Here is a 142,891-nt window from a genome sequence, read left to right as displayed (position 1 = left end):
GGAATAATGATTTTTTTTAACATAATACACACTCTTTTTCAAAATGGGAATCACGTGAAATAGAATTTATCAGATTTTTGGTGTTTAATTTTTTGGCTGATTTGAACAAGAAAACTTGAAATGCCCTGAATTCCTATAGTTTACATACAAAAGAAACGGATAGAGGTTTTCCCCAAATTTAGCAACAATCCCAAACATTTACATGCCAATACCAATAATAATTTGTGAATGTGAACATTTTCTAAACTATCCATAATCAAAACACAAGTTTGGATCAGCCACGTTAGAGGAAAGACTAGGCTATCTTTCCATTTTCTCTGTGGAGAACAAAACAGTTACAGAATTGTCTCAGGAAGAGGTATTCAAAGAGTATACAGCCAAAAAAAAGATAGAAATACAGTAGAGGGACTTTCCTGGTGGTCCAGTGGTTAAGACTCTTCGCTCCTAATGCAGGGGGGCCCGGGTTCGATCCCTGGTCAGGGAACTAGATCCTACATACATGCTGCAACTAAAGATCCCGTGTGCCGCAACTAAGACCCGGCACAGCCAAATAAATTAAAAAAAAAAAAAAAAGAAGTACAATAGAGGTAGATTGGGCTGGAAATTAATTAAAATGTTATGTTATTTTTCTGGATTTTGTGATGTTTGTGGTACTTCTCGGCTTTTTTTCCCTTTTTCTTTTTTGGCTGCACTGTGTGGCATGCAGGATCTTAGTTCCCCAACCAGGGATCGAACCCATGTCCCCTGCAGTGGAATCACGGAGTCTTAACCACTGGACCGCCAGGGAAGTCCCCTCTTGGCTTTTTTTTTTTTTTTTTTTTTCCGGTACACGGGCCTCTCACTGCTGTGGCCTCTCCCGTTGAGGAGCACAGGCTCTGGACACGCAGGCCTAGCGGCCATAGCTCACGGGCCCAGCCGCTCCGCGGCGTGTGGGATCTTCCCGGACTGGGGCACGAACCCGCGTCCCCTGCATCGGCAGACAGACCCTCAACCACTGTGCCACCAGGGAAGCCCCGGCTTTTTAATATTTTAATTTAGTATGCTTTTTTCCTCATTCTGGATAAATTTTCAGGTTTGTACTCATTTTAATTGTGTTTTTGTTATTTTGTATTCTTTTTCTTACAGAACCCCCCCTTCAACCAAAACAAACGTACAAACAAACAAAATAACCACCCTGTGTAAACTTCAGGCCCCTCTGTCCCTGCCCCACAGATGCATGACTTTGTGACTCTCGTTGGGCCTCCGTGTCTTTCCTCCCAGTAAGGGCTGTTGCCCTGAGCTTCCACCAGACACTCTTCCAGGGAGAATTAAGAGATGAGCCAGATAATCCGGCTGTCAGGCCTCACGCCTGCACAGGCAAAGCACATGACATCCAGTATTTCATCTGATCCTTACTGCAAACCATTCGGAATAAAACCCAATTTTTAATTACGGAAACGTTCACATTTACGCACAAGTAGGTGGAATAACTCCAGTCCATGCTATGGGCTGGGCTTGGTGAGGTGAGGGGAGCACTGGGCTAGGCATGGGGGCCAGAAGTTAAATCTCTGCGGGCTGAATCCTCTATCTCTGCACCCCCTGCCCCATGCTTTTTGGTGCTGGGTGTGTGTGATTATGTGGTCACATCTGCACACTTCTGCCCGGCTTGCAAATGGGCAGAACCTCTGGTCTATGGGAAAGGTGCAAGAAGCCGCAGCAGCCTTGGGGCTCCTTCAAAACATGAGATGGGATTGAGGCTGCTTCTCCCAGGGGCCTGATGGGCACAGGTCCCCGGGTGGCAGGCCTGGGGACCGGCAGGGACAGCACTGGAATCAATGGGGGAGCTTTTGCCACTTATGTGCTGTGCGCCTCACGCAAGCCTATCCTGATACAAGCCGGAGAAGGGAGAGGACAGGGACATTTTGGAAAAGTTCTCAGGCAAATCTGATACCCACCCACTTTCCGCATGAGAACCATGGCCTGAGAGGCTCATGGGAGTAAATGGGAGCCTGCGGAGGGGCGGGGTGGGGGGGGCCAGACCTGCTCACCACTGAATGGAGCCACCCGCCCCTAGAGGAGCATGGAGTAGAGCTGAAAGCCAGGCCACCTGGGGTGAACGGCTGACCCACCTCCTCGCAAGCCATTTGACCCTGGCAAGTCGCTTGACCTTGGAATCTGCCTACTTATCTAAACAATGGAAGCAATGGAAGCACCTTACCTTAAATGTGATAATGCACATAATGCACTTAGCACCTAAAGAATGAGACGCTTACGGCTCAAAAATGTTAGCCACGCTAACGGAAATTTCCTTCGTTGACATCAGCCACGGGTGAAGAGAAAGGTGTAAGTGGCGGGCTTTCCTCGCTCCTTCATATTGAGGAGGCAGGAGGCAAGATGAAGGCCAGAGGCCAGAGGCTCATCCTGAAATCCAGTCCAGCTTGAATCTCCTTCCAGCTCTGCTGGGACCACCCTCTTTTGTCTGAAGCTGGGGAGACGGGTTTGGGGGATGAGTCTCTGTGTCATCCATTCCCATCCCTTCTGTGGGCAGCTGGGGGCTGTCCCAGGAGTGGGGAGAGCCCACAGACAGTCTTCCCTTGTCAGCTGGAACAGGTGGGAAGACTGGAACCAGAGGAGGGACTTGGGCTGGGGGGTGAGGGGCGGTGGGAACGGTGAAGGAGGCAGTTCTTCACAGGCGTCCCCTTCTCCCCTTTTCCCTCTTGTCTGGCAGCCCTGACCCCCCAGGTGCTCAGGTCTGCACACTACCAAAGTGCCCACTCAGGAGGAAAGGGGCTTAAACTCATTTCATGAAGGTGTCAAGGACCAGATGCAGTTCATCTAAGACCAGGCGATGCCTTGGAGTGATTTTCAAATGGCAGCAGAACCCTTTCTTCAAATGCTCTCACTCAAGTGCTCAGACTGGGGAGGGACTGGGGGATTGGCACCCTCCCCGTGGTGCCTCTGGGGGCCCCTAGGGCTGAGGAAGCGTGTTCTACAAGGGAAGGTCTCCTCAGCCATGAGGCCCACTCGGCGCCCTCCCCTTCTGAAGCCAGAGCAGAGTCAGCACTTGATCAGTACTCTGTTTTCTACTCCTGTTGGGCCCTTGGCAGGTGGGCAGTAGGGACTGAGGCATGGCCTTCTTCAATACCCACCCTGCCAGGCAGCTCCTGGCCTGTGAGGCCCTCCTGGATGCTTGGACGTGGACCCAGCGCCAGGCCTTCTCTGCCCCACACTCTGGGGTCAGAAGGCCAACACCTCTGAAATTAATCCAAGCTTAATTAGATGGACTGGGACACATGGCAGCCACAGCAGCCATTTGGTAATGCGGCTAAGGAGCTGCACCCTCCTGGAGATGAGACAAATCTAATGTCCAAGGGCCTCCGGGCTGCGCCCTTTCAGATAACTTACCGCGCCCACCCCACCGCTGGGCGCTCACAGGTCCTGTGTGCTGGCCACCAGGCTCCCTGTTCTATCCTCAGATGTGTGTGACGCCTCCCTGCACGCGGCAGTCACAAGTAACAGATTTGATGTACAGACAGCCAAATGGAGGAGCTTAAAACAGAGCCGAGAGAAAGAAGTCAGAGAGGGAGATCCGTAACACAATCCATTTGCATTCATTAAAACTATATGGGGCCCAAACAAGAAGGTACATGTGTAAAAAATACGAAATCTGCTAGAAAGGTGCCCTATGCAGAGGAGACAGAGGGAAAAGGCAATGGGACCAAGAGGAGATGAGAGACAGAGGGAGAAATGGATTTCTATTGTGTTCAAGCCCCTCCACATCTCAGGTCAGTTTATAACCGCAGTCCACCTGCCCTCCCAGCATAAGCAGCTTGCACCTGCTGGTGTCTGTCTCACCTTCCATCTCCACAGCTCCCACAGACCTTCCTTACTGTGCAGTCTGTGCTGAGTGCTGGATCCATGTCTTTTCCTCGGGTTGTTCACACTCCCCACTGCCTCTCCAGCTTCTCTAAATCCCACTTGACTTTCACAGTCTAGTTCAGACCCCATGTCTGCCTGCAAGCCTTCCCTGACCATTTCAGGTCAAGCCTCTGATAGACTGTCCCTCCCTGCCCAGCGAATCCATGAGTACCCTCCCTTTCCTGGGTGGAGAGGCGGGGGTGACAGGAATGTGAACCTCCCCAGCTTGGGATGGTGGGAGTCTCAGGTGGCAGAGGGAAGGCGAGTCCTAATTTTAGCTACAAACCCACAGGTTGTAGGCATGTGGAGGAAACATGACCTCTCGGTAATAGATTACACTCGTCGTGGATGTTCTTGGGCATATGCCCCCCTCCTCACACACACACACACACACACACACACACACACACACACACACACGTCTTCAGGCCCACAAACAAGGCAGCAAGCCCAATTGTGCCTGAAACAGCTGAGCAGTTGGGTCTAAAGAGATAAAGAACAAAATTCCACCCTCCCCCCCACTACTAGTGTAACCATCTTGGGTACACGAGAGTAGCTGTGGCAGCTGGCAGAACTATGACTCATGGAAGGACACTGGAATGGCCCAGGAAGAGGGCTAGGTGGGAGGGGTCTGAGCTCACCCTCCAAGCCTAGGGGGTAAGAAGGTGCTGGAAAGGGCCCTGGAGCCTGGGCCATGCCTTCCTCTTCCCCAGTCTTTCCCCACTTGTGTCTGTTTGCCCTTCTACGTTTTGGAATTTTGATAGTTTTCTAAAGTTCACCTCCTCTGTGAAGCCTTCCTGGATTCCATCAGGCACAGAAGTTCCTCCTACCCTTTTCATGTCTCTATTATAACTTTTAGGACATTGTGTCAAATTCTTCTCTCATTCTAAACTATGACCATCCAGGTGTAGGATTCCTAGTCCCTAGTATGGTGCCTGGCACAGAGGAGGTAGAGGCTACACAGCAATAATAACATGAGATATCCCTAATATATAAAGAATAAAAACAGAAAGAAAAAAATATTAAAATTTTGTTTTAATCTTAAAAGAATTCTTGAAGATTTTTCTTTGTAGAAAAATGTGCCAAAGATATAACAGACAATTCACACACACAACACACAAAATGATATAACAATAGCCCTTAAACAAGTGAAAGTATGAAGAGAAATGCGAATTAAAACTACACTGAGATATGGATATCATCTCTCATTCATCAGATAGGCAAAAATCCAGTCTTTTGATAATCTGTTCTGTTGGCGAGGCTGTGGGGAAATAGGTGGTCTTAGACATTGCTGGTGGGATTGCAGGATGCAAGACCCCATGAAGGAGAATTTGTCACACTGAAGAAAACTACGTACACTTTTACGCTCTACCCAGTAACCAAACTGCGGGAGCTTACCCTGAACATACACCTCAACCACATGGAAGTACATAAGTACACGTGGTTCACAGCAGCATGATTTGTGATGCAAAATATAGGAAAGTACCTAGCTGTCAAAGCACGAGAGATTGGTTGAATAAACTGGGAAACATCCATCCAGTGGATCCACATCCACGCAACTGTGAAATGAGTGAGGAAGATCTCTTAGAACTGATATGAAGTGATTTTCAGGATGCACTAAGTGACAAAAGCAAAATGCAAAAAAGAGCATACAGTATACTACCTTTTATGTAAGAAAGGAGGGAAAAGAAAACATAACGATATCTGCTTATTTTTTTTCAAAAGACACAAAGGAAAGATAAACTAGAAACTACTGAAATTGGTTATCTACAAAGGGGTGGTGGGGGGGAGGGAGGCCAGAGGGAAGTTTAGGAGAGTGATGCCTCGCTGAGTGTACCTTTTATGTCGTTTGACTTTGGGAATTATGTTAATATTCTATATATTAAAAAAAAAAAGACTAGTATTAAATCAACCAGGATGGAGGGAGCTGTAAAACTGAGTTCAAATGGAAGTAAATGAATCCAACTGTATTTCAAATAAATAAACACACTGAAAGAAGAAAAGTAATCCATGTAATTTTTGAACACAGTGGTTTGTCCCTCAATCTACAGACAGAAAGAACCATAAATGTCTTAATCTCTTGCTAAACTTACTTTTTGTAGTGGTGTAAAGAACACTGGGGCCTGCCCAGCTGCACTGCAAAGAACACCAGCACCAAGAAGAGGAAGAGCAACGACACCGATGCCAAGGCGACCACCAGAGGGCTATCAGTTACCAGGGTGTAGTAATTCTCTACAGATGGCTTCAGGACAAAGGGGAGATTGTCTTGGATGGAGCACACCATCTTTGCATTGTTCCCTGAATCTGTCGCGAATCCTAAAAACAGCTATGACTATCTCAGATATATAAATATTTTTCCTTTTTCTCTTTTTTTTTTAAAGAAGATGTTGGGGGTAGGAGTTTATTAATTAATTTATGGCTGTGTTGGGTCTTCGTTTCTGTGCAAGGGCTTTCTCTAGTTGTGGCAAGCAGGGGCCACTCTTCATCGCGGTGTGCGGGCCTCTCACTATTGCGGCCTCTCTTTGTGCAGAGCACGGGCTCCAGACGTGTAGGCTCAGTAGTTGTGGCTCATGGGCCTACTTGCTCCGCGGCATGTGGGATCCTCCCAGACCAGGGCTCAAACCCGTGTCCCCTGAATTAGCAGGCAGATTCTCAACCACTGCGCCACCAGGGAAGCCCTCCTTTTTCTCTTTTTGTGAGTGTGTATGTGTATGCTTCTTTGTGTGATTTTGTCTCTATAGCTTTGCTTTTACCATTTGTCCTAGGTCTCTGTCTGTCCTTTTTCTTTTTTAGTATAGTTTTTTTTTTTTTTTTTTTGCGGTACGCGGGCCTCTCACTGTTGTGGCCTCTCCCGTTGCGGAGCACAGGCTCCGGACACACAGGCTCAGCGGCCATGGCTCATGGGCCCAGCTGCTCCGCGGCACATGGGATCCTCCCAGACCGGGGCACAAACCTGTGTCCCCTGCATCGGCAGGTGGACTCTCAACCGCTGTGATGCTTGTTATCATTGGTGGATTTGTTTATTGGTTTGGTTGCTCTCTTCTTTCTTTCTTTGTTTATGAATTTTTAAATTTTTAATAATATATTTTTTATTTTAATAACTTTATTTTATTATTTTTTTCTTTCTTTCTTTTTTTTCTCCCTTTTCTTCTGAGCCATGTGGCTGACAGGGTCTTGGTGCTTTGGCTGGTGTCAGCCTGTGCCTCTGAGGTGGGAGAGCCGAGTTCAGGACATTGGTCCACCAGAGACCTCCTGGGTCCACATAATATCAAAAGGCGAAAGCTGTCCCAGAGATCCCCATCTCAACGCTAGGACCCAGCTCCACTCAACAACCAGCAAGCTACAGTTCTAGACACGCTATGCCAAACAACTAGCAAGATAGGAACACAACCCCACTCATTAGCAGAGAGGCTGCGTAAAATCATAATAAGGTCACAGACACCTCAAAACACACCGGACGCAGTTCTGCTCACCAGAAAGACAAGATCCAGCCTCATCCTCCAGAACACAGGCACCAGTCCCCTCCACCAGGAAGCCTACGCAACCCACTGAATCAATCTTAGCAACTGGGGGCAGACACCAAAAACAATGGGAACTACAAACCTGTAGCCTGTGAAAAGGAGACCCCAAACACAGTAAGTGAAGGAAAATGAGAAGACAGAGAAACACACAGCAGATCAAACTATCAAAAATTAAATACAAAGAAAAAATATTAAAAGCAGCAAGGGAAAAACAACCAATAACACACAAGGGAATCCCCATAAGGTTAACAGCTGATGTTTCAGCAGAAACTCTGCAAGCCAGAAGGGAGTGGCAGGACATATTTAAAGTGATGAAAGGGAAAAACCTACAACCAAGATTACTCTACCCAGCAAGGATTTCATTCTGATTTGACGGAGAAATTAAAACCTTTACAGACAAGCAAAAGCTAAGAGAATTCAGCACCACCAAACCAGCTTTACAACAAATGCTAAAGGAACTTCTCTAGGCAGGAAACAAAAGAGAACGAAAAGACCTACAATAACAAACCCAAATCAATTAAGAAAATGGTAATATGAACATACATATCGATAGCTACCTCAAATGTAAATGGATTAAATGCTCCAACCAAAAGACATAGACTGGCTGAATGGATACAAAAACAAGACCTGTATATATGCTGTCTACAAGAGACCCACTTCAGATCTAGGGACACATACAGACTGAAAGTGAGGAGATGGAAAAAGATATTTCATGCAAATGGAAATCAAAAGAAAGCTGGAGTAGCAATTCTCGTATCAGACAAAATAGACTTTAAAATAAAGTCCATTACAAGAGACAAAGAAGGACACTACATAATGATCAAAGGATCGATCCAAGAAGAAGACATAACAATTGTAAATATTTATGCACCCAACATAGGAGCACCTCAATACATAAGGCAAATGCTAACAGCCATAAAAGGGGAAATTGACAGTAACACAATCATAGTAGGGGACTTTAACACCCAACTTTCAGCAATTGACAGATCATCCAAAATGAAAATAAATAAGGAAACACAAGCTTTAAATGATACATTAAACAAGATGGACTTAATGGATATTTATAGGACATTGCATCCAAAAACAACAGAATGCACTTTCTTCTCAAGTGCTCATGGAACATTCTCCAGGATAGACCATATCTTGAGTCACGACTCAAGCCTTGGTAAATTTAAGAAAATTGAAATCATATCAAGTATCTCTTCCAACCACAACGCTATTAGACTAGATATCAGTTACAGGAAAAAATCTGTAAAAAATACAAACACATGGAGGCTAACCAATACACTACTAAATAACCAAGAGATCACTGAAGAAATCAAAGAGGAAATCAAAAAATACCTAGAAACGAATGACAATGAAAACACGATTACCCAAAACCTGTGGGAAGCAGCAAAAGCTGTTCAAAGAGGGAAGTTTATAGCAATACAATCCTACCTCAAGAACCAAGAAACATCTCAAATAAACAACCTAACCTTACACCTAAGGCAATTAGAAACAGAAGAACAAAAAAAGTTAGCAGAAGGAAAGAAATCATACAGATCAGGGGCTTCCCTGGTGGCGCAGTGGTTGAGAGCCCGCCTGCCGATGCAGGGGACATGGGTTCGTGCCCCGGTCCGGGAAGATCCCACATGCCGCGGAGCGGCTAGGCCCACGAGCTATGGCCGCTGAGCCTGCGCGTCTGGAGCCTGTGCCCCGCAACGGGAGAGGCCCCAACAGTGAGAGGCCCGCATACCGCAAAAAAAAAAAAAAAAAAAAAAAAAGAAATCATACAGATCAGATCAGAAATAAGTGAAAAAGAAATGAAGGAAATAATAGCAAAGATCAATGAAACTAAAAGTTGGTTCTTTGAGAAGATAAACAAAATTGATAAACCATTTTATCAATTTTCTTGATGAGACAGACTCATCAAGAAAAAAAGAGAGAAGACTCAAATCAATAGAATTAGAAATGAAAAAGGAGAAGTAACAACTGACACTGCAGAAATACAAAGGATCATGAGAGACTACTACAAGCAACTACAGGCCAATAAAATGGACAACCTGGAAGAAATGGACAAATTCTTAGACTGAACCAGGAAGAAATAGAAAATATAAATAGACCAGTCACAAGCACTAAAAGTGAGACTGTGATTAAAAATCCTCCAACAAACAAAAGCCCAGGACTCGTTGGCTTCACAGGGGAATTCTATCAAACATTTAGAGAAGAGCTAACACCTATCCTTCTCAAACTCTTTCAAAATATAGCAGAGGGAGGAACACTCCCAAACTCATTCTACAAGGCCACCATCACCCTGATACCAAAATCAGACAAAGATGTCACAAAGAAAGAAAGCTACAGGCCAATATCACTGATGAACATAGATGCAAAAATCCTCAACAAAATAATAGCAAACAGAATCCAACAGCACTTTAAAAGGATCATACACCATGATCAAGTGGGGTTTATCCCAGGAATGCAAGGATTCTTCAATATATGCAAATCAATCAATGTGATACACCATATTAACAAATTGAAGGATAAAAACCATATAATAATCCCAATAGATGCAGGAAAAGCTTTTGACAAAATTCAACACGCATTTATGATACAAACCCTCCAGAAAGTAGGCATAGAGGAAACTTACCTCAACATAATAAAGGTCATATACAACAAACCCACAGCCAACATCATTCTCAATAGCGAAAAACTGAAACCATTTCCTCTAAGATCAGGAACAAGACAAGACTGTCCACTCTCACCACTATTATTCAACATAGTTTTGGAAGTTTTAGCTACAGCAATCAGAGAAGAAAAAGAAATAAAAGAAATCCAAATCGGAAAAGAAGTAAAGCTGTCACTGTTTGCAGATGACATGATACTATACATAGAGAATCCTAAAGATGCTACCAGAAAGCTACTAGAGCTAATCAATGAATTTGGTAAAGTAGCAGGATACAAAATTAATGCGCAGAAATCTCTTGCATTCCTATACACTAATGATGAAAAATCTGAAAGAGAAATTAAGGAAACACTCCCATTTACTACTGCAACAAAAAGAATAAAATACCTGGGAATAAACCTACCTAAGGAGACAAAAGACTGGTATGCAGAAAGCTATAAGACGCTGATGAAAGAAATTAAAGATGATACAAACAGATGGAGAGATATACCATGTTCTTGGATTGGAAGAATCAACATTGTGAAAATGACTCTACTACCCAAAGCAATCTACAGATTCAATGCAATCCCTATCAAACTACCAATGACATTTTTCACAGAACTGGAACAAAAAATTTCACAATTTGTATGGAAACACAAAAGACCCTGAATAGCCAAAGCAATCTTGAGAAAAAAACGGAGCTGGAGGAATCATGCTCCCGGACTTCAGACTATACTACGAAGCTACAGTAATGAAGACAGTATGGTACTGGCACAAAAACAGAAACATAGATCAATGGAACAGGATAGAAAGCCCAGGGATATACCCACGCACATAGGGTAAACTTATTTTTGATAAAGGAGGCAAGAATATACAATGGAGAAAAATCAGCCTCTTCAATAAGTGGTGCTGGGAAAACTGGACAGATACATGTAAAAGAATGAAATTAGAACACTTCCTAATACCATACACAAAAATAAACTCAAAATGGATTAAATACCTAAATGTAAGGCCAGACACTATAAAACTCTTAAAGGAAAACATAGGCAGAACACTTTATGACAAGAATTACAGCAAGATCCTTTTTGACCCACCTCCTAGAGAAATGGAAATAAAAACAAAAATAAATGAATGGAACCTAATGAAACTTAAAAGTTTTTGCACAACAAAGAAAAACATAAACAAGATGAAAAGACAACCCTCAGAATGGAGAAAATATTTGCAAATGAAGCAACTGACAAAGGATTAATCTCTAAAGTTTACAAATAGCTCATGCAGCTCAATATCAAAAAACAAACAACCCAGTCCAAAAATGGGCAGAAGACCTAAATAGACATTTCTCCAAAGAAGCTATACAGATTGCCAACAAACACAGGAAAGGATGCTCAACATCACTAATCATTAGAGAAATGCAAATCAAAACTACAATAAGGTATCACGTCACACCAGTCAGAATGGCCATTATCAAAAAAATCTATGAACAATAAATGCTGGAGAGGGTGTGGAGGAAAGGGAACCCTCTTGCACTGTTGGTGGGAATGTAAGTTCATACAGCCACTATGGAGAACAGTATGGAGGTTCCTTAAAAAACTACAAATAGAACTACCATATGACCCAGCAATCCCACTACTGGGCATATACCCTGAGAAACCCATAATTCAAAAAGAGTCATGTACCAAAATGTTCATTGCAGCTCCGTTTACAATAGCCAGGACATGGAAGCAACCTAAGTGTCCATCAACAGATGAATGGATAAAGAAGATGTGGCACATATATACAATGGAATATTACTCAGCCATAAAAAGAAACGAAATTGAGTTATTTGTAGTGAGGTGGATGGACCTAGAGTCTGTCATACAGAGTGAAGTAAGTCAGAAAGAGAAAAACAAATACTGTATGCTAACACATATATATGGAATATAAGAAAAAAAAAAGGTCATGAAGAACATAGGGGAAAGACGGGAATAAAGACAGAGACCTACTAGAGCATGGACTTGAGGATATGGGGAGGGGGAAGGGTAAGCTGTGACACAGTGAGAGAGTGGCATGGACATATATACACTACCAAACGTAAAATAGATAGCTAGTAGGAAGCAGCTGCATAGCACAGGCAGATCAGCTCGGTGCTTTGTGACCACCTAGAGGAGTGGGATAGGGAGGGTGGGAGGGAGGGAGATGCAAGAGGAAAGAGATATGGGAACATATGTATATGTATAACCGATTCACTTTGTTATACAGCAGAAACTAAACACCATTGTAAAGCAATTATATCCAATAAAGATGTTAAAAAAGAAAAAAAAGAGTAATGTACCACAATGTTCATGGCAGCTCTATTTACAATAGCCAGGACATGGAAGCAACCTAAGTGTCCATCGACAGATGAATGGATAAAGATGTGACACATATATACAATGGAATATTAGCCATAAAAAGAAATAAAATTGAGTTATTTGTAGTGAGGTGGATGGACTTAGAGTCTGTCATACAGAGTGAAGTAAGTCAGAAAGAGAAAAACAAATACCGTATGCTAACACATATATATGGACTCTAAAAAAAAAAAGGTTCTGAAGAACCTAGGGGCAGGACAGGAATAAAGACGTAGATGTAGAGAATGGACTTGAGGACACGAGGAGTGGGAAGGGTAAGCTGGGACAAAGTGAGAGAGTGGCATGGACATATATACACTACCAAATGTAAAATAGATAGCTAGTGGGAAGCAGCTGCATAGCACAGGGAGATCAGCTCCGTGCTTTGTGACCACCTAGAGGGGTGGGATAGGGAGGGTGGGAGGGAGACGCAAGAGGGAGGAGATATGGGGATATATGTATACGTATAGCTGATTCACTTTGTTATAAAACAGAAACTAACACATTAATGTAAAGCAATTATACTCCAATAAAGATGTTTTAAAAAAAAAGAGCACTGGGGCAATTTACAAAATTGGAACATAGATTTTAGATAAAAAAAGCGTTGCATTCATGTTACAAATGTAAATAGTGTTTACAATGTATCAAGTCCTCCAAATTTGGTAGCAATAAAATATTTAAATAATAACTGGAGATGGGAATTGGAAAATAAAAGGCTTAGACACAGACTAGAAGGTCGCACAGGAAGCTGAGACCACTGGCAGTTCGAGTGGGTGGGCAAGGCTGCACAAATGAAGCGTGCTTTATACATGACACGGCAGAGGCTGAAGACTGCCTGGCCCATATCCATCCCACCCTTCTTCCCTAGTGACAGAACCCTAGCGCAGTGCCCAGTGGGAAAGACTACACTTCTCAGCCTCCCTTGTGGTTAGACGTGGCCAGGAGCCTAGCTTCTATCAGTGAGATACAGCCGCTGTGGTGCCTGGGACTTCTGGGAAAGCTTCTTAAGGAAAACTTGAGGGAGGTGTGCCTTTATTGTTCTTCCTGCCTTCCTTCTTTCTGCTTTCAGATAAATGTCTTGGTCCCTGAGGCAACATTGCGTATTGATTGTGCACACTGAGGATGGCAGAGCAAAAAAGGCAGGAGGAGCCTGGCTTCCTGACAACTTTATGGAATTACCCTACCAGCCCTGGATCGCTCACCTCTAGACTTTACCCAGATAGAATATACCCTTGAGTGTTTGAGCCACTCTTATTGGGGGAGGATGGGGGTCACTTACATGCAGCTGAAGCCAACCTTGATACTGATGAAGAGGATTTGGAAGGTAGGGAGCAGAAAGGGCATTGAACAGAAGGGTGGAGAGCAATGGCTGGCAAAAGCCTGGAGAAGGCCAAGTGTGCTGAGTGGAGGCCAAAAATGGGAGATAAACCTGGGAAGGTTAGTGGGGGTCAGACTGTAGACAACCTTAAAGGAATCTGAATGCCACTAGCCTGCTGGCAACATTCAGTAAGTTGCTTTCTCTCTCCTGGCTTGAACTTTACTTGGATCAGAAGCTTTTTAAAAAAAATAATTAATTAATTTGGCTGCATTGGGTCTTTGTTGCTACGCGCCAGCTTTCTCTAGTTGCGGCGAGCGGGGGCTACTCTTCATTGCGGTGCATGGGCTTCTCATTGTGGTAGCTTCTCTTGCTGTGGAGCACGGGCTCTAGGCACGCAGGCTTCAGTAGTTGGAGCACGCAGGCCCAGTAGTTGCGGCACATGGGCTTAGTTGCTCCGCGGCATGTGGGATCTTCCCAGACCAGAGATTGAACTCGTGTGTCTTGCATTGGCAGGCAGATTCTTAACCACTGAGCCACCAGGGAAGTCTTAGATCAGAAGCTTTTAACCTGAAGTTCATGGACAGACTTCATGGAGTCCAAGAATCTCCTGCCAAATCACATAAGGTTTGCATCTGTGTATTTTTGTGGAGAGAGGCCCATAACTTCCATCTGATTCTCTAAGAGGTGGGTGGATCCCAAAGAGTTAGACATCACAGTCTCAGATGCTTCCAGCAAGGAAGGTCTCTCACTAACTTAATTATGTGGTCTGGAAGGAGCCTTTGGTGTTTTGGGGAGCAGGGGAGCGAACACGGCAAAATTAAAGTTTTAGGTACCTGAATTTTTTTTTTCAATCTGGTAATGAATACCTGTAGAAAATGCACTTTACAAAGCTGAAAAGCACAAAAGAGAAAATTAAAACTTCCTGATAATTATTCCACCCTGTTAGCATTATGGTATATATATCTCTCCAAGTTTATGTATCTATATATCTGTATGTAGTTATCTCCAAGTTTTATATTTGTTTATATGTCATATCTAGATTAATGAAACTTGGATCATATGAACCTACTGCCTTGTAACCTGTCATTTTCATTCAACAATATACAGTATCCGTTTCTGCATAATATGGAGTGTTTTTCTTGGCTACAGAATGTCATGCACAAAAATCTCTGCTCTTTTGCTACAGTGACAAAGGGTTTAAGGGTGGGTGTTGTGGGGCCGCCAGGTCAGTAAGAATCTGACATCGTGTGAAATCCCAGGAGACTTAGACTGAGGGAAGGAAGCCCATTTAGTAGATGAGAAAAACGAGACCCCCAAATGCTAGTGTGCCTTCTAAGCTGTTTTTCAGTCATTGACAGAGGAGTTTGGAATCCAAGTGTTCTGAGCTTCTCCACTACCGCCTGTGTGAGGAGTCCTTTCTGGGAGGCAGCTCCCCTGGGGGTCTCCATCTCTGATCCTCAGGCTGTGGCTTAGGGTACCTCCCATCCTGGGACAGTGGGACCCACACTCTCTGGTCTCTCCGCCATGGGAGCTGTGGGTCTCATCCAGGCTGCGGGGATTAGGGGTGGGGCAATGGGGGTGGAAGGAGTACCTCTCAACCTCCTGGTGAACTTGGGCTGGAGGATTTGCTGCAAGCCCAACAGAAAAGCCCATTAGGGCTGGTTGGCCTCCCCTCCCCTGCCTCAGGGCCTCTTCACTGCGAGGGGCCAGAGGGGCCTTCAGGCACAGCTGCTCAGAGATGCTTAGGCGACAGGTGGCTGACTGGGGAGCCTCGGCAGGGGACTGTGGTGAGGAGGGCTCAGAGCCCCTGATCCACATGAATGCTGCTCTCTCCCCGCCCTGAAGGGGGGCACCCCGGTGGAGTCAGGAGCTCGAGTCTTCATGCTCCCTCCCCTCTCCGCCTTCCCCCCCAATATAAGGGGCTGGGATGGCTCTACAAAGAAAGAAGTGCCAAGGACTGAGGGCCTCCTGTTGTCCAGCTGGGCAGTATGGCCCAGTGATTAACTCCTGGCTCTACACCAGGGTTTGGGATGTAGCCTAGCTCTACCACGACCTGGTTCTGTGACCTTGGGCAAGTGACTTAACCTCAGTGCCTCAGCATCCCTCTCTGTAAAGTACAGCATAATAGAACTCAGTCATAAGGTGGAAGAGGGTTAACTGAGTTAATAGCATCAAGTTCTCAGAACAATGCTGGCACATAGTAAGTGCTCAGTAAATGGGAGAGATTATTACAGTTTGCCCGTTATCCATGTGCAGTGCCTTAAGCCTCAGCCTCGCTGCTCTAATGGTGGAATTGCTGATGTTCTGCCAATAGGGAATATTTTAGGGACAAAGAGTTCTCAGGGCCTCTCTCAAGCTTGTGCATTTGCAGGTAGATCCAGCTCTAGTCTTTTGTTCCCATTGTGCCTCCAACTAGAGCAAGTGTTTCCTGGAGCATTAAGTTTTTTCCCCTCCTGTTATCCTGTGACCCTTGGGACACATGGATCAGTTTAGAGCAGGGGGATTGGCCTGGACTTTTGCCTCAGTAAGACCGAGCTCAGCGTACAGCTTAATACCTGCAGATTGGCCGGGAATCTACCTGCCAGGAGCTGACTTGCATTGTGTGTGTGTGTGTGTGCGTGTGCGTGTGTGTGTGTGTGTGTGTGTGTGTGTGTGTGTGTGTGTGTACTAGGTAAAAGATAAGCTGATGTCCATCAAAACTTTGCAGTTCTGCTTCCTTGGTCTGCATTTCTCACTAGAAACGCCTGTCTAGCTATGGAGGACACTGCCTTCATCTGGGTGGAGCCATGTGATGAACTCTTGCCAATGGCACTGAGTAGAAATGATGGCTTACTTCCAAGGCAAGAAGTGAAGTTAAAAAGCAGGTGTGCCTTCTCCCTGCTTTCCTTCCCACCTACTGAGGGGAAGTTGGCAGGTTGGTAGGAGCCTGGGACCCTAAATCACCAAATGGGAAATTCTGCCTGCCTGCCAGCCAGGAGCACCCACTGCTATGGATTGAATGTCTATGCCTCCACCCACCCCCGCCAAGTTCATATGTTGAAGCCCTAATCTCCAATGTGATAGTATGTGAAGATGGGGCCTTTGGAAGTTAATTAGGTTGTGAGGGTGGAACCCTCACAAGTGGGATTAGTGCCCTTACTAGAAGAGGCATCAGAGAGGCAATCTCTCTCTACCATATGAACAGACAGTGAGAAGACAGCTGGGTATGAACCAGGAAGCAGGTTCTCAGCAGCCACCAAATCTGCCAGCACTAGATCATTGGACTTCCACGAACTAACCTCCAGAACTGTGAGAGAGAAATGTTTGTTGTTTAAGCTGCCAATCTATGGTATTTTGTTATAGCAGCCTGAGTTAAGACACCCACTTTTTGATAAGTAGAGATATATTCTGAGACGTTTGAGGTTTATTTGTTACAGCAGCTAGTATTACTCTAACACGGAGGTGGGTGGGGTTAGGGAAGGTTTCATAGAGAAGTTAAAACTCAAGCAAGGTTTGAAGGATGAGTAGAAATTGCAGGGGTAGAATCAGGGTGGGAGGAAGTGGAGGGCAGATTTCAGCTCAATGTAGGAAAGAATTGTTGAGCAGTGACAGTTGGCCCTATAAAATCTCTGTGAAGCAATGAGCTCCTTGCTCTTGCGAGCATATAAGCAAAGGCTGTCAGGAGTGTTACCCTGGGGAGCGTGCCGGACTAGGTGTCCTGTGCTCTCCCCATCAGCTCTGGGGTCCCCATCAGCTTCCAGAAGGAAGGGATGAGCTGCCCCACAAGGTTGCCCAGGGTATCCCACACCTTTCTTCAGGGCTCTCTGAGCCTGGAGCAAGAGCCCACTATTAACTACCCACAGTGACCATGTTAACTGGGTATACTGAGAAGCCACCTACAGTTCCCAACGTTGTGACGAGGCTGTGTTCCAGAAATCTCTGTGTGAGCCAGTTGTTTGGAACTCAGAATGCATTTTCCCATAGAAACCAAGTTATAAATGGTGGTTGGTTTTTCAGGCCAGTCCACAAATTTCTATTTAATTCATAATGTTCCTAAAGTTTATTATTAACAGTGCAGTGTTAACTGAACTTGGTCACCATTTATAGTGTGGTTTATGTGAGAAAATGCATTTTAGTTTCCAACTTGGAGTGCAGGCGTGCATCTCACTTCTAGGTGGCATCAGGGGGCTGGGGTCTCCTTAGGGAGACCGGGGGAAGGGGTGAGTATTTTGGGTACCAGAAACTCCTTACTTCTGTCCTATAGTGGACAGAGGGCTCCATGCCCCAGAGGTTCTGAATCAGGAAACAATGGGCCAAGTTCCCACGGTGAGATTGGGCAGGGACAGGAATTCAGACACAGATGCCTCTCCCACCTTGTTGCAGCAGATCAGTCGTGGTGCCTGCACACACTCAGTGGTCCTGCTCAAAGAAGTAACTGAACCCTGGCTGGTCTAGGTAGGCCCCTGATTGCAGGCAGCCCATGTTCAGGCCACTTGGTGGCCACGAGGAGGGAAGAGCTCTGCTCGTTTGGGGTGATGGAGGTGTGCAGAGTTGATCCACTTGGCTGCCTCCAGAATTTGGACTGTGGAATAGAGAGGGAGCAGGTCAGCTGGCAGCGTGAAGGACTGGACTAGAGGCACACACTCATCAGTCAGGGGCCCAGGATGTGGGCAACAGGCATAGACTCTAGTCGATCAAACAGAAAAGAAGTTTCTGAAAAGCACGCTGGTTTACACGCTGTAGCGAGCTCTGTCAGTGCCCTTCCCAGACCCCCCCACACACTGAAGACTGCTTAGTGCCACAGCAGACAGATCTCTGGCCACAGGGAACATGCTTGGCCTGTTTGCAGGGCAAAGGAAAGTGCTGGAGAGTTCGTGCCCTTGGAAGCAGCTTTCAACCGATGACAGATGGGAAGCTGGCAAATAAATATCCCAGCTACACCTTCCCTCGATTGAGATGACTCTGAGGCATGTTCCATACTGTCTCCCAGGCTCCCCAGCAGGGTTGAGCTCCAGTTGCCCTTAGTGGTAACTGGCTTGATGTAAGAGTTATCTATTGCTGTGAAATAGACCATCCTAAAATTGTGTGGTGTAAAACAATAATGGTTCTTTATTTCTCATGATTCTGTGGGTTGGCTGGTGGTCTGCTGGTCTCACCTAGGTTCCCTCCTGCAGCTGCATTCAGCTGGGCGCTCGTCAGGATAGAAGGTCTAAGACAGCCTCACTCACATGCCTGGTAGCTGGCTGGGTGCCTCAGTTCCCTCCCTGTGATCTCTCATCCTCCTGTAGGATAAACCAGACTCCTGTGAGGCGGTCCAGTCAGTGTTCCCAGAGGGCACAGGCAGAGCTGCAGGACTTCTTTAGGCTTAGGCTGTGGAACTCACTCAATGCCACTTCTACCATATTCTATTGGTCAAAACAACTCCCAAGGCTGGTCAGATCCACGGGGCAGATTGCTCCACCCCTGGATGGGAAGAGTGGTGAAGTCACATTAAGGCATTATCAATTGATTCCTTTTTTTTTTTCTTGTGATGAGTACCTTTAAGATCTACTGTCTTAATAGCTTTCAAATGTACAATGCAATGTTTTTAACTATAGTCACCATTCTGTACATTACAGCCCCTTGACTTATTTATTTTATAATTGGAAGTTGGTACCTTTTGACCCCGTTCACTCATTTTGCCCACCCTCCACTCCCCGCCTCTGGCAACCACCAATCTGTTCTCTATATCTATGAGCTTGGCTTTTTGTTTCGTTTTGTTTTTGTTTTTAGATTCTACATATAAGTGAGATCATATGGTATTTGTCTTTCTCTGTCTTGGCTTATTTCACTTAGCATAATGCCCTCAAGGTCCACCCATGTGGAATCTTGCAAATGGCAAGATTTCATTCTTTTTTATGGCTGAGTAGTATTCCATTGTGTGTGTGTGTGTGTGTGTGTGTGTGTGTGTGTGTGTGTACACGCACCACATCTTCTTTATCAATTCATCTATCAATGAACATTTAGGTCATTTCCATATCTTGGCTATTGTGAATAATGCTCAATGAACATGAGGTGCATGTATCTTTTGCTAGTGTTCTTGTTTTCTTTGGATGAGTACCCAGGAGTGGAATTGCTGGATCATGTGATAGTTCTATTTTTAATTTTTTGAGGAACCTCTATACCATTTTCTTTTTTATTTTTTTGGCCGTGATGCACAGCTTGCGGGATCTTAGTTCCCCAACCAGGGATTGAACCTGGACCACCGCAGTGAAAGCTCTGAATCCTAACCACTGGACCCACAGGGAATTCCCTATACTGTTTTCCATAGTGGCTGTACCAGTTTACATTCCCATCAACAGTGCAGGAGGATTCCCTTTTCTTTACAACTTCGTCAACGTGTGTTATTTTTTTGTCTTTTTTGAGAATAGCCATTCGAACACGTGTGAGGTGATATCTCGTTGTGGTTTTGATTTGCATTTCCCAGTGATTAGTGAAGTTGAGCATATTTTTGTGTACCTGTTGGTCATCTGTATGTCTTCTTTGTAAAAATGTCTGTTTATATCTTCTGCCCATGTACAGTAAGTCCCCTACATAGGAATGAGTTCTGTTCTGAGAGTGCGTTTGTAAGTCCAATTTGTTTGTAAAAACAACCAGAAAAGAATGAACAAAATGGCAATAAGCACATACCTATCAATAACTACTTTATTATTTTTTTAATTATTTATTTATTTGGCTGTATTGGGTCTTCACTGCTGTGTGTGGGCTTTCTCTAGTTGCGGCAAGCGGGAGATAACTCTTCCTTGTGGTGTGCGGGCTTCTCATTGCGGTGGCTTCTCTTGTTGCAGAGCATGGGCTTCAGTAGTTGTGGCATGCGGGCTCAGTAGTTGTGGCTTGTGGGCTCTAAAGCACGGGCTCAGTAGTTGTGGCACACAGGCTTAGTTGCTCCGCAGCATGTGGGATCTTCCCGGACCAGGGCTTGAACCCGTGTCCCCTACATTGGCAGGCAGATTCTTAACCACTGCGCCACCAGGGAAGTCCCTCAATAACTACTTTAAATGTGAATGGATTAAATTCTCTGATCAAAAGACATAGAGTAGATGAAAAACAAGTCCTACCTATATGATGCCTCAGGAGACTCACTTTAGCTATAAAGACACACACAGACTGAACATAAAAGGATGGAAAAAATATTCCATACAAATGGAAAATGAAAGAAAGCTGAGGTAGCTATACTTATGTCAGACAAAATCAACTTTAAAACAAAGATTGTAATAAGAGACAAAGAAGGGCATTATATAATGATACAAGGTTCAATTCAACAAAAGGATATAACATTTGTAAATATTTATGCAACTGATTTCTGTTTTTTTTAACATCTTTATTGGAGTATAATTGCTTTACAATGGTGTGTTAGTTTCTGCTTTATAACAAAGTGAATCAGCTATACATACACATATATCCCCATATCTCCTCCCTCTTGCGTCTCCCTCCCTCCCACCCTCCCTATCCCACTCCTCTAGGTGGTTACAAAGCACTGAGCTGATCTCCCTCTGCTATGCGGCTGCTTCTGACTATATGCAACTGATTTCTTATCATGACAGATGAGGGTTAGTGCTCTTACAGCAGTATCCTCTCTCCTTCCCTTCTCCATCCTCCCAATATGGTTATTTTACATTTTTTCTTGAAACAACATTCAGAGACTCTGTTATTACGCCTATGTAAAAATTATTCACAGCTGAGCGTTATAATGCATGTTATTGTTTCTTTCTTATTTTTTTGCTTTTGTTTTCCCCCAAAATTAATAATTGCTTTGTTGCTTTTATTTGCTTAACTTTTTAAATACCCATTGCATATTCCTCCAATGTACACTTTTCCATAAGGTCAATCGTAGGAGGTAATCTATCATTTCCATTTTTTTTTTTCCTGGAGTTATCCCTCCTGGAGACTTTCATTTTTCTGCAGGCTAGACTTGCTGTCCTCTAGGCCTGTCATCCAGTTGTCATCTGGGACTCTCTTTTGCTGTCATCCTTAAAATTTCCTTTGCTTTCCTCTTGAGTTAGGGGGTGTGTGTGCTTATATGTCCTACATCTCACAGCTTTCTCTTCTTTGGTTTACTCCCTTGCTTTCATAAAGCACATCGTCAGGGGAACCATGTGGTATAGCAGCAAAGGGCTTGATAACTACTGCTCCAGTCTGGACTGACTGCTCTCCAGGGCCTCCCTCCACTATCCTCCAGGAAATTCCTTTGGCTTTTGGTTGGATCTTCTGTTTCCTGTGTCCCTCTTTCTTGGTTGTAGTGGTGAACAAGTTCTAGTAGCTTCTTGAGAAAGAGTTTGGAGTGGTGCTTTCTGGAGACTGCATGGCTGAAAATTGTCACTCTCCCACCTGCTTAATAATTTGTCTAGTTATAGAATTCTGGGGTGGAAATCATGTTCCTTTAGAATGTTGAAGGGCTTGCTTCATTGTCTTCTCTGCCAGTTTGGATGCTGGGAGGTTCAAATCCTTTGAGATCACTGACCCCTCCTATGTGACCAGTGCTTTTCTTCTTGGATGTTTGCAGGACTTCTCCTTATCCTCAGTGTTCTGAAAATTCCTATTGTCATGCATTAGAGTGGGACTGTTTTCAGCTTATGCTGGCAGCTCAGTGGGCTATTCAGTCTTCATGGTGCAGAATGATTTAAAAGACCCTGGAACTTACTCTGGGTTGCCTAGACATAAGCCACCTTGGCTCCAGGATCCCTATCTCCTCGTAGGAGGAGCTATGTCTAAGCATAGCTGTAACTACACAGGACCCTAGGGACCTTCCTGGGACAGAAACCCACACTCCACTCCCATGCCTTCCACCTGCTTCTTGTCTGTAGAAAAACTTTAGCATCCTAAACCTTCCCCAAGTTCCAAAGAATAAATTTAATCAGAGAAGTGAGAAAATGCAGAAACAAAGGAAAAGTCGGGCAAGACAAAATAATAATAGTTTAGCCATTAGACAAAGTCAAGGACCTTTAGTTCCTCCTCAAAGGCTATAGCTAATATGCTGATCCACGTCCTTTGATCTGTTTTGCAGATACTGAAACCCCCACCAGGTAGAAGAAGTTAACTATGTGTTGACCACAAGCACATAAACCCCAGACAAGATGGAACCAGAAGGTTGATGATGTTGACTCCTGGTTACCTCACCACCAACCACTCAGAAGAATATCCACAGCTGATCACACACCTCACTACCCTTTCCGTCACCCTTTTTAAAAAAACCTTTCCCTAAAAGCTTTTCCACTTTGGGTCTCCCTTTTGTAGGCAACTTTAGGAAAGCAGTCTTGTCAAGGGAGACCCACAGTGAGGATGGTGGGGTCCCTCCACTGGAACCAGACCCACACTGCATCCAAGCAGCACCATGGCCCCAACAAACCTCCCTGTGAAATAATGGGAGATTCAGGGATTGCCACCCCTTGTCTTCCTGTCTCTCCTTACAGACCCTGGGCTTGTGGCTTTCTCTTTCCCCAGTAAAGACTATTCCTTACCACTTACTGAGAAATGCTGTGAAATTCTCCTTGAAGCCTGGCACAGGTCAGAGGTGAAGACCCTGAAGGACCCATGTTTACAATAGCTCTGTAACTCATGTTCTTCTGGACGGGAAAATACTCTTGAATTATTTTGAGAATGATTTCATTATCTCTATTTTCTCTGTGTTCTCTGTCTCTTTGTCTCCATCTCTTTCTCTCTCTCCCTCCACTATTATACTGACGCTGGAGTTCCAGGGTATTTTTGTGTCTCTGTTCTCCTTTCTGGGAGAGTTCCTCAAGTTGATCTTCCACACTTTCTATTGAGTTTCACGTGTCTGCTCTCATGTTTTTGATTTCCAAGAACTCATTTTTTGTTCTCTAACTATTCTTTAAAAAATAGCATTCTGCTCTTGGTATGCAGCATCTTCTCTGGGGATATTAATGATCTTTAAAAATCTTTTTTTCTTCTTCCTGCATACTTTCTGCTGCCTCCAGTTTGTTTGGTCTCTATATTCCTTCCTGGAGGTTTTAATGGGAAGTTCAGTAACCTTTGGTTGTCTGCTTATGATTAAATGCAGTGGTGGGCAGGGAGGAACCAAAATACTGATTGGAAACTCTGAGCGGTGGATGGGGCTCTTTGACTTTGAGCTTCACTGTAGGGTGATCTTGGTTAGCCCTTTGTTGGGGGAAGATCTTTCCTCTTGGATGCCCGGAGACGTCTCTTCTGATCTCCTGTCTGGGGGGTAATGGTCTGCTGCCAGTGTTGTGGATGCTGATTTGGGGAGGAGAACCTGAGGGGGAGGAGGTGTGGGAACATTAATTAACTCCCCTAAAGCAGAGATAAAGACTCTGCTTTATCTTCTTCAGAGAATAAACATCCAGACCCCCTGTCACGATGGAGAAGGGGGTGGATCCCCAGCCCTGTAGAGTGGGGAAGGGGACCTGGGGAATTTGGCCACTTCTCAAATCTCCTAATTTTTGTCAGTCCCTTATTCCCAATTCCAAGGGTACCACTGAGGTCAGCTCTTGAGCCCTTTGAGAATTCTTCAGTGGAATTGGATCCTTTCTCAGTTTTTTCCCCATTTGTTTCGTATTCAGCTCCCTTAGGCCTGCCCATTCCAGTTACCATTTGTCCGTTTGCTTTCCAGCCTCTCAAATTTTTTGCTGAAATCTCTTTTTCTGTCTTCCCTGTCCTTGTAGGTTTATGTCTTTAAACAAATCTTTTTATTAGTTTTAGTGAATTTTGGAAGGGAGTGAATTTCAGGGTATGTGTTCAATCTGCTTTTTTTGCCTTCTCTCTCACTATGTTCTAATTATCCTACCAAGTGATCAGATCCCTTTAGAAGCCTCAGTCCTGCTGACTTCATCTGTCTGTCACCTGGCAGTTAGGTCAGGTCCCCATGGGCTGCTTCTCAAATTGCTGCAGCTGGGAGGCGGAGACAAGTTCCCTAGAGACAGAGCCCCAACCTGTCCAGGCCTCTCAGAGCCCCACAGACCAGCAGCTCCTTCACAGAGAGCTGGGAGGGAGGGAGGCCCTGGCAATTGGTGACTACTTTTGTGAGTGGGGTAGAGTCCAGCCAGGCGTGACCAAAGACAACCCAACCCAATAGTGTGGGTGGGCAGCACAGTTGCCTTCAGGTCCACATGGCTGGATGCTGTGGATGGCAGAGAGGATGGACCGCACACTGGAAAGACACTGGCATTGCTCTTTCCGGTCTTCATTCAAATGCTTGCCTTCTGAAGCCTGATCATTTTGGGGGTCCAGGCTCCTTCTGTTCAGAACTGGGGCCGACTCTTGCTTGTTAGGATAACTCCTTCCTGGTGATGATAGCCTCCCATGTATTGGCAGCTCTTGCTCTGGAGTCTGCAGTGTAATTCATGGGACACTGTTGTTGCCCACCCAACAGCTGCAGCCTCTCTTCCTGCCTAACAGAATATTCATTGGTACGGCTGGGGTCATGCCAAGGGTGGATCATGAGGGGTCAATGCAATCCCATTTCCCTGTGTCTTGACTTCCAGGGGTGGGTGTGCCACCCAGTTCTGGCCAATGAGGTATGTGTCTGGGCTAGGCTAGGGGATGGTGTAGTGTGTGGTATAATTTCTGAGAAAATTTTTCCTTTTTGATAAAAAAGAGTTACCCAGAGATGAAGCCTTTCTCCCCTTCCTTTCCTTCTTGTTTTGAACTCTATCATGTGAGGATATGATGCCTGAGCTAGGCAGCCATTTTACAACCATGAGGCAATGAACCCAGAAAAGTAAATCCTGTACACTGTGGTTAGTGGACTCACAGGTAGAAAGAGTATGGGAACTTGATTACATTGTTGAGCCTCTGAACCCATCCTGATACCACATTTACTCCCACCAGGGGACTTGCCAAGTCAGCAATAAATGGGGACTTCCCTGGTGGCACAGTGGTTAAGAACCCGCCTGTCAATGCAGGGGACATGGGTTCGAGCCCTGGTCCGGGAAGATCCCACATGCCACGGAGCAGCTAAGCCTGTGCGCCACAACTATTGAACCTGCGCTCGAGAGCCTCCTAGCCACAGCTACTGAGCCCGCAAGCCTAGAGCCCGTGCTCTGCAACAAGAGAAGCCACTGCAATGAGAAGCCCGTGCACTGCAACTAAGAGTAGCCCCCGTTCACCGCAACTAGAGAAAGCCTGCAGGCAGCAATGAAGACCAAACTCAGCCACAAATAAATACATAAGTTTATTTAAAAAACAAACAAAAACAATAAATGAACTCATGGTTTGAGCCTCCATTTAACAAGGTTATCTGCTCATTACTGTTAAAAGAAGCCTGACCATTAACACTCATAGACCATGTTTCTGGTCTTAGATTCTTCTGGTGCCTGGAAAAAAACTTAGTCAATTTGGTCTGCTATAACATAGTACCATAGACCAGGTGGCTTGTAAACAACAGAAATTTATTCCTCAGAGTCCTGGAAGCTAGAAGTCTGAGGTCAGGATGCCGGCATAGTCAAGTTCTGGTGAGGCCTTCTTCCAGGTTGCACACTGTCATCTTCTCCTTGTATCCTCATGGTGGTAGAGAGCAAAAGCAAGCTCTCTAGCAACTCTTCTAAAGGGCACAAATCCCATTCACAAGGGCCCCATCTTCATAACCTCATCTAATCATAATTACATTTTAAAGGCTCCACTTCCTAGTACCATCACGCTAAGCGGGGGAGTTGGGTTTCCACATATGAATTTTAGGGGGACACAAACTGTGAGTTTGTAACAAAAGCCATGCCTCATGGTGACTGAAGATAAACTAGCAATTTATTCATTCAATATTTATTGAGTGCCTACTATGTGCCAGACACTGATTTATGTAGAGAAATAAAAATGATACAGAGAGGCCTAGGCCTGGAGGAAGCAGGGCAGGGAAGGGATTCAAGAACACATGCAAAATAATAACCCAAGGTGGGCTTAGCCTCATGCTGGGGGCAGGGGAGGGCCAGCTGTGGGAGGTGTTTATCTAGGAGGTTATCCTGGCAGAGATGGACCAGGAAGGGAAAATTCAAGTGCCTTCGGTGGGGGCAGGTAATGAAATGAGACGTGTGAGGCCGGGTAGGGAGTAAGACCATAGGGAGTGAGGTTATGTGGTGGAGTGAGGAGGTTTGCAATAAAAACCAAACACAGCCAAGGCTCTGCTGGCTAAACAATCAGCCACCAAAGCCCCCACATCTGCTGCCCTGAACATTGTGTGGCTGCCAGATTGTGACCTGCCAGGAAATGGCTGAGGGTCCCTTGTGCTGTCACCTCGGGTAGTGTCCAGGTGTCTCACGGTCAGTCGGAAGCATCTAGGATGAGTATGCTGCAGACCCTGGCTCCACACTGCAGATTCTCCCTTCAGCCACGACTGCTATAAGCTGGCATAGGGGCAAGTCCTTTGGGTCAGAAACCCAAAAGGGGTTAAGAATCTGAGGGCCAGAGAGCTCTGGAGGAGGCAGGGACTCTGCAGAGCATCTGAATGAACCCCTCGATGTACAGATGTGAAGATGGGACCCAGAAGGACAGAAATGTGAAGTGGGAGTCCCTTGTCACTAGAAGTATTCTTGCAAAGGCTGAGTGACTGCTCGTGGGTGATGCTACAAGGAGGAGTCTCCTTCTGAGTTGGTGGATGGATTGGACTTTGTAAACCATCCCTTCTGGTTCTGAAAGTTCCTGATCCCAGGCACCCCACGAAGCCCTTCTCCCTGCGGATGGCAGCTCATTTCCTTGTTCATTCAATCTGAACACTCCCCATCTGGCTTTGCTTTGGAGCAGTTATTATTGGTAATCAACCATCAATTTAGCCCTAATGATGCAACCTGAACACATATGGGGCGAAGCCTGGACCACAACTGCCTTGCAGGAGGACAGCCCCGGGAGGTCTGGCTGGCCTCTGACCTCTTCCCACCTCCCTCCAGGCCCAGTTAGAGGGTAGAGGCTGGGCCCCTGCCCTAAACCTTTCCCTCTGCCTTCCACATCCCCAGGATCAGCCTCTAAGGCCTCGAAATCCACCCCTCTCTGCCAGGCCAAAAGGAAAGTCCATCTCTGGAATCTGAGGGTATGACTACCTAGAGAAGCAGGGACAGGAGCCCTAGGAGAGGAGACAGGGAGGTAAAGGCTCTGGAGGGAAATTCAGCTCCCATGGTAGATATGCTGAGGAGGGTTGAGCAGTGCTTCCTGAGCCGTGGGAAGACTCAACTTCTAGAAGGCTGAAGGTCAGAGGGGGCTGGTGCATATATTTACTTGAACATTTACTGCTTTTTTCCAAGGCAGGAAAGGTTTTCAGCAGGGATGATGCCTTAAGCCAAAGCAATGAGGGATGGTGGCATTTTAAGGCTCTGTGCCAGATGTGGGGAGAAGTGTTGAGGGGATGGGTGGGAATTCTGGGCTTCTCAAGTCCCTCTGAAAAGTGAGGCCAATACCTCTAGTCAGGTGTAGGGCCAGCCTGGCTTTTTGGGGTTGGGACCAAGAGTGACATGATGACAACTAGAGCAGAATCCCATGGTGGAGGGGAGCGCCAGGGGTAGGCGGCACACCTGGGTGTGAATACTGCGCCCTTGACCTGGATAAAGCAACCTGGCCTCTGGGAGCCTGTGTCCTCAGCCGTGAAATGAGGACAAGCTGAGCCACCCCATCCTTTGCAGGGAGGGAAGAGGAGCGAGTGTGAGAAGTTGTGAGGACAGAGAAGGCAGGCTGTGCAAGTGGGAGGCCTCAGGCCCCAAGCTCCGCCTCGCCTCCGCAGCCCTGCTTCCAGTCTCTCAAAGGCTGGATCACCTCATTCCAACCAGAGTTCCTCGTGGGCCGATCACACAACGGCTGCAAAGTCAGAAAGTAGGTTGAAGATCAAAATGTTGGCCTGAGAGTCTGATTCTTTTAAAAAAGAAAATCCTCAATTCCGGTTGGCTTAAACATTTCTTTTGTTTCCCCCGAAGCAGGCTCAGAGAGGCAGATTCAGGAGAAGTGGAAGTGATTTTAAAGTCACTCTCTTGCCCAAGATCACTTCGTGGTTCCCCATTGTCAACAGCATGGAGCAGCCCCTGGTGCCAGCAGAGCGCTTGTTGCTGGGCACACGGAGGAGAGCAAAGCAGACACAGCGCAGGCCAGCCCTCGGGGGCAGGTGGTCTAGGTCTCGCATATGGATTTTTCCCAAATGCCCCCTCACCATCTGCAGGAGATTCACCAGGGAAGGCGGGTAGGGCTGGCTAAAATGCAGTTTCCTGGGCCTGGCCCTGGGGCCTCCTGAGAAGCTCAGGGACTGGGACCTGGGTATCTACCTTGTAAGACATCTCCATATGATTCTTACTCACACTGAAGTGTAAGAAGCAGCCCCTATGGATGGCGACTCTAGGGACTGGCCTCCACCCCCTACATGGATTTCCACCCTTCGTCCACCCCACCAACCAAGGTGGACACTGCGGAGGGAGAATGAGGAAACCAAGGAACTAAGAAAAGTCCTAACACCCCCGTTGCCTCAAGGGCAGGCTAACTCTTTCATCCCCTCACACTCAATTTGTTCCATCTGCCCTAATGTTCGCTGACTACGTTGGATATTTCCTTCTCTTCTTCTCTGCCTCTTGACGTGCATGGAAGTAGTGCCTCTACTTAGGAACTTAGAGCTTACACGTGTCCAGAAGCCTGAACAGATTCTTGCATCCCAGGAGAAACATCTCACCTCTGTCTGTACCCATGTAGACAGGAATCACTGGTCACGTGGTGATTTTACACCTGGCTGCATGTGGGAGAAAGTGAGGGAAAGTTGCAAAATAACAATGGCTTCACTGATATAGAAATTTAATTCTTTCCTATTTTAAAGAAGTCACAGAGAGGCCATCTGGGACTGGTTTTATGAAAGCATCTAGTGTCCAGGCTCTTTCAAACTTACTTCTACACCATCTGCATGAGATTCACTATGTACTTTCCACTTTATGGTCTTACATGGCTGCTCCAGCTCCTGCCCTTACATCATCTTCCAGTTAGTGCAAATAATAAAGGAGAGGAGAAAGGCACACCTCCTCACCTTAACACTTTCTGGAAATCATACATGAACTTCTGCTTATATCTCACTGGTCAGAACATAGTCACACAGACAATGGGGGCACCTAGCACTCTGCAACACCGTTGTAGTCCTCAATCTGAGGCATGTTTGCTGTGGTCGTCCTTACATTTGAGTTGATTTATGAATATATATGACTGCCTCATGCAAATAAGAGCAAACCTGGAGAAAATGTGGAACAGTTAGTAAGAGTTAGAATCAGATAATTACAAAGGGAATGAGAGTAAAGCGGAACTTTTCAGAGATGAGTATATGAGATTCCTTGAATGGCATCACTTTGGATTTAGGAACAATTGGGCTTGGGAACCACCTTTGGAATCTTATATCCTCATAAAGGAGGGAGTGCCTATAGAACATTCTTTTTCCTGGTTAAAAATTTCAGGCGTGTCCCCTGTTCCTCCTTTACACTTCTGGATCAATGTGCCATTCTGAAGTCTGACTTTCGACCCCACCCATGATTTATCTCCCTAACTGATTTCCCAGTCCCAGTCTACCCACACCTCTTCATTTTGTGCACAGATTACTCTTCCTGATTAGCTCACACCTCTGCTCAGAAACCTCCAGTGTTCCCCACTGCCTACCACATAAACTCCTAATTTCTTCACCAGGTGTGCACACACACACACCCCCTCCACCACTCCGTGATTCTATTCCCATCAAATAAACCCTCTGGCTGTTTCCTTAACTAACCCAGTGTCTTGGCTTCTCTGGCCTCCATGTAAACTGCTCTCATAGCTGGTATACCTTAAGAGGCTTTGTGTTTGCCTCTGCCACTGCAGCAGAAGACCAGGTCCTGGCTGGCTGAGGCAGGATGAGACACACGTGGAGCAGAAGCTCCCAGCAACCCACAGACTAGCAGCATCACCGCAGCTGCCTCGTCGCACAGGCAGAGCTGGCCAGTGAGGCCCATCCCCAGCCAGCCCGCACGTATGTGAGAATAATGCTTATTGTTGTCCGCCACTGCAATTTTATAAGTATTTATCATGTAATATTATCGTAGCAATAGCTAGCCCATCCACCTGACTAGATACCCCTCTCCTCATCAGAACCCCTGCAGTATTTTCGATGCCTCTTGTATGAATCACTTCTACCTTCAGCAAGAATTAGGTTTGGATGTGAACACAACCCAGAGAAACAGTGGTTTAAACAAGACAGGAGTTTATTTCTCTCTCGTACGATGGTTGTGAAGTACGTAAACTGGCCACAGCTGCCATAGGTGTGTGAACTGCAATTCAGCCCGAGCTCCTGGCCTAGGGCTGTGAGGCATATGAGGAAGAAGCACCGCTTTCTACTTTGCCCAACCCGAAGAAACATCTGTTTGTGTGCCTGCAGAGTGAAGGATGTGTGCCTGCTGTCTTTTTGTGTATTTCTTACTTAAAAAAAATTCAGGTATAAACTGTATTTGTCAGGGTTCTCCAGAGAAATGGAACAAATAGGATGTAGATATATAGAAGGAGATTTTTCAATAAGGGATTGGCTCACACATCATGGAGACTGAAAAGTCCCAGAGTCTGCTGTCCGCAAGCTGGAGGCCCAGGAAAGCCAGTGGATGTAGTTCCTGTCCAAACCCCAAGGCCTGAGGACCAGGGGAGCCAGTGGTGTGGCTCCCAGCCTGAGTCCACAGGCCGGAGAAACAGGAGCACGATGTCTGATGTCCCAGGACAGGAGAAGATGAATGTCCCAGCTAAGCAGAGAGCAAATTCGCCCTTCATCTGTCTTCTTGTTCTATGGAGGCCCTCTGGGGATTGGGTGATGCCCACCTACATTGGTGAGGGTGATCTCCTTTACTCAGTCTACCCATTCAAATGCTAATCTCTTCCAGAGACACCCTCACAGATACATCCAGAAATAATGTCCAGCTATCTGGACATCCCTTAGCCCAGTCAAGATGTCACATAAAATTAACCATCACATAAACAAAAGTAGAGAGAATAATATAACGAACCCTCATGTATCCTTCATCTAATTCCAACAATTATCAACTCAATGCCAATGTAGTTTCATCTATACCCCTCTCCCTGGGATATATCATTTAATATATCTGTAGAGCATCTGAAAATAAGGATTCGTTGTGTAAACACAACCACAATACCATTATTCCCTCTAAAAACCCAATAATTCCCTGATATCATTAGTATCTAGTGTTTGCATTTCCCCAATTATTTTTATAGCTTATTTGTTCATCACATCTCATGAAAGTCTAAAGGTTGCATTTGGTTGATATATCCCTTATGCCTCTATAGGACCCCCTCCATCTCCTTTTTTCCCTTTATAATTTTTTTTGAACACAATGTTTGTCCCATAAAGTTTCCATGATCTGGATTTTGCTAAGTGCACACTTATAGTATCTTTTAATATGTTTCTCTGTTTCCGGTGCTTCATATCAATTGGAAATTAGACCTAGAGGTTTGGTTAGGCTCAGGTTCCATTTTCTGGAAGGACTACTTTATGAGTGGTGGTCTGTTCTTTTATCAGGAGGCAAATCATGTCCCATGTCTCTCTTTTGGTGATTTTAACAGCTGTTGACGGTCATTGTTTAGAACTATTGTTTCATTAAGATGGTACTCTCATTATATCACTTCTTCGTTTATTAGTCAATACTTCTATAAAGAGAAGCTTGCCTCATCCAGTTTTTCATTATCCTGAAATGGAGTTCATACAAGAAAAGGTAGGATAGATGCTTGATTCTTTCTATTTATCAGTTATTTACTTATTTATTTTAATGGTTTCCTAGCATCCTCAAAATCAGCTCTGTTTTCTAAGAAAGCCATCCCTGCTTCCATCCCTTTCCCCAGGGTAGAGTCACAGGACCCCACCTCCCTGCCAGGTGGTCTGGGATCTTCAGCATTTAATCTGGACAGCCAGGCGCTCAGAAAATTTCCCTGTTACAATGGAGAGGGGGGGTTGTGGACCCTGGGTACCTGGCTGTGTTTCCTGTTGGCTCCACCTGTGTGAGGGCTGAGACATGCTCTTGGCACTTAGTGAGTACGCAAGGAGCACAGGAGTGACAGGTTCAGTTTCCGCTAGTCCTGTCTGTCCCACCGCCCTATTTCCATTCAGCCAGGTCCTGAGCCGTCTTCTATGGCCTCACTCATCCCAAGCTTCTCCTGCTGCTGCTGTTCCTTTCCCTTTCCTTCCCCTCCCTCTCTTCTTCTTCTTCCTTCCCTCCCCCTCTCCTCCTCCTCCTTTTTCTCCCCTTCTCTTTCCCTCCCCTTCCCCCATCTCCAGCTCCTTCTTCTGCATTTACTTCTGGCTTTTGTTCCTGTTTTGCCTCCTTGACTCAATGCCTCCCCAGTTTTCTCAGCCTGTCGGAAATGGACCCAGCCTTTAGGGTCCTCTCCTTCCCTGCTCTATCATGAAGGATTCCTTGAGTACTCAAGCCCACCCTGACTTCCATCTGACTCACCGTCATGCCTGGTTAAGCCCCTCTTAGATCCCTTTCTTTTCTTGTGTTTATGCCCAGATCCCCCCAAGTGATTGTCAGTGCCTGGGGCCATGCCTCTGTCCCCAGCAGGCTGCATCTAGCTAGACCTCCCGCCTTGTTGCACAGGAGCTGTTGTGACACCAATCATGGGGGTGCATTGATTGACGCACTGCTGTTGTGCACAGATCTTGAAAGCTGTGTCTACCTGTTGCCAACACAACCTGGAGAAGAGCAAGAATCTGGTCATCAGTCTTGGAACATTTCTGATGTCTACGTGACTGAAGAGGTGGATTTGTTTTCATCTGTTGACTAAACGGCAGTGGTGGTCATAACCCAGATCTGATATTGGGCTTCAAAGGAGCAGTTCTTGAAACAGATGCTTCTGGGCTCCAGAAACACGATGCTCTATAGAACCCTTTCTGCAGGTGGCCAGAGTGGAAACAAGAGAGTGAGGAATCAAAGTGTGGGTCAAGGTTCAAAGTGACAGTGTTATTTCTACTTTATAGAGTCAAGTGTCTCCACTTTGGATCAGGAATTATAGACTGACCTTCACCTTTCATTTTTAATGTTTCTTCTTGAGTCTTACATGCTAAGCCTGCAAACATGCTCTAGGTATTGATTTTGGCAGTGGGTGGGAAGAACATAGAAAGAAAAACCACGATGAATGAAATAGTTCTATAAATCTTTCTATTCTTAGGAACCTGCTTTATTGTATTTCTGTGGACTTTATGTAATGGAAGGGGGAGTGAAAACAGTCATCCCAGCATAATGGGAAGAAAATGGGAAGTAGGACAGTACTAGGCTGTATGCTGGGAAAAATGGATTCTGGTTGTAACTCAACCTTGAATTGTTCTGACCTTGTTCATAAGCCCACTTCTGAGCCTCAGTTTCCTCATCTGTGTAACAAGGAGATGGGCAAGACAATAATCAAGTTTCATTCTTGGAGACACTACTTTATCTATGCTTCTAGAATTCTCTGTATTATTTACAGAATCCATACCTATCTTCTCATATGATCCTCACAATAAACCTTTAATGCAGGTTATTATTACCCATATTAGACAGATGGGTGCATTGAGGCTGAGAGATGGTAGGTTTCATACAAATGAAGCTTGTCTTCCTGACGCACAGTGATTCCTTCTTAGCAGGAGGCGTAGGCCTGTGAGGGAATGTTGGTATATTGGTGAATGTCGGCATCTGCCTGTTATGTTTCTCTGATGTGTGAATGTGCAGGTATGAAGGGTATGGTTAGTAGGTGGATTTCCCTAGTTATAGTGATGGTCTGTTCATTGATGACTGCTTTCGTCTGATGGATGTTCCATGTTATGGTACAATGTCCACTGAACACATTAACTAGGCACTCATAAATAACAACGGGAGGGCAAGAGGTAGTGGGCAAGGAGAGATGGACAAGTAAAGGGGAAAGAACTAGGGCTGAAGAGCTAGGCACCGTTCTATGTTCTCTACAAACATTAACTTACTTGGTCCTCACATCAGTCCTATGAGGAAGGTTGCTATAGTCATGCTCATTTTACAGCTATTGAAACTAAGGCCTGGAGAAGTTAAATAACTCATCCAAGCTAGTAAGCGGCAGAGCCAGAATGTGAAGCCAGGCAAGCTGATTTTGGAGTGTGTACCCAAACTACTCTGCTGTCAAGGTCAGATTGGGCAGTCATAGCCTTTGTGAGCTACTCTGGTATAAAGTAAGCTAAAGAATGCCCACCCAGGGAGATGGGGATTGACATATATACGCTAATATGTATAAAATAGATAACTAATAAGGACCTGCTGTATAAAAAATAAATAAAATAAAATTCAAAAAAAAAAAAAAAAGAATGTCCACCCAGGGACTTCCCTGGTGGTCCAGTGGTAGAGAATCCACCTTCCAATGCAGGGGACACAGGTTCAATCCCTGGTCAGGGAACTAAGATCCCACATGCCGCGGGGCAACTAAGCCCACGCACATCAACTAGAGAGAGAAAACCTGCACTCCACAACTAGAGAGACAGAGAAGGCTGCGCTCTGCAAGGAAAGATCCTGCGTGTTACAGTGAAGATCCTGCATGTCACAACTAAGACCCTACGCAGCCAAAAATAAATAAAATTAAAAAAATAATTAATTAGATAAATGTTGATAAAAAAAGAATGCCCACCCAAAGCTAGCCAGGTTGCAGAGGAGTTGGCACACTATATATTGCTGGTGGCATTGACAATGAGTTTTATAAAGCTTTTAAAATGTGTGGCAGGCGACATAAAGTTTTCCATGCTTGTCTATTTAAGAATGCCAGCCAATCCTAGAGGTTTATTTGAAGTTATAGTTCAACAAAAGCAACAAGCTAGAGGCATGAGAAAGTTCATTGTATGATTTGCAGTAAGGGAAAACTGGGAGCAAATTAAGTGCCCAAGAACAGAGTATGAGTAAGTAATTTCACAGTACATTCACTTGCTGGAATACTATGAAAACATTTTTTTTTTTTTTTTTTGCGGTACGCGGGCCTCTCACTGTCGCGGCCTCTCCCGTTGCGGAGCACGGGCTCCGGACGCGCAGGTTCAGCGGCCATGGCTCATGGGCGCAGCCGCTCCACGGCATGTGGGATCTTCCCGGACTGGGGCACGAACCCGTGTCCCCTGCATCGGCAGGCGGACTCTCAACCACTGTGCTACCAGGGAAGCCCTACGAAAACATTTAAAATGAAAATTAGGAAGATAATTATGTAGAAGGATGGGAAAATGTTTCTGATGAAATGTTAAGTTTAAAAAGCAGGGTAAAAATACGCAGATTATGATGACAAAACCCATATATAAGCGTACTGGCAAAGCCTGAAACAGAACAGGAAAAAACTCTAGTAGTTAGGTGTTTCTTAAGTTCTTTTCATTAAAAAATTTTTTTCATTAGTGGTGGCATTATGTTTATTCGATAGATAATGAAGAAAGGAAAGAGCTGGGCAGGAGTGGGTTGACAGGATTGTCAAAAGAGGGGCCTGGAACTGTTGGTGTGTTCCTCCAGTTGCCTTCATTCTTGAGTTCTCTGAGGGCAGCCAGAGGTGTTCGGGGTGGAGAAGAGGTCTGAGGGATAGGCGTGCACTGGGATCCTGCCCTGTTGTGCTCACTGGGAATGTGGTAGGTGTCTTGGCAAAGCCAATCTGCTGTGTTCCCTTTGCTGTCTTCTTCTTCCCCTGACCTCACTTCTCCCGTTCTTCATTCAAGTTGCACTTAAAAGTCACTTTTCTGGAACCAACTCCTACTGCCCTCCCTACCTCCCGCCTACTCAGCTAGGTGCTTCTCCTAGCTGTACCCTTTCCCAGCACCCTATGCTGATACCCATGTCTTCCATTTCTGAGGCCCCTCTGGGCTGCAAGTGTTGGGGCCTCAAACACAACACAAGGTGTATTCACTGAATGGGCCTCCTTTTCCTTATCTCAAAAATGGAGGCAGGTTTGGTTGATTAGGTTTTTTCCAGCTCCACATACTGCAATTTTACCATCTAGTTTTCTCAGACTCATTAAATAAAGGAGCCACTGAAGACAAGTCTCGGTGTAGGAAATGTCCTCTGTCTTTCTGCATGTGGATGCCAAGCAGACTCTGGTCTTGCTGAGGACTGTGAGCCTGGTCTGAGGGTTGTGCTGGGATTTCCACAGCAGGTGGGCTAAGTGTGTAGGAACTGGGTCTTAGCAGTCCACCTGACAACTAGGCTGCGGGGTGAAGGCTCTTTGCTTCTGTCTTGCTTGTGCTTGGCAGGCCAGTCACAGGCCACGCGAGACACTGTGGCTGCGCCTCCACGTGTGAATCTGAGGAGCCTCCTAGCCCTGATGTCATATATGTGCCTCTGGGCTGTGGAAGTGGGCGTGTCTGTGCACATGGCTGGTTGTGCCTGTGTCCGAGTGGGGAGAATGGTGGTCGAATGGCTTTCTGGGTGAGCGTGCCTCTATAGAACGTGTGCACACACCTCAGCGTACGAGCGGTTTTCAATTTGGCAAATAAATGTTGTGAGCTTTGTGCTCTGCAGAAGCAACAAAGCGGTGCGAAGGCAAGGAGCCTGGGAGTGTACATATCTGCATTGTGTGTCCTCTCTGGGTGTCTCTGGGAATGCGTCTTGGCACGTGTTTGGTTAACAAGGCTTTCGGTGTGTGCAGGTCTGTGTGGCAGTGCCTGGGTCCCGTGTGCCGCGCTTGCTCTCTTTCCAGCTCCTCTTGTGCCCGCAGTCGGGCTCTGCACGTGGGCCAGCCTCCATGCGCACGTCCCCGAGTGACCCGGGAGCGCTGTGCAAGGACCTCCGGGTCGTGTGCACTTGGAGCGCTCGAGCCTGTGTCTCCTGACGCACGAAGGCACCTTCACATGTCTGGGTGCACGTCGCTCTCGGTGTGTGCACGGTCCGTGTGCACACCGCCCGTGTCTGTGTGCTGGGCGCTCCACGCGCGCGCGTTCCGGCCTGCGGGCGACCAGGGACCCGCGCGGGGCTCCACGAGCCCCGCAGGGCTGACCCCCTTCCCGCGCCCGGCCACGGGCCACCGCGATTGGCCGCCCGCTCCCTCTCAGCCGTCACCCCTCCCGCCCCCCACTCCCCCCCCCCGCCACCCGCGCTCCCGCGGTCCCCGCTGTCCCCCGCGGTTCCGGCGAGGCCGCGCCGCGCTGCGCTCCGCTCCCATTGGCTGCGCGCGCCTTTGTGTGGCGGCAGCTGCGGCCCCAGCGCCTTTGAATGTCGAGAGGGGCCGGGAAGGGAGCCTTTCCATGGGCCATCTGTCTCCCCGCCAGCCGCCGCCCCACCGCCGCCCGCGCCCCGCGCTCCGCCTCCCGCCCCGGCGGCTCCCGCAGCCCCGCCGCCGCCCGCGCCCGCGCCCCGGAGCCGCGCCACAAAGGGCCCGCGCGCAGCCGCCGCCGCCGCCGCCGCCGCGCGAGGAGCCAGGATGGTCCTGGTCCACGTCGGCTATTTCGTGCTTCCAGTGTTTGGCTCTGTGCGAAACAGAGGTATCGCTTTTTCCTTTCGGGGTCCGCTTCGGAGCGTGGATCGCCGCGGGCACCGGGGTGGGGGCGGGCGCCGAGGGCGGCGGAGGGCTCAGGGCACACCCGCGAGGACGCGGGGCGAGCGGTGGCTTCTCCCCTCTCCCTTTTGGGGGGACCCCCAGTGTGGAGGTGGCTGCCCTCGTGGGAGCTTTTGCAGTGAAGTTAGGATTTGGCGATTTGAGTCCATCCCTCCCTCCCTCCCCAGCCCCACTATTTATTCTTTGCGGCGGACGCGGTTCCCCCAAATCATAGCCCCTTCCCCCAATACCTAGCCCTGTGTGATCGAAGGACGGAGAGAGATACAGGACTGCGTGTGTGCGCGCGCGCGTGTGTTTGTGTGTGTAAGCGTACTTGGCTTCCTGTGATTTTTTTTTTTGAGGTGTGTGTGTGTTTCGTGTCATTTTTGTTTGTGTTTCTCCATCATTTGGTCGTTGATACCGATGGCTGGTTAGCTGGGACCTGGCATCTGCATCTCCCATCTGCCCTATGCCATGCCCCAGCCCCCGCATTCTCGTGGGCACTTGCACGATTTCCCGTCCCATCTCTTCCTCCCCTTTAACCCTTTTTGTGTATCGCCCTTGTGCTACCCCTCCCACCCCATGGTCTTTGTATGACAGTTGCATTTATGGGTTCAAGATGCTTGTGTGTGTGTGTGTGTGTGTATGCGAGTGTGTGCAAGTGTGTGCGCGCCTCGGAGAGTCAGACGTGCACTGCTGTGCACCCCTGGGCCGGGCCGAAGCGGGGTGCCGGCCCTTGGCTGTTGCGCTGTGTGTGAGGATGAGGTGAGGTGGGACGCTGCCCCCAAGCCAGGCCTTTGCCCCGGGCAGGCGTTGACAAAGCAGCAGGCCGGCGCCGGCTTTGTTTTTAACTGTGATATATGGGGTGTGTTTGCACGGTCCCCTGCCCCACATCCCCTTTCCCTTACATTCTGCTACAACAATAGCTTGATTTTCCCCTCTTCTCCTCTTCACATTTCTTCCATTTTCTTTTAATCAGAAACTCCCACCTCCCAAAGCAAATCCGAGATGCATTTAGATTCATTATTATTATTTTTTCTTTTTGTACTCTGCCTCTGGACTCACATTTCTCTTCTTGGAAATGTTTCTGCTATCCTCTCCCACTCCACGTCTGCTTAAATCCCTGCTGGCTGAGGCCCTCCCCCACTCCCCCTCCCTCAAGCTCAGAATGATGTCTTCCCTTTGCGGCCCCGGCTGCTCCACCAAGTCAGAGTGGGGGGTGGCGTCGCAAGCCGGCGCTTTAGTGCGCCCCAGGGGCCCGACTGGGCAGGAGAATGAAAGCCCAGCCCTCCTTCTTTCAGCCCAGCTGTCCCCAGACCCAGCCTGTCCCCAGAACCTAAAAGGCAAGGTTGGCCCCCTTAGGCCTGTTTGAACCACAGTTTTTTCGTGTGATGATAGAATGATGACATTCTGCATTTATCAAATCTTTTTTTTTCTTCATTGTGTAGCTCAGTGAATGGTCAACTCGCTGCTGTGTGCGCTGTGACCCTTCTGCCTCCGCATTTAGCTGTATTGTGACACCCCTCTTAACCATCTCCTGTCTCCATCTGAGGAAGGCATTGCTATTTAAGCGGCAGTATCCCCTATCTCAGGCCAGCCTAGCAGTGGGGGGCGGTGGTGGAGTGGGTGTGTGAAGAATAGGAGTGGGGGGGCTGGGTGAGATCTCCCTTGAAATGCCAACCCCTCCCCCAATACACAATTATATCTTATTACTTGGCATTTCCTCTTAAAACGGGTGTGGAACATTACACTAGGCAGAAATTCAAAAATGATTAAGAAGGATGTGGAGCCTGAAAGTATAATTATCCTGATTAAATCATTATCATCCTCATTAATACCACCAATCTCTAAATACCATTGCAGGATGCTGACTCCATGTTTTGAAATTCAAATTGCTCAGCTGCCTTTAAATTTTATTTTTAATACATGCCCCCCCCCAAAAAAAACCACCCAAGAAAACAAATTCTGCCAGTCAAAGTTTACTTTCATGGCAAACACGCCCATAGGAAATTCAAGGGCTGAGGGTTAATTGGGCTGTGAGTAAAATTTAGCACAATGTGATAAGAATTCATGACCTTCCGATAGAGGATACTAATGCTTAACTCAACAAGGTCCTAAACCACAATCTTCTTGTAAAACTATTAGATAGCTTGCCAGCTTAAATCTGTTCCTTTTAGTTTCCATTGTAGTAGTATAGGATGTAGGCCATTTCAGAATAGATGTAGAGAAATAACCATTTTTGTATCTCATCTTGTTTAGCCGAGTACATTGCACTGTAAATCCCTGTTAAGTGGATTCCTTTTGCCTTGGCTTGGAGGCTGTAGCACCCCATATCCCACTTATCTGGGTGGCCATCAGCTAGCTTCCTGGTAGCACCCAGGCATAAGTGAAGAGATTACATTTAGTCAGAGGCAAAAAATAATAAATATAGATATGAAAAATTTTGATGAAATGACAGTTGCTGCTACTCTGAAAATTTGGTGTAGCAAGGTCCTTGACTTAATGGGGAGCCATAGCCATGGTGTCTTAATTGTTTAATTGTACAATGTCAAGAGCATCTTTGGACATCCGCCCTGGCCCTCAGAGCTGCCCCTTTAACAGCCGGCTCCCTTCTGCTGCCTCGCTGGCCAGACCTGCTTGAAAACTGAAACAAAACAGCAGCAATAAAGAATAAGGCCCCTACTTCAAGGGCCCTTCCAAAATAAAGTCCCAAGTGGCCTCCCCAGATTGCCATTTGGCAATCTGAAAAGAAAGAGAAGAGAAAAAAGAAAAGAAAAGAAAAAGGATCCCCAGCAAAATGGTTTTCCATTAAACAGGGATAGCGTGTTCTGCTGTGCTGAATTACTTCCTGTTCTTATTTTGTGGGTAATTTTTTCTGTATCAAATATCCTTTCGGTTGTGTATCTTTTTCACCTTTTCTTGTACTAAAACTAAAGCATGATCTGTATTTTTTTCCATCCCCCAGTTGACAATGTACAGCGCTCGGGTAGAGATGTTACCCTGCTGAAACGCACTGTGCTCGTGTAGCCGGGCCATCTGCTCGTTGTACGCTGCTTTTGTTCTGTTGCCCTTCCGAAGCATGGTGGGCCCAGCCTTTTTTTTTTTTTGTATCGTGTGCATGACGACATTGTTACACACAGAATCCACTAATACTAATATACAATCTCTCAATAAAGAACTAGTTTCCTATATTAACCTAGTGTGCTTTTTCTCTTGCTGTTTTCCCATTTATTGTTGTATCCTGCTGTAGATTTTCCCCCTTGCTTTTCTATCCCCACCCTCACCCACCCACCCACCACTCCCACCTCCCATTGTAAGATTTGAGTGAATGCCTTCTGGTTTTTTTTTTTTTTAACTTTTGTTTTGTTTTGTTTTGTGGTACAGATATGGTGACTTTAATCTCATCTAGTCCATATCTTTCTACGGTAGATGTCTGGGGCAATGCGGGGGGTGGGTCAGTTGTCCTGTCACACCAAAATAGTTCTACTGCATAGAAGGAACTCCTATCTTTGGCTACCTGTGTACCCACCCAATAGCCTCCACATTTCATCTCAGTTTCCAAGTTACATGGGCACTCAGTTTATGATGCTGGTGAAAAGATGGGGCTGTAACACTTAGGTTGAGAAAAGGGATACTGTTCTTAACTAGCAATCTTGTAGCATTTCAGACTCGCCTGAAAAACCCATTTTCAGTTGTGTTTTAACTTTTCTTTTTACTGTTTTATTGATTTACTGTCCTTATAAGTCATGTTGGGGGTGACATGTTACATGCAGTTGAAGCCATGATCTGGAATTTTAAAGTACCCTCTTCTGTGTGCATATTTAAATTGTTGGGACCTGTGATGTACGTTTTGCATTGAGATCCTGCATGAGGAAGATGTTTGAAACAGAAACCAACTCAGACCACTCCCACATTCATCCCAGGGCCAGCAGCCTGACCTGTTACTGTAGGAATAAGAGGGTCTGTGCCCTCTGCAGGCTGTGAGCCATTTAAAGCTGATTACAGCCTAGTTTCCTGACAGCTGCCTCATCTGTGGCCGTAGTGCCCCTCTTGAGAAAGAAAGCCAGATCTCTGCCATTGTCAGAGTGTGTTGGAGGGATCAGGAAGGAAATCATGACCTTACCCCAAATTGAATTGGAAGAAGAGCCCTTAAAATATGTCTTTTTCCCATAATTATATTTGAGGAGCCAGTGGAGAGGTATTTTTTCCCCAGAGTGGAACCCAAATTCAAGCATTTGTCAATTACACCTCTTCAATTTCAGCCCAGAACAAGCCTTGACAAATGAGGAGCTTTAGTCACCGCGGAAATTGGTTGATTAAAGAAATTCATGGTTCCTTCAAAGGGTCATCGTTCCGGAGCCGCTCTTCCTTGGGCCAACGTGCTTCCTCCTCGCTCCTGTGGGCTGTCTCCTGGCCTGCCTCTGCCCCCGGCCAGCGTCCCTTTCCCGGGCAGGCGCACCCCTGCCTGACCACAGCGCTTCCTAGCCTTCTTTGTGGCTTGGTGCGGCTCTCCTCTCCCCCCATGGCTGCCCTTTCTGCTCTGGCCCTTTGTTCTCATGCTCTCTCCAGCCCAGAAGGGAAAGCTGAGCTGATTTACTGTGACACATGGACACACATGCAAGTTCCCAGCAGAGGCTCATGCTGTAGTTTTTCTAAGAAGGGATATGCAGGTCTTCAAGGATTTTGTTTCTCCCTCTCCTTCTTCTCCTCTCCTTCTCATTTTATTTTGGTTTTCATGAAGTGTTTAATTTTGTTCCTAGTTTGAGAAAGCAAAATAAACCATCTTCCAGCCAACCTCAACAGTAAGGAAAACTACCCCAACTCAGGTGATTGCCGTCATTTCTGTCCTAGAGAGCAGTAGTTCATTAGATTGCTATTAAGCAACTCTAAGATTTTATTTCTTTAAGTGAATGTTATGTATGTTGGAATTATTGGTCAATATGTTTTGAGGATGGTTTAGTAACCTAGTAATATCAAAGAAAGTTAGTGGGTTAATGGGAAGTCATGTTTTAGCAATTTATCAAATGCATACTATGTTTGCATCCAGATTGTCAGAATAAACATTTATCTGAAGGAGCCTTTTCCTCTGACTGGATGATCCAGTCATTACAAAGCCATTGTACTTTATATCTACTCTCTCAGCCAACAGATGTGTACCTGTTTTAATAAAGTTTAACTCTAAAAGATTTTGGAAAAGCCTTCTGCTCCACAGATCCTACACTGAACTTTGTAACAAGATGGGACATAGTTCTTGTTTATGGCTTTTCCTTTTGAATAAGAGAACTTCTTTCCTGAAACTAGCATCAGATAAGGTCCACCTAATTGAGGAGCTGACTTGAATAATAGTTCTCATAAATCAGCAAATACTATTAATCACTCAAAGTTAGGGGAAAAGACCACCAAGAGTCTCCATGCCCTAATATGCTGATAACAGGGACTGGCCCACCTCTCACCTCTCTTCCTTTCGTAGTTTGCTCACTTCCTGCCCTACCCACTATGTCCTTCCCATCTTTAAATAAGCAGCCTGCTGTGTCCATTGGAAACCTTAATGCTTTTCTGGGCTAGGGAAGCAACAGCTCTGTGCTGGATCCAAGTGCAATGTGAAACCCCTTTCCTGGCCAGGAGACACAGGCCCTTGACTCCGACTCAGGGAGTGACTTTGGATGTCTCAGTGCTAGCTGACCACGGTTGCTCAAATGTGCAAGACACTTGTGCCTTGGTTTCTCTTTGAATCTAAATAGCTCTTTAAAAATTCCTGGCTTGACATAATATGAAAGTGAATTCGTTTTTATTAGTATGGTATGGTTTGGCCACAGATGAACGAATATATTTCTAAGAGAATCAGAGGGGAAACTTACCTTAGAGAGGTTCAGATTTTCTGGATGATTTGAAAACTAAAAGCAAACGTTCAGAACCCCACAGCCGAACCACTTGCAATGCCTGTATTTTCATGTATTCAGTCATTCATTCATTCACTGACTCACTTGTTTGTTCATTAGTTAATGAGTGTTCATTGAATTCCTACTTGGGGCCAAGTGAAGCAGTGTAGGACCTGGGTGCCTGCCCTCCTGAGGCTTATGCTGAGGCTGGAAGATGAATGCTTAGGGAACCAGACGCTGAGATGTTCTGTGCCACAGCACCCAAACGGATGGCAAGAGCATCCTGACTTGAGGTGGGAAGAGCTTGGAGCAGTCCAGTGGTTGAGTCCTACTCCAGTCTTGACTGGGAAGGGCGAACTTAGGCCACTGCTCTGAGCATCATCTAAACAATGACTATCAGTATACCTACCTGATAGGGTGTGTGGTGTGCAGACTTTTCAAAGGCACCCGGCCCAGAGCATGTGCCTCGGGCATGCTAGGTGGCTTCCCCCATCCCCCACACCTGTAGGAATTTACTGGCCAAGGGATCAAATAAAGTCAGGGATGACTTGCTGAGGAAGTGGGGTTGAGATGTGCCTCAAAGGTTGGTATGTATACAGGAGGAAGAGAAGTGAGAGCTCCAGGTGGGGACCGAATGGAGTGAGACTTTGGCCAAGGACAAGTGGCTCTGCTGATTTGCCAAGAACAGAGAGTGCTTATGATGAGGGGTGTGTGTGTGTGTGTGTGTGTGTGTGTGTGTGTGTGTGTGTGTGTGTCTGGGTGTGTCTCGGGGTATGTGTGCAGACCTGTTGCCTTGCACATCTTCGGGAGGCACTGGGACCATTGTCCTGTCTTTGAATGGTTCTCCTGAGAGCACAACTCCAGGGGATAAGCAGCCTGAGGTGGGGAGAATAAGGGAGAAAAGGCCGGAAGATATTTTGAAGTCAGTTTCCGAAGACCTTTGGAAGCTCCGGCAGAGTTTGGACTTGCTCCTTTAGCCCCTGGGGGCTGTCTGGGGAGAGTGGTGCTTCAACAACTTCTTATTCTGGCAACTGATTACAGTGGGTGAGCCCAGGGGGCTGAGCCGGGGAGGAGGCCGTGGTGGCCATCCAGGGCTGTTGGAAGCCCAAACCAGGGCTCCGGGGGAGGAGGGCTTGCAAGAGGGGCCTTCCCATAGGAGGAGGTGAGCAGAACTGAGTCAACGGGGAGGGGCTCAGGGGCGGGAGGTCTGGGGGTGCCTGGGAAAATGTAAGACCCTGAAGACAAACAGGGAAGATGGGAGGAACAGTCAATTTGGGGGATAGGTTAGTTCAGCGTGCGGATAAATAGAATTTGAGGTGTAGAAAGTGGCAGAGGGAAGGGGACCACGACAATGTCCTGGGATTTGAGACTTCTAGTACCCGGATGGAGTAGAAAATTAATTTTGATGATAAAAATGTATCATATTTACATGACACACCCTCAAAAAACTCTCCCTCCGTGCCTTACTTGGCTATACAGATGCATCTTTAGTTATGCAGGTCACACTTTCAGCAACCTCTCTGCCTACACTGACCCCCTCAGGGAGCTGTGCCCCCATATCTCAGTTTGAACAACTTTTATCAAACTTCACCCTTCTTGAGAAGAGAGAACCCCAAGGCCGGCTGGTGGCAGGATCACTGCCTCCACAGGTTTGCAGAAAAGGTCGGCCCTCCCCACGTGAGGAGGATAGCAGAGTCGGGGAGAAGGATGGGGCAGGGGTTTGGCAGCTGGGGACGAGGGCGGGGCGTGAGAGGGGGGGCCCGGGCTCCGACTTCAGCATTCGTCCTGTCTGCAGAGAGTGGCTTTTTCCTAACTCAAAGCTCTTTCTCTTCTGTTATATTATTTCCTCCCCAACACAGCCTGGGAGGAGGTAATTGGGGGCCAGAGGAGGCAACTGAGGCCAATGGTGGGGAAAGTCCATCCCTGCCCGCCCCCAGCTAGGAAATGGCTGAGCCAGAAGTGGATGCCAGGTGACTAGCTGGCCGGCTGTGGTTCCCTGCACTGCCTCCATGGCCTGTACACTGTTAGGAGCCCTCTTGAAACCAAGACAAGCATTGGAAAGGAATCCCTGCTTTTCCTCCATGTCTGGGGGCATCAGTTTGTCCGCATTGGGAGAGGCCTCTGTCCAGCTTGCGGACAGCCATGCTGTGAGGCAGGTCAAGTCCCCAACCTCGAGCTCTCCTCTTGGAAGGGGAGGCTGAGAGCCAGGGAAGGTGCATAGTGGACCAGAGAGACCCCTGGGTAGGAAATGAGCAGAGGCTGGAACCCCATGGTGAGTCCTTCAGCCTGCAGACTGGCTCGGAGGAGGCCTGGCCGGCTTAACTGGGGGACACTCTGCTCTGATCGCCACCTAAATAACCAGGTGTCGCCCTTTGAGGACTTTGGCTCCCAAGTCATGAGCACGTTTCCCAAGCTTCCTTAGGTCATTGTGATGCCTTCGCAGATTCTATGTTACATCATCAAGTAGTAGAATCACATTTTGGAAAGTTTAGAAAATAGACCAAAAGGAAAAAAATCTCTTAGGAGTCCACCCCTCTGTGATCACTTTAATGAAAGGCCTTCCACATTTTTGTTCATGCTCATATATGTCTTTTTTGTAGCGCTGTAAACAGTGATAGACACTTCTGCGTTCTCCAGTTTTTCAAATTTAACATATCGAAAGCCTTTTCATGTTTTGCTAAGCTGTTTTCACCAGCGTCACTTTGAATGGCTTCACCACATTCCACTTGAATCGTGGCCCTGCATTCGGGCTTGGTGGTTTATGAGGCACCCAACGGCTGTGGGTCACGGGCCACTCCTTCTGGTCTACCTGTGACCTCCCGCGGGCTGCTGTTTGGCCACTGGAGGGTAGGGGGTTAGTGGAATCTGACAGCTTCCAGGCCTCTCTGCTCACCATCAGCCCCTTCCATCAATGGGCCCAAAGAGGGGGAAGGAAGGGCAGGAAGGCGGGTGTGGGGAAGGAAGATTTGGATAAATCCTTCTGAGATCTGGGTTCTGGTCTTTGTTCTGCTACAAACCTCCACTGTGATCTTAAGCAAGTCAGCTTCCTTCATGGGGTCTCAGTTCCCCCATCGGTCAAATGGGGACGATGGGTCCATTGTTTCTGCCTTACAGGACTTGTCACGTGAAGTACGTGAAGTAATACACATGAAAAGAAGTAAGAAGCCAGCCAGAGACAACAGTAACAATAATGGCCCATTATTCAGGAGGTAGCTCTTAAACAGGCTGTGCAGGACGGTGGGCGCAGCCCTGCTTTGAGGCTGCTCTGCCAATAACCCCTCTGCTCTGGGTCTGTACCTCCTATCTGCCAAAGGAGATAATTGCCCCTCATTGCCCCTTCCTGCTCTAGAAAACTGTGATTTCCTCTTGATGAGAATAACTTACATTTCCATTGTCTTTTGGCCTTTTCACTGGGCAGCAGCCATACACTTTGGTGCTCAGTACATAGGCACCTGCTCTTCCACCGGCGCCCTCGGAGGGATGGGGGCGGGGGGGGGGGGCAGCAGTGACTCCTGGCGGCTCTGCCACGCGGTGAGCGCTCCCCATGGGAGTCCTGAGCCTGGGGTCCCTCCTGCTTCCTGCTGCTGCCACTCTGGTTTGGCCTCCGAGCAAGAACTTCCCTGGGGCATCATTGCTCCCTCTTGCCGTCCTTTCCTTTAAACCTCCCCCTGAGGTGTGCCACTTCAGGGCAGCAGGGGAGTCGGCCCTCCAGGAAGTCTCCCACGTGGAAGGGCTCAGCTGCTCCTCCTGGGAGGTGGGGATGCAGTGGGGTGGAGGAGAGGAAGTGGCGGCTGCTGACTCAGCACCGGCCTGCGGGTGGAAGGGGGGTGGAGGAGCTCTCTGAGGCTGGGAGGAAGTGAGGATTCAGCCAACACCTGTCTCAAGGAAGGGCAGGAAGCTTTGGAACAGCTGCTGCTCCTTCTGTGGGGCTGCGAGTGGGAGAGAAGGGGGTGGAGACCCGCTCAAGGCTCCCCCTCCCCCCACAGCCTGTTTGCATGGCCCCAGTGCTCCTCCCCGCATCTGCCAGGGCTTCCAGGCCGCCCCCTCCCCATTGCTCAGGGGCCCCACCATGCTGCCTGCCCCCAGCACCATCGTGCCGCCTCCTAGAACACTTACTCTGAGGGTGCTCATGGGTGAATGCGTCCAGCCGCCCAGGGCTGGGGGCACCGGGCTTCCCTAAGCCAAGGGGTGGCCCTTCCCGCGGGGCCCTCAGTCTCCCTGGCACTGCCTGGAAGGGCAGCTGGCCTGGGCAGGCCTACTGCTCAGCCAACACGGCCCTGCCGACCAGCGCTGAGGGGTCCAATTCTGGGGATGGTGAGGCGGTGATGGAAAGACCTGGGTCCATGGGCCAGTTCCCTCCTTCGAGGCTCCCTGAACTGCTGGTCACCCCTGGCCCAGCGGTATGTGTGCCTCACTTGGTACTGAGGGAGGGAGCCAGAAGAGGTAGCCGCACGGGGCTTTGGCCCTGGTTCAGTTGGTGGTGGCCGGAGCCCCTCTCGGACACCAGGGTGAGTAGGCCCAACCTTGGCTTCACCTTTGGTGGACTCATGTCCCTCGGGGCATAGGAGGGAGTCAGGCGTGAAGAGGAGTTCAGTCAGCTGGTCCACAGGGAACCTGGGCCTTGGAGGCGGCTCCTGCCTGACTGCTTTTGGGCGAGGAGAAACTGAGGCTCCCAGGCAGTGGTGCCAGGAAGCAGCGTGGCCACAGAGCCACAGCCGGAGTTGGAGAGGGAGGGGAAGGGAGGTAGTAAGAGGCCCTGAGAGGGAGCTTGGGCCCTCTGGCACCTGAGGAATGCAGCCTTCTCCACACTGGGAGGAATGGGGCTGCAGGAGGCGTGAGGGGAAGAGAGGCCATGTGGGCGTAAAGAGAGCAACAGCCATCAGCCCCCACCTGAGCAGGTGAGCTGGGAGCGTGATGACGTAGGCCGAGGAGGAACCCAGACATGAACGTGGGACAGTGTTTGCCCAGCCCATCGCCAGCCCATCCTGAAGGGTCCCCACCAGCCCAAGCTTCCCGTAGGAGAGAGGTGGAGGAAAGAAGGAGTGAGAAGGTTAGAGTGTAGGAGGAGGAAATTAGAGACGCACTGTTTCATCACTGAGCCTCATTTCTCAGCAGGAAGCACCCATCTCTTGGGTACTTACTAAGTCTGTGCCGGTGCCTGCCTTGTGTTTGCCTGGGTGGGTGGGCCTGGCCTGGCTTGCCTACCAGACTAGATGGGAGACTGGACAGGTGTGCAACAGACAAAGGGCAGAACCCTTGACTTGGGTCAAAAAAAGGGCCTTGCCACGCCACAGAATAAACACATCGTGGTTTTCAGTTTTCTTACTAAATTTGGAAAAAAGGAGATTTTTATATTAAACTAAGCAAGGAACTCTTATGCCACCAGTTACAAATTTTGCATGGACTTTTGAGTGAAAACATAGGGCTTTAATGACATATTTCATTCACACACTCCAGGCCAGTCCGTACCCCTACGACTGGGGGGCTGGGGTCGTTTCACACCCCTCTGACATTTGGGCCCTCCTGGGGAAGAGTGTGAGGGGCGCTCCTGGGTAATCCAAGGCTTTCTCTTTGCAGAAGTGGGAACCCAAGCCTGTCCAGAGGCTGGAGTAGCTAAGCCAGCTCCCAAGGGGCCTGGTCAGGACTGCGACCGGGGCCGCTTGGCCCCGAGGGCCAGCGCTCTTCTCAGGTCTTGACTCTAGGCCAGCTGGAGGTGGCCCAAGCTCCAGTAACTCCAGCAGGATTGTCAAGGGGCATTTTGTGGGGGACAGGACTGGGCAAGGCTGAAGACAGCATGGGGTTTAACTGGGCAGAGGGAGAAGGGTGGCATTTCAACATGGTGGCCGATTCACATATATTCCTAGTCTGCAGAGCCAAGGCCAGGACTGGAAGCCACGGTCTGAGAGGAGAGGGCAGCAGGCGAGACAACCCCATGAACTGGCGTGGGAGGAGGGCCTTCCTGTGGGGGGCACTCAGCAGAGGGCTGTCCATGGTACTGTAAGGACTCTTTTTTTTTTTTTTTTTTTTACAGTGATAAAATATACATAACATAAAATTTGCCATTTTAACCATTTTCTAGTGTACACTTCAATGACATTGAGTACATCCGTCATGTTGTGCCACCATTACCACTCTCTACTTCCAAAACTTTTTCATTACCCCCAACAGAAACTCAGGGCCCCCTTGACCTTGAGGCCTGTTCCCAGGCAGGGCCAAGCTGTGCTTGCTGGGACCCCTCCAGGACGGTGGGGGAGATTAAGTGGTAGCAAGGAAAGCACAGGTTTTGGCCTCAGGGAGGGTTCAGGCCTGGTCTTGCCACCTACTTTGGGTGACTCTGGACCTCTCTGAGCCTCGGTCTCTTCATCAGAAAAAAATGGAGATAATTGCTATTAATACTAGTGTCACGGGGAGGTGAGGGTGGAAGAGAGTTATGATGCATTTAAGGTACAAGCACACGAACCTCTGGGAAGTGCTTAGCAAAAGATGGTCATTCTCAGCTCCTCACTCCACCCCATCCCCTCTGAACACACATCCCTGTTTGTTTGGACCTGGAACAGTCTAAGGGGTCCAAAGGGAGTGCAAAGGGAACAGACAAGAACTGGCATGTTTCAGCTTCACTGGCTAAGCAGTTACTGAGAATCTACTTTGGGCTGTGAACAACCGAGGCACAGATAGCGTCTGGCCCACAGCCTAGCTGGGGAGACCCCCGAGCACCCCTGGAGTGGGGTGGAGAATGCAGACTGGGCTACGCTGAGGGCCAGGCCGATGGTCATGCTGGCTGGAAAGCGTGGCCCAGCCTGGAGCAGCTGGCCAGGATTGGTGCCCGGGATGGGAAGTCACTGAGGGCTGGTAAGTCAGGAGGGCCTCCTGGAGAAGACAGAACTGGAGCTGCCCCCCACGGAGGGAGTGATCTGCAGCTTGCTGAATGGGGAAGCTATCAGGTCTGCCTGCCCCCTTGCCCCTCTCCCACACAGGCCCAGATCTGATCCAAGAGGTGAATGCTCAGAGTCCTGTGGCTATTACCTTGTCTGATTTTTCTTTTTCTTTTCTGGAGCATCGGGCCCTCTCATTTCATTGTCATCCCACCCCCGCTAGTCCCCTTCTTCCCTGCTATCCCTCAGCCCCAGCCATTTCCCCTGTAATCCCCTGCCTCCTCCCACCCCTCTGCCTTGCTGGACTGCCTGAGTGCTCCCATGGGTCAACGTGCCACCCCTTGGGATGGCCACACAGAGTGGGATGCTGCCTGGGAGGAGCTGGGGGTTTGTGAACTCCTCTGAAGCGGGCAACCCTCTCAGGCACTGGTTCTTCTCCCTGCAGAATTGGGTACTATTCTTACCTGCCAGGCTGAGTGAGAGTCAAATGAGATGGTGGATAGAAAGCACCCACCATGACACCTGGCACAGAGCACGGGGCTACGCTTACTGTTATACGTGGCTACCTGCTAGGTAGTTGCCACGTACATGATCCCCTGACTGCTCCTAGGAGGCACTTTGGATTTGGTAAGCGGAACAAAGCGTAGGGGAAAAACTTCTCTAGGCCTCAGTGTTCTCATCTGTAAAATTGGGACATTCCTAGTAACCGCTGCAACAGGGTCATAATGAGGCTCAGATTTGATCTCGGATTCGTTCAGCTGACCACACAGATGTGTACCTTGTGTCGGCATTCGACCAGGTGCCCCGCCAGGCACTGGAGGCGTGAGGAAATAACAACAACATGAGCATCAGCAAATGCTCACATAGCACTTGCTCTGTGCCAGGCGCTGTCCTAAGCACTTTAACTGCCCTAGGGGTGTCGTCCCATGGGAAACAGACACTTGAGCGATCAAGAAAGTATGGTTCAAGGTACATGGTGTGTGCTCTCTCAGGAGAAGCTCAGGCTGAGCTGAGTCTTAAAAGATGCGTGGGGCTGACCAGGAGGAGAGGCGGGGGCAGGGTGTTGCAGGCAGAGGGGCTGCAGGGCACAGGGACTGCCAGGCGTAGGGCGGGTTGAGGAGCAGAGTACTGCAGAGGGTCCGTGGGAGGAGGCTAATGTCCTGTGGGGCAGCTGGGCCCTTGTCACTCCTGATTGTCAACATATCAGTGTTGCCCGCTAATCAGCATTGCTGGTGGCTGATTGGCCTTTGTCAAAAATGAAGTGCACACAGTCTACGCGGAGCTCTGGTATGTCCGGTATGAAATAAGGGCTGAGGGTGAGACCTGGGCGATGCCTTTGAAGGTCTAGAAAACAAGCTGGAATCCTGACAGACCCCCAGAATAATAATAATGGGGCATTAATAATAATAATGTTATCATGTTCTACTGCTGAGATGGAGCAGTTCAGAGGAGGGGAAGGGGAGGGTAATGTGGTATCTGGGAGACCTGGAAAATGTGGGGATTGAGCTGACCCTTGAAGCAGGGGGTCTGGGGCAGCATTTCCCAACACACTGTCCAACCAAATGCTGGGACCCCTTGAGCTGTTAAAAGCTGTTTGTGCAAAAGGGTTATGTATGCCAACAATTTGAAAAAATGCTACACACTATACCCCTGTCTTATGTCTATTAGCTTATTAAAGGTTCTGATAAGTCCTGTAATAAAGAAACCCCTTTTGGTTCTGCTTCAGTAGGATTTACCCAAACTACCTGAACACAGAACTCTGTGTGTGTGTGTGTGTGTGTGTGTGTGTGTGTGTGTGTGTGTGTGACTCCTAGAAATATGTCTTGAACATGGAGCACAGTTTGGCAAATGCCGGCCTGGGAGCCAGGTCATCTAGCTCAAGACTGGCTAAAAAGCCACTCCTTATACTGAGGGGAAATGGAGACTGAGAAAAAGGCTGCAAAAGATGGTTCATCATTAGGTGACTGCTTGTCTCAGAGTACCCACCCCCTCCAGCGCAGTCTTCCTCCCAGGAGTGCCATCCTTACCTACTCGAGAGAATTCTCTAAGATCAGAAGGTCGGTGGGGAGCCGGTCACTCACTCCCAGTGCCACCCTTGCAGACTAGCCGGGGAAGCTCTGCCAGCAGCCGGGGAGCCGAGGTGGCCCTGGAGGGAACTCCTGGCCACTGGAGGGACTTGTACCCCACTCTGCTCAGGACTTCCTCCCACCTTCTTATATTTATGATCTTGCCCAGGTTCCTCGGGTTGGGCTTTCTCCCTACCCACCTGTGAGCCCCTGTTCCCCTGAACCCACAGCTGCGTTTGACACACTGCACATGACCCATCTAGCACGTGACGTGCCCATAATAGTGCACCTGGATGCTCAGCCTGACATATGCCCATCTGTACACAGTCCCCGAGTCATACACACTTACACACTCGCACACAGGCCACACACCTGCGTGACGTCACAGTCCACTCATCGACACTCATAAATATCTGTACACACAGAACATTACACAGTCACATGCACAGGTGACAATAGATGCACACAGCCACTTGCTACTGACACACGTGAGTATACACAGCGACACTGTGATACCCACACACGTTATCTCTGGAGATACAACTTAAATGTCCGCTTCCCCTTCTTTCCACTGACATGTCTCCTGAACCCCGTGAGGTGGACGCCATCACTGGATTCACACAATTAATATTCCAACAAGCCTTGAGCCAGGATGACGCCACCGGGCTTGCGCATGGCCACGTGCCCCAGCAGAGCCTGTGGCCCCCAGTTGTCACCGTCCTCAGGGCTCCACTGTCTCCATGAGCCCTTGTTGCGGCCTGGGAGCGGCAGTGGCCTGTGTGGGCTACTGAGGGGGGCACCCCTGATTTACCGTGGTCTCTGCTATAGCTGCCTGGTGATGGATGAGACAAACATCGCCCAGCTCCTTTGGGAGGCTATGTGGCCTGGCGGGCTTTGTGGAGGAGGTGGGCCTAGAGCTGGTGTTGAAGGCTGAGGTCCCTGTCAGTAAGAGGTGAGAAAGCAGGGGGCACCCAGGTGGGAGGCCACAAGAGGGGCGCGGGGAGGGCTGAGCACGGCTGGTGGCCCCTCAACCCTGAGAACCCTGGCAGCGGTTATGAGGACAGTTTGGGCAGAGGTGGAAGAAGCAGCAGTGGGGCCAGGAAACGGCCAGCAGCCCTGCTCGGCTGGGGTTTCCACCCGCCACCCTGGGTGCTGGTCCTGACACCTGGGAGACTCCTCAGCCGGTGCTCAGCCTCTGCGCGTGTGGCTGGCGGAATTAAACAGACGGTGCAGTATGAATGGCGCTGCCCTGTTTTATAAAGTGCCCTAACAAGCTGGCGAGCCGGGCACACTCAGTCTTATTTACGGCTGCTATTATTTCTCTGACATTGAGATTAATTTGACGACAGCTGATTATAAGCTCTTCTATCATCAGATGGGCCCACTACCTGGGAGGAGAGGAGGGCTGAATTTAATTTGTGAATAGTGTGCTGGGTTCTCCTGTTCCTGGAGTGTGTGTGGGAGTCTCAGCCATAAATCACGGACGGCACCAGCAGCGCTGAGCCCAGAGGCCCGGGAGCTGCCCGATCCGGCCACGTGCCGGAGAGGGATGTCCCGGCAGGTGGGCGGGTCTGTAGACCCATGGAGCCTGGCGGGATGCACACCATCCGTGCTGCGAGAGAGATCTGGGGCATCACCTGGCCAAGGAGCCTTCAAACTCTAGAGTCTACACCAAGTAAGAATCATCTGGAACTTTGTTAAAACACGGATTTTTCCAGCCCTACAGAGTCACCACCTCTGGGGGGTGGGGCTTTTGACTTCCCCAAGTCTGGTGTTTTCTCGGAGGAGACCTGCCTGGTACAGTCCTGCCTTGGGAGGCCTTGGTCTGTGGACAGGCTAAGTGGCCCCTCCAGTTTCCCCCTGCTCCAGGCGTGGCTTCCCTTCCCTGGGTGTCTGAAGAGAAAGACACAGGAGAAGGGCTGGCAAAAAACAGGCCCTGAGTGGAAAGCTAAGACGTTGGGTCTTGGGCAGAATGGTAAAATCGGCAAAGGCTGTCTCCCTCCTCCCATGGAGCCCCCAGCGCTGCCATGCCTCAGCTGTGAGGCCCTCCTGCCGGGCAGGAGAGAAGCATCAGCTCATGACCGTCATGCTGGGGCTTACGGGCACCATCTCTCTGTCTCCTTATGTTGATCTTTGGGTTACCTTTTATTAAACCCCGTTGAGAGATGAGAAAAGCGAGGCAAGGTAAGAGGTGGTTTTAAATTTCATGGCCGAGAAACTGAGGCTGGGGTTTCAGCGCAGCTGGGATACCTGGTCCCTTCTATGACCCAAGGCGGTATTCCTACCCCGGGGGCAGGGCTGCACACACCAGACTTTGCATCCCTCGGCAGACAGTGAATCTACGGGGTGTGTGGGGACAGGGCCCATGAGAACTCGAGGGGTTAAAGAGGTGCCCCCGCTCCTGAGCAGTCTTCCTCCCTGATGCGGGCTACATTCCTTGGGGCCCCTGGGCCCAATGCAACAGATCTTTCTCCACTCGTGGCCTGGCAGACCCTGTCACTGCAGGTCGGTGGGGGACATGGTCGTGGGGCAGGAGGGCCTGACTCACACACATGGCCCCTGACTGGCCTTGATGGAAGTGAGTGGCCCATGGGCAGCGACCTTGCCCCTTGCCTTTCCTTGCATTTCCTCGGCCTGTGCCAGGAGGCCAGCCTATGTCCTCTGCCTCCCAGGCCCTGGCCTTTCCTTCCCACCACTGACTCTCCTCTTGGCAGCCTTTGCAGGGCTCTGCTAGGCACTTTTGAGAATCCTTCAGGCCAAGCATCCCTCGTTCCTCCAGTGCCTTTGGTTCCATCCAGATGCTGACTTTGACGAACTCCAGCTGGTCAAAGTCCATAAAATGAGAAGGAAGCCAGTATGGACTCCATCAGATGCCCTCCCTTCGTTGAAAAATCTGCTTCCATTAACGTAGCCTAAGTTTGCATCAGGTGTTTTGAGTACATGTCACCCTATTATTGAGCTTAACTCATGCAGACCTGAACTCTTGCATCTGATAATACCTGTTTGGAGACACTTATGTCTTCACCTAGTGGAGTCGGTTTATTGGGTAGGGTTTAGTTTGGCTCTGGTGCCAGAGACTCAAAATAAAGGTGGCTTAAAGGGGATACCAACTATCTCAATCAGCCTGGAGTTAGTGGTCCTGGGCAGGTGCTGATGTCAGGGACGCAGGCATCTCTTTTCTTCTTGCTCCACCCTCCCTGGGGTATGGCCCTTTTCTGCGTGTCCAGGACAGTTCACCCCATGTCCACTTTCTAAGCAGCAGGATGGAGGAAGAAGAGAAAGCGTAGGAAGAGCATGATATGTTGCTGCCTGGCACCTCCACTTGTATCCCGTTGGCCAGAACTTGGTCTCATGACCACACGTGGCTGCAAAGGAGGCTGGGAAATGTAGTTTTTATTCTGGAAGGCCATGTGCCCAGCCAAATTTGAGGGTTCTATTACCATAAAAGGAGAAAACAGATATTGGGAGATAGCTCATCACCTCTGCCTCAGTTGGTTCTTAGTACCCACAGGTGAAGCCTTACACTGATCCTATTTAAAGACTGTCCTATGAGAAACTTATGGTCTCACAAGCAAACTCCTTGCCTATGGAAATTAAAAAGAGACTGTCTGTGTCCACTCCTCTCAGTTTAGTGTCGTGGTGGATGGGGCTAACATGCCCGCCATGGCTTCACCTAACAGGCAAGGACCAGACACCAAGGCAGGAAGTGAGAAGCCACTGTCCAGGTTGGTGTCAAACCACTGACCTGTGTTGATAGGATGTGCTCATTCATTTATTTACAAATTCTCCTCATTGTCCTGGTGACTAGGTTGCATTTTCCATCTTGTCCACAAGAATACAGTAGAATGTGTGAGCTAAGAAGGAGATCATAACTGTGAGTGCCCAGCCAGGGTGTGGTGTATAGACCCTCAACAGAAGCTGTGTGTCCTCAGGCAAGGTATGTAACCTCTTGGAACTTTGTTTTCTCATCTGAGAAATGGGGATGTAATCATGACCCACCCCTTGTTGTGGGCGAGATTCTGCAAGAGTCCACAGGCAGCACCTGTGCAATGTCTGGAGCAGGAATGGAAGCTGCCACAGCAGTGGGGTGGCCTGGGGGTCAAGAGCATAGGCTCCAGGTCAGGCTGCCAGGAGCGCGTGAGGCTTAGTACTCTCTGGAGAGGTTGTTTTTGTGAGGATTATGTGGGGTACAGACAGCGTTAGCACAGCACCTGGCAAGGGGTGGGCACTCCGTGAATGCTAGTTTGCTCCCTGCCCTCTTCCCTGCTGCCATGGGCAAGGGGTGTCACCCCATCCCTCCCCAGATGGTGGGTGGAGGTAGGGGGAGGACTCTGAGAATCAGAGCAGAAGTGACCCGGCCAAGGAGACACGAGCTGCTGGCAGGCAGAGACCCAGGACTCTGGCCCCTCAGGCCAGGGTGGTGCCTACCGCCCCAGGCTCCTACCTCAGGTCCTCCATGAGGGAGGGTGAGGGAAAGGAGGTTTGCTCTCCAGAGGCAGCAACCAGACATGGATATCCCATGTCGAGGGCCCACAGACCTGGGGGCATGGCTGGACCCTGTCCACTAAGACCCAGCTCTCAGGGTGTTTACTGGAAGCCTGGAAAGGCAGGGCTGGAAGGGACCCCAGAGATATCCACCCCTTTCAACCAGCCCCATTTTGCAAAAACAGATACCCAGAGAGAGGAGGGTACGTGGCCAAGGGCACTCAGCCAGGGTGGAGACCCATGCCCCACCCCCCACCCCCCACTCCTGGACCAGGAGGGCAGGGGCCGCAAAGCTCCATGTTTCCCACTTTCTTTCTCTTCTCTTCCTTCTGCTCCCAGTTATGAATCATGTCATTTCTTCCCAGTGCAGTCCTCCTGTCCAGTCTGTGGGGGGCCAGGGAGGCTCAGGCGTGTTAGCAGAGGCACCTTCAGGGGCCAGGGACGACCTCTTAAGGGAGCAGCTGCGATGTGGAGGGAGCTTCGCAGGGTCAAGGTTGGGGCTTGGGCTCTGATGTCAGTCCCGAGGCTCACTGGTGTGTGCTGAAGGTGAGAGTGGGCAAATGGGACCCGCTCCCAAGGTTAGGGTGGAGATTAACCCACATAAGTCTGTAGACTATGCGGGGCCATTCAGATGCGAGGTTCTGTTCACTCAGGCTGAAAAGATGAGGTTCTCATACACAAAGCACAGGACAGGAAGGGCTGATGAGGGAGTGTAGGTGTCCAAATCCAACAGTGCTATTGACAATACAGGGTCTACTTATATCTTAGAGGCCAAACAGGAGAAACCTTTACAAGCATCTCAATAATTGGTTATGATATTTCCAGGGCGTTTGCCTGGTGCTTCAGGGTTTCACAGAACACACCACTACAATCAGTCAGTAAGCTCTAATGTGCGTTTGTACATTTCCTGTCTCTGAAATTGGGATGTGATTTTTCTAGATACCCGTGCGACCCAGTTTAATTGCCTTTTAAAAATCTTTTGGGGGTTCATAAAGTGATGGTGCACTGTGCAATTGATGGCCTCTTAGAATTGAAATTTAGCATTCTTTTTAATGCTTCCCATTCACAAAGCTTTGGGGGCCACAGCTAAGTCTGTAAAACCCTCAAAGGCAAACTTCAGTGCCAAGTCTGTGATTCATGAGATCTCGGTTTCATTCTCACCACAAACATCCCCCTTTATCTTGTTTTTAACATTTCACGACCCGTCACATCCAAGGACTCAGGAGGAAAAACACATCCCGGAGGACCAGAAAGCAGCGAATCTGGAGATAGGAATCCTGGGACCTCTCTGAGCTTTGTTAAGCTCTCTGGGGCCCTTGGGCTCCTTGCTGGTCCAAGGGGAAGAGCATCCTTTCTGCTTCACTCTTCAGGGGCTGGTGAGGACCTTAGGGAAACTTGCTGTCTAAAAAGCTTTGCAAAGGACACACGTGCCCTAGAGTTAATATTCTAGAAAAAATACTAACTTCCTTAACCTTCCTTCTCTCCCCAAACCAGCTGTCCAAGCCCTCTTCCTGTGCCTATCCGAGGACCACCAATCTTTTTTTTTTTTTGGGTACGCGGGCCTCTCACTGTCGTGGCCTCTCCCGTTGCGGAGCACAGGCTCTGGACGTGCAGGCTCAGCGGCCATGGCTCATGGGCCCAGCCGCTCCATGGCATGTGGAATCTTCCTGGACCGGGGCACGAACCCGTGTCCCCTGCATCGGCAGGTGGACTCTCAACCACTGCGCCACCAGGGAAGCCCTACCACCAATCTTCTAGACACACAGGTGACCCTTCTGGAATGCTGACCCCTCCTCCTCCCACTCCAGCAGCTGCAGTCTCCCAGTACCCTGAGATGTCCCTTCCTAGGGCCTCTGCCGCCCTTGCATTTGGTGCCTGCCTGGGCTCCCCCCTCCCTCTCTCCTCCCCGCCCCCACCCTGTGTACTCAGCTGCCCCCTCAAGACCTTCCCTAAGCCCAGCTTTGTACACATGATCCAAAGCCTTGCATGGCCCCACTCTTCCTGCAGGACCCCTGTACCTAAATGCCCAGTACAGCCCCACCGCATGGGGGTATCTGACCGCCATGGATGATAAGGACGTGACGAGGATGACACAGAAGGACCTCTGTGTTGGTGGAGGCATGGCCAGGTGATGGCGGCTGCTGAGTCAAGGCCATGGGCTGGTCCTTGGCAGCGTTTTCATGGCCCTTGGCTCTAGGCCAGGATGAGGTTGGCTCAATGCAGGTCCAAATCTTTACCATTCCTCTCTCATTCTCTCCTTTATCTATTACCTACATATTTAATAAGACCCTACTCTGTGCCAGGGACTGTTGAGCCAGGATTCAGACCCAGGCAGGGGACCGCAGAATCTGTGCCGAAGTTGAAAAAAATTGCATTATCTTCCTTCCTTTCATTTGTTTGTTTATTCATTCACTCATCCCACAAATGTTGATTGAATGGCCCACCCTGTTCCAGGTATGTTCCAGGCACTGAGGACACAACAGTGAACAAGACAGTCAGGACCCCTCCTCTGGATTTAGGGAGCTTACATTCTTGTGGGGGACGACGGCAGACAGCAAATACGTAAGCAGGTAAACAGACAGCATGTAGGAGGTGACAGGGGCTAGGGTGCAAAATAGCACAGGGTAAGGGGGCCAGTAATGCTGGGGCGGGGGTGGGGGAGAGGCAGGAGGTGCTCACTTTATGTCCACACTCAGAAAGAGCCCTGTTGACAGTGCCATGCTTACCAGAGCCCGAAACTTGAGGGCAGTGAGAGAGGGAACCCAGAGGATGTAATGGGGTGAATCTTGCCTCCCTTGTTGTGGGTGGGGCTGGCTGCTTCCTGCCTCCTGATCAGGACAGGGTGCCCACACTGCTGGTACCTGCTCTGTACCAGGCACCCTAGCAGCACAGTCCTCACACCTGGGAGGTAGAGACTGCCATTACCCCCATTTTACAGATGGGGAAGCTGAGGCAAAGAGAGGTCACCCAAGGTAACACAGCTGGTAGGGGTGGAGCCAGGATTCAGACCCAGGCAGGGAACCCCAGAGTCTGAGCTATGACTACTCTGCTACACTGACCTCTGTATGTCTGTGTGGTTCTCTGAGCTCTGGGGCCAGATGGCTGCCTCCCCCACCCTCATCCCTCGGGAGGGGTGCTGACTGGTGGGTGTGGCACCCGGCATGGTGTTCCAAACCCTTCTCAGTGCACGTCTTGCTGTGGCTCTACATATGAGGAAACTGAGGCCCAGAGAGGGGAACTGACTTGATCAAACCATATACTAATTAATGACCAAAGAGGTTCAAGGACTCTCCTCTCCCACGTTCTCCTCCCTTTGTCTGATATCTTTGCCCGGAAGCTTCAGGCTCGTGGCAGGGCCATGGTTGGGGGTGGAAGGGGGTGGAAGCACGGTGGGTCTGTCCATATTCTGGGGACCACCTCTGAGGACAGGTGTGTGCGTGGATGTGCGTGCACGTGTCTTTGTGTGCATGTGTGGGCACATGTGTGTATTGGTGCGTGCACATTCTGTGTATGAAGGTGTGTGCACATGCGTGCACATGTGTGTATATTCAGATTCCACCAAGGACTCCCATGAATCAAATCCGAGACACGGGAAGTTGAGGGTTGAGAGGGCACCCAGGGCCTCAGCAGCCCCTTCCAGGGCTCTGCCACACCCCAGGCATTGCCACACTCAATGGCATTGCCATCTGCTCTTCTCACTGTGTCAGCTCTCCGCCCTCTGACTCCCTGCCTCTGTTCTACACCTTGGTCACATCCAGTCATGGTGCAGGTGTCCGAGGTTTTACACTCAGGGAAAACTGAGGCCCCCAAAGATTAGAGGGTTCCTTCGGAGTCAGATGGAGCCCGTTGGAAAGGCAACATTCTTTGCCTTTGAGCTGCAGTGTTGACTCTGAGTAGCTCTCTTATCCGTCATTAGGGTTACCTGGGGAGCTTGCAAAGATCCATATTCCCAGATCTCAAGGCAGAGCTAACTTTCTGAAATAGGAATCTACATCTATAAAAATACGGATTTGTGCATTTTAAATACAAGCTAAATACAAGCTGGTGGTTTTGCCATTAAAGAGGAAAGACGCGGGGCTTCCCTGGTGGCGCAGTGGTTGAGAGTCCGCCTGCCGATGCAGGGGACGCGGGTTCGTGCCCCGGTCTGGGAAGATCCCACATGCCGCGGAGTGGCTGGGCCCGTGAGCCATGGCCGCTGAGCCTGCGCGTCCGGAGCCTGTGCTCCGCAACGGGAGAAGCCGCAACGGTGAGAGGCCCGCGTACCGAGAAAGAAAAAAAAAAAGAGGAAAGATGCGCATGTGGGGAAAGTGTAAGCTGCATGGAAGACTCATCGCCGAACACCTTCTCCCCGACCTCGCCTTTGCCCCCAGGCCCCTCCCCAGAGGCAATGACTGTAATGCTCACCTTTGATATAGTAGCAAGCGCTGCACTAGACGTCACATACGCACATGTGTATTGTGTTGGACAGAACCCGTATGTCCCTGCCTTCATGGAGCTTTACGGTCTAGTGGAGGCGACTGGGAATAAACAGATGACCCACAAATACATGCATAATCATGAAGTGTGACAAGGACCAGGCATGATCAGAATGGGGTGTTGGGGGCAGAATAGCAGGAACAACCTCATTTTGGTGGTTGTGCTGGAGGAGGTGGTGGGATGGAATGAGGCTTCCCGATCTCCTGTCCAGAATCTCAGCTGATTCTGAAGGAGCCCTCGGTAGGGCTGGCCAGGGCGGGGCCGGGGGAGGTGGGGAGGCTCTCAGGACCCTCTCCACTCACTTCTCACTCGATGTCTGGGGTACAGAGAGGAGCAAGACCCCTCCCGACATTTGGGAGTCACCATCCAGTTAGGGAGACAGGACATCACCCATAATAAGGATTGTATTGGTTTCCTAAGGCGGTCGTGACACATAAGTGGGGGGCTTGAAACAATAGAGATTTATTGCCTCACAGTTCTGGAGGCTGAGAGACTGGAATCAAGGTTTTGGCAGGGCCGTGCTTCCTCTGAAGGCTCTGGGGAAGGATCTTTCCTTTCCAGCTTCCTGTGGTTGCTTGCAATCCTTGCCTTGCAGACCCATCACTCCAATCTCTGCCTCTGTCATCACATGGTGCTCTTCCTGTGTGTCTCTCTGTCTCCACGTGGCCTTTTTATAAGGACATCAGTCATCGGATTAGGACCCACACTAATCCAGGATGACCTCATCTTAACTGGGTCACATCTGCAAAGACCATATTTCCAAATAAGGTGCAGGGGGTTGGGACTTCAACGTATTTTTTTGCGGGACACAACTCAATCCGCAAGGATGAGACGCGTAGGCCCAGGGAGCGGGACAGCCTATGAGGGCTGCAAGGATTCAGGGAAGATCTCCAGGGTTTGAGGGTCCAGGTACATGGGGAGGAGGACTGAGAATGAGCAAATGAATGGGTAAAAGACTGCAGAGGCAGGAATGCACAAAGCACACACAGCGGTAGGGAAGAGGCTCCCAGGATCTGCTCAGAGCTGCCTTCTGGAACTGTGAGTGCAGTAAAACGAGGCTTCAGCGCATCCTAAAGGGAACCCATTTGTTTCTCCCCTACAGGAAGTGATGGGGGCCCTGGGTGTTCTCAGCCTTCGCCTGTGACCTTCCTTCCCCCTGGCTCTGGCTTTCAGGTGTGGTGGCTGCAGAAAGAGAAGTGACTGCCACCTGGTCTCCTGGGATGAGCTAACACATGTCCGCAAAGCTCATAGCCTCTGGCTCTTGATGACATGCTCCAAACACCCAAGACTGTCCATTCCTCCTATTCTTATGCCCACACCAACCAGCTTCTTTTTCCATCCCTTTTCTTTTTCTTTTTAAATTAATTTTATTTATTTATTTATTTATTTATGGCTGCATTGGGTCTTCGTTGCTGTGTGCGGGCTTTCTCTAGTTGCGGCGAGCGGGGGTTACTCTCTGTTGCAGTACGTGGGCTTCTCATTGCGGTGGCTTCTCTTGCTGCGGAGCAGGGGCTCTAGGCGCGCAGGATTCAGTAGCTGTGGCACACAGGCTCAGTAGTTGTGGCACACGGGCTGAGTTGCTTCACGGCATGTGGGATCTTCCCGGACCAGGGATCGAACCCGTGTCCCCTGCTTTGGCAGGTGGATTCTTAGCCACTGCGCCATGAGGGAAGTCCTCCATCCCTTTTATTCTCACACTGAGGGAGAAGCCTGTGTGTGGGATGACCCCCACCCTGTTGTCATTGTATCCCCAGTGTCTAGAGAGGGTCTGCTCGGGGCACATATGCAAAGAGATATTCTTTGACTTGAAGAAAAGCCAAAATGAGATGAGAACATCCTGATAGTCACACGCTTAGATCTTGTCCCTGCAGAGACCCATCTCCCCCGGCCCTTCACACACACTGCTGTGTCAGGAGGACTGCACCCAGGTCCTACCACTGCCACTGAGCTGAGTTGATGCTTGGGAGAGGCACCTGCCTTCCTGGGCCTCAGTAACCCTCTTTGTAGCATGGAGGTGGTAGTACCCACTTCGCAGGGCTTACATGTGAATAGCTGTCACGAAGCTAGAATTGAGCAAATTATTTCAGCCCGACCATCTGCACTCCTGCTTTGTAATCTGAGCCCTACGCCAGGCTAGATAATGCAGGGTGGACCAGGCAGGCTGCACCCTGCCTGAGGAGGGGATGGATCATGTGTAAGGAGTTCACAAAATGAGAAACACTACAAGGGGGTGTGGTGCAGGGAGCTCTGAGAAGGCATGGCTAGGATTTCAGTCGGCTCCAGGGTCAGTGGAGTCCTCCTGAGGAGGTGGCCTATGAAGAGGAGTTAGCCAGGCAGAGAGTGGGAGAAGAATTCTCAGCAGAGGGAATAGCGTCTTGGAAGCCAGAGCTCACGGCTTGTCCTAGAAATAGAGAGCAATCTGGTGTGGTTGGAACAAAGAGAGCAAAGGGTATGTGAGAACTGAGGCCAGAGAGACCAGATGGACTCCAGTGGAAGGGCCATTGTATTAGTTAGCATTCTATTTGGTTTAGTATATACAGTTTATTTCTCTCACTTGTCTAGAAGAAGTCTGGCAGGAATAATCCAGGGCTGGTGTGGTGCCCCATAGTGTCAGGGACCCAGGTTCTTCCTAATTCCTCTGCCATTCTTGACTTCCATTCCCAAAGTCACTCATAGCCCAAGACAGCTGCTAAAGCTCCAGCCTTTGTGTCTGCATTCCAGCAAATACTAAGGAGGAAGGGACGGGGATGCTTCCCAAATTAAGACACTTCCTAGAAGTTGCACACGCCATTTCCATTTAAATCCTATAGGACAGATTTTAGTCACGTAGTCACACTTAGCCTCAAGGGAAACTGGGGAAGTGTCTTTATTCCAGACAGACGTGGGCCAGCTAAGAATGAGGGACTCTGTTGTTACGGAAAGAGAGGAAGTTGGATATTGGGGATAACTCATGGCCTCCACCATAGTCACCATGTTTAGTATTTCAGTTGATGAGGGCACTCTAGGTCCAGAATATCACAAGATGCATCACGAATCCATGTGCTGGCTCCACTGAGGGGCTTCCACCTCACTCGTCCATATAGAGCCTTCCTCCCTCCCGCCAACATGGTTCATCAGAGCGATCCTTCTCTCCTCCATGGGCCGCGCTCTCCACCGCGGATGCTGAGGCTGTGGGCAGTCTTCACTGCTGCAAGAATGGGAGGAGGAGGGATCGTGTGTTTATGACTAGCCCTGGAGGAACAGAAGCTGTTCTACAGACAGTGGACTAGGTTGGTGGTCAGGCCCAACTGGAAAAATGGTCTTCCTGCTTCGGTGGGAGCCCGGGGTTCCTTGGGAAAATACAGGTGGAGTTCCAAACAACTTGTTTACAAACTCTTGAGACCAGGTGGCTTGTGTCCTTTTCTCGAAGACATTTCCATGGCAATCCCTGCTTTCCAGCCTGGCCTTCCTCTTCTCTCTTTTGGGACCAAACCGCCAGGCAGCAGCAGGCGAAAGGTCCCTGCGTTAGGACAGTTGTCAGGGCTCCCCTGGGGGACAGGAGGCGGGGGTGTGGTGGGAGAAGACCATCTTGCCCGCTGGGCTGCCTCTCCCAGACACACGAGGAGGGGTGTGGAATTCCGCATGGGGTGGGGCCAGGCAGGGTCAGGCATGGGAGCGCTCAGGCTGGGAGGGAGCTGAATGCTGTCCAGCCTTGGGGTGTTCAAGCTGTGCTTGGGGACCCCTGGGGGCTGTGGAGCTGTAGAGGAGGGCTGTGGAGGAGCTCAGGGGCTGGCTTCGGCCCCGCAGCAGGCGACTTCCCATCAGCTTTCAAAGTGGGCTCCCACAGACATTTCGTTTGAAGGAAGGTCTCTGTAACTAGAGAACGTTGGACTCTGGCCGGCCGCGCAGTGAGCAGCTGATGGGAACAGGGCAGGAAGAGGACAGAGACTCGCCTGAGATCCACGTCACTCGCTGATGCCCCACGGTAGAGCGGCGGCCTGGGTGCCAGGCCTGAGCCTCTGCTGGTGCGAGCTGGGAGGCTTTGGAGGCCGCTGTCCTCCGCCCCAGCTGGCTCGTGGGGGAACCAATTTCTGACCTTCCCCAGACCTCAGTCTTGTGCACCGGTGAATGAGGGGGTTGGGTGAGATGCTCTTGAAGATCCTTTTTAGCTCAAATTTCCACGATCCTATTATCTACTTCATGCCCCGTTTCCCCACTTAAAGAAATTAAGAAATAGGGCAGCATTGAAGATAATAGCTCATTTATGGCCCCGAAGGATTTCAAAGGGGTTTACAGTGTGCGAACAAAATGCCGCTCAAGTTCAGCTGTGGTTGGCCTGCCCTCGGCCCTGCTCCCACCCTCTCCCCGCTTGGAAATGGGGGTGTGGAGGGGAGGCCCCAGGCTCTCGGTCCAAGGTGACAGGGGGGTCAGGGGGCAGTGGCTTTGCCTCCAAGGCCATTCTTTTCTCCACCAGGCCGTGCAGTGCACCCTGTAAGCCCTTGGGATGGATTCTTGAGGAGGCCAGGTTTTCCCATCAAGTTTTTGTGAAAAAATTTCACAAAATTTGTGGGTTTCTACCCACAGTTTTTTAGGCCTGGGTTTTCTTAACTTAGAGCCAGTTGGGCGAGTCCCTTAGGGCGCTCCTAAAAGGAATAAGAGAATTTTCCCACGAAGCTTGCCTTCCAGGAGTGGGTGGGGGCTGGTGCGAGTGGAGGGTTGCTCTGGCTCCAGGGGCTTGGCCCACTCACTAGGACTGCCTGCGGCTCCGTCCTCTGTCTCTTCCTTGTGACTCGTGTCCTGTTCTTGAAAACTGAACGCAGCCCAGAAGCAGCCCAAGTAGTGGTGGTACAGCCACGCCTCACTCACGTGAACCAGGGAGAGCCTCAAAGCTTTGCGACTTACAGACACAGGGTCACGTGGCCTTGGCCAATGAAACTTTGGGAACTTGCTTCGGTGAACAAATAAGAGGGATCTGTGATAACCACACCAAGTTCAATGGTACGTAAGTCGGTGTGTTCGAAGTGCTTGACAAGTTCTTCTTTCCGATAGTCCCCCTCTGGTCCTTTTCCTTAAATTACCGAAGCTCAGCACATCAGAGCCCAAAGGACTTCAGAGAGGTTTTTGCCCAGCTCCTGCATTTCACAGAGGTGGAGGTTGAGTCTCGAAGGGGAAAATCACAGGATGAGATAAGTAGCAAAGGGCAAGCCAGACCCCAGGGCTCTTATGCAGAGCCCACAGAGATCTTTCCACACCTGCAGAAAGAGCACAGAGTTAAACCGAGGTCGGCCTCTCCTGCACCCAGGATGGGGTTCACGAGGACCTGGGCTTTTTGCCCAATTGTTCACTGTATCCCCAGTGCCTGGCCCAGGGCTGACATAGAGCTAGTGCTCAATAAGTATTCGTTGACCAAATAAATAGGAATTACAAAACATTCTACATCAGAAGGGTTTAAATAGATGTGGCTTTGCTGTGCTGTCAGCCAAGAAAATCCCTCATCCTCTGGGCTTTGAATGTGGCCCCGAAGATGAACACTTAATTCTTCTATCTCCTTTGGCCACAGAGGAAGCAAAGGCCAAGTCTTCTATCCTAGCAGAAAAGGTGGCTTTTTTCTAGGTGTTAAAAAGATTGAGAGGAACACACTGCCAGTCCCCCAGCCAGATTGTCTCTTTGCAAAGTTTTCATGGGAACCGTGCCAGCCCTGAAGTGGTACTTTTGCCTGGCTTCTCTCAGCGCCTTAGCTGCTCCCCGACTTGAGGCACCCATGAATCAGGGTTCACCTTTGCTCTCTGGACCCCTGATTCATGTGGGGAGACCAGGTGGTCAAGTTGAAGCCCAGCCCTCTTTGGGGGGTGGTCAAGGAGTTATGCCTTTCATTGCCACAATGAGCTGACCTTGAGGGCAGGGAACATGCCTCTGTGTCTTGTGTCTCCTTGGACTTTCTGGGCGGAGTTGAAGAGGTCACATGAAGTAGCTGAGGCCACCAGTGAGAGGGTGACCTCTAGACTCACCTCTCAGAGGGCCTGAAGCCCAGGCTCTTCTCCGTGAACTGCTTCCCTAAGACAAGAGATCTTCCAGGACCTTCTTGTGCTCTCCACCCTGTACCCATGAACTTCTTCCCCAACCAGAAGTCTGTTTGGTCAAAAATCCTCAAGAATTACTGAAAGTGTGTTTTGGCGTGGTCTAGCAAAGCTTCAGAGAAAAAGCTGTGAGGACATAGAATACACACTCTAACGTGACCTCAGGGAAGCTCACTTTTTGGGGTCCCTAGAGGGCCCTTGGGGATGCCCCCTCACACATAGGTGAGGTGACCACCCAGGCCTGTGATTTCAGGTCATCTCCACCCCTCATTGTAAGATGTCCTCCTCCATCTACTGCTCGGTGCCTAGATTTTAGGATTGGTTTACAATTGGATTTTGTTTTCTTCAGAACAGGCCAAAGGAGAGGCTGGAGGTACCATGGAGTCTCCTTTGGTGGTTTCAAAAGGTTGCACTTGGCTGCCTCTGACAACCTGAGCTGGCTGGGGGGTCCCCAGAGCATAGAAACACCAGAAGAACCAAGGCCAGTGGATCCCTCTTTGCACCTCCTCATTGGGCTGCAGGCTGGAGGCTCAGGAGGCTCATTGGTGTCCTGGGCGTTCGGGGTGCTTCAGGAGGTGAGAAAGAGCCCTGGTCCAGGATTCGGGAGAGCTGGGCTCTCTGGTCCCTGCTACGTTCCTCCCGGGCTCTTGGGGGTCTGTTTCTGTCTCTGACAAGAGAAAAGTGGCTGGGTTGAGGGTCTCTGGGGCTCCCCTTGCTTCTAATGCCCTGCAAGTCTCTAGTTCTTCCAGGTACTCCTGCTTTATCACCTTCCCCTGCTTCTCCTGCCATGTTCTCTCCAGGCAGTTTCCTGCCTTCTCGTCAGAGGAGAGGGAGGGGAATTTCTCTTTGCAACCAGACCTGGGTGAGAGCGGAAGGGGCTTGGATAACAGGTGGGCTGAGCCTAGGCCTTGAGGCTCCAATGTGGACTCTTCCAGAACCCGTCTCCTGTCTGTGTTACCCACCCCGTACCCCTGACTCAGGGTCACGTAGGGTCAAGGGTCCAGGAGTTCTGTTTTGGGATGACCGATGTCTGTCTCCAGAAGTCTCTGGAGGAGACTTTACTATGCTAAGTGAACGCATGTACTTGTCTCTTCACAAGGATGTGGGCCCTTGATATGCAGGGCTCCAAGCTTAAAATCTGGCTGGATAACTTGTCTTTTGTGACCTCGGACATCTCACTGCACCCTGGGCTTCCGCAACCTCATTCAGTAATGGGGAGGTCTAACTCCGTGGCTAGATTGTCCTGAGAGTGCAGGGTGTGGGCAAGGGATAGAAACAATGGCCAAAGAGGTATAAAGCAAGGGGGTCGCCCTGAAGGAAGTCAAAATTATTTGCAAAGGAAATGTCATACCTTGTGACCAAACAAAGGGGGATCAGTACACACTGGGGTCTAACTAAGAGATAACTCTTGTGACAAAGACTTAAGCCCTCTGGAAGATTAGGGGGGATGAGCTGGGAACAACTGACAGTGTTACCACCTCCTTGCTCCCCAGGCCCAGCCCAGCCCGGAGGACATCTGGTTCTTCCCAAGTGACCCTCAGACGCTGTAGTTCATTTTATGAGAAGCCCCTGAGAGCTTGGTGAGGGTGATGGAGAGTTGCTCCCTGGTTTCCTTACGTTCTGAGTAAATGGACTACCCAGCAATGCCTTCTGGGGGAGAACTTGATAGCACAGTGATATCATTGATATCAATGATATGTTGACAGCACAATGGTTATTAAACCCTGGAGTCCTGACTGAGAAGAAGCGTCAGATTTCTGAAAAGCTTCTAGACTGGGAGGACGGTATTTCTTTCCGCAAGGGCTAAAGTGCAGCTCTGCCTTGAGACCGTTCTCTACCTTTCCTTGTCCTGAGATTAGGTCAGATTCATTCATTCACTCACGTATTCATTTACTTACACACACATGGATTGTCCACTATCTGTCAGGCGCTGTGCTAAGGGCTAGGGAAACAAGAGCAAACAAAGCCGTCTTGGAGGGTGAAAATGCAAGTCTAGCAGAAGGCTTTCTGTGTCCTGCTGGAGAGAATGGATTTGCTGGAACTGGCTTAGGGCCCAGTCCTCCTGTTGGGCTTCTGGGATTCACACCAAGAGGAAATTCATCATATACTTAATTTCCAAGAAAAAGGAAATAAATCACCAAGCAAAACAACACTGTGGGCCTTATAAAGCAAACACAACAGGAAGACACTGGGGTTGGGTGGATGAAAGACTCCTTCCAGGCTGCCCTGCTGGGGGATGAAGAATCTCTCCTTACAGATGCCGAGTTTTGGGGATTTTCCAAGGACCTTTTGGGATTTAGCTTCCTATTCAACTGATTCAACCCTCTCCAGATGTACGGTAGGCCAGATGACCCCTGACGTCTCCATCTGCTTTAAAATTCAGCAGTTTGGGGATTTTCAGGATCTGAGCTCAAATTGGAGGATTGTATTAATGTTCAGCTTGGGTGGTGGGGAACAACTTGTCCAGAGTAGGACCTGGAAAGGAAGTGGGCTCCTGCTTGGAAGAAAAGTGGCTCTCTGTTCCATGCATCTGAGCCAAAGCCTTATGCTGACCCTTTCTGAGGCAGAGTAGACTTGGTTCTTGAATGACAGATGGGTCTACTGGACCCATAATTCGGCAATTTCAATGAAAATGTGGGCCTTAAAACTTACATTGCATAAACCTTCCAGCATGGAGCAAGATGTGTTTGTACAACCTTTGGCAGCACACTCTACCCAACTGGGCTAGGTTTTTCCCCCACCAGCAGCCTGTGACTTTGTGCTTCAGTCATTACCAGACCCCAGCTCCACTGAATAGCAGATTAGAGGTAGGCTTCTCAAGCCTTCTTGAGCATCAGCTTGTCTTCAGTGCTTTAAACAAAGCAGACTGCTGGGCTCTCTTGGTATCTATTGCAGCTGGTCTGGGCAGGGCAGGCATCTGTATATTTTAACCAACTCCCTGCTTGATTTTGATGCCTGGGTTGAGAACTTGCGGCCAGCAAGTCTCCAATTGTGGTCCCCTCAGCAGTGATCTCACCAGGGGAGCACGTTGAACATGCAGGTTCCTGGGCCCCCTCCCCAGAGCTACTGAACGAGAATCTACATGGTAATTTGGATGCACACAAATGGTGGAGAACCACTGCACCAGGCCCTGTCTTCTCCCCTGGACCTCTACACACCCTTGTGCTGGTGCAAAGAAATCCTTCCCAGTTGAAGTTTATTGGAAGTTCACTGAGGGTTCATCCCTGGAGATGTAGGTTATGCCTGTCTGGTGTTGGCTGAGACTGATTTGGGGCATGAGGTCCTGAACGGAGAATAGATAATGTTGGTTAGATCATTCACTCTCCCCAATCTGCCTCCTTTCTCCCCCATATCCTGCCCAAATCACCACCTAAACCCCAGGGCCCCTGGGTGGGAAAGTGAGACTTTGGGGACAGGACCTCGTCATGGGATAGAGGAGCAGGGAGAAGCCCATGAGTGTCCCCAGCTTCCTTGGGGGCCAGGGGGACCCGGGTCACCTTGGTCACAGTTTGGCGCGAGCTTTGTCCCTGGTGCCCTCGGCTGTCCAGGAGAAGACAGCTGACCTTCTCCTGAGGTGACTTGGGTCTGCAGTCCTGTTCCCTTCAGGGCAACTCCACGGAGCTGAGTCTTTTCAGGCACACAGGGGTCATGAAGCGCTAATCATGGACCAAGGCCTGGCTATGAATAAAGAAGCAGTCAGCCTCGGCTGAGAGTCTAGTACAGTCTGGAGAGAGAATGCTTGGGTTCAAACCCCAGCTCTGCCGTTCACCAGCCGAATGACCTTGGGCAAGTCACTGAACCTCTTTGAATCTCCATGTCCTCATGTTTGTTTACTCATATCCATTCAGCCAATAGCTGTTTATTAAATACCTACTCACAGTGAGCTGGACTTGGCCACATGTCATTTCTGAGAACTGGATACGGAGCCCTGGGCAGGCCATGTCAGGAGGTGTCCTGGGGAATAGATAGAGTTTTTTTAGGGCAGAACAAGGGAGTGTCTACACAGGAGTGCGCCATGGGGGCAGTGCTGGTGGGCTGGACTGTCTGCCATGTCCAGGGGTACTCTAGAACCTACCAGGTCTTGCATGGGGTCCTTCAGAGCACGCTGGTCAGGGTGACAGAATAGTTTTCTGGAGGGAGCCTGGCTGGAGAATGGGGAGCTAAGTTTAATGCTGACCCCACTACTCACTTGCTGTGTATCCCTAGGCAAATCACTTCATTCCTTCACGCCTCAGTGCTGGGAGCCATAAGCCTGCCACTGTCCCTCCCAGAAGCCCATGTGGGGACCCAGAAAAATAATGCACAGGACACTATACTAGAAAGCATGCTCTTTGACATCGAGAGTGTCGTTGTCATCTCCACCATCCCTGTGTGGGCCACTTGTGTGAGCTCACTCTCACTCACTCCCCATTCTAGCTTGTTTTGTCCTGGAGGAGAGGGCCACCAGCAACTGAACAAGCCCATGTCACCATGGCAACAGGAAGACAGAGCCTTGGGAGGGGCCGGCTTGAGGGGTTAGGGGTCTCCTGTTAGGACTTGGTGGAGGGGAGACAGGGCTGGGGAGCAAGCCATCTCTTGCTCTGGCTATAGGAACCAAGGGCTCTGCTGCCTCTGGCTGAGCTGTTTTATCCATACTTGTTAAAACCTGAAAGGGACAAAATCTGTGTGTTTCCTTTATTCTAATCACACTGCAGTGCTGTTATGTAAGGACTGCGTGGTGTCCAGGAAGCCTTGGGGCACAGAGAAAAGGAGATTTCTCACCTCTGCACCCTCCACCTCTCCCTTCTTTTCCCATAGCCTCCCAACTGCACCACCGGCTCTCCTGTGTGTGTGTGTGTGTGTGTGTGTGTGTGTGTGTGTGTGTGTGTGTGTGTAGGAGCATATGCCTTCTCATCACAAACACTAGACTGAGCAGAAGAGCCCTCTGCCACTCCCTTGGGTCCTGCAAGGCTGTGGTCTCCTCTAGGGGCCTCCAGGGCCATGAGCTTGATGCCAAGGCTCTGGGTCTGGTGTGGCTCGTGCTCAGTCTTGGGGGATGGGGGAGCCAGCCAGAGCCTGGGGATAATAACAGCTCACATTTCCGCAGAGCTTCAACGGAGCTTTCTAAGCTTCCATTATTACTTTCATCCTGACAAGCACCTGTGAAGACGGCTGGCCCACTAGGCAGGTGAGGAAAGTGAGGCCCAGGGGGGCTGAGGGACCGTGGGGAGTGGCCAGTGGAGGGCTCTGTCCAGGCCTCCTGACTCCCCAGCGGCCCATCGTGTCGTGGCTGGGAGGACGGGCCGAACTGGTTGCATGCCACAGAGCTTGTCACAGCAGTGTTGTTTCTTTCTGTTGATGACTCAGTTGACAGTGACGTGACAAAAGAGAGCACAGTGCGGGGGACACGGAGGGCTTAATAAACCGCTGCTGATGCCGAAGATGGGGCTGAGCACTGCTGCAGTGGCTCCTGGGCTCCAGGACCGCCTGCAGTGACTGCCCAAGCAGCCACCTGTGTACCCAGCCCTCTGGGTTGCTCCCCGGACTCGACCCTCCTAGGGATCCGGGCCGTAGGAGGAGCTGTTATCTGCATCGCGCATGTGGGAAGCTGGGCCCAGAGCGGCCTCAGCCCCCAGCCCCGTGGCCTTGAGCACCCCTGGCAGCTCCTGCTTTCCTGAAGCAGACGGACAGTTGCTCCCACAAAAGGGATGTGTGGTGCCCATGCTGCGTTTCCCCTGGCAAACTCAGGCCCCTCATGTTTCTAATTACTCCTGGTGTGCTTTTCTCCCCTCCGCGTGAGCGTGGCCGGGCTGAGGCACTCTTGCCATCCTGGTCCCCCTCCTCCCCTCCCCACCAAGTGTCCCCGGATGGAGCCCTTCTCACGAACAAGAAAACTGGGGCCCAGGCAGCTTGTGCACCAGCCAGGCAGCTTTTAAAAAATTGTTGTATTTTAGGGCTTCCCTGGTGGCACAGTGGTTGAGAGTCCACCTGCCGATGCAGGGGACATGGGTTCATGCCCCGGTCTGGGAGGATCACACATGCCACGGAGCGGCTGTACCCGTGAGCCATGGCGTCCGGAGCCTGTGCTCCGCAACGGGAGAGGCCACAGCGGTGAGAGGCCCGCGTACCGCAAAAAAAGAAAAAAAAATGTTGTATTTTAATTAATTAATTAGCTAATTAATTTTTATTGTGGCAAAATACACATAATATAAAATTTACCATCTTAACCATTTTAAGCGCACAGTTCAGTGGCATTAAGTATTCATGTTGCTGTGCAACCATCACCACATCCGTCTCCAGAAGTTTTTCATCTTCCCAAACCGAAACTGTTCCCAATAAACAGTAACTCCCAGCCCCTTCTCCCCCAGCCCTAGCTACCTCTATTCTACTTTCTCTCTCTATGAGTCTGTCTACCGAGAAACCCCGCATAAGTGGAATCATACAGTATTTGTCTTTTTGTGACTGGCTTCTTTCACTTAATGTCTTCAAGTTTCTTCCAGGTTTTACCATGTGTCAGAATTTCCTTTCCCAGACAGGAAAAGGAAGTTTTATGCCTTTTCTTTTGCTCTAATTCTTTGGTTTTTAAACAAACAAAGAAACAAAGCAATGGAATCTTCCTCCAGCTATTTTCTTTCCCAAATAAAATCTTACCTGGAGACCTAGTAAATAAGGTACACAAAGCAGAGGTGCTCTTGCTGAACAAAGGAGAGAACAGGGGACCCTACAGCCTGACCTTGGCACCCCTGGAGATCCTTTCCAGGAGCTCCCGGGCCCACCACAGGGCTTCTGCCCCTGCTGGACCTGCATGTCCCAGACAGGGGGTGACAATTTGTTTGACGGTGGGCCCGCATGCTGGCACTGGGGACCTGGGCTCCCTCTTGCCTCCTCTGCTTTCCTCCTAACTGCCTCTTCATGTCTCTGGGCCCCAGCCAGGACCCCAGGACTCTTCCAACACAAGTGAAGAACCAGAGAAAGTTAAAGACCTCGTTTGCCTGGGGGATTTGGAGTTCCTTCTTGCAAACCTCCCCAGGCTGGGTTTATCTGCATCTGTTCGTCTGAGTCTCTTCCGGGACCTGGTGGAAGCCCCCTGCCTCCCCTCCCCTCCGACCCCCACTCACCTCTCGTATCTTCCCATTTCTCCCTGCCCTCAGAGTCTTCGAGCTCCTTCCAGGCTGCCCGTGGCCCCATTCTGTTCTGCTCCCATTGGCCTCATCTATATATTGGCTCTAGACAGTTCCTTTCCTTTTCCCCAAATACTATGTGTCCTGAGTTCCATTTCCTTAGCATCTTGTGAGTATTAATTAGCTGCAGTATTAACTGCAATGTTAGTTGCTGCGTGAGTTGAAGCGCTCTGGGGAGTTCTACATTTGTCAGATGACTCTTGGTTCCCTGCAGTTTTATGTGAGGTCCAGAGCACACAGAATTTCAGACCCCATGAGAGGCAAGGTGGCGGCAATATTTTGGGATAGGAGCAGCACATGGAGTAGAATGAATACATTTTGAACATCCCGAAATCCATCACGGCAACCAGTGATTCTGCTACATCATACGGCTGTGTACGGATCACCTACTACACTCTAGGTCCTGGGGTGCAGGGCTAACAAGCAAACAGGCTTAGACTCTGCGCTCAATGAGAGTGTGGTTTGGGGCAAGTAATTCCATTTCCTTTTGCTTCTGTTTCCTTATCTGCGAAATGGGGTGGTAATCTCTCCTAGGGCTGTACGGGGATTAAGTGAGACGCAGCACGTGGAGTGCTTTGGAGGGACGGGCACAGTCTGTCACAGCCATGGTCACTCTGAGTATCGCCCTCACCTGTGGCTGAGGGGACTACAGGCTCCTGTATGTACTGCTGTTAGGCCCCTGGCTTCAAACAGCAAAGCTGTCCCCTGTGCTTCCTATCCACTTTGTCCTTTCTAAAATGAACATACAATAGGGGTGGAACTGATATTAGCTGGGTACCTTCTCTGTGTCGGAATCTCTGTGAGGCAAGCATTAGCATGCCGACTGTAGCGACAAGGATACTGAGGTTCAGGGTGGCTCAGAGCATACCCAGGACAGTGTGGTCAGGACGTGGTAGAGGCCACAGTCAGGCCCAGCCTGCCCAGTATTGAACTTTGTTCCTGGCAGGTGAAGAGGAGGAGCACAGGCATGAAGGAAACAGTAGATGCAGGCCCTTGGTGGGGGGGGGGGGCGTCTTTTGAAGCTTCCTATTTGGGGGACCTCACCTGTGCACTGGAATATTAGACCAGAATTTGTGGAATGTTGCAAAATCATGGCCCTGTGACTTGAAAAGGAATTTCTTTTGAGGCTTCAATCCAGTTCATCTGAAGTAATTCAGCAAGCACCAGTTAAGAATCTTTTAAGTGCGGGGATTGGGAGAGACTCAAAGATGCGCAACCTACTCCTGCCCCTATGAGCATCTAGGCTACTGGGAGGAGGCGGCAGGACACTGGATATGCACTAAGAGAAGTTCAAGTGTGGCCATTGCATCCGAAGTTCAAGTCAGCATGTGATCTGACAATGGATTATTTTAAACTGTGAATACATTTATAGGGACGATCTTAAGAAGATATAGACTGTATCACATTTTATTACATCTTTAGTAGATAACTTTTAATGAAAAGAAGAATGTTGCATAAAACTGAGACTGGAAATTTGACTTATAGTTAATGTCATCCCTCCCTCCCTCCTTCCCTCTTTCCTTCCCTCTCTCTTTCCCTCCCTCCCTCCCTTCAACAGGTATTTATTGGAACTTGCTATATGCTAGACACACAATGAATGGTATATTTAGGTTGTGACGTTCAGGACACCATGTCTAGGGCAAAAGGTACAAGAAGGTGTGACTTGGCATGATCAGGCCTCTGTGAGGAAGATCTGGGGCGGGAGGACAGCTAGTAGGTGATGGTGAGCTGCATTAGGGAGGTGGCACGGGAATGGAGAGGCAGAGTGGGTTCAAGAGGCTTTTGGGAAGAGGGTGGTGGGTCTTGGCAGCTGATGAATCTCAGTAGTTGAGAGATGAGGCCAGTGGAAGATGGCCTTGGGGTTTCATTTTAGCTAACTGCTTTCCCAGATCCCAGTGCAGACTTCATTAATGCTCCAAGGGGCCCCCAGCCATTTATTAATTAGTATTGAGGGAGCAAGTTTGAGGGTGCGGTGTTTGAAAGTGAGATAAGGACTCCACACATTCCCTTGGGCCACCTAGCTCTAGTCTACACAGTACCACACAATAGCTTCTCCCTTTGCCCATACTACAGATGAGAAAACTGAGGCTGGGTGTCTGCAGAAGGCCACAGAGCAGTTAGGGTCGGCGCCAGGCCTAGCAGTCAGACTCCTGGGGCACAGCCTGTAGAACATTTGTCCCTCTGAACACGTTCTGTGGGAGCGGTAGGGTGAAAATTGTGGCCTTTTGCACCTCTTTCTCTAAATCACCACCCAGACTGGAAAGGCTTCAGGGAACCTGGGGGCAAGCTCTGAGGTGACTTTGCTGCCGGGTGTCTAACTTCCCTCCCCATCCCCTTCCCCTAGCACTGCTCAGGTGGATAAACAGTTGAAACTAACCATATGTCAAGTGGAGGTGACACCATGCACCTCAGATTGGGACTTGAACCCATGTGCTGGGACTCGAACCCAGCCTAAACCCACGGTCTTCCAACTGAGTTCACACACCTGGTTTCAGGACTTAATGAAGCTCAGGTTCTTGATGTCTCACTGCAGAAAGAATTCAGTGAGAGACAAAGTGATGGGTAAGAAGTGGATTTATTTAGAGAGAAACACACTCCACAGACAGTGTGGGCCATCTCAGAAGGTGAGAAAGGCACCAGGGTATGGGGTTGTCAGTTTTTATAGGAGTGGGTAATTTCATAGGCTAACGAGTGGGAGGAGTATTCCAGCTATTTCGGGAAGGGGCAGGGATTTCCAGGAATTGGGCCACCGCCCACTTTTTGATCATTATGGTTGGCCTTGAAACTGTCGTGGTGCCTGTGGGTGTGTCATTTACCTTGCTGATGTGATATACTGAGGCTCAAGGTCTAGTGGAAGTCAACTTTCTGCCATCTTGGACCCATTTGGTTCTAATCAATTTATGTCATGTCCTCGGGCTACATCATTCTTTCAAAGGTTGTGCCCTGCCTCCTGCTGTCTTGTTTCAGAGGGACCCTGGTGCCTGTATGAGGCTCACTTGCTCCTCATTAGGACTGGAGTGGGGAGGGGAGTGGGGCACCAAAGGGCAGCAGCAGCATCTGGTCCCCAGGACCCATGGGTGTGGCAGAGGCAGTGAAGGAAAGAAGAGGCTTTGGGGCCTCACATCCCTGCTGGAAGCCTAGTCCCCCTGCCCTACACTGTGATAAGGGGGACCTGGAAATGCAAAGTCCCTGGCGAGTCACTCGGCCAAGGAAAACCCTCTTATCTTCCTTTTGGGGGGCATCTACTCCAGACGATTTTAAGCTTGTTGACCCCGCTTGTCCCCACTTTGACAAACACAATACCCTCTCCTCTAAACTTAACTTGAAATTTGAGAGAACAAATCAGTTTCATAGGACAAAGTGCTGGTTTCTTTTCAGGGCTGATAACTCATCCCTCCAGATTCTGAGATGCCTCTTCCTATTTATCTCCCATAACACCCCTCCCCCGCCACCCACAACAATCCATTTCACATGTAAGGGAATGAAACTAGACAGGTTGAGTGACCTGCCTGAGGTCACACAGTAATTTGGCCTCTGGGCCTGGACAACAGCACTGGTCTTCATCTCCTGAGCTGTCTCTTTTCACCAGGCCCCCAGGGAAAGGTTCCTCCTTTAGGCCACCTTCCAGATTCTTCTCCTTGCCCAGTGTCCTCCCTGTTAACTGCAAAGGTCTGGCCTTTCTAGGGGTGGCCACAATTTGAGCAGCCACCCTGGGGAGCTGAGCTTTCTCAACCTACAGGATATAACTCAGGACACAGAAGGGGAGGAGGAGCTTGATGCAAAGCATCTGTTTCAGGGTTGCTTTGAGATGGTGCCCTGTGAGTAGCTACTGAGCAAACTGCAGAAGGGGCTGTTCCGCCCCAGGGGTCCTTGGCCCACGGGGAAGTTCCTGCCACTGATGCCAAAAACCTCAGTTTCTGAGCACTAATGCCACATCGAATATTGGAGACAGAGTTTTGGGTGAAGTAGAAAAAGGTAGCTTTATTGCTTTTTGCCAGGCAAAGGGGGACACAGTGGACCCCTGCCCGCGAAAACTGTGTCCCAGCCCAGGAAGATTTGGTGAGGAGTTTTATAACAAGAGTTCAAGGGTGGGCCTGCTGATAAAATCAGGGTGTGTGCAGGGCCTGCACTCCTTTAATCTGGTAATCTTTTGACGAGGTTCTCTGGTTCCTTTAATCTGGCCTCAGGTGGTCTTCTCTGGAATGAAGAATGCTGACATCTTCCATTTGTTGGGGGTTTTAGTTCTGTAAAGAGCTTAAAGATATTGTTATGTGTATCTCTTTAGGGGGAACGAGGACCCTGCTCCAAGGCTGCACTATTGTTTCTTGGCTGTTCCTGCCTTGTCTCTGCATCTCCTCCCTTCCCTGATCAGCAACTGTTTGAATCTGCCCTTTGGAACTCAGGGAAGATCATGGAGGCTGGAGTCTGTTCCCTACAAACAAGAAACGGGGGACAGAATGGCTTCCATGCCCAGGAACCCCACAGGGTCCTGCTTGGTTTTACCTCTAAGTCTGCTTGCTGACCTCATCTCAAATGGAACTGGAATGTGAGGGAAGAAGAGATAAGGGTCCAAAGGCAAAGGCCACCCCCACCCTGAAATTCCTCCTGACCACTGATCTCAAATTCTCTTCAACCAGAATCTGTGCTTGCTACAGCTTTTTAAAAATAGCTCACTCCCAGCCACCCCTTCCCTGCAGGGGGCAGAGTGGAAGAGCCTTGAACCTCGCCTCTCTCTCTACCCCACACCTCTGGGCCTCAGTTTCCTCCCCTGTAAAATAGAAGAGTGGGGCTGGAGGGTGTCTCCACTGCCTTCAGCTCTACCAGTCCCTCACTCAGTGACTCCCAAGGAGATGAAGAGGCCATCATCAGAAGTATGGGGAACGCTCAAGAGACCTGTGTGCATGCGCACCTGCCCTTGGGCAGGGCTGCCCTTGGGCGGGGCTGCAGCCTCAGGGCTGCCCTTGGGCAGGGCTCTGGTCTCAGGGTTCCCCTCCTCACCAACCTGTGGCCAATCTGGTGCTGCCAGGGATGGGACTGAAGGTGGGCCCCGGAGAAGCATGTCGCCTGGGCAGCCTTCCTTCTTCCCCTGCTGACCAGGGTAGGGGTGAGCAGGGACATCCACTGGGTGAGGCCCAAAAGACCTTGCCTCAGGTTTCACTGAGAGGGAAGTAAAGGTAGTGATGACGGTGACAGCCACACATCACGACCAGTAGCAGTGTCATGCTGATAATGGGCGCTGCGTGGAGTGTACGCCTGCCATGTGCTGTTCTCAGAGCTTTACCATTGTGAACTCGGGCCCCAGGGGACTGTCATTCCTCAGGCCGGATGCTTCTGAACGTGCTGCCCATTGCTGGGTGCTGGCGAATCTCCTGTGGGTGGGAGCTGGGAGTTGGTTACTTCTGCGGTCCCCCACTCCAAGTACCTGGGGTCCTGGAGCTCTGAACCCCACCTGGTACCTGGAGCTAGTGCTTGTGAGTGGCGCCCACTAGCTAAGGGGAAACTGGGGAGGAGGGCTGTGTGATGGGAACCTGACCCAGGAGGCAGCTCTGCCTTCCAGCCTCTGTTCAGAGAAAGCCCAGAGCCAGGCCCTTGGTGGAGAAGGAAGGAAAGGGACAGAATGAGATTTACACAGGACGTAACCCAGCCAGCTTGGATTTCTTTCTCTCTGAAACAACTCGTAGAGAACATCTTTGACTCCTGGGTTTCTCTGGCCATGTGTGGGAGTGTGGTGAAGCCTTGGGCTTGACACGTCACTGGGTCTCAGTCTCCCCATCTGTAAAAAGGGGACAGTACTATCACTCTGCCCTCCCCATAGAATGCGGGAAGGGAGGCCAAGCTGGTCAGAAATCACTGCCAGGCCAGGCACGTGCTCTGCCGTCCACTGCTGCCGCCGGGTTTCCATCCACACTTGGCCGCTCTGGCTCTTGTCTCTGGGGAGCCTGGCTCTCCCATCTCAGGCTACAAGGGCAGGGCCAGCCCCGGGAACCAGTGACCTGTGTCAGGCAATGCTGTGCTTCTCTGCCCCGCCCTCCTTCCCCAGGCTGCCCCTCGCCCAGAGCTCCCTGGGCTCTGACTGCATCAAGGTTTGGCCCCTCTCAGGGTCCTCCCAGTTCCAGAGAGGCCTCCTGGAGGGGAAAAATATCCTTTAAGACTCTCAGGAGCAAAACTCTTGTGGTGGAATTTCGGGTGCCACCGGTGAGAAGGAGTTTTTGGAGAAATGCACTTTTCTCTGGGTCAGCCGCAGGGTTCAGCTCAGGCTCCGGCAGTGCCTCGCCTTCCCTCAGGCCTCGTGGCTGAGGTGCTCCCGAAGGGCCCTGTAGCTCAGCTTCAGAGGCCCTGGAAAACAGCTGCAGGGACTGTGCAGGCCTCAGCGCAGCCTCAGTCTGTGCAGCCGGCCGGCTCTGGGAGGGCTGGTTTTGAAATAAGAGGCTGCAAGGATTTCAAAGGCAAGTTTTGGCATCTGAGCAGTGGGGTCCCTGGCATCACGGATCCTTCCTGGACCGCTATCTTCCCCTCCTGGGAGGGGCAGGCCCCAGGGAGGCAGAGGTCCCTCAGGCCGCAGCTGGAGAGGAAGACAGACGCTGCAGTCAGGGCCTCACCCCGCAGGCTCTGTCTGACTTCAGATTTACTGCACAGCTCAGAGCCCTGGGCTGGGCCCCTGCTGGGGCTGGGTGTCTGCAAAGCTGTGGCTTTTCAAGATGAGATGAGAATTTTTTTTTTTTTCAAAGAGGAATTCCACCCCTTGTATGTCATTTAATGTTTTAAAATTAATACATTCACCTAGCGTCAGTCTCTTGTTTCCCCATTGTTTATTTTGCCTACTGCTGAAGGTAAGATCCTACCCACCCATGAATCCCAGCAGGCTCTGTGGACAGTTGCATATCTTAAGTTTCCAGCGTTTCCAACCACCCTCCATCTATAGTCCATCTCCTCTGATGCCACCACAGCCCTGGGAGGTATGATTTCCTCTGTGTGCAGGGAAAGGAAGAGGCTCGTGGAGCTTCGGTGCTGGCCGGCAGACCCGGGAGAGCCTGACATATCTCACTCTCCCCGCCCCAGGTCTGGAAACTCACGCACACTCCTACCTGCTGGGCCAGCTTGGCCGGGGCAGGGGACACAACCCGTGACCTCCTTCCTCTCACCGTGCTGGGCCAGGATCAGGCCAGGCTGGGATAGGAGCAGTGGGTGAGACAGACTCAGGCCGGATGATGGCTGCCCAAGAGGGAGACACGGTCAGACGCTGTCCAGCTTTGGGAGGCAGTTGGTGTTGGGGGCTGAGGACAGAGGGTCGGCCCGAGATAGTGTCGAAATCAAATATCCAAAATGTTAAAAACATAATTCTCCTACAAATACATAGTGAGATTTATTCAAGTCATTAATGAGGGAACCAGCAGGATGATATACATACACACATAACATATACACACACATGTTAATGGGAGAAAAAAGAAGGCCGAAATAATATCTCTAAATTAGAGATAAAACTGGTATTCTCCATGGGACGAAAGTCATTTGCACCCATATCAGGTTCCTAATGATAATGTCCAACTTTACAGCGATTAGACTACCCATAGTAAGTAGTTAAGTCAAATAAAGTTATATTTCCCTAGAAAGTCACATGACTCTTAGGCAGACCTATTAGACAGCGTTCTAGTATGACTCTGAAAGGATGCACAGTCTTCTTTTTGCTGTATTTCAAAATTTTAGATATTTTTCCTTTACGGCAGACAGAAACAGAAGGTGAAACTGAGGGATTGCAGCCGGAGAAAGCCCGAGACGGAGATGGCATGGCAGGTTTTTACCATCCAGGGCTTTTACCCTTTCTTTGGACCCAGCCCCACTCTCCCACCATCTAGAACCCCACTCTGGTTATTAGAACAACCTAGGCATTTTATGATGGACATGAGTCTCGGGAGACTGGGGATGCCAAGAGCTCACCTGGGGCTCCCATAGGTGCCCAGTCTCCCCAGGGACCTGCAGGCTGGTGTGTATGTGCGTATGCATGGGATCCTACTTCCTTTCATCACAGAGACTTTCTCCTTCAGGGCTGTGCCCAGAACTGGGGCTTGAGGACCTCTTCTTTCTTGGTCCCTATTTTCCATCCTCTCCCCAATCTTTCTTTGAATTTTTCCCACGGACATATTACCCTTCCTTCCCCAGCCCCACCACAGAGACCCACACACAACACCTCCTATATAAGTAGACACAGTCACTTAGGTGCCCTGTGAGGCAGCACAACCCCCAGCAGAGAGGCGGCCCATCTCTGCCTTCTACTACTTTCCACTTGGGACCAAGGCTAGCCCATTCTGCACCTTTGCATGAATTAGAAAATGGCTCCCCCACTGCTGACAGTCGCAGCGGGTGCCAGGGCACACATGGCTGCTTCAGCCCCACTCACACCCTCGCAGGATATCTCTGTGCCTGGTACAGATGGCACGTCTACATATAGTGACCCCACTCCCTCCTCCTCGGAGACTTCCAGAGTAGTCTCCAGGACTCCCTGCACCTTCTTTGTTGGTGCACCTTTTGAAGTCCCAACGGGGAGACAGTCCAACCCACACTGGCATATGTTCCCTGAGATCCTACTCACCACACTGGTGCCAGCTCTGTTCTCTTAGGCTGGAGACTATGGTTGCGCGGGTGATGTGATGTCAGGGACCAGGAGAACTCATCCTACCCCACCAATTACAGCTTCTTCCTGAACTCTAAATTAAATTGCAGAGAAATGAGAGTAACATGGTGTGTTTTCTTGGGAGATGAAAGAAGTGACGTATCTTCGCAATTGGGTGTCAATGACTGCTGACAGACTGTCTGGTCTGGAGGGCTCTAAGAAGATTCTGTGCGTGTGCGTGTGTGCGTGCGCGCGCGCGCAGGGAGGGGTCTGCAGAGGAAGTGCTGTACAAGGACGTTGAGACTGAGACTGGGATTTTTCCAGGTTGGCTCTGCTGAACCTACTGGACCCTACTGCCCCTAGATCCCCAGATTTAGAGAACTGCTCCTCTCTGATGATGGCTGGAAGGAAGACGAGACTTGTTTTAAAATGCACAGAGAGAAAATCGGAATACAAGTCCCACAGCCCCTCAGGGGAACGCGTCAGCTCTCACCCTCTGGCGTGTGAGCCGAGCACCCACCACCTCCTCCTAGAGCTTCTGCGCTGCCACCCAGCCTCCAGTCTCTTGCTCCACTCCTGCAGTTTCGGCAGGACCTCCTGGAAGTAGTTAATTAATAAATCAGTGTTTGCTTTCCTCTTGGAAAAGTGATTTTTCCCCCTCTCTGTAAGTAAGAAGTGTTTCAGCTGATCCCAGCGAGGCGTCTGGGGCTGGAGGAGTTGCTGTTATTAACACGTGCCAAGAAGACTGTAATATTGTCTCTATAACATGAGCGGATGGGGCTAGATTGACCTCATGGTGGTGTCTGCCAGCTCCGACACTCTGGCTCACTGGACCCCCCTCCCTCACAGGAGGAGCTTCCCTGCCATCTGGGCCTGCCTCTCAGTGGTTTTGCCAAAAAGACGTGTTGGGGTCTACCCACAGCCTTGTGGGGCCTTGGCAGCAAATGCCTTGGCCCATCAGTTCAGGGGGAAAGTTCTCACGGGTGAGAAGGAAATGGATAACCATGGTGCCAGGGTTTTTCCTTCTTCTCCTGGCTGCCTCAGTGCCCACACTGGCGAAACAACTGAAGTAAAAGGCTTTCCCATCCTTGTATGAGGATCTGGAGACTCTGACCCCCCAGCTGCTCTCTAAAGCCCCGATGAGCCTTATCATCATAATCACCGTCACCTCTGGCATTTGTGTCATCTGATAGTCTAGCACCACATGGTAGTCATCCTATTAGAGGCACAAACTCCCACTAGGATGGGGGTGTGGCAGATGTAACCATCCTTGTTTAATAGGAAGCAGTAGCTCAGAGAGGTTAATATCAGTTTTCTTCTAGGGCCAGCAAGTACTGGGGCCTGCACTAGAATTCAGGTCTCTTTCTATGGTATCTTTTTTTTTTTTTTTTAACATCTTTATTGGAGTATACTTGCTTTACAATGGTGTGTTGGTTTCTGCTTTATAACAAAGTGAATCAGTTATACATATGTTCCCATATCTCTTCCCTCTTGCATCTCCCTCCCTCCCACCCTCCCTATCCCACCCCTCTAGGTGGACACAAAGCACCGAGCTGATCTCCCTGTGCTATGCGGCTGCTTCCCACTAGCTATCTATTTTACGTTTGGTGGTGTATATATGTCCATGCCACTCTCTCACTTTGTCACAGCTTACCCTTCCCCCTCCCCATATCGTCAAATCCATTCTCTAGTAGGTCTGTGTCTTTATTACCGTCTTACCCCTCGGTTCTTCATGACTTTTTTTTTTCTTAGATTCCATATATATGTGTTAGCATCTTTCTATGGTATCTTTTATCTTGATGTCAGATCCATCCATCTTCCATTCATCCATCTATCCATCCATCCATCCATCTATCCAACCACCTAACCATCCATCCATCCATCCATCCACTCAATAGATAATTACAAAAAACCCATTTCATGCCAAGCATGTAGTACTGGTAGAGTAGTAAACAAAAACAGACCTGCTCCCTGCCCTTAGTTGCTGCCAGTTAAGTGCAGATTCTCTTCTCTGTAGATAGAAAGATCCAGGGTGTGGAGTGGGAGTCTGGACATGAAGCTCTCAGGGGAAGATCTTGTTTCCCTTCCTACATTTCATCCTTCCTTCTGTCCACAGCAGATTGGATTTAGGTCATTTTGGGAGCCCTCCAGCTTCTGATTTCTAGAACCTTTGGCAGGTGAGCAGGCTTTGGGTGGTAGAGGAGCAGCTAAACGCTAACAGAGAGGAAGAAAGACAGATGTTTATGGGCACCACTGGGCGCTGGCACGGACCAGGCACTCTGCAAACACAGCTTATTTCTCACCACCTCCTTGAGAGTGGACCAGTCAGGGAGACAGTGGTACCTGGTGGTCTCCTGCAGTGATATCCTGCCTTGTTAGCATAGGGTCCCCGTCTGGCCAGCTCAGCAGACAAATTTCCTGTTGCCCTATGGTTCTCACCTTCAGTGTCCAGCCGAGGCACATGTGAAAAAAGACAGATAACCAGGCGCCATCTCTAGAGAGTCCCATGGTGGGCGTGAGAGGTTAACACAAGGCCCTGTGTTAAAATAAGCCGCTCCCCTGATGCCATGCTTCCAGTGCAGCATTCCCGGGCCACCTGGGGACAGGAAGACAGCTTTCCTCAGGACAGTCGACATCTTTGGAAGTGAATCCAGTATGAAAACAGCAGTTAACTCTGGGACAGGGAATCTGTACAGAACTTGCAGGATTCCAGGACTTGTAGGGGAGAAATTTGTCCAAATTTCAGTGCCAAAGTCCCCTTGAGTCTGTACAAAACGTGGAAACTCCTTGCTTCCAATTCCACTTGAGTGTAGGTCTAGAAGGTGGGCAGTGAGGACAGCATCACAGAAGCGGGGGTGATCCGGAGCCAAGCAAGAGGGTGGATGGACCATGCAAGGGCCCACCAGTGGGAGCAGACAGAAATCCAGTCAACTTCCACTGAGGCAGCCAAGGCTGAGTGAGAGCCTTCCACTCTCCAGTCCTCCTATCGAGGACTTCTGAAACCCCAGGCTCAGGGCCCCAAAAGCAGACTCTTGAAGCCAAAGGTGACCTTAGGTGTTGTCTAGTTACAGGGACAGCCAATGTGGGGCACGCAGGATGCCAGCCTGTCTCCGGCACAGGGGGCAGATATCTTAATTGACCATGGCAGCTTTCCCCCCAAGCCTGGAGGCAGCGTCACAATTCTTCTTAGCCCAGCACTGCAGGCCAGGACGTTCTAAGATCCTAGCTGGCACGTGAGTTCCATACAAGCATCTTTGCCGTTCTCCATCTAGATTAAGTCCCCCACTTGACACATGAAGAACATGCGGCCGGGGGAGGGAGAAAGGCTTGCTCAGTGGTCAATAGAATTATTGCTGGGAGGTGAAAGGAGGTAGCCGTGTAGCAAGGTGGCCTTGTTGAGGGGTGCTTGGGTCCTGGCTTGGTAAGTTTGACATATCCTGTGTGTATCCCATCACAATTTACCACTCACTGTTATGTTACAGGCTTGGACCTTTTTAAACCCACTGCTTTCTGGATGCCTAGTCCTGGGACCCTTTTGTGCCATAGAAACCGCTCAATCCTGCAGAACAGTTTGTTTCTGAAACACACTTTGGGACCTGCAGGATGAGCAGAAAGAGATGAGGCGGCAAGATGCCCGCACGCGGCTTTCAGGGTCTGTCTCAGCCGTGATGGTGGGCATGGGAAGCAGGGGTTGGGTGCTGCGCAAACCTGCCCTTGGTCGGGGTCTGTGTGGTCCTTGGCCTTTATGGCTTCTTTTCACTCTGGTGATTTAGGCTTCTCAGGTGGGGACTGTGTGTGTGGGGGGGCATGAATGAGCCTATCAAATCCTAGCCAACAAGAAAAAGCAGCTCTTTTGGAAGGTGGTTTTAAGGAAAAAAAAGAAAGTTCCATTTCCCAGAGTGAGGAGTAAACCTAGAGAACTCCAAGAGACATGTTTGTGTGGAGAGGTAGGTATGAGTGAAAATTTAACACCCCACGCAGGGTGGTCAAAAACAGATCTAAGAACACAGGGGCAAAAAAAAAGAAAAGAAAAAAAAGACACAGGACACTGAAACAGCTATCATGGAGCTCATGTACTTAACTCTGGGGCTCAGTTTCTTGGATTTCTTTTGTAGTTTATATAGTTTATAGTCCACAATGGATTGGAAACAACCAATGGGAAGAGGGAAGACAGGTTCGGGGAAGGAATGGGGACAGAGTCATCCCATCCCATTACTCACCGTTAGGTGATTCTGATCCCAAGGAAGTAGGGAGGGGTGCAATGTATTTAGTCACTGTTTAAGGAGCTGGGAAAGCTAAGTGTGTGAGCATTTAGGAAAGGTTTCCATACTAAATGACAGGGATTAAATGGATAAGTTTCTGTTACGGGGAAAATTCACTTATATGAATCTTTCTCAACAAGGCTGATAAATGAAACATCACTGAAAGTTCTAAACACTCTAGATAAATTCCTATGGGTCACATTAAGAGACAGACACATCGTATGTTATAAGAAACAAAGCATGTCGGAGTCATCGGGATCAAGCCCTTTGTTTTGTAGGCACAGAAGCAGGGAGCAGGGAGCCCCCCAGTCAGAGGTGCTCAGTTGCTGGAGGCAGGAATAGTCTGAGGCTCCCCTGTCTCCCTCAGCCAAGGAGGCCCTCAGCCTTCCCTCGCATCTCCAGACCCTGTGACTCACTTTCCTTTTCCTGCCCCACCCTCACCTCTCCAGAGTGGAGCTGGCACAGGGATGGGGCCTTGTGGGGCTGCGGGGGTCTCTCCGGGAAACGACTGCATCAGCCGTCACTCGTCTGACAGCAGATGACAGCGGTTGGAGGTGGGTCACTGCCTCTGTGTCCTCAGGAGGTGTGGCTGGTTCCATAGAAGCTCTGGCACGTATATTCTATTTTCAGTGGAACTTGAATGTAAAGCATGTGGACCTCAAGCTTTCTGTGAAACGAACACTAACCCTTCTCTGAGTGATGGAAATAGGCCAGTTTCTTCTCTTCTTCCCCCCACCCCACCCCCAGAACAGGACAACAAGTCCATCTGCACCATCCACCAGCGCTGATGGCGTGTGGAATTGAAGATTAAGGAGGAACAAAGGGAACACGGGGAGAGTGGAGCTCGGAATTGCAGACTGGCCTGTTGCTCCACTTCTGAGCTGGGAGCCCTGGGGCTTGGTAGTTAATTTCCCTCACCTCTAGGAGGGGGGACATGGAGCCTCACAGGGCCACAGGAATCAACCGAGACAGTGAATGTAAATCATTTAGGAAGCCTTCAGTGAACGGGAGGGATTTTTCTACTAAAGGGAATCTTCATTGACTTGAACCACCACCATTTATGAAAGCGTCACTGAAACTCTTGAAAGCAATGAGCACAGTGGAAATACTTCACGTTTCATAATGGTCTGAAAGTGTGCTGGACTGGGTTTGAATCGAGCTCAGCTTTCACCAGCTGGTGGCTGCCCATGGGGGCTCCTAGCTCACAGGGCTGAGGACAAAACAGTGCCAAGTCAAGGCTCCCTAGATGGGGGCCACCACTTCTCTGTTCATTTTTTCCAGTTTACTCTTCACAAGTGCTTCCTCGGGGGTTGTATTCACACAAATTGTCTTGTTTAGTCTTGAGGCAGCGCCGTCAGGAACTTGCAGCGTGTCTGCGGTCCATCAGTGGGAAGGACGTCGCGGCTCAAGGGGGAGCACAGAGCCTGGCTCCTGCACTCTCTCGCTTCAAGGTGGACGTGGCACCAAGAAAGGGCACTGGGTTAGGGATTCTGGTATTTGTCTAGAGGGTATGCCCACGGTATCATGCTGACAACATCTGGTTAAGTTTGAGAGAGCTTCTCTGTATGAATCCTCCCAGCTCTTATTCTGGGTGGCAGAGGGCAGGGCTGGGCCGTGGCCTGGGAAGTTGCCCAGGCTGCATCTGACCAGGTGACATCCTCCTCCTTGTCAACAGCTGCCTAAACGGGGTCTTCCAGAGGGTGGACCCCAGGCTGTACTGTTATCCCTCCCTTTCTCCCTCCCTCCCAGGGTTTTAGAAACCCAGTCTTCAGGGCTGGGAGGCCTTCTCCTCTTTCCTCTGCAGCCTCGTGCTCTGCCTGGGCCGGGGCCCCCTCCTCTGCCCGCCAGGCAGGACTAGACCTGGACCCTAGGGTTTAACTCATCAAAGCGTGAGGTCTCAGACCTGTTGTCTCTTCACTCCCAATGCTTCTTAAACCTTGATGTATCCTCCAGGTTCTAGAACCTTCTACCCAGGGAAGGCATGTCCCTATCCCCAGGGGCATTAGCTACTGTGCAGAGGTCAGTAGGGAGACAGATGGTCCAGTAAGTAGAAAGGACCGTGGAGTCACGGTGTGGGGAGCCTGGAAGTCACGAGAACTCATCTTGCCCACACAGGCTCTGGAGTCTGCAGACCAGGGTTCAAAGCCTGTCTTTGCTTCTTACTAGCTGTGTAGTTACTTAACCCCTCTGAGTCTTGGTTGATATGAGGCTTGGAAGAGATCAGGTGCCCACTGCCTGGCAGGGATCCAGGTGGCTCCAGTGGGGCTGGCTGCTGGGAAGCAGGGAGAGCTTGTCTCAGGAGCCCCAACCTTCCTCTTTGGCTCCCCGGGGAGGCGGGGTACACTCCCTGCTACAAACCAGACCCTCACTGATTTCCTTCCTCCAGAAAGGTGCAAATGACTAGGGGTGGTGAGACAGATGGGGGCCCCCCTACAGAGAACAGAATTTAAGCACGGTGAAAACATGAACCTAAAGTGATCAAGTTCGTTCCTGCTTTCACTGTGGAAGCGCAATCTGTCTGGGGCACCTGCGAGAGCCCCGGCCTGGCTATCGAAGTTGTGTCCCAGCCCCTGCGTTAGCTCACAACCCAAGACTGAGACAGCTCTCCTCCCAGCCTGCCAGGTGTTCCTGACATTGGATTGTTCACTCCTGGGAAGGCCATGCCTCTCCCCCTCCCTCCCAAATAGTCTGCTGACCGATACCCAAGTGATCCTCCAAGACCTTTGATCCTGTGGGTAGTGGAGGAGGTTTCTGCGAGACTCATTGATCAAATGGAAGGCAGTTTCAGCTGGTTTGAAGTGTATTTATAACAAGCTAACTACCTTGGTGGGTTTTTCCTACTCACTTCTAATTTGGGTTTAATAGGCCTCTCCACAAGCTACCCTAAATCCAAACAAACAGGAATCCAAGGAGGCAGAGCTGTCCCTTCACGTCCCCGGTACTGCACACGGACAGCCATGGGTCTTAATAAATGGCCCCATGGTTGTTTCTGCAGGACCAAAGGCCTCTGAATCAACAATGGAAGATTCCAGTGTATTTTATTATAGGCTAGTTCCTTGAAAACAAGCCCCTAGTAGAGGATGCAGGGTAACTTTGTGAACTTGCAACATTCAATTAACATGAACTTTCATATATGTGTGGCTTTGTGCCAAATGTGCTACAAATCCCATGCAAAGCCTCCCTTACCTTGTGGAGAGGGCTACCTTCGGGCCATAGTATCTTAACTGCCAGAAACTCAGAAATGTCATTTCCCCTGTTGGAACTCAAGCTGACACTTAATATTGGTCAAGACTAGCTAGACTCGCATTTTACAGACCTTTAGGGCAGATGGGCTCAGAGATGGAAGGTGGACCAGCTACTATCAACGCCCAGTTTGCTATTGCTTTTACCTGCACCTCCCAGGAAGGGTGCAGGGGTCCTGGAGCCCCGCTTCTCCAGAGGTCTGTGTGACGATCTCCACTGCTGCCGGCTTGCCCTGTGCCCGGGGTTTCTCCACTTTGGCACTCTTGACATTTGGGTCTGGATAATTCTTTACTGTGGGGGCCATCCTGGCCTCTGTCCACTAGATGTCAGTAGCAGCACCTGTCCGCCCCACGCCCCCTCCCCGCCCCGCCCCACTTTGTGACAATCAAAACTACCTTAGCCTTACTACCTTAGCTAAGTCGCCCCACTTGAGAACTGCTGCTTTACACGGGTCATCTCATGTAATCCTTAGAGGAGCCAACTTTATCATCATCTCCACCCTACAGATGAACTCTCTGAGGCTGAGTGAGTTAAGTAACTTATCTGCAGTTAGTAAATGGCAGAGCCGGGTCTCAAACCCAAGTCTGCCTGACACCAAAGTCCATGATTTTACCCTGATTCCTGCCGCAGAGGAGGACATCTAGGTCACACACTGAAGCTCCAAGGAGCCCTGGATCTCACGTGGTGCTCACCTGGGGACATGCCCAAGCCGGGCTTTTCAGAGAAGTGAGCTAGTAGGCAGCACTCAACGCAAGGGTCCCAGCCCTGAATTCTCTGACGTCAGAGGCTGTCCGGGGCCAGGTGGGGATGGGAAGTAGCTGGGAGGTAAACCTGCTTTCCGTCTGCAACAGGTTGGCTGGAGGGGTTTGTACTGATATCTATAGTCACGGTCTGTTGCATACTGTCACCCGACACCCAGTGGCTGAGAACATAATCATTTATTGTAGCTCACGATCCTCTGGGACACCTGAATAGTTCGCCTGGCCTCGTGGCAGCTCAGCAGGTCTCATGCATGTGTGGTTTCCTGCTCTTGGGTTGGGTTGTCTCGGCTTTGTTCTATGCTGTCTCATCATCCAGCAGGTTAGCTCAGGCTTGCAAGCATCTGAGAGAGAGAGACAGACAGAGGAAATGTGCAAGGTTCTCTGAGGCCCAAGCTTGGAACTGGAACAGCCACTTTTGCTGCCTTCTGTTGGCCAAAACAAGTCACAAAGCCAGCCCAGATTCTAGAATGAGGAAATCTAGAATTTCCTCTTATTGGGAGTGGCCTCAATGTCACACTGTGAGGGAGTGGAGATGCGGAGGGGCAGCTGAGGCCGTCTTTGTCTTCCTCCTCTCCTGGTGCTCAGCTGGTATGTGGCTGGCTTCCGGCTGGCATCCGGCTCAGTGTCTGCAGCCCCAGGCCCGTTAGTGAGAGAGGGAGGGGAATGCTAGCAGGTTCAGGCTTCTGCAGCGATTCTAGCTGCCTGGATGCACTTCTCAGGATGGTGAGCTCCTTGGGGATATGGACTTTGTTCACCCCTGAGTTCTAAGAATCTAGCATGTACCTGGCACACAGTAGGTTCTCAGCAAATAGTTGTTACATATGAAATTAATTCAGTGACTTTTCCTCAACTCAAGTCAACATAACTTGATGTCACTGGTCTTTGTTAAGTACCTACTACCTGTTGAGCTCAACCCTACTTAATCCAAGAGAGTCAGAAGGCTGTCCAGTTCTCAGCCTGGCCGTTAGGACCATGACCAAAGGTCGGCATGATTGATGGGGGATCCAGAGAAAGCATCCAGACAGCCTTAGAAGTGCTGCCTTTGCAAACCGCACCCTTGTGACGGCCTGGGCCATCCAAGGAAGGGCGTGGTGGCTGCCAGGGGCTCTGGAAGCTCTTCCCAGCCTTGGCACCATGTGGATTGGGTGGATTTTTTGCTGCTTTTCCAAAAGGCTCAGTTTAGTCAAATCCAACAGGTGTCTCAGCAGCCTGCTGGCTTCCCTTTTCCTTTCAAAGCCTGAGAGCTCTGGGAGGGAAATCTGAGACTGTAATTGAGATTCCCTGCAATGCTGTCTGTGTACGGCTGGCTGGGAGAGGAGAAGCCTTTCAAAACACCAGGTTATTAGAAACAGGAAGCTGCCTTCTGCCAGGAGTCACGGAGGTTCGCCTCAGAGGTGTCCTTCCTTCCTGCCCTCCAGCTTGGAAGAGGAAGGAACGGACATTAATTAGAGGTCACACCTCTCCCTCATCTCTACCTGCAGCCTTTCCCAAGGTCAGGAGTGGGGCCTGTGGGTGGGAGATCAAGTGGGACTTCTTCCAGATCAGAGAATAGTCAGACCAGTGTGTGTGGTTTCTCAGTGGTGACCAAGAGCAGAGATCACCATGACAGACTTAGGGAGGGGTGTGTGTGTGTGTGTGTGTGTGTGTGTGTGTGTGTCATGGGGAGGAGGCAGTGTGTGCAGTGTGTCTGTGTGTGTGTGTGTGGTCATGGGGAGGAGGGAGTGTTTGTGTGTCTGTGGGGGGTCATGGTGACGAGGCAGTTTTGTGTGTGTGTGTGTGTGTGTGTGTGTTTGTGTGGTCATGGGAAGGTGGCAGTGTGTGTGGAGTGTGTGTGTGTGTGTGTGTCAACGGGAGGAGGGTGTGTGTGTGTGTGTATGCATGTGTGTCTGTGGTCATGGAGAGGAGTCAGTGTGTGAGTGTGTGTGTGTGTCGCCATGGGGATGAGGCAGTGTTTGTGTGTGTGTGTCTGTGTGTGTGGACATGGGTTGGAGACAGTGTGTTTGGAGTGTGTGTGTGTGTGTGTGTGTGTGTGTGTTTGGTCATGGGTGGAAGCATTGTGTATATGTATGGTTACAGGGCAGTGGCAGTGTTTGTATGTGTGTGTGTGTGTGTCATGGGGAGGAGGACCTGGGTGTGGTGTGGGTTTGTTTGTGTGGTTATGGGGAGGAGGCAGTGTGTGTGGAGTGTGTGTGTGTGTCATCATGGGGGGGGCAGTGTGTGTATGTGTGTGTGGTCATGGGGAGTACGATGTGTGAGTGTGTGTTTCTGTGTGGTCATGGGGAGGATGCAGTGTGTGCGTGTGTTTGTGTAGTCATGGGGAGGAGGAAGTGTGTGTGGAGTGTTTGTGTGTCTGGTCATGGGAGGAGGCAGTGTGTGTGTCTGTGTGTGTGTGGTCATGCGGTGGAGGCAGTGTGTGTGGTCATGGGGAGTAGGGTGCATGTGTGTGTGTGTCTAGTCCTGGGGAGGATGCGATATGTGTGGAGTGTGTGTGTGTGTGTGTTGTCACGGGGATGAGGCAGTGTGTGTGTGTGTTTGTGTGGGTCATGGGGAGGAGTGTGTTTGTGTGTGTGGTAATGGGAAGGAGGAAGTGTGTGTGGAGTGTGTGTGTGTGTGTGTGTGTGTGTGTCATAGGGAGGAGGTCGGGCGGGGAGGAAGGAGGCAGGTAGAGGGAAGAACAAAATGCCTATCTGGTGGCCTGAGCCTTTGCTAGAAGCTGTGGATGGTCCAGCAGAATACACCCAGCCGCCTGCCCCCAAGGTGCCCATCACTGTTGAGGCCATGAATCTGGCACAGGGGAGACCACTGGCCAGCCCTGATGGACAGTGTCCTATGAAGTGTCAGATGGTGTGGCCGGGACTTCAGGGTAGCAGGGACACAGAGGAGGGATGTCAGGGAAAGTTCGAGGAAGAGGATGGTTTGGGCTGGATTGGCACTGTGCGCTTGGTGGGCCTTGAATTGCAGGGGGTCCACTTGCTGTTGAACTGAGAGCCCACAGTCCAGCCCCCAGGGTCTCTGGAGACTAGTGGCCTTAGAGCTGCTACCATCAAGGGGTCTGCTGCCTGAGACAGGAGAGGCCGAATATCCCGAATGCTGTGACTCCTCCCTCGTCCACTCAGCGCTCCTGGGCGTGTGGCTGCTTGCTGTCCTTTCTGTCCTTCCTCCTTGGATCCCCATCTCACACGAGACAGACATGTCACCAACATCTAGTAGCTGCACAGGACACACGTGTAGGGCAGTGGTCCTGAAATGGCACGTGCTTAAGCAGCTCCAGGGAGTTCTTGTTGAGGTGTGGGCTCCTGGGAATGGCTCCAGAGATGCTGGCTCAGCAAACCTACCACAGGGCCTGGGAACCTGCCTTTAACAAAGTCCCCAGGAGGACCTGAGAAACTGCTTTGGTGTTTTATGATTGCGCAATACCTTCAACTACAGGGTTTTCCTTGAATTCTCTTCTGCCCTATGGGGTTGGTTGAGTAGGGATACCTGTGCCCATTTTCTGGATGAGAACAATGGAGCCCGAGAGGAGAAGCACTGCCCAGTGTCACACAGGCAGTAAGTAGGTAGTGGAACTCGGGTGCACTTTTCCATCAAACACCCCCCACTAGACTGGATCAGGCAGTGAGGCCTCCTGGGAATGTGTACACTTGAACGGGGGTTGGGGCGGGCGGTGGGCAGGGAAGGGAAGGCATGTGACTCCCTGGGGAGACCTATTTTATCTGATTAACTAATGTGGATGGGTAGGCGTTGATAGGAAGGAAGAGAAGGGGGCAGCAATGAAAGGCAGGGTCAGTTGACAATGACAGTGTCCAGTGTGGCCTGCGGCCTGTCCTGGAGGCAGGTATTGGCTTCTTCCTCTCTTACTTCCGGGAAGGCCACCAGAGTCCCTGGAGTCGTAGACTGTTCAAAAGGAAGGCATCTCATTTTATAGGTGAGGATGTGGAGATGCAGAGCAGGGAATTAACTCACCCGAGGCCACTCCCTGGTTAACGACATCTCAGGACACATGATCAGATTCTGTGTTTCAGATTCAAGAGCTGCTCATCCAGCGTCGGGGTGCTTTCCTCCTTCCTGTCCAGGCCCCACTCTTATTCTTCTTACCGGTCTCTGACCGTTACTCTCATTTTGTCTCGAATTCCCTGATACTGACCCCTCCCATTCTACACTGTGTTTGGCTTTTCCAAAGCACTGTTGGGTACACCTTCTTGGAAGGTTATCGGGACAAGCGACCTCACTCCGTTTTACATATAAAGAAACTGAGGCTTTTGGGTTAGTGAGGAGCAGATATAGGCCCAGATTCAGTGTTCTGGTCTTCAGGCCCCTGGAATGCTGGGCACTATGGCTCTTAGACAGGGCACCCCCAAGCTCAGGCGGGACCCTCATCCCACTGCCTACCCTCAGTGGGCTTCATTTCTTGTGGTTGCACGTCCTGGCCTTGCTCTTTCGCTCCAGCCCTGACTTTTGAGGATGGGCCGCGTATTCCTCCCCTCTCATCAGCTTCTCTCCTCTGAGCCTTTTACTCTGACCACGTCTTTGTACTTGGACTTGGCCAGTGTCTGCACGGAGGGCAGAGACGTGATTTCTCGCTTCTCTGGGTCCCTCAGAAGAGGGATGGGCCACCCAGCAGGTTCCTGGCTCTGACTTTATTAAGGACTCTGCCAGCTTCTTCCTGGCCTGCTAGAGGAGTGCTTGTACGGCCTCCAACCCTCTCTGACTCAGATCAAATGGGGACCTTCCGTCTCTTCATGGGCAATTTGTTAGATTGTGTGACCCACAGAAATAGGGAAAAACATGGCCTGTATAGTGTTGTTTCTAGGCAGTTGGAACACCGCCCCTATACGTGTGGTCCCCAGCTGTACGGAACATCCCTGTGTCTGTTAGTGTGGTGGCCTGAGTCTGCCAGGGCTGCTCTGTCATCTCCCTAGGTCTGAGGACAGTCTAGATTGTGCCAGCTTGTCAGCAGCCCTGTCACTATGCTTGTGCGGCCCCTCCACCATTTGCATTTTTCCCTCCTTGGTCTTCTGTTGAATAAAATATGCTGGTTAGGGGCTCAGGATTAGGCTTGGAGGCATTTATGATCCCCACCCCACCCCGGGATTATTGGGGAGAGCAGGTTTTGGGTGGGCAGGTGGAAGGTGTGTGTGTGGGGGGATGGGCTACAGGGAGGCTGAAGCCATTAGAGGCAAAGATTGTCACCATCAAAGCTAAGCCTTGTCCTGGAAATACTGGAAGGTCAGACATCCCCACAAGGCAAGGAGGGGCGTACTGTGTAGGCTGAGAGTCCCAGTACCATGTCCCAGGGACATGAGCCTAGAACCAGGGGAAGACAAGGGCGCAGGAAGACTGGGCCTAGGCCCCCAGGGGCCTGCTCGGTCCTGCTCAGAGGTGAGGGCAAAGCCTGCTACCAAGCCCTGTCTGAGAGCGAGGACCTGGGAAGTGGGTCCATTTCCCAGGGAGCCACTTCAGCTGCCACAGCAGCCCAGGCCTGGCCTGGGGCCTCCCAGTTGCTCTATAGGCCACACAAAGCTCAGCAGATCAGCAGATTCCAGCCGAGGTGGTCCAAGGTCACCGCGAAGCAGCGTTCCTCCCCCGCCGCCACTTCTCCAACCACCGGGGGTCACTCAAGGACATTTTTTCCTTATTGTGGAATTTTCCAGATCTCAGTGTCACTTAATTAGGAATGAAGATTCTTTGTATTTAAATTCTATAATGGATCCAGGAGCACGAGAGCAAAAAGGACCTAAGCAAGTGCCTCATCCCCTTCTGAACGGGAAAGTGACTGGCCTGGGGTCACCGTGTTACTCAGTGCAGCAGGGCCTGGCCCACACCTGGGTCAGACGACAGTGAAGGTGCACGTGAAGGGAGCTGGGTCTCACCCCATCCCCTGATCTTCCCACTAAACCCTCTTTAACAAATGTCAGCCACCAGCAGGGCTGCCCTTTAAGTGACAAATCATGGCATCAGCCTAGTGGAGCTTCCTGACACCTGGGACCTTAGAGTTGAGGAGGCCGTGGAGGTGTTGCCTCCTACAGTCCTCAGATAGGGCAGGAAGACCCATGCAGGGTCCAGGAGTCCAGCTGATGACAAGCATCTCCTGCCAAAGTGGGGGGCTTTACACTGTGGGAACAGCCATCTGCTTTTATTTACTCTATGCTGGGCGGGGGTGGGGGAGGCTCTCAGTAAGATCTATTTACACAGAAGAGAAATCGGAAACCATAAATCTGATGCAAACTCAGAAAACCTCTTCTTGCTACCCAACAAGAGGCTTTGGGCTGAACTTTTTCTCAGAAAGTTCTCCCACATCATGTGTGAGGCAATCCAGTCTTCCTTCTTCCATTAAAAAAAAAAACCAATACACTGAACATATTTAAACTGTACAATCTGATGGGTTTGGACATATGTATATACCTGTGAAATCATCTCTTCCCTGTTGGTTAGCTCTTCTTGATCACTTATTAATTCATTTATTAGATCAGGTACTTATTGAGCATGTACTATATGCTATGGGCTGTTAAACAATTTTACATTCAGTTAGAACCTGCCTTCCTCTAAATTCTACTCTCCAACCCCAGCTTCACTAGGGTTGCCAGATAAAATACAGGATGTTCAGTTAAATTAGAATCACAGACAAACAACGAATGGATTTTTAAATAAATATGTCCCCAATATTGCATTCTTATACTAAAAAATCATTCATTGTTTATCTGAAATTCTGATTTAACTGAGTAGCCTGTATTTTTGTTTGCTAACTGGCAACCCTAAGCTCTACCCACTTGAGCTGTATGGAATTCACGTGTGTTCTCTGTCCTGAGACGGCCCTTCTGGTGTTTGAAGATGGGTCCCAGTGCTCCCATGTGCTTTGAACCTTCCTGGTGTTCAGAGCGCTGGAGAGCGCTTGCCCTGGTCTCAGTGCAGTGAGTCTAATTATCGATATTAAGATTATGTGACCCTTTTCCAGTCAAGTCCCATGACACCTGTTGAGCTCGTCACACTCAGAAACTCACGGCTCACGTTCACTTTGGTGCCATCAGGCAGGCCTCCCCTCCAGCCCTCAGGCAGAGGTTTTGAACAAAGCCTTGGCTTCTCCATCTATGCCAATGAGATTTCACATTGTTGGTTTATTCATGCTTCTAGGCCATTGGAATCTCACGGAAGCCAGAGTCTGTCACCTAGCAAAAAGGTCCATCCCTCCCAGGTTAGAATATATTCAAACCTGATAAATCTGACAGTAGATCTTCAGTCAAGTAACTGGTGGAAATGTGGACAGGCCATGCCTAAGCGCAGATGCCCAAAGAGTGCCCTGGAGAGAGCCCCCCCGCCCCCTCCGCCTCCCATCTTCCCTTCCTGTAGGTTGACAATAACGCTCATTGGACCAGCTCATCTGAGTGTAGTATCTATTACCCACGTGACATTTCCTATTTTTATCTACAAACATTTCATAACAGTCTAATTCAGTTTTCTCACTCATTCATTTCAGTGGATACTTATTGCATGCTTCCTTGTGCAACCTGTCAGATGCCTGGTGAAAATCAGATCCATTACACCCTGGGGTTCTTCATCTCCCAGCCCAGGTGACCCCATCACAAAAGCTCATTCTTTAGGGAACTTGCTGGTCCCTGGTGATTATCAGTCCCCTCTTGTTCCCCCTTCCCTTTTTAAGTCATCACAAACCATTTTAAAATCCATTAAAAATTTGTCAAGATGTTTTATATTCTAATTTAAAATTTCTGGATTTCATCTTTTTTCCTTGTGGGAAAATTTAAACACAATTTACAGTCTGAAACGTCTGTAAATTGTGGGGTCCCACAGTAGTTCCTTGTTTGTGCTGTAATTTAATGTAGTTGGAAGATGTAGTTCAGTGAATGGGCTGAGTGGCTCCCTTACTCTTTTGAACTTAATCCAATGAATTCTCACTAATTTGATGGACATAGGTCAAGGACGGGAGAAAGGGTGGTGGAAGGAGAGTAACAGATATTAAACACTTATTTTGTGTCAGACATGCAATGCATTCAGTATTCATTACATCATTTCACTCTCACCAAACTTGATGAAGTAGAGCCCCATTTTTGAGTTGGAGAAACTGAGGCTGAGAAGTTCAGAGACGTTAAGGGAGGTGCTCAAGGTCACACAGCTGGAATGGCTATGTGATACATGCAGAATTCACATCTGGCTTTGTTTAGCTTTGAAGTCTGTTCTTTTTACTGTCCTGCAGAGCTAAGCTTTACTTTAAGTCTAATATGGCAAAACCCATTTTTTTGTGTGGGGGGATGAGGTTCATCACAGAATTCCTTCTGATGTAAGAGCTGATTCAGCAAATGAGTTTGTTGTTTTGGAACCCATCTACTGTGTATAGTATGGCGGACTGGGTTGCTGCTCTCTGGGACACAGAAATTGAGAGACTTGTTGAGTGTCCCATGACGGAATTTTTAGCTGAGAGGTGAGCTAGCCTTCAGCTCTGAGGCTCCCCAGCAGTAGGAGTGCCTGTGGCCAGGGACATAGTCGGAGCAGCTGCTGGGAGGCACGGAGCTCTGCGAGCTGATGCGCCGACTCCTGGAAGGCAGCCTGGCTGGAGTGTGCATGGCAGTGGAGGCCCGACAGGCAGAGGGGCCAGCGAGGGCCAGAATGGTGGTCCAGGCGGGGACAATGGGGACAACGAGAGCAGCAGACACAGCTGAGGCAGTGGGAGGGGGCCAGTAGTTGTAGAGGAATTGGGTGAGGGAGTGGACAGAAAGGGTGGAGGAGAGAGAGTCAGGGAGAAACCATTGGAAGATTCCCAGGACCCAGCCATGGGTCCCCGTGAGTTCTGTACTCCCCCAGGGTGGAGGAACAGGTGGGAAGGAAGGGAAAACGATTTGGATGAATTGAGTCTGAAGTGTACATGGGACACCCAGACAAAGAGCTTCTTACGGTCCGGGCTGGCGGGAGAGATTCTGGGTTTACTGTTGTGAGGGCGGATGTGTCATACAGTTCTTTGTGTGCACGACCTCCCCTGCAATAAACTTCCCTGCAGAACCGATGGTCCCTTCCCCCCTCCCAGGTGAGCTGCTCCCTGGGGCTGTGCACATGTGTGCACCCTTGTACACGCATCCACACTCAGAACACATGCGCTCACATATGTGTACATAGCCATACACCCTTACACACTCACACATTTGTGCCTCTTTACACACTCAGCCCACACTTTTCTCACACATTCACACACACAGTGTACACCCTCGCGCACATCCACACCCACTTTCCTCTCAGACACACTTACACGCTCCCATTGTACACACGCTCACACACAAGCACACACACATATCGTGTACACCCTCACCCACTCACGCACTCCTGCAATCCAGTTACACACCCATCATCTTGACACACTCACCCTCATGCATTCACTTGCCCACATTCGTACACTCACTCGCACACGGCTGCCCTTACTCGTCCCACCCCCACCCACGAGCTGCTCCTGCTGCGTTAAGCCGGCCCCTCCTCGTCCTCCGGGGGCTGGTGCCATCAGGACACTGAGCGCCGCGCTCCACAGTCAGGGGGCCCCACTTGGGGTGGCTCCCAGCCCCTAACTGCCACCAACCCCGCGGGCTCTTGGCTAGGGTGCTGGCTGGGGCTGGCTGACTGAGGCCGATCCCCTGGGGGACTTGCAGCCCTTCTGTCCTTCCTAATTCCAGGCTTCCAGGAAACACGAGACAGGGTGCCCTTGGAGTGGAATGAAGGGTCGGAATGAGAGTTCGTCGTGAGCCTCTTGTCTGGCTCGTTGGACATGAGATGCCTGACTTGCCTGGGTCACCCTGCCCTTGGTGGCAGGTTAGGGACTAGAGCACCAACATCTGGGGCAGGGGGCTCTCAGTGCGCCCTGGCTGACAAGGGTGACCAGAGAAGGATCAGAGGTGAGCCCAAGTTCTGAGGTTGGCCACAGGGCCCCCCCTCGGCAATGAGGTCACATGTCGGGGCCCTTATGCTCCCGTCCTGTCCCACGGGAGTTGCCTCCCTGGGCAGGGCGTGGCTGGCACCCGGGCCTGGACAGCTCCAGGCGCTGGCTTGCCCAGCCCGGAATCCTGATGCTGATGGGGACACCCAGGGGTACGGTAGGCAGAGCGGGGCTGTCTTTCCTGACATCATCCTCGTTCTGTCCCCGAACAGCCTAGTTTCCCTTTAAAAATGACTATTTATGGAGCTCTTATTTAAGAGTTATCTAAAACCTTCTAGCACTCTTGTTTTGCCCCTGCCTCTACCACCTCTTGGGGGGACATGAGGACTATAAATCGCATCCTGCCGCATACAGCTGGGCTTCCTTTGATTTGCTCGAATTCCCCTGTGTTTGAGATCCATTTGAAGTACGGGGATCGGTGACAAGGGCTGCTGCCTCCCTTTCCAGGGCACATGCGACCTTCACCCCACAGGGTGGGAGACCAGCTCTGGCCCAGGCATCAGCGGCAGACCCACCCAGCCCTTTGGAGGTACAAGCCCCCGCCCCCCCCAAGCCAGTCTCCGGACATCCCCCCCAAGCTCTGCGGCCGACAGCTGGCGTGGGGATTAGCTCTTTCTTTCTTGCTCACCTGTGCTTCCTCTTTAGTACATATTTGTCTTTATTATTATTATATGGCTTTATTTCTTCATTATAAAATCATGTAACAATAAATTTGGAAAATACCATTCCTAATCCCATTATTCAACAGGACCATGCCTAACCTGTTGGCACTTCCCTCTAGATATTCTCTCTGGGCAGATGAGGTCTTGTTTAGTTTTTTAAGTTGAAGGTTAATCCCTTATATTGCAGCCATTTCCAGACCTGCGGCTCTAGCCATGGCTTACATGGGGAAAAAAAATGAATCACAGCTGCTATTCATAGCTGGATTTTTAAAATGAAGAGCAGGGAAGCACTTGCTGGGAGCTGGCACTGGGCTTGATGCCTTGAGGCATGTCAGGTAATTTCTGCCTAGAAGGAGCATACATTCCGCTTGAAGTGATAAGATCCCTGCGGTGGGGGCGGGTGGGGGGGCGGGGGGGGGGGAAGTTGGGTGACATCACAGGTATTGTGTCATCACAAATGTCACAGGCTGCTTGGGAGAGCCTTGCCTACTGAGAAGCACAGAGATTGATGGTGTCTTCAGGAATCCAGGGTGTTGAAGGCCCAGTGGGGTGGGCAGAGAAGCCCTTCTGGAAGAGGTGGGGTTGTGGCTGAGGTTTGAAGTCTTTGCAGATGGCTGTTCGGGGAGGGGCTGTATTTCAGATTGGGGAAACAGCCTGGGGAGATGTTTGGAGGTGAGAAAGCTCCAGCATGTCTGGAGGCCTGGAAGTAGTTGGGCAGGCAGAGGTAGTAGGCTGGAGGCAGATGTGAAGGGTAACATCTGCCCCGGAAGGAGTAGGGAACCATGGAGGTGCCTGACAAAGATGCTACCACAGAGGCTGCTGATTCAGGGAAAGGTGGGCAGGAGGAATCTCAGGTCTGCTTTAAGGAGCAGTGAAGAGGCCGCAGGAGATGGAGGGGGGATCTGCCAAGGAGCAGCCTTGCCTTGCCATCCCCGGCCCAACCTCCCTTCCACCCAGAGCCAGAGCTGATCTCGGGCCAATGTGACTGGCATCTATAATGACAGCCTGGAGCGTAGAACGCATGTAGAAGTGGAACACTCGGCACACAGAGCGACTTCCTAGGTCCAAATTCCAGGTCTATCCCATTAAAGCCCACCAGCCAAGACCACCAAGAATATACCCGTGGCCACACAAAGTTAGGTGTACTAGCCTGATGCGGCAAGGGAGGGCACACGCCATGGGAAACTGCGGGGCCCCTCAAAGGGGGGCATTAAAGAAGCGGAGCTTGTGGAGTTAATTATAGCACGGTCTTGGTCAGAGTTGCTAAACTAGGGCCTTGCTGGAACAGTCAGAAGTCATATCCTTAGAACACACAAGCCTATTTGGAACTGCTGTCAGATCAGTCTGTCTGTGGTCTTATCTTGGAACATATGGGTGTGAATGAGCTGCTGTCAAAAGAATTTGAGCTTAGATAGTCTGTGCTGTGCCATTTAACTGTTTTATGAGTCACTGCACAGGCCTTTTTGCAAATTGTGGTTTCTGTTTCAAGTCTCAGTTCTCTACTTACTGCCTAGATGCCCTCAGGGCCATTTCCTACTTCAAGTTTGTCTGTGGGCATGCTATGTGTCCTTGCTCTACCTAGGTTTCCTCCCTGAGTAAGAGGGGATAATAACAGTAGCTACACCACGGAGTCCTGAGGATTACAGGAGTCAATATGTGTAAAGCATCTGATAGCGCCTGGCGCACAGTGGGTCCAATATAAATGTGAGCCATCATTATAACCACAAGCCTTTGAGATTGAGAAAAAGAATGTTGATGGCTCCACTGCTCCCAAAGAAAAGATAGCCTGCAAGGTTTTTTTCCACTTAAGGGGGGAAAAAAGGACACATTGATATGAGATACTTTGACCGAACAGGATGGTATTCTAGGAAGCAGCCACCACAATCTAGAATAAACAAGCTTCTTTGACTGGTGTCATCTTCTGAGAAGGCGGGAAGGCAGGGGATCAAAGGATGCTTTGAGGTTTGGGGCACATCTACAGGGAAAAGTGGTGACACACTCTTCCTTGCTTTAGTCAAGGACAGAACAGGAGGGAAGGTACTAAAGCACTGACACTACAAGTTTGGATTTCATAGAGAAAGACTAGTTTGACTCTGGGTCGTTAAGTATTGGGGTGGGGCCGCTAAGAGGCTGTGGACTCCTGGCCACATCTGAGTAGGGTGGAAATTGCGGTGCAGTGGTGGGACTTCTGTACTGGGCATCAGGTGGCCTGGGTCCCAGCACAGAACTGCTTCTAGTAGCCCAGGGGTGGCTTTCTGCAACTCATCCCTCACCCTGCGTCTTAGCCTTCCCAATTATAAATGAAGGATTTGGAGGACCTTTCAGAGTCTTTGCTTTCTTCACTGCAAGGCATCCTGGAGATCATGGTCATTCTTTCTCATGACTGTACAATGTTCCCTGAACACACGATTCACTATTGATGGGCATTTGGGTGTTTCAGTCTTTTGCATTTCTTATGAGAAATGGTGCACATATCTTTATATGTATGTGTTTACCTGCAGGATACCAGGTGGAGTTGCCTGCTGACAGGGGGTGTGCATTTGTGATTTTCATGGCCAGTGCCAGATAGCTCTCCATAGAGGTTGCACCAAGTTGTGGGCCCTGCCATTTCACTGATTTAGCGAGGGTGGGGGTGGGAGGTCTTGAGGATCTCTCCAATACACCTTCCACCTCTAAGATTACATGTCAGGGTCCTGCTCTGCCTCTGCTCCACTTCTTAAGGCACCAAATGCTTAGCTGGGCCTGGCTTCATGCTCCTCTCCTTGCACCATGCTTTTCTGCTCTCCAGCTGGTCCCAGTGAAAGAGAGAGAATGAGAATGACTGAATGAGAGCGAGTTCTAGGTGCTCAATGTCTCACCTGTGACATGCCAGCAACTGTCATCATGCCAACTTCTGTGTCCACACACCTGGCTCCCCACAGCCAGGGTGGAGGCTGGCGAGGAGGCAGCCAGCCAGCTGTGTGTGTTATAGTGAAGGTCAGAGCCCCTTAGGCCGCGAGACTGAAGGGCAAACTCACAGTCCAGTGTTCTGCATACCGCCTTCAGGATCGACACCATTGTTCATGAGCTTCACGAGACTCCTGATTCTTGGTGGAATTTTACCCTAGGGAGGTGCTGGGGCCTAGATCTTGCTTGTGACCTGGAGCCCTGCCTGGAAACACTCAAAGCTGTCACTAATAACCGTCCACGGGCTTAGCTCGAGGGAGGGCCTCCCTGACAGACAAACAAGTGGAAATCCATCACAGAGGAAGTGTAAACAGACCCAGAGAGTGGAAGTGCCACTGTCCCCCAGTTTTCATCATTGACGTGGCACATGGTGAACTCGCTTTCTGCATCCTTTCTTCAATTGTCCAGGCTAATAAAAGTGGTCAGCAAGTAATCCCTTGATTTTCTACATGTGTCTTTGTAATGTTTACAGGACCGCCCCTCCGTACACACTCATTAATTAAACATCTCCTGGGCACCACTGTCTGCCAGGTGCTGGCTGTGTGTAGGTGGCAGCTGACCAAGACCCTGCCTCTACCCTGGGGAAGTTGCTAAGACAAGGCTCCTTGTGACAAACATGGGGTGGAAGGTGACAAGTGTCATAGACAGGACATGCAACACATGCCTGATGGTTTCAGGCACCCTCCTCTCCTACCTAGTGGCAGCTTTCTTACTTTGCCTTCCCCAAGCATCCAATAATTTTGAGAGTTTAAGGAAGGGAGAGAACCAGAATAGAAAGGAGAGGACCGCTCCATGGAGAAGGTGGGGTGAGGCCTGGCAGGAGAGAGCCACCGCTCGAGCATTTGCTGGTTTAACACGGTCACTGGCAAGTTGCTTTGGGCTGGGTGAGTTTGAAAGATGTAGTGACATTGGCTGGAGAAAGGAAAGAGACACATTTCCTAGAGGCCCCTGTATTAGGCCTTGGCTGATGAGGTGATGCCATGCGGCCATGATTAATAGGACATGTATTTCTGGGTCAGTTGATTATTTCTCACCCTTGCAGTAAGAGGGGTTGCATGGAGTCATTTGCATTTTCCTACCAAATCCCCTTTGCTACTGATCCATTCATTTCAACACACCTTTGTTAAGTACCGACTGTGTGCCAGAAATGGACTAGACCGTGGAAGTCTTGCCTCACGGAGTTGACATTCTATGTGTGTCTTCAACGCTGAGCAAGTACCTATCCCGGGGAGGGTCACTTGTATCTTCGTGAGGGATTCTGAAGGGGTGGAGCTCTACTGGTGGAATCTCAGGCATGGGTCAGATATTTAGGACTGTTCACCCACTATGAACAAAAGTTGGAGGGTGTTCAAGGAAACCAGATTCAATCAAGTAACTGGATGTGCCCTAATGATGACCTTGGGCTGGGCCATGTGTGTATGTGACCTTTGCCTCTCCTTGGTCCCTTTCTCCTGGACCCTTGGATGCCCCTTGGGAGGGGAGGGTCTAGGGCACCATGGTGTCCAGCACCCTGGAGTGGCATCCAGGATGCCAGGCTCCCTGGGCTAAAAGCCTCTTGTCAGCAGAGTAATTGAATCTGACTCGCAGCAGGCAGGAAGCAGAGGTTTTCAAGTCAGTTATGCTATTTTTAAACGCCCTCCCTTCCCCAAGTGCAGATCTCAAGCTCAGCAGGAGAGAACGGCTCATCTCATCTCAGAGCCTTGGGAATCAAAGCGCAGTCCCTGCCCCCAAGCTTGAGTCTCCCCACCCCCGTTCTTCAAAATCAGATCTCACACTGGGCAGCTGTCCATGAACCCTGCCACGCCCGTGTGTCCTGGGTGGGGAAAGTGTGGACTCCAGGGGCCTCAGGGCTGTGGAGACACATCCTGGTCTGGGCTGACTGTTCAGCTGGCGGGAGACAAGCCAGCAGCCCTGGTCTCTTGGTTGCCTGGTAGCCTCAGGGACTCACCACTAGGCTTGCTGGCAAACATGTCCCTGCCTGTCTGCCACTGTCTTTGACTCTCAGAGCAGCTCATAGCTGCCTGTCAGGCTCTGAAGACAGCGGGAGTCAGAGCAGAGAGCAGTCACCCTCCTGCCAAACCTCCCTCTGGGAGCCGAGCCCTGTCCTGCATGCAGCTCAGGGTGTGGAGAGGGCTCCCGGGAGGCCGGCGCTCAGTCCTGCTGCCCAGGAGGCTGCCTCGTTTGTCTGCGGCTTCTCGCTCGCCACGCTCCTCTCCCCAGCTCCCCCAGCTGCGGGGTCTCTGAGACACATGTTGGCTGTGAAATGTTCCCCCTCCAGGGCATGCAGGGCAGACAGGAATGGCAATTGCCAAAGGGCCTGACCACCCCACACTCTCGGAGGAGGACAGGCCACCTCTGCAGGAGCTGTCATGGAAGTGGAGACACTGCCAGCAACCAACATGGAGTGCACGCCTTCCATGCTCCAGACATCACACCTGCGGGCTAGGTGTCACTGTGCCCTGTTACAGATGAAGCCACAGAAGCCCAAAGTGTAACCCCTGGCCAAGGTCACTGGCAGGTCCTCCCTGTGTCTCTGACAAGTATTCTCAGCTCCCCCACTCCCTGCAGAATTCCTGAGGCCTTGGGCTGCTTCAAACGAGGGATGCCTCACGTTCAATACCTCCCTCTCTTTCAGAAGCTGAAGGTGTTCCTGGCCTTCCCACCTTAGCCAGGGGGAGCTAGGCTCCTTGGCACTCTGCTAAAGCTTGCGGCTTCGGGTGACAGGTCTTGAACTCAGTTTTCAAAATTGTTTGGTTAAAACGTTGCAAGCTGGGAAGACTGCCAAGGCCTCTTCTCTCCCGAGTGGAATTAGAATAAGGCAGCTGCCTGACCCTGTCCAACGGCCCTGATTCCCAAGTTCACACCGCAAGCACCTTTTGTAAAGCAGCATCACAGGAACCCAGCCTTATCCTGAAGTAGATATGTGATGACATCCGAGGGGTCCTAGAAAGACCCTTTCCACCGCAGAGTACACCTGCTGTGGGTGTCAGACAGGCCTGAACTCACCGCTATGGGGCCTCCCCACGTTTTCTCAGCAGATCTGAGTTATAGTTTCAGATTGGGGGTGGTGGACACTCTGGAGCAGAGAAGCTCTACAGAACTGAGCCCAAATCTACCTTGAGTTAGCCCTGCCACCTGGGAGGTGTGACAGCAAGGTGTTTACTTTCTTTGCACTTCAGCCTGCTTGTCTTTTAAGTGGGGAGAGACAAAGAGTTGAAATTTGGGGAGAGGAGTGGGAGACAGTTGTGGGAGGTCCTGGGAACCTGGGATGACGGAGCGGGGAGGATGAGAAAGGGGGGCAGAACAACCTTGAAGATCGACCACCTTTCCTATTTTGCTATATGGACATTTTTTATTATTTTATTTTTAAAACTACTCTGTATTTTAACAACCACAAAATATATACACGTGGTACAAAGGTCAAATGGCACAAAATGATGTATACAAACAGATAAAACCCCATTCCCCTACCTCTTCTGCCCCCAGCCACCCAAGGTTTCTCCTCGTGGGGAACCACCGTTGCCAGGCCTCATGGATCTTTCCAGAAATCATCTGAGTATTTGCTTTTGCTACACATGTGCTGAAATCTAAACCACACAATGTAATTCAAACTGTTACAGCATCCTCAGGTTCTTCCCACCTATGTGCTTGTTGTAACATCTTTGATACTAGGCCTCATTGTGTGTAAGTCACTTTATACAATTTTCAAGGTGTTTTACCCCAGCGTATCTCAAATGAATCCAGGACAATCCTGGAGGTAGAGATGGCAATATCCTTATGCCCATTTTGCAGGTTGGGAAGTGGAGATTCAGAGAGGCTAGGCTACTTGCCTAAGGCCACACAGCGAGTGAGTGATTAAGACCCATTTAAATGCAACTTGCCTTTCCCTTGAGGGAAAATACTTCACTCCTCCATATTGTGTTGGGTATAGAGCAGGTATATTGACCTGGTAAACCTGGACTGTGTGTAGGCACAGCCAACAGGCAGGCCTGAGTAATCCCAGCAGGCCATGGGGCAGGTTGTGGATACATGTGTACACTCACATACACTCAACACCCACACGTCCCCCACCCCACACCGCCAGACTCGGGAAGGGCACACAGCATGTGGAGTCCCTTGCCCTGGCGGAGAGGGAGAGGTACATTGGTAGCTGGGGAGGGTCTCTTGAGAGGCCATGTTAGGTTTGGTGGGGGCCAGCTTGCCTCCAATAAACATCTTCATTTCATCCACCACAGCCTTACAAACGGGGACTGTGGATGGGATCAGGGCTTGACTGGAGCTACAAGTCCCATGAGGCCTCTGAAGAACCTGGCAACTGGCCTTTATTCTTGGCTCTGAGATATCCCGCTAGCTTCGGAGGACAGCTTCAGAGGACTGGAGCCCCAGAGATGCAGGCTGGTGCAGTTTCAGGGCCTGGGAGAGTCCCCGTGTCTCTTCAAAGTGCCTCCACCCCAGGCCTGGATGACCTCGGCCAGAGATTGACATCGGTTAAATGCCCATGGGAGACCTAACCTAAAATTACCAGCAATTTGCCTAAGGAGCCCCCCTGCCCCACTCCTCAGTGTATTTGGACCTTTATTGAGAACATACTTTGATGGTGCTGACAGTGAAAGAAAGCCAGGTTTGGAATCAGAAAACCAGGCTCCAAACTCCCAGCGCTGAGCCAAATGATGTGGGGTGAGTCTGCCTAACTCTCTGAGCCTCAATTCCTTCATCTCTAAAATGTGGGGCTGGCTGCATTTGGGAAATGCTTTGTAAGAGGTGACATGCTGCACTGACATTACACGGAGCATCACAGAGGCACCCGTGTGGGGTTCCTGAGGGACCTGGAGCACCTGGGGTGGAGGAAAGACAAGCGGGGAAGCAGAAAACAGTGCCTGAAGCCCTGGAAAAGGGCACCAGCCCTGGGTGGAAAGTCAGGACGCCCAGTGCTGTACCAGCTGGCTACTCAGGGCTGGGGATTGTCCTCAGCCCTTTTGACTTTGCTGTTGGCATTTCCCCTGCTAATTAACATGTCATGGGGGTGGAGAGAAAGAAGAACTCAAAGCAATTGATTTGTTATTTGCTAGCGCATCTGGGAAAAGGCTGGGTGTGGGAGGTCAAAACAGGCTAAAAATCAGTGCTTCACGTTCTCAAGGAAACGCATGGCTCTGTGGGTTTCAATTCTCTGTTGCTAGCGCTGATGAAAGCTCTAGGAAATCGAGGTTCAACTGCAAACTCTGGACAGAGTAGAAGGTGGGTGGTGGGGAGGAGGAGAGGCATTTAAAGGTCTTCTGGCTTTGTCAGGAGAAGGGTAAATCGGGGACCTGGCTGGTGCTTAGGGAGCCGATCAATAAGTCATCTATCGAATGAATCCATCCATCCATCCATTCATCCATTCATTCATCAAGTGTGCACCGAGCACCCAGATTCCATCTAGCCCTTTCCTGAGGGTGCTCTAAGTGTTGCAGGGAGAGAAGACAAGGCTTTTGCCCTGTAAGTATCCAGACTCACATTCAAAACAATCACAGGATAATAAAAAATTGAGTCTCCACCTCAATAAATGGCAACAGCATCTGTATCAGTTTGCATTTTTTCTGCATGATAGCCATTCCAAAGCTTGGCTTTAAGACAATAACCATCTATTCAGCTCACAGTTTAGTGGGTTGATAATTTGGGATGGGCTCAGCTGGGAGTTCTTTTGGTCTTACAGGGTTCACTTATATTTTTACAATCAGCTGGGACAGACTGATCTGAGATAGTCTCAGCTGGGAACTTATCTCAGCTTCACATGGTCGCTCATCCTCCAGTGGGTTAGCCTGGGCTTGGTCATATTGAGTCTGAATGAAAGTGGAAACGGCAAGGTCTTTTGAGGCCCAGGCTCAGAACTGGCATGATGCCACTTCCACTACGTTGGTCAAAATCAGTCCAGTCATATGGTGAAGCCCAGATTCAAGAGGTGGGGAAATAGATTCCGCCTCTTGGTGGGAGGGGCTACAAAGTCACCTTGCAAGGGACGTGCATACCAGGAGGGAAGGATTGGGGCCACTTTTGCAAACTGTTAACACACCATCCTTCTAGTTGCTCAGGACAAAAGATCTGGAGACCTTGTCCTCTGTCTCTCATGTTCCATGTCCAATCCATCCAAATCTGGTCACCTCTACCCTTGACATATGTTTTGCATCCGACGGCCTCTTTTTCTCTCTGCCCCATTCCCACCCTTGTCCAAGGAACAATCATTTCTTTCTTGGTCTCTGCTTCTGCCCTTTTGTCCCTGTAGCCTGTTCTCAATATGGTGGCCAGAGGGAGTCAAATTTTTTCACTTCTCTGCTCAGACACCCTCCTTTGGCTTCTAATCTCACTCAGAGTAAAAGCCAACATCCTATAATAGCCAGTGAGGTCCTGCATGATCTCAATATTTATTGAGCCCCCAATATTTATCTCACCTAAACTCCTACCACTCTCCCCTATCTCACTCTGCTTCAACCACACTGGCCTCCTGATGTTCCTCAAAATGCCAGGCACACTGTCACCACAGGACCTTTGCACTTGCAGTTCTGTCTGCCTGGAAAACTCTTCTCTTGATATCTTCATGCTCCTTCAGCTCTTTATGGAAAAGTCACCTTCTCAGTGAAGGCTCATCTGGCCATCCTATCTAAAAATTAACCCCCCGCCTACTCATCCTCCTTCCCTGTTGGTTTTCTCCTTAGCTCTTATCATCATCAATAAATGACATATTTTCTTATATAGCTACTTACTATCTAGACCAGCACTGTCCAATGGAAATACAATGTAAGAAATATAAAATTTTCTAACAGTTACATTTTTAAAAGTATGGAATTTATTTTAATAATATACATTATTTAATTCAACATATCCAAAACTTACCATTTCAACATATAAGTAATTTGCAAAGTTTTTAGTATTTTTTACATGTTTTTGTTGGTACTAAACCTTTGAAGGTCTGGTGCTTATTTTACACTGACAGCCTTTATCAATTTGGACTAGCCACATTTCACATGGTGACCACACAGGGCAGTGCAGGACTAGATCACAGTCCCATGAGGGCACACGTTTTTGACTGTTATTCACGGCTCATCCCAGCATTAGAACAGTGCCTGGCAAGTAATAGGCATGCAGTAAATATTTGGTGAGTGGATAAGTCAAGTTTAAAGTCAAATGCAATTGGCCCATCAAATGCATGTGGCCAGACAGCATTAGACCCAGAAAAGGCCTGTTATCTGGCTGTCTTCATCCTTAGGGCTACAGGGGCAGAGCTGTGAAGGAGATAAAGTCAGTCTTTCTCTCCCAGCCATGCCACCTTACTCAGCATCTCCATGATTTTTCCATTCTTTCTGGACAGAGAGAAAGCCTTGCAAGTTCATCCACACCCAACATTAAGGACTTAATGTGCTACCCTCTTGGGGACGTTTGTATCTTAAAAGCAGGAGTGAGAGAGAGTAACGCTTAATCCAAAGCAATGACTCCCTCCTGGAGAATTTTTGCCTCCAGTGGGAATGTTATTACTGGCCCATGACTATCTCTCGTGTCCTAAGTTCACCCCAGGAGCAGGAGGCCAGCCAGGGTGCTTCCGTTGACAGGGAGGTCTTGGGTGGTGGTTGGCTGCTGGGTGCCCTGGCCACTGTCCTCTGACTACCATTTCACTGTAGACTGTGTTTGGGGCTTGAGGGGGAGAGGGGGGACTTGGAAGAAGTAGGTCTTCCCTGAGCCTGTTCTCTGCAGCCAGCCCAGTGCAGGGTGAGAAGCGCTTGTCCTCTGTAAGGCACTTTCATAGCTGGCATCTTATAGTCGCCCTGTCAGGTGGCCAGGTGAGCCACTATGCACTCATTTTGCATATCAGAGAGCTCAGTGAAGAGCTAGGAAGTGAAGTGCCTCAGCTGCTCTCCTGAGGCACAGTCTTGGCCTGTGGGGACTCTTGGTCCAACTGGGGGGACCTGGCCAAAGGGACATTGGCCTGGGGTGATACCTACGCAGGACACCAGGCGATGAGCCGAGTGGACATGGGCACAGCCAGACATGGCCTGCCTGGGGTGGGGGGAGGTCATGCTGGTGGAAGCAGATGCCATCACAGGCCAAGCCAGGGCCAACAGAGTGCCCTGAGGTGACCCGAGAAGGGCCTTTGCTGTTTTAGGCATCTGGGGCCTGCTAGTTCTGGGATGGTGACAGCGCGGTCTTTTCCAGGCATCGTCTCCCTCCCGCACTCCTCTCTCTTCCTTCTCTCCCTTTAGACGTCCCCCTTCCTGTTCTCTCCTACAGCCACCCTCCTGCCTTCCTTTCTCTCTCATATATTTCAACCAACATCCTCCCTCACTCCCTTCTCCCCCCTGCCCCTGTCACACACACAAACACACACACACACACCACATCCCAGGGTGCCAGACCGAGGTGCCCATGGGCAGTAACAGTTGGGAATCTAATTTAATTGCCTCTGGCTCCCTCTGAAAGCAGGTACACCCCACCCGCTGGCGGAATTTAATTTCAGGGCATGGGGAGGCCAGGAGCTCCCCACACCCTGTGCCTAGACTCACTGGCTGCCATCTGAAATCCCACCATCAGGACTTCATGATGTGACCTTGCTAAAACATAACTGCTCCTGGGGAAAGCCATCGTTGCACGTCTGTCATTGCCCATCACAGTGAGCGGGCCCTGAGAGCCAGGCTGGCAGCAGGGCGGAGGAGGCATAGGAGAGCACGGAGTCAGAGGAACAGAGCTCTCCTTGGGGAAGCGGGAGGCCGAGGAATGATGTTACCCTCAGTCCTGCCCACAGTATTCCTAGGGCTGGGCCTGTGTGTGGGTGTAACCTGTGTGCTGCAAATCTCAACAGTCCTAGTCGAAGTGGCTTTCTGAACTTGGTCTGCCTGTTTTGGACACCAGGCAATGCTAACGTGAGATGGGCCCAGGTAGCCGCCCTGACACTTCTTGAAAGTTGTTGAGGCTTGTTTTTTTGTTTTTTTTTTTAAATTTACTTGAGTCGTTATCAAGAATATTAGAAGATTATCTAAACTCATGACCTAGGATGAAGTACATATGGTTTACAAGAAAGCTAACCAGTGCCGTCAACAGTGCAGACCCCTCCTTCCTTGGCCAGGAATGGCAGGAGGCTTTCTGTTCTGGGTTTGAAAGCACTTCTTCTTCTGGGTTCGTTGGTTGTAATTCACACTGACCACCTGGTATGCTGGGCCACCCCAGTCCACGTTGGATTTGCAACTGGATCCCTAGACTCGTTGAAAGAATTCCCAGTCTTTCTGTCTGCAGCGTCTCCCACATCAGTCTTTCTACTTACACTTTACTTCCTTGAGTCACATTTGTTCCTCTGCTACCACGAAACCCCCCAGTGCTGAAATGCTGGGAGCCGGCTGTTTTGCACACTCCCAAGGCTTTTAGCAAGATGCTACTTCCTACATGTTCAACAGTTCATCTCCCTCCTTCTCTCCCGCCCTCCCTCCCTCCCCGCTTCCTTCCTTCCTTCCTTCCTTCCATGAGTTCTTACTACGTATTAAGATCTGTGCCAAGCACTAGGAATACAGGTGCATGAGATAGAGCCAGGTCCTGCCCTCATGGGGTGAGGTCTTCTGACCATAGATACCTTCTACAAAATGCCCGTTTATGACTATAGTGGAAATGTTTTCATTGAGCTCCTTGGCGTTAGATAGAAAAAAAGGATTTTCTGGGATGGAATATGCACAGAAGATGGTCCCATTACCTACAGGCGCTTTCCTCTTCTGTAATTGCATCCTGTCTCTAGCTGACCTCCCGCTCCTGGGCTCCCTTCCCTTATCCCTGGTTTACAACCAAAACTGGAGAACTGGTCCTTCGCTGCTTGCTGGAAGTTTGCTGTTTAATTGTCTCATGCCCATGAGCAAGTAGGCTTCCTTAGGATGGCAAGTTCCCTCCCAACAGTGCTTTGAGAGCCAGGAATTCAGTTCCTCGGAAGAAGCTGAGCTTTTCATTAGAGATCAAAGGCTGGCCCTGGGGAAGCATTCACAAAGTGGCTGTAAAGAATCCCTCTGGTCATATCACTACCTTTCTAGGCCGTTTGTTCCCATTGGTCAGGGAACCAAACTATGCAGAGGGAGGAAAGCAGACCTCTGGCAGCCAAGAAACTGAGCCAGGGAATAGGCTTCTTTGGGAGGTTAATTCGATTTACCTGGAGTGAGGAAAAGAGCCAGAAAGAGCAGTCTAGGAAGCGGGGGTCTGGGCGGATGACCCACTTTCCACATTCTTCGTCTCTGATTCCTCTGGGTCGCACTCAAGTAGTTAGCTCACGAGGTACACCCCAGCCCTGGTCCTGCCATTCAGACATCCCACAATTTGCCCCCTCGTCCTTCTCTCCTGTATCACCTCTCCAACCGTCCTGCATCTGAGTGGTTCACAAAGGATGCATTACCTAGCAACATGAAACCTGAACGTGTCCCAAGCTGGAGAAGTTGGTGGGGGCTACTGGGAGGCTCAGAATATGCGGGAAGTAAAGTTCTGAGCTGTATCAGTGCAGATAGAGGCTCCTGGGGCCATGTGGAGTAGAAGAGGGAGTCTGTCTTTGGACACCTGCCTGTGGGTTGCTTCTCCTCCTTGCATCTGCTGGCTTGGGCCCTGAGTACTCGGGTGTGCTCTCTGCTTGCCGCCATGTTCCTTCCTCCTTTCTCCATCACCCAGACAAGCCTTTCTGTGCTTTCAAAGACCAGTTTGGCCTAACTATGCTCAGGCAGGGGGTAGATGTTGCAGTGAATTTGCATCATCTCATGGTGGGCACAGAAGGGACCCTGGAGGTGCTCCAGGCCATCTCCCCTCCAGTGTTCACACTTCTCTGCTGGCAGCTAGCCAGCCTCTGCATGGACACGACCAGGGATGAGGAACTTTGGAGGACAAAGTGAATTCTAAGAAATGTCTTCCTTATGTTGACTCAGATCTACTAGAAAGAGCTAATCCCTTTGCCTGCAGCTATTACCTGACCCCGAGTCTCCTCTTTGCTACTCAACACCCAGATTCTTCAGCTGTTCCTCCTCTTAGACAACTCAAGTCCCCTCCCAACCCTGGTCTCCTCACCAGACTCCACTCTATCCCTGTCCATGTTAACACAAGGTGCCCAGAATTTGTGCCAAGACCCCAGAATTCTCCTCCATCCCTCTTTATCAGTTAAACCCTATGAATTGTAGGACCTGAAGCTTTTCACAGGATTTCCAGGGACCCTGCAGGAGTTGCCTGTGACAGGAGCACCCAATTGTGCTGGAAAGACCTTGGTCTACTCCATTAAAGTTGGGGCTTGTCCTTGGCATTTTCTTAGGCCAGGGAAGAGGCCTGGGGCTGCTGGTCAATGTGGACTGGGCTGAACCTACGCGATGTCAGCCACCACGGCCATTTCCCAGCATCTCTCACAGCAGAGATTCAGACTGCTTCCCCATGGGCACCAGCAGCTTGTCCCTCGTTATCTCATGGTTACTACGAAGGAAAGGCTTCCTCCTGGGGGAGCTTGGGATGGGGATGGGCATGGGGAGGGGGGGTGGGACCACCAGGGCCCAGGCAGGCAGGTTCCTCTCTGGGGTAGCATGTGTGGATGGGTATGGGCATATGAGGAGCTGGGCGCTGGGCAGGGGGACTCTGAAATGCAGCACAGGGTGGAGCACGCTGCACTGGAACTCAGGAGGCCTGGACTCCAGTCCCAACTCGGCCATAACGACCTGGAAGCCCTTGGACAAGCCACCCCCCATTTTCCAGCCACCTCGGGGTTCTCATCCTGTAGATCAAAGGCTGTATGATCTCTTAGCCTCATTTAGCTTGAATATTCGATGATTCCGTGAAGAACTGCATTTCCTTGCTAGCTAATAATCTAATACTTAACTTTTCTAAGATAACGAAGGTCTTTTTTCCTTCCTTCTTCCTTTCCTCCCTCTCTTCTTCGCGCCTCCCCGCCTCTTTCTCTTTCCTTCTCTCTTCCATTCTCTCACTTTCTTGCATTCTCTCTCCCTCCATTCTTGGAAGTTTCCTTAATCCTTCTAAGAACAAAGGATATTTACTGCATGGTATTTGTCCTGAAATCACTCACTTTACAGCTGATTATTGGAGATAAAATTTGTCCAGAAATAAAATGCCAAGTATAATAGGCAAATGCCACAAATCTGATGAAGAGAAGAGTTTCATCCACTGGGAGATTCCATCCCAGAGTTAACACCTGCCCTGGGTGGTCGAGGGTGGACAGAATGCAGCAGCCCTGGGAGGTAGGGTATGGGGCCAGGGGGCAGGTAAGACCCCTGGGGGTCCAGGAGAGGTGAGAGGGAAGGTCACAGGGAGCAGTGAGAGAGAGAGAGGCCAGAGGGGGTGTTTGCAAGGGACGGAACACTCAGAACTGGCTTTAGGATGATGTGGCAGCCATTGGAAGATGGATTTAGGAGTTCAGCACCGGTCTACTCTGCCTCTCCCTGCTTTGGGCTCAGTTCCGGTGCTGGACATGGGACAGAACACACAGGCTTGTCCCAACAGGAGGTGGGGCAGGAGACCTGGGTCTGGCCTGGCCTGCTGGGGGACTCCGGGGGCAGTCACAACACTCAGTGCGCAAGGTCTTCCTGTGCTTCTTACTTGGCTTTCCCGTGAGCAAGAGGAGAGGCCAGGCCAGAAGATGCCTGTGGCCCCTTCGGCGGAGAGATGTTAGCAGGTGTGTAGCATCAGCTGCATCATTGTGGGTCACGGTCTCGGAAACTGAGGCCCAGAGAAGTCCAGTGTCCCGCCTGGTCTGACAGCGAGGGGAAGCACCCAGGCCTCTAAGACGGAGCCCTTATACCGGGTGACTCTGCCTGGCTCTGAAAGCCTCTTTGGTAGCAGAGGCCTTCCTCCCTGGCCTCTTGTGGGCAGAAATCTGCTTTCAAAAAACTGGTTTTCTTTGCTGCTTGAGAGCTGGCTTTTCAGAGAGGAGTAGACTCTGACTCCAGCCCAGCTTCAAGGAAGTGCTCAGCAGAGACAAGTATCAGCCTCCTGTCCCTGCTGGCTGGCTGCCCTCCATCCCGGGGGGCCTTTGGGAGGGACTCTCTTTGGCCCTCCTCTCCTTTGTGACACTGCTGTGGGCCCCACCCTCCTGTTCTGCCCCCACCTCTAAGGGAGAGTGATGCGGGTCAGTGACCTGAGGACAGTGGGAATCTAACGCCTGAGAACTGGCCTGGGGAGGACGGGACCTGCCAGCTTCCCTGGAGACGTGGGAAGGTTTGGTTCCCATCCTATTCTCCCAGTGTCCTGCATCCCTGGGAGGAGTGGGGGACGTTCGGCCTGGTTGGCCCGTGGGTCTGCAACCTTGTCCCTGAGGCCCCCACTGGGGGTGGCACTGGGGTGGGAGGCAGGCCCCCCCTGGTCCTTGCCCCCAGCACTGCCTGCTCTTCTCCTTCCCTCTTCACCTGAGGGTCTGAAGGCAGTGCCTCTCAGCCCTGGAGTCTGAAGGATGAAAGCCGCGTTACCCTGAGGTGGCCAAGTTGGTGCAGACTGGAATGCAGCTAGAACATTCCTCCAGCTCAGAATGCTGCCTCCTTCCGAGAAGCCTATCAGGCCACGTGGATCCGCTGTCTCCACCGACATTTCTGGCTTGTTGGCCTGGCTCTTCTCAGCTCCCACCCAGGCCCCCAGCTCTGAGGCTCCTCTGGCCCCCTTGTCTCCATCCCCATTGTCCCCAGGAAACCTGGACCGGCCCAGCGTGTCCTCTGGGTGTCCAGGCCCCGTTTCTGCCCTGCTCTCCTCCTCAGCAGGGCCCCTCACTTTATCAAGCCTTCTAGTTCCCTGGCTCTGCCCCTCCCTCTCATTGACAATTGGCTTTCAGGAAAGACCTCAGTTCAAATCTCTGCTCTGTCATTTACCAGATGAGTGTCCATGAACCTTCCAGACACTCGAGACCTCTGTCACTGTCCTCTCCACCCACCTTGCCCACAGCCTTTGGCCCCCACGTCTCCGCTTCTCTTTTACCTTCCCTTCCTCATGGGGCTGTGTGGTTTCTGCTGTTCCGCCCCCTCTCCAGCTGCCAGCCGCTTTGGCTCCCTGCCCATGAGGCACGAATCAGCCACCAGCTCTTGTGGAGCGCCTGCGTGTGCCAGGTGGCCATCAGGCAAGCTCCAGCACAGTGGTCTCCCCCTGCCCCAGCCCTGCCTTGCTTAGGCCCCAGGGGAGCACCCCTGCTTGAAGGTGCTGCCAGCTAGCTCTCAGGGGGTCCTCCCAGCTAGCTCTCAGGGGGGTCCTATAGCATCAATCTCCAGAATTCTAAGGTGCACGTGTTTTTCTACACATTTCTGAAACTAATTTGTGTCTTACACTTGCTGTGTTTCTTTAATGTGGTGTTTTTTTTTAAAAAAAAATGTAACCCCTCTTTCTCCTCACTCCCTAAAAATGTTACTTAGTTCATGATGAATCCTCCAATTGATGGCATTTCAGTCTTGGGGAAATAAGATAAATGGATAATATATTCAAGGACACCTGGAGATTATCTTTTTAACCCAAAGGAGTAACTCTAATGGGAAAAATTGTAGGTTGTTTGTTGATGAGGGCATTTTGGGCTGTGTTACTCAGCTGTCACTGGTCACTGGCTTGTCATGGGCCCGACTAGTCTACCCTAAGAACTTCACTCCTCTGGTCTTAGAGACCGAATACAGCAGCTGCTACTTTCACAGACCCTACAGCACACAGGGTTGGGGTGAGTCAGGGGCCCCAGAATGGATGTCTCCTGCCTTTAATCCTTCTGAGCAGAGCTGATGAGACTGAGAACCCTCTGGGGATGGAGATGGCAGGGGAGAGGGGGCACAAAGTCCCAGAACAGAAGTCAAAGGACTTTTGCAGGTAGAAATTGTCTGAAATATTATGAGACATATAGATACTTTTGTTCACTTTTCTCTTGCTGCCCATCCAGGAGAGAGGGCTGCTGCTCTCACTGCCCAGTGCATCAGTTGGAGGGCACAGGTTACGGGAGAGTGGAAACCTCTCCAGGGTGGTGGTCGGTCCTCTCCCTAATGGGCCTCCATAGAAACCGGAAGGGCCTCCCTCACAGGGTGGGCACCCTCCTGGCAGGAGGGGCTTGTGGGAGGGAGGCAGCTGCGGTTCCTGGTGGTGGGAGAGGCTCCACCAGCCCCCGAGGGGGAGGACGCTGGCCTGCTCTGCCTGCTCAGTCCCTGTGCACTGCAGCTTTAAAACCTTGAGCTCACCTGGGCCTACTTGCCACTCTCTTTCCCTCTCGATTTCAAATCAGTTGGCCTTCAACCAGCCCCAGTGCGTCAGTCGCCTGGAGCCACTGCTTTTCGCTCAGTCCCTCCAGCAGTCAGCCAACCAGGTATTTACTGAGTGCCAGCTCCAGAGAGGTGCGTGGGGATCCAGAAACAGCAAGACAGGAAGCTCAGCCAGCTGGGGGCGGTGAGTGTGAAGAAGCAGCTCAAGGTAGCTACTGTCAGGTGCCAAATGAGTGGTAGTGACAGGGCCTTCTACAGGAATGCAGAGGAGGAAGGCGTCCCTGGGGGCTGGGAGGCAGGGGAGGCATTTTTTGAGTTGCTGAGAGATGACCTTTAAAGACAGGGAAGGCAGCAACCAGCATGAGCAATGGCCCCGGGGTGGGAATGTGCATGGAGTGTCTGGGGATCTGATGTGGGGGAGGGCGTGGGCGGTGGGGATCAGGGGGACGGAGCTTGAGGATCAGGCTAAGGGGTGTGCATCTCACCAGTAAACAGTGGGGACTCCCCCTCTGAAGGCAGACCAGTTAGCAAACTTGGCTAAGATTCTTTGCTCTATGTACGGAGTTGGTCTTTTTCTTTTGGAGCTGCATTGTCCAACACGGAAGCCGCTAACCACAAGTGGCTATCCGAACTAAGGTGTGTTGTAAGTGCCAGATGTACACTGGATTTTGAAGACTTAATATGAAAAAAAGCCCAATGTAAAATATCTCGATAATTTTTTTATATTGAGTACATGTTGAAACAATATTTTGGATATACTGAGTTATATAACATATACTATTAAAATTAAATTCACCTGTCTCTTTTTACTTCTTTAAAGGTGGCTACTAGAAAATTTACAATTACATATGTGGCTCACATTGTAATTTAATAGACAGTGCTGGATTGGAGTCTTTACAATATCCTTTTTTGTTAAACCCCATTCCCTTCTTCTGCAGTCATGCCTGTCTTTCACTTTGTTAGCTTTCGACAGCTCTCCTTTCTTTTCTTGCTTCCTTTCGTCATGTAGACGTGGACCTTCTCCTCCTTTTTTATGGTATGATAGATGGTGGTGAGGGAGAAGGGGGAATCCAGAGCCTGCTTGCTCAGGCTACAGCCCCTGGACTCATGGAAGCCAGAATTCACCAGGCAGAGGAGGCCCTACTGATCTAGAATGCTGGTGGGAATTAAGGTTCTAGATCATTCTTTTCTGGCTCACTTGCAGTGAGCCAGAAATGCATTTTATTTCCATTTTGTTTTGCAAATATTTATTTTTAAAAGATTAAAAAAAATCTATCAATGGCCTGCATGTCATTTACAAAGTCAGATAGCTCCAATATAAGACACATTTAGTAAAACAGCAATTGTCTGCCCCTTGCCCTCCCCACCCTAGTCCCACCACTAGAAGCTCAACATTTCCAACTCTTCTTCGAGTATTTACTTCCTGAAATATATAAATTACTAAGTAATTTCTAAATAAATTCTTTTACTGCTCTTTGTTGATTTTTCAATTTTGACATTGTCTATTTTCTTCTTATTATGGAAGAAATGTCCTTTTCTGTTCTAAAATAGTTTATTAATGCTTGTTGTGTTATTAATATATAAATATTGTTCACTGCTGAACCAAGTAATATGTAATAATTACACTTTCTGAACAATTTTTTCTCTTCCTAGAGGTAATAATTGCTTGCTTTCTGTGACATTTTTACAAATTCTTACCAAATGCTCTACGAAATTGGAAAATTCCTTCAAATACTATTTTCACGTGGCCAAATCTGATGGTAATGTTATATTTTTGATCCACCCCCAGCTACCCCTCAGAGCGCCCTCCCTCCTCCCTGCCTTGAAATGATTGCTGGAGGCCCTGTACAACCATGTGCTTGGGAAAGCCCCCTCTTCCAGGTGTCACCCCCTATTTCTTTGCTTCTTTCTTTTGGTTTGCATCAGTAGTTCTTTGAGAAAGGGTGTGAGAAGATTAATTATTTTGAGACCCTCCATGGTTGAAAATGGCGTTATTCTACTCTCACGCTTGATTAATAGTTTGGCTGGGCACGGAATTCTAGATTGAACATCTTCCCCCGACACCCCTTTGGCACCTTGAGAGCAGTTGCTCTACTGTTTTCAAGTTTCCAGTGTTGCTCTTGAAAAATCTGGTGCTATCCTGCTCCCAGACCCTTCGAATGGGACCAGTTTGCTTTCTCTCTGGAAGGTGTCAGGATCATCTCTCTGCCCCACTGCTTGGACATTTCCCAGGGAGATGCCTTGGTGTGTGGTTCTTCTCCCCCCTCCCCCCATTTTGCTGGGCGCTCAGAGGCCCTTTTCTATCTAGAAGCTGACCGTCAGTTCTGGGAAATACTTTAAATAATTTTTTCCCACAATTTTCTCCATTCTTTCTCTCTTACTAGAAAACTGCGGAATCTTCTGACTGCATCCTTCAACGCTGGTATCTTTTTCCTCAACTCCTTGTTTTCTTGTTCTGCTTCCTGGGAAATCTCCCCAGCGTTATCTTCCAGCCCTTCTGCTGAATTTCAGATTTCACCTCTTATATTTTTAATTTCCAAGAGCTCTCTTGTTTTTTCATTGCTCCTTTTAAGGGAGCTTGTTGTTGTCTCATGGACCCGACATCATTTTTCTGAGGATATTAATTCAAGTGTTTTGAAGTTTATTTTTTTCGGATCCTTGCATTACTTCTATTTCTCTGAGTTTATTTTATCTTATTTTATTTTAATTTAGTATATTCTTTCTCTCTTTTCACTTTGTAATATTCCTCAAGGGACTGGTCATCCTTGGCTGTCTGTTCATATTGAAGAGTAGATCACTAATAACTTTCAGAATCTGTGTGTGTGTGTGTATGGATATGGACCTTTCAACTTATGGGCTTTATTATGGAGTCGCCAGTTGGGGACTCAACCATTTTACGGGGTACTCCCAACCAGAAGGAACTGTAGAGCTATTTCTGGGGCCAGTTTCCAACCTGGGGCTGTGGGGCATGCAGGGGAGGGGCACCTGAGTGGCAGCACCGTCTGAACCAAGAGGCAGAAGGAAGCAGGGGTTTCCAAAGTTCCACGTATAAGACTTTCGCTTAAGCCCCCCGTTTGAGCACGGTGCTGCACCCCTGTACTCCTCTACTGGAGCCTTTCTGGCTCAGTTTCCCTGCAAAATGCCAGGGTGAGGGAGTGGCAGTCACTGCCCTGCATGGGAGAGGGGAGATGCCCTGGGCAGAATTGCTCCTCATAGAGACTGGCCACCAGCCTCCCTGTTCTCAGCGCCGCCATCTCTCCTGCCACCACAGGAGTTGTCCTGACCCTTCCAGCATGTGTGGCAAGATCTGTCCGCTTCTCGTTGACTGCGCCTTCATTAGGTGCTTGGTTTCCAATTCCTCAGCTCTGCTAATTGCTCCATCTGCTTTCCACCTTCCAAAAATCTGTTGACATTTGTTGCCTGCTGATGTCACCTCTCCTGTTCTCTCTTGTCCTTGTCTGTTTATTTTCTCTTTATACCTTTGCTCTCATTTCAGTGGGGTTTGGGAAGGAGCAGATATATGTTGAACCTGTCATGTTTAGCAGGAAGCCTCTGTAAAGCTTCCTGAGGTGCCAAGTTCACTCCTTCCTTGTTAAAGGACTCCAACGCTGAGAGCTGGATCTTTGCTTACGGAAAATTTGTAAGGCTTTGTCATCATCAAGGTCAATGTTATTTAGAAGGTAGTAGAGACTAGATTAAATGCAGCGTTGAGCCCAGCTTATTGCTGGAAATCTTTGCTTTTAAATAAATTATAATATAATAACAAATTATTTCATTATTACTTAAAAACTTTGTGGGATTAGATTTTTTATTTTTCTTAAAATTGCATGGAAAACAACTTCTGGTTATTTTCTCTTTGGAAATTTGGGCTCCCTGTCGGCTGGGTCCTGGCTAGCCAAGTCTTCAGTAGAGTTCAGAGCTTGACTAGGCTGGACTGAATTTTCTCTAGGCATCTATTTAAAAAGGTAGTAGGGTCAATAAGGTTGCATGGGAGAAATTTAAGAAAGCCAAACTGCCTCCAGGGACCTTAAAGTTCCTTTAACAAGTGTGCTAATTTAAAAGAAGGTGCTTATCTATTTATTAAACAAGATACTCCCCCCACTCTCCAACACATACTGCACAGAGACTTTACTAGAGAGCACCGATGACAATTTGTATACAAAAGTGATGACACTGTTGTGTTCTAATGAAGGTCTTGAGTTTCACCAGCTGCAGGTTGGGGGTAGGGGGAGATGGGGTCTGTGGGAGAGGGGAGCAGGGCTGGTCCTCATGGAGTCTTTGTCATTGCTTCTCCAGGTGCCCCATTTCAAAGGTCTCAGCATCCTCACGCTACCTCCTGCCGCCACTTCCATCTGGGCCCCCCCCAGCCGCAGCAGCTCGCTCCCGACTTCCCCCTGGCCCACCCGGTGCAGTCGCAGCCGGGCCTCAGCGCCCACATGGCCCCGGCCCACCAGCACAGCGGCGCCCTGCATCAGTCGCTGACCCCGCTGCCCACCCTGCAGTTCCAGGACGTCACAGGTCCCTCCTTCCTACCTCAGGCCCTGCACCAGCAATACCTCCTGCAGCAGCAGCTCCTGGAAGCTCAGCACCGCAGGCTCCTCTCGCACCCCAGGTGTGTGTGCTACCTGGGCAGGGGTTGGGCGGGGCGGGGCGGGGGCAGGGCCCAGCGCTGGACCCCTGGCTTCTACCCTGCCAGGCTTGGCCAGCAGTCAGTCACCAAATGAGTCTCTGCGTAGGAGGCAGCTTTTGCTCCACTTTGAGGCATTTGTTTCGGGCAGTGAGCGCTGCCTTAACCTGATACGGGTTCCCTCTGTTGTTAGTGTGTGTCCCTGTCATATCGTCCAGGTAACTGGCCAGGAGCTGGGTAAGTGGTAGGCTAGGATGCTCACAGTGGACTTTTCAACGCTGTGGGAGACTAGACTAGGGGACCCCTCACATCCCCTCAAACTTCATGGTCACCAGATTCTAACATTGGCAGTCCCTAAGGGATACCTCAGGACAGGGCTGGGTCAGCCCTGCCCTCAGAGAGCCCACCGTCTGGTTGGAGAGACCAGCTATGAAACAAGTGCAGAGTAAAATGAGACAATACTAATCAAGTGGGGCTGAAGTAGCTGTGGGATCCTGGGCAAGTCACTTCACCTCTCTGAGCCTCAATTGTTAAGAGAAGGAGCTGTACAAGTTAAGTTGTTCTCAAACATTTTTGTCTCAGGACCCTTTTTACACTCTTAAAACTTATTGAGGATTACAGCAAGCTCCTGTTTATGTGGGTTATGACTATTGATACTTACCCTATTAGAAATTAAAACAGAAATTTAAAAATACTTATTAATTCATTTAAAAATAACAATAACAAAGGTATATGTTAACACCAATAATATGTTTTTCAAAAAATAACTGTATTTTTTGCATCTAAATCAGTGAAAAGAGTGACTTTTTAAAAATACATATTTACAAATCTTTTTCATGCCTGGCTTAATAGAAGATGGCTGTGTTCTCAAGTCTTCTTCTGCACTCAAATGTGGCAGAATCACATGTCATGTAGTTTCTAGAAAATTCCACTGTTCACTTGTGAGAGAATGAGAGTGAAAAAGCAAATAACATGATAGTATTATTATGAAATTCATTTTGACCTCGTAAACCCCATGAAGGGGTCTCAGGGACTGCCAGGGTTGCTTGGAGCACACTTTGAGCACCTCTGGACTTGATGATCTTTAAGGCCCCAAGCGTCCATGTCTGTAGAGGTTGGGGTGCCTGCGACAGAAGGTGAGTGCTGTAGGAGGTCAGAGGAAAGAGAGGTCACCATGATCTGGAGTGTTCAGGGAGGCCTTCCTGGAGGAGGTGGCTTTGCCCTGGGCCATGAAAGCTGGGAAGAGTGTGGAGAGGGTGGAGGAGAGGAGAAGAGCATGGTGGGAGCAGAGGGGGTGCACAGAGGTGGGAGAGCCTACAGGGGGCCGGTCTGTGTGTCCTGAATACATCCCACCAAGGACAGAGGGGAGCAGTAGGAGAAGGAGTAGAGAAGCTAGAGAGACCGGGTGAGACAGCTGACCTGCAGTAGTCACACCCAGGGAGAGGCTCAGTATAGTGGCAGGCCAGAGACAGCGGGAATTTCTGAGTTATTGGCTGCTGCCCAGGAAGCTTCCTTGGAGTTTGGGAAGAGGGCTGAAGGCCGCTGCTCCACACGCAGGCTGTGGGCTGGGGCTGCTGAGCACTCCTGGGAGCTGGGCTGGCCCTGGGCAGCCCTGACGCCTGGATTCCTCCTTCCCTTCCGGGGCAGGCGGAGTCAGGAGCGAGTGTCTGTCCACCCTCACCGCCTCCACCCCAGCTTCGACTTCGGCCACCAACTACAGACACCTCAGCCCAGGTATTTGGCTGAGGGTACTGACTGGTGAGTGGGGTCCCTGGGGGAGGGAGGGAGGAGGGTCTTGTCTGATCCATAGAGCTCCTGTTTCCTTCACTTCAATGATGCCGGAGTCCTAGTCTTCAAGCCCCAGCTTTTGCCCTGTCCACCCTCAGGGCCAGATGGCCCCCCAAGGTCCTGGTTCCAGCAATGAGCTCAGATGTGGCTAGGTGCCATCATGTGCCCAGCCTTGGGTTCAGTGTTCATGGTACTGCAGGGGAGGATGGGACAGGAATGCAAAGCATCTCCCAAGCTCAGGGAGTGCTGTGAACCAGTGGTCCCTGGGAGGGGGGCGGAAAGGAGAATCTCAGGAGCTAGCATGGTCAGGGAAGGCTTCCTGGAGGGGGTGGGCCTTGAGGAGTCCAGAGAGAAGTGCCAGGGCACGCCAGCCAGGCAAAACAGGGTCATGGAGATAGAGCCAGCTGGGTTGGAGGCAAGGACTGGGGAGATTGGCTGGGGAGAGGTTGAGGGCTTGGTTGTGGTGTCTTTGTAGGCAGCGGGCCCCTGTGACGTCTTCCCACAGTCTCCTGCACTCAGGGCAGAGGACTTTGTTGCCCTGGGATGCATCATTGCTTTGTTTTGGATACTTGGTCCCACCCTACTCACAGGTTCTAGCTCAGGGGAGGGCTGACCTAAACTAGGGCTGGATCTAAACACCTGAACACTTGAAAAAGATGTGTAGTTCACTAAAGTATTTAGAGGTAAAGAGCATCATGCCTTCAACTTATTTTTAAATAGTTTAGGGAAAAAAATCCACGGAGAACTCTGTGTGTATGTTCGTATGTATGGATGTATACGTGGAGAGAGAGGAGGAAATAGAAATGCAGTAAGGTAGTAAAATTTTAACACTTGGGGAATCTGAGTGAAGAGTATCCAGGAATTTTTTGCAACTTTGAGGTAAAAAAGTGTGTGTGTGTGTGTGTGTGTCTGTTTTAAAGAATGTAAAAACAAACAAAAAACCTCAACGGAAAGAGATGGGCTATTTAAAAAACAGACGTGCATTAGTGTCATTACTTAGCCATTTAGTCAGGCAAACTGGTGTGGGCAAGGGTTGCTTTGGAAGCAGCCTAGGACCAGACACCCAGGAATGGTTCAAAAGGGTAGTTCTGGTTGACTGGACGCTAAAGGTGCTTCTAGGTGCAGGAAATGGTTGATTTGACAGGTTCCGTGTCTCCAGCTCTTAGTAGTTCTCAGGTTTTCTCTGTTAGATTTAACGCTCTCCTAAAACATAGATTGCACCACGGCCAGCTTCAGCCCAGACTTTTTCTAATTAGCAGATTCAAATTAGGAAGATTTAATTGTTGTTTGGATGAAATTCTGTCCCTCAGCAGGCAAGTCAATCCAGTTTAATTCTCTTCAGCACACAGAGCACCTGGGGTCCTTGTGTACGGCTGAGGGATCTGAACAAGGTCCAGCGTGGCAAGTGGGAGGGGATAGGAGACGCGGTGAGGCGGATGCTGCTGAGATGTGGGAGGTGCGGTGCGGGTTAGGCCGCCGACTTGCTCCTGTGCTCCTCGCTCATTTCTGTCGCTCTGCATTCCTGACCCCTGCTTGCCTGGAGAAACAGAGAGGCGGGGGCCCTGAGAGGCTGGCCTGTGCCCCAGCAGGGGACGCTGGGAGGCCCCTGGGCTGAGTCCCGCCCCGGGTCCACCCGGGGCCATTTCTGCCTGTCCTGTCCCCACTTCCCAAGTAGGAGGTGCTTTCTCCTCCCTGTAATTAGCTCTGCTCCAGCAAGGGTCATCCAAGTGGTGACGAGGGGCTTTTCATCCCACCCCTCTTTTCCAGGGAGGCCTCTTCTGCCAGGAGATGTGAGGTCTGGAAATTAGATGACAGGAAATGCATTGTAGGAGGGGCTTCGCGCACCCTCTGCAAGGATCCCTGGGAGGGAGGAGGTGGGGAGTGTGTCTGCGCACCCCACCTTTCCTTTAGAGAATCATCAGAAACCACTGATTTCTGCCCTAGTCATTCCAGGAATTGGCATGCCCCAATAGCTCTTGTCCAGCCCCAGGCCTGAGGCTGCCTGGCCCTCCCCCCCTTATTTTAGGAGATTCTAGCCCTACCCAAGCAGCTGTGCGCACTGAGCATCCTGGCCTGGGAGTGTGTGGGAGCAGCAGGCCTTGGAGGATAAATCCTCCCCAATCTCCCCTTTCTGGCCTGGGCCCGATAACTTGACCCTGACCTTGAGCCCTGCTCCAGTGTCCGGAGACATCGTGTTCCTTTGACTCAGTCCTGGGTTCACAGTTCTGACTCTGCCCCCAGTGTAGATGGCAGCCTGTGTGGCCACACAGCCCTAGCCCTGCCTGGGCACCTGGGAGAGGGGGGTAGGGGTGAGAGCTTCCTACCATCCTTCCCCTGCAAGCAGCTCGGCCTCAGCAAAGGAGCCCTGTTCGAGGATCCTGGGTTTGGGAAGGGATTTTTGATGAGATGATAAAAGGGGATCCCAGAGCCCACTCAGGCCCAACCTGGGCAGATCACCTCTCTCATCTGAGGGCTGAGGTGTGTTTTGCCTCTCCACTCAGCATTCCTAGAATTGGAGGGATTCTGTTCCCAGTTCCTTGGGACTTTGCTTTTGGTAGAATTCCCTTAACATCTCTCTGCTACTTTGAATCTGTTGGATTCCCTGGGACTGCTGGGCAGGTGCTAAGAGTCAGAGTTTCTGCCACGTGAGGTGCCCCAGGGAACTCCTTTCCCCGAGGCAGGTCATGGGGTGAGCCCAGGTGAGGATCGGAAACCCTGGAGCCCCTAACTGGCTAGCCTGGGGCCATGGATAAGGCACTGGCCTTCTTCAGGCCTCTGCTGGGCCTGCGAAAGTGAGGGACTGGACTAAGAGAATTTCTAAGTTTGCTTCCAACTGGCTCCAAGAGTTACCTCATGTCCCAAGTGACAGACTCATCAGGAGTTGTTCCAGGGATGTGGGCTAATATATAGAGGAAATGTAGGAATATATATATATATGTCATACTGTATAGACATCACAGCTGGAAGCAGAAATTCCTTTAATGCTCCTCATATTAAAAAAAAAGGTAGGGCTTCCCTGGTGGCGCAGTGGTTGAGAGTCTGCCTGCCGATGCAGGGGACACGGGTTCGTGCCCCGGTCTGGGAAGATCCCACTTGCCGCAGAGCAGCTGGGCCCGTGAGCCATGGCTGCTGAGCCTGCGCGTCCGGAGCAACGGGAGAGGCAGCAACAGTGAGAGGCCCGCGTAACACACACACACACACACACACACACAAAAAGTATTTGTTGAATCAGGCTTTTTTTCCTGTAGTTTCCCCTCATCTGGATTTTGCTGGTTATGCTCTGGAGGTGTCACCTCAGACGCCCCTTGGTTTGCTAAACTCACTATACACTGGCACCCAGGTTGCGACTTGAGCAGATTCAGCTTCAACTTGCATTTTCTGGCAAAAAACACTTCATATGAGGTGCTGTGTTCTTCCAGCAGATAGCTGGTTGACTCTCCTGTGTGATGTTAGTAGCAATTGATAATCTTTGCCCAGATCCTTTATTTCTTTAGGGGATGAAAGAAGGTGACAAATAATTCAATCATTCCTTATTCATTTATTAGCTAGAAAACTTTCATAAAGAGCAATTTTCCTTCATCCTTGATTTGGTTGCCCTGAAGTACAGTTAACAGAGGAAAGGCAGGATAAATGTTTGGTTCTTCCCCTTTATTTTTTATTATTTTTTTTGCGGTGCGCGGGCCTCTCACTATTGTTGCCTCTCCCTTTGCGGAGCACAGGCTCCGGACGCGCAGGCTCAGCGGCCATGGCTCACGGGTCCAGCCGCTCCACAGCATCCTCCCAGACCGGGGCACGAACCCGTGTCCCCTGCATCGGCAGGCGGACTCTCAACCACTGCGCCACCAGGGAAGTCCCTTCCCCTTTATTTATTAGTTTTCAAAATGAAGCATTGGTTCCCTAGCATCTTTCAAAGGCGATCAGTTTTCTTTAGCATCATTTCATTCTCATGGATTTGAACCTATTTGATGTATTTCAGTCTATTGCGGTTACACTCATTGATACAAAATGCCCAAATTCTGCCAGTGGGAGCCTCTCCAGGATGGTTCCCGAATCCTTTTGACTTGACCTTGATAACTTCCTTGCTTTTAGTTATGACAAGATGTTTCAATCTCATGGTGCACAGTTTTTTTTTTTCTGTCTCAGACCAGAACTTAGCCATTTTCCAAGGAACACTGGACTCTTTTCAGTTGATTGATTTTTTTTTTTTTTTTTTGCGGTACGCGGGCCTCTCACTGTTGTGGCCTCTCCCGCTGCGGAGCACAGGCTCCGGACGCGCAGGCTCAGCAGCCATGGCTCACGGGCCCAGCTGCTCCGCGACATGTGGGATCTTCCCAGACCGGGGCACGAACCCGTGTCCCCTGCATCGGCAGGCGGACTCTCAACCGCTGCACCACCAGGGAAGCCCAGTTGATTGATTTTTAAGAGAAATGAGTTTCCTGTATGGTGAGGAGCAGGGGCAGTGGTCCAGGAGAGCTTTCCTGCCTCACAGCTGCAGGTCCCTCTCCTATTATTTTCTCAAAGTGGTTAAAGTATGGCCTCTGCCCCCCTCCACTCTATCTGGAGCTGTCTTTCCTTTGCTCTGTATCCGTGACCGGCTTATTTGGATTCCTCTTTCAGCATTTCTCTCAGGGACGGGCTTTGGTGCACTAGTCTCAAGTAGTATGAGGCCCAGACTATACCGGCCCCTTCGATCTAGCAGAGCCCTTCCTTCTCCGAGTCTCGGCTCCCTTCGCCGTAAAGAGAGGGGCGGGGCTTCTCCGAGTATCGTTCCCCTTCGCCGTAAAGAGAGGGGCGGGGCTGGGCGAGACTGAACCCCTTGCAGCTCCGGCACTTTGTGACTCTGATTCTACTCGACGGGCTTGATGTCTGAGGTCCCTTCTGCAACCCGATGGCCGGATCACCTGTGCTTCACCGTGGCTGTGTCCCTGCAGGGATCTCAGTGTGGACACCGGCTTGAGTCCCGCTCAGTTCCAGGTGCGGCCCATGCCTCAGCATTATCAGCATTACCTAGCGACTCCTCGAATGCACCACTTTCCCCGAAACTCCTCCTCCACGCAGATGGTGAGTGAGAGGCTCTGCCAGGAAACTGACTCCCTTGCTGCCTGTTGGTGCCAATGGTGGGCTGAGGCCTGTGGCTCCCTCGTGTCCTGCCCGGCTGTGTCCTGAGCACAGGCAGGTCAGCCGCTCCCCTCCCCTCCCAGCTCCTATTCCCAACTGGGCTTGAAAGGGAAAGAAAGCAAAGCTGCTGGACCAGAAGCCAGCACTGCTGAAAGGAGGTGGGGCACTGGGGGTGGGGCAAGGGGCCCTGTGGCAGGCCCCGGTCTTGGGGGGGTGGGGGGTAGAGTGAGGGAGGATGGGGGGAAGGCTCAGGGCTAAGAGCAAGCAGCGTAGTCCCTGGACCCCATGTGACCTCATTTAGTTAATTTATTGGGTCAGCTTCTCCCGGAGCTTTGGTTTTACTTATCCGTGAAATGGGATGAAGATGCCTGGTGTGGGGAACACAGGAGACCCCAGAAGTGGCCCCTGGGGCTGCCTGCTGATCTGGTGCTGCCTTGTGCAGAGGGCCGGTCTTCAGCGCTGCAGGGTGTGGCGACTGTGGTGGGGTTTGGGGCCTTTGCATACCTGGCATCCTGAGCTGTGTGGAATGAAGGTGAAGATAGTCCACTAAAGCAGCGAAAGGCCGATTGAAAACCTTATTTCCAGACAGCTTCTTCATGCTGCTGCCCTAGAGCATAATTCGGCCCTTCCAGCCCTTGCCTTTGCCCTTTAACCACTCGGCACCTCAGTCTCCTCGTGTGTAAAATGAGAGGCTTGGATGAATAATCCCAGAAGCCTTGTCAGCTCGGAAGTTCCAAGGTTCGCCTTATGAAGCACCATCTCCTAAGAATAAAAGTGGTTATTGAGCACTTGCATACCAGGCACCGTTCTAATCACTAGCCTCGCAAAAACACCACACGAAAGGTTTTATCCCTGTTTTACAGATTGGCAAACTGAGGCATAGAAAGATTAAGTCCAGGATCGTGCAGGAGTGAGCTGAGGAGCTCTGACTCACAGCTGGAGACAGGGTGAGGGTCAGGGTGAGGTGAGTGAGGCAGGGCCGTGCAAGGAAAGGATCAGATCCTGTTCTGATTTAAAATTTTGATAGTTTGTTCATTATGGATTCTTTGCATTAATTTTGATTTTAAAATACTACATTAAAGTATTATTTATCTTGGTTACTGAGTCATTCGGTACCTCCTTAAATTTTGTGCCCTCACTTGCCCCACCCTGTTCTGGGCAGTACAGAGCAGAGGGGAAGGGAGTGAACTTTGCCATCCGACTGCCTGGGTTTGAAACCATGGTTCTGTCACTTACTTCATCCGCTTGTGTCTCACTTACCCTATCAGCAAAATGGGAATAGTAATTGCACCCAGGTTACAGGTCAGGTGAGATGATTCAATTAATCGTTTGAAGGGCTTAACAGTGCCTGCCATGAAATAAATGCCCAGTCAGGTTAGTTGTTACTTTACTGATTTTGTTATTCTTTCTGGGGCTGGTTCAGCCCAGGCTTGGTTCTTGATGAGGACAGGGGGACACAGGAGGAGGAAAGATAGCGCTTCCGAACACCGCAGCATCTCAGGGGTGCGCTGATTGGCTACGGGAGGGGGAGTCAGAATCTGGGCTCTTGGAGCCTGGAATCCTGTCTGAGGCGTTTTCTCCCCAACAGGTCGTCCATGAAATCCGAAACTACCCTTACCCTCAGCTTCACTTCCTTGCTCTCCAGGGACTGAATGCCAGCAGACACACATCCGCTGTGCGGGACAGCTATGAGGTACGCCCCGCCCCTCTGTCTGGGGACTCTCCAGTCAGCCTGGCTCCCTCTGGCTTGGTGGAGATGCCACTGCCCCCTCTCCCTCCCCTGCGGGTGGGGAGGGCATGGGTGGTAGGCATAGCCTCAGGGTTGAGAGTAGGAGAGAGAAAAAGAGAGTGAGTAGAGATCTCGCAGTCTTTGAGCACTCGACAATTCTTCCCATCGACGTGAATGCTCTGCAGGTCTCTCAGTGCCCCTCCTCCTTATCATGAGTGCATGCGTGTGTTTGCACGTGCAGAATGCACACATCCACATGTTCTCTCTTTGTAGGAGCTGCTGCAGCTCGAGGACAGGTTAGGAAATGTGACTCGGGGAGCTGTACAGAACACCATTGAGAGGTTCACCTTCCCCCACAAGTACAAGAAGGTGAGCCAACCAGCAGGTCAGCCTGCATAGTTGGGGTTGGGGTGGGTACGATATAGTTGACCCTGGCCCAGCTTTCCACCAAGGGGCACAGTCTGAACTCTAGAAGCTTTTGCTCTGGCTAGATGCTCTGAAGCTCTGCTACCTTCCCAGGGTCTTCTCCCTCGCTTCTGCCAGGTGTGACCAGGAAGGGAGCTGGGTATGTGTGTGTGCATGTGGACTCGTGAGTGGGTGTACAGAGAGATGAATGTTTGTATCTGAATGAGGAGGGCCAAGGGAGCACCTGCACTGCAGGCTAAGATTTACCTTAGAAAAGATTCCAAGTCCAGTCTCACATGTGGACAAACAGGCGGCTAAGGCTTCAGAGCGTAGGTTTCCGGTCCTCGGTGAGCATCAGGTTTGCGTGGGGTGCTTTTAAAGCCACAGATTCACAGGCTCTACCCTAAGCCTGTGGAGGAAGACTCTCCAGGAAGACTCTGGAGTAGGACTGGAGTCCAGGAATTGGAGTTAAATTTTAAAAAAAAATTCAAATAAGAAATTTGGAAGTAACCAATCTGTCTTTCAATAAGTAAATGGGTAAGTAAACTTTGGTAGATCCATACAATGGAATATTATTCTATGATTTAAAAAAATAAGCTATTAAGCCATGAATAGATGTGATGCAGAAAATATGCATATTAGTAAGTGAAAGAAGCTGACTTGAAAAGGCTGCATACTGTATGATTCCAAATACACAGCATTCTAGAAAAGGTAAGAGTAGACAGTAAAAAGATCCATTGTTGCCAGGGGCTTTAGGAGAGGGATAGGCAAATGAATAGGTGGATGATAGGGGACTTTTAGGGCAGTGAAACTATTTTTTATGCTACTGTAATGGTGGACATGACATGACATTATGCATTTGTTAAACCCTTAGAACGCTAATGTCGATTAATGGACTTTATTAATAATGATGTATCACTCTTGGTGCATCAGTTGTAACAAATGTACCACACTAGTGCAAGATATTAATAGGGCAAACTGTGAGTTTTGAGAGGGGAAGGGAGGGAACACACTGTATTTTCTGCTGAGTCTTCAAATAAACTAACACTGCTCTATGAAATAAAGTCTGCCATGAAAACAGGTAAATAAATACTTTTTTTTTTTTTTTTTTGCGGTACGCGGGCCTCTCACTGTTGTGGCCTCTCCCGTTGCAGAGCACAGGCTCCAGACGCGCAGGCTCAGCGGCCATGGCTCACGGGCCCCACCGCTCCGCGGCATGTGGGATCTTCCCGGACCGGGGCACGAACCCGTGTCCCCTGCATTGGCAGGCGGACTCTCAACCACTGCGCCACCAGGGAAGCCCAATACTTTTTAAAATTTAGGAATTAAAAGCTTGAGAAGCACTGAGAAACTTGGAGCAGGAAAATGCTCATGGTGGTCAAGCCAGAGCCCATCTTCACCCCCTCAGAAGGCCACAGGCTGCAGTGGCTGTGAGCACTAGGTGTTGGAAACAGGGCCAGTTTTGAATTTCAGTTTTACTACTGTCTTTGGGCTGCTATAACAAAATGCCTTCTACTTGGTGGCTTAAACAACAGACATTTATTTCTGACAGTTTTGGAGGCTGGGAAGTCCAAGACCAAGGCACTGGCAGATTTGGTTCTTAGTGAGGGCTCTCTTCCAGGCTGGCAGACGGCTGACTTCTTGCTGTGTCCTCACATGGCAGAGAGGAAGCTCTGGTGTCTTTTTCCATTCTTATAAGGGCACCAATCCCATCTTGGGGGACCTACCTTCATGACCTCACCTAGACCTAATTACCCCCCAGAGACCCCATCTCCATCACATTGGGAGGGGTGGTTAGGGCTTCAACATGTGAATTTGGGGGAGGGGTGGTTAGGGCTTCAACATATGAATTTGGGGGGAGGGGGACAAACACTCAGTCCCTAACCACCACTTATAGCTGTGTAACTCCGGACAGCTTACTTGGCTTTTCTGGCCCTTCCCTTGCCCTTTTTCATGCAAAATGGGAAAGATATGTTAGTAGCTGCCATAGGGGGACTCTGGGGATTCAGTGGGACAGTGCGTATACACAGCTTAGCATGGTGCCCAGTACCTGGTGACTGTTCAGAAGTAGGGAGCTGCTCTCACCTTGATTCTAGGCTTGCCCAGGTACCCATGGTGTCAATGTCAAAGACCATGAACCTTGGTCTATGCTCCTCATGGAGGCACTGGATTTACCCATCAGTGATTCCAATCAACATTTACTGACACATCTATTATGTGTCAGTCATGGATAGTATGTTAATAGAGGAAACAACAGTATTTCAGTAATTAAATGTGTCATCTGCATGGAGAAAATGATCATTCTCTGGAGGGAGAGCTTGAAGCTTCTGGAGAAGGATGTGGAAGGGAGTGAGGTACGTTCAGGAGCCCGGGAACAACTTCTACCTTCCTGACCAGGGTGGGCTCACTCCTGCCAGAGATGCACACTTCAGCTGTCATTACTTCAACAGGCAGAGAGGAGATAAGGAAAAGAACTAATGCTAAGAATGAAAAGGGAAAATGGACTGAACCAATGACATAAAGAGTTGAGCTAAAAAAATTATGGGAATAAAAGGAGACTTAGGGGAATAAAATATTATAAAAACAGGAATAAGAAGAATTAAAAATGCAAAATGATAGCATTTAAGATCCCCCAAAATATAAAAAAAAATTAAAAAATTTAAACTGAGAGTAAAATAATACAAAACAAAAAAGGATATTTTAAAATAGCAATGATATGATAAGAATAAATAAAAATATAGTCAAAAAGAAAATATAAAAAAACAAGAATTAGGAAAAGATATGAAAATTACATACAAAATTAATGTCAATATCATCAAAGTGAAAACAGAATGTTAATGAAAATGAGAAGGTAAGGGCAAAAGGGGCAGTTCCCACATAAGGTTCTGTGTGGGAACCTTTAAAATACATATTAAATTAAAAATGCTGAAGAAACTTACAGTTAAAATAAAAGTTACATAGATAATGAAAAGAGAAGACAAAAACTGGAAGACCTAAAAGATTAAAAATACAAAGGAAGAAATAGGATAAGATTTGAAAAGAGACAATATAGTTTAAAGAAATATAGATTAGCTATAGTAAAACAAGGTAGGACTATTAAGTTAAAATTGTTAACTATAAAAAGGAAATCCTGAATAATGATGGGAAAAAACAATAGAAAATAGTCTCAATGGTATTTTTTATGGAATTCCCTTTTCTCAAAGGGCCAACTAAAAGGTCACTCCACCAGCAAACACAGCTGGGTTCTTAGGCAGGCAGGTCATCACGACTCCATTCATACTCCAAACCCATGACAATTATATGGGACTACGGATGTAATTCTGACTTTCTGGTTAAGGGTAAACTTATTGCAGTAGGGTGTATAGGGCACAGGGAGGCTGAGAGCAGAAGGTATAGATTTTCTTGTATGTTCTAATAAGGTTACACAATTCCCCAGACTACTTCAGACTCCGGAGCTGAGGACCAGGGACCAGACTGGGGAGACCTGGCATTTAGGCCTGGCCCGAAGGTCATAGTCACTCTCTGGGTGATCTTTATCTTGTGACTCTTCAGATTTCTCTTGGCAAGATGACCTTTAAGTCTGCTTATCCCTGGAGAGGGGGGAAAAGGTTTAGTTTTCTTCCCGTGGGTATTATCAGAATGTTTCACTGCATAGCATGGAGATGGGAACAAGAAAGTGGGCCGATTCCATTCACTGATTAGATTCCTTCCTCCCCAGAATATTTTTTTAAGCACCAGTGATGTGCCTTGTACTTGACCAAGTGTGCGGCAGTATCTAAAGAAGGGTGAGCCGTGGTCCACACCATCCAAGAGCTTGGAACTTTCTACATAGTAGTTAACTATCTTCAAATAATTAGCAAAGAATTTAAAACAGGACAATTAAAGTCAACAAGTATAAACTGAGTGCTTGCATGATGTCTAACATGATATTAGAACTAGTGCTTACCTTTTTAAAAACTTAATACCTTTTTTAAAAAATTGAAGTATAGTTGATTTACAATGTTGTGTTAGTTTCCGGTGTACAGTGGAACTAGTGCCTATTTTAAAGGAAATTTCTGGACAGGCAGAGAGATCAAACAACATAGAATAAGTGTGGTAAAAATTATAGGAGGTAATGCCCAGTTGAGGAAATCTGCCTTCGTCTAGTAATGAAAGAAAAAGTGAATAGACATTAGTTGAGAGAAAGAGAGGAAGGAAGGAAGGAAGGAAGGGAGGGAGGGAGGGAGGGAGGAAGAGAAAAAAGAGTGAATGGATGGAAGGATGGATGGATGGATAGATGAAGCATGCTGAACCTGAAAGTGGAGGGAGAAGTCTGGAGGCAAGGATATAGGTTGGAAAGGATGTAAGGAGGAGTGGACAGCATGAGGGGACTAGAAAAGAGGAAGCTGTTTATGCACAAGCCATAGTTTTCCAAAGATTGGTTCATTAGGTACTCAATTCCTTTCTAAACTCTACGCCTCTAGGACAGTATAAAGTTTAGACCTGGGACATAAGTTGCCTGGAACAACAAAAACTGCTTGGCCTCTTCCGCTGCTCCACTCCTGCACTCTGTATCCTGAAGCAAGGAGGGGGCATGGGGAGGAGGCGGGGAGAAGGGTCTGGGAAGCGCACAGAAGTCTGGGTGTTACTTCAGAACTTAAAAAGTGACTGACTCAGGCTTCCCTGGTGGCGCAGTGGTTGAGAGTCCGCCTGCCGATGCAGGGGATGCGGGTTCGTGCCCCGGTCCGGGAAGATCCCACATGCCGCGGAGCGGCTGGGCCCGTGAGCCATGGCTGCTGAGCCTGCGCGTCCGGAGCCTGTGCTCCGCAACGGGAGAGGCCACAACAGTGAGAGGTCCGTGTACCGCAAAAAAAAAAAAGTGACTGACTCACAGGGAAAGGAGGCTGAAAGGGAGGGGGCAGCTGTGGATGAAAGACAGGGGCCTCCAGGTGAGTTGGTGCTCTTCCTCTGCTTCACACAGCGAAGACCCCAGGATGGCAAGGGCAAGAAGGAAGAGGGGGAGGAGTCAGACACAGATGAGAAATGCACGATCTGTCTGTCTCTGCTGGAAGATGGAGAAGATGTGAGGTAGGAGCCCCGCCTTTTGAGTCCCCCCTCTTCCTTCATGGGGATTGGTGATCAGTCCTGCACCGTGTGTCAGGGGTGCTTGTTTGCCTGTGCACGTGTGTGAACGTGCCAAGTGTGCACAGTGTGCTCTGTGGTTGTCCTAGGAAGGTGGGGTGTGGAATGTTCTAGATGTGTGGTGCCCATGGTGTGGACTCCCAGACACAAAGCTAGGAGAACAGAGAGACATTTGGCCTGAATGGATCTCACACAAAGCCCTGGCTTCATTTCAGGTTGATCTGGAGGGCCAGGAGGAGGAGGGCCTTGGGGCTTTCCCTCCTGTCATGAATTCCCATCCTAGCCACAGCCTTACTCTGTGGCAGAGCCCCCAAAACCTTCTTTGGCCAGGCCCCCAGTGGTCCTGGGTGTGAGTCTCCTCATTCCCCGAGTAGAGTCAGTGTCCCTTGGCTCCTGGCACATCCCGGGGCCCTTCTCCTTGACCATTCCTCCGACTTACCCTCCTCTCTTCCAGGCGCCTACCCTGTATGCATCTCTTTCACCAACTGTGTGTGGACCAGTGGCTCGCCATGAGCAAGAAATGCCCCATCTGCCGAGTGGACATTGAGACACAACTGGGAGCTGACAGCTGAGGGAGGAATTAGCCAGTGGACACCCCATTTTCCTTCACCAGGTCCCCCCACGGCCATAGCCCTTGCAGCCAAACTTTGCCTTCTGAGCCATTTGATGTAGAGGAAAAGCCTGCAAGCACATTTTGTGGAAAGAGGAGTTGGTGGTATCCGTGTCTGAGGAAAGGAGGGGGTGGGGGAGGCCCACCTGTCCAGAGTGGTGACTGCCCCCTCCGTCCGTCCATGTCCATCCACCTGCTTTGCGGGAGGGAGGGAGCTGGCAGTGCCCGGAGCAGGGGTGGGAAGGGGGGGCCCATGCTGCTGAGAATCTAGATGTGATCCTGCAGGTCCTAGCTGATAGCCCGGCCCCTCAATCCTGTCCTTTGAAGGATTGTATATATACCTCTTGACCACGTAGAAACCATGTAGGGGTCTCTAGCTAATTCTGTGGATGGCAGCCAGAGCATGTTAGCTTAAGAAAAATGTTGTGTGTGGTGCTCTAGTCATCTGTGGTGGACATGTCGCTGTTACCGAATCCGCACCAAATAGTTCTCATTGAGTTTCTTGTTTTGGTGCCTGACTGAACCAACCAACGACAGCCCGAATCTTCCCGTCTTTACGAGAGAAAAGGAAAAAGGAATCAAAGGTGAAGAAAAAAGCCAAATCCTGTTTACGGTGAAAAAGGATGATTTTCTTTCACCAGGTTGGGAGGCGGGAGGGGTTCTCGTTTTGTTTCTGTTTTCTCTTGGCTTTTGTTTTTCTCATGTTTACAGTGCACGGAGCGTGGAGGGGCGTCCAGGAAAGAGGAGGACTGGAAAAGGAGCAGATGGGGACTTAGATGGGCCTCTGAGGGGCTCAGCCGGGGTTGGGAAGGCAGCATTTGCGTAGGCGAAGGGGAGAGGTCTGTATTGAAGGAGGGCTCCCCACTTCCAGAGCCCATCTACTTAGCTCCAACCATCGCCCCCTCCCCCCAGTTCCACACTGAACCAGGAGGCGTCAGCTTTCAGCCAGAGCTGCCCCAGGTTCCTCGGAGCCAGGATACCCCTGCTCACGCCAGCTTCTTCCTTTTGGCTGTGCTTATGCCCTGTCACAAAGAGGCAATTTGGCCACTGCCTCTCTAATGCAAAAAATTAACCAGATGCTAAAGATAAAGTAGCATAGGTGATGGACACCTGGTCTTGGCCAAAGTGCTCTCAGCTAGCACGCAAGGGCTGAGGTCAAACACCGTGGACCTCGAGGAGGACCTTGAGCTTCCTTTGGAATGTCTCAGATCCTGATGAAGTCCCTCAGAGATGGCCCTGGCCCAGAGACCACCTTGGCTGGGTTTGGGAGGCCCTGTGTTCCTAGCCTCTGGCTCTTTCTCTGACTCTTTGATAACCTTGGGCAAGTCCCTTTCTTTCTCTGTGCCTCAGTTTCCTTCTCCTTACAGTGGGGAGAAACAACAGTGCATCCCCATTTCCACCTCTTCTACCTCACCTAGATGTTGTGAGGATTAACACTCTCTGCCCAACGCATTCTGTGCTCTCTCCTGGGAACCTCCTTGGGGTTTAGGGATGGGGGTGGTGGGAGACAAGACCTGGAAGTTCCAAGTGACACCATACAGTGTGTTTTTCTGAACAACTCCATAATTTTTCTGAATCTCAAAGGGAGCAGAGAGATGGGAGGACAAGAGAATGGAGATGTGGAAGTCCACCAAATTCCAACCCCAACCCAACTTTCTTTGTCCATCTGTGGAAAACACCAGCTCAGCTAGAATTCTGCTCTCTTCCTTTGCCTCTCCTGCTCACTCCTTCTCTCTCGCATTTGCACTGCCCTCAAAGCCTCCCCTCACCCCTTGCCCCAGCCTCAATGCCTTTATATCAGTAAGAGAAGACTAAGGGGAAAAGGATACTTATCACATATATGAAGAAATTCCATAAGGTTAAGAAAATTTGAGTCTGCATTTTTGCTTATAAAGGGTAAAACCAGGACCAATGGGTAAAAATGATGGGGAGGCAGATTTTGGCTTGAGGTAGAACATTCTAGCACATGTGGAGCTGTCAGGTGGAGGGATGGCTGCTCTGGACACCTGCAGGCAGAGAGTGGGGGTCATGGCTTCTGGAAGGAGGGTTACTCAAGGATCTCACTCAGCCCAAGACCATCCGTACCGAGTACCTGCCAGTGCAGGTTCTGGAGGAGACAACAGCCAGGGAGACGACATCCCTGGCCTCCAGGAGCTTACAGTCCAGTTGAGGAGCTAAGGCAATAGTGCACAAAGGGTGGCTAGTCTGATCCGAGGTTAATGGCACGAGCATTATACTGTCCCATTCAGTGGTTGCAGTGTGTGTACAGTGTCTCCTGGGCCAACGGCTGGAGAGCCCATGAGTGGGAAAGTACTTGTCAGGATTTTGGAGAGAGCTAGTTACTAGCAGCCCCAGGAAGTTGGGAACTCTCCTTACCCTGCTTTGACCCAGAGGTAGGCAGGGTGGTCCAGGAAAGGTCACTCCCCACTTAGTCTCAGTCCTTTGTTCTCTCCCAGGCTGGCTTGCAAGGCCAGCAGGTGGTGGGCTGGTGGGGAGGCCGGAGGGAATGGGAGCTGGTGTCTGGCTTCCGTCTTGGCTCTTGACTGACAAAGTGGGCAGCTCTAGAACCTGCCTCCTTCTCTCTGGGCCTCAGTTTCCTCAGCTGCACACAAAGAGGCTGGATTGGATGCTTGCTAAATTTCCTTCCAACAATCACATTCTCTGATCCTCCCTAACATCAACACATTTTTCAAGGTGGGAGAGCTCTGTGCCCACCAAGC

At 49.9% G+C, this 142,891-nt stretch overlaps 1 protein-coding gene across 1 annotated transcript; it reads left to right on the top strand.

Annotated features, from left to right (window-relative positions):
• The first annotated feature begins 38,030 nt into the window (after positions 1 to 38,030).
• Positions 38,031 to 140,760, top strand: RNF165 (ring finger protein 165). Its single transcript, XM_032603219.1, has 8 exons — positions 38,031 to 38,134; positions 125,070 to 125,385; positions 127,048 to 127,158; positions 132,120 to 132,249; positions 133,895 to 133,999; positions 134,309 to 134,404; positions 139,401 to 139,507; positions 140,016 to 140,760. The coding sequence occupies exons 1-8, from the start codon at positions 38,074 to 38,076 to the stop codon at positions 140,131 to 140,133; spliced, it is 1,044 nt and encodes a 347-aa protein (XP_032459110.1). The 5' UTR covers positions 38,031 to 38,073; the 3' UTR covers positions 140,134 to 140,760.
• The last annotated feature ends 2,131 nt before the right edge of the window (positions 140,761 to 142,891 follow it).

The sequence above is a fragment of the Phocoena sinus genome, chromosome 14 (genome assembly GCF_008692025.1).
Source record: "Phocoena sinus isolate mPhoSin1 chromosome 14, mPhoSin1.pri, whole genome shotgun sequence".
NCBI lineage: Eukaryota > Metazoa > Chordata > Mammalia > Artiodactyla > Phocoenidae > Phocoena > Phocoena sinus.
The sequence above is the reverse complement of the archived record's forward strand: the minus strand, read 5'-3'. Positions and strand labels throughout refer to the sequence as shown.

Bases quoted from the DNA above. Each gene is read 5' to 3' on its own strand.
- RNF165 (XM_032603219.1), top strand. From the start codon at position 38,074: ATGGTCCTGGTCCACGTCGGCTATTTCGTGCTTCCAGTGTTTGGCTCT. The intron at 134,405-139,400 runs GTGAGCCAACCA...TGCTTCACACAG, and splicing joins TCCCCCACAAGTACAAGAAG to CGAAGACCCCAGGATGGCAA. The intron at 139,508-140,015 runs GTAGGAGCCCCG...CCTCTCTTCCAG, and splicing joins GAAGATGGAGAAGATGTGAG to GCGCCTACCCTGTATGCATC.